The sequence below is a fragment of the Xiphophorus maculatus genome, chromosome 15 (assembly GCF_002775205.1).
Source record: "Xiphophorus maculatus strain JP 163 A chromosome 15, X_maculatus-5.0-male, whole genome shotgun sequence".
Taxonomy (NCBI): Eukaryota; Metazoa; Chordata; class Actinopteri; order Cyprinodontiformes; family Poeciliidae; genus Xiphophorus; species Xiphophorus maculatus.
The window spans coordinates 14,447,082-14,552,018 of NC_036457.1; the positions used below are offsets into that span (position 1 = coordinate 14,447,082).

At 38.5% G+C, this 104,937-nt stretch overlaps 4 protein-coding genes across 10 annotated transcripts; all 4 read left to right on the plus strand.

Annotated features, from left to right (window-relative positions):
* Window positions 1-7,179: 7,179 nt before the first annotated feature.
* On the plus strand, window positions 7,180-21,964 carry trdn (triadin). Of its 5 annotated transcripts, none has more exons than XM_023347184.1 (7): window positions 7,180-7,625; window positions 13,616-13,825; window positions 16,268-16,309; window positions 19,572-19,595; window positions 19,876-19,923; window positions 21,087-21,212; window positions 21,777-21,964. In XM_023347184.1, exons 2-7 carry the CDS (start codon window positions 13,639-13,641, stop codon window positions 21,797-21,799), a joined length of 450 nt encoding a protein of 149 aa, XP_023202952.1. In that variant the 5' UTR covers window positions 7,180-7,625; window positions 13,616-13,638; the 3' UTR covers window positions 21,800-21,964. The 5 variants fall into 5 exon arrangements, with proteins under 5 accessions (XP_023202952.1, XP_023202951.1, XP_005808393.1 ...); XM_023347183.1 differs by having other exon boundaries at window positions 7,181-7,625; window positions 21,087-21,242; XM_005808336.2 differs by lacking the exon at window positions 19,572-19,595 and having other exon boundaries at window positions 7,181-7,625; window positions 21,087-21,242.
* Window positions 21,965-35,131: 13,167 nt separating this feature from the next.
* On the plus strand, window positions 35,132-39,599 carry LOC111611398. The gene is made up of 8 exons (XM_023348048.1): window positions 35,132-35,216; window positions 35,435-35,503; window positions 36,209-36,330; window positions 36,430-36,490; window positions 36,572-36,724; window positions 37,436-37,525; window positions 38,196-38,387; window positions 39,015-39,599. Exons 2-8 carry the CDS (start codon window positions 35,443-35,445, stop codon window positions 39,392-39,394), a joined length of 1,059 nt encoding a protein of 352 aa, XP_023203816.1. The 5' UTR covers window positions 35,132-35,216; window positions 35,435-35,442; the 3' UTR covers window positions 39,395-39,599.
* Window positions 39,600-39,983: 384 nt separating this feature from the next.
* LOC111611343 lies at window positions 39,984-43,283 on the plus strand. 2 transcript variants are annotated; one of them, XM_023347366.1, is made up of 9 exons: window positions 39,984-40,118; window positions 40,315-40,468; window positions 40,602-40,723; window positions 40,815-40,875; window positions 40,969-41,118; window positions 41,681-41,758; window positions 41,956-42,030; window positions 42,134-42,334; window positions 42,660-43,283. In XM_023347366.1, the coding sequence occupies exons 2-9, from the start codon at window positions 40,408-40,410 to the stop codon at window positions 42,935-42,937; spliced, it is 1,026 nt and encodes a 341-aa protein (XP_023203134.1). In that variant the 5' UTR covers window positions 39,984-40,118; window positions 40,315-40,407; the 3' UTR covers window positions 42,938-43,283. The 2 variants fall into 2 exon arrangements, with proteins under 2 accessions (XP_023203134.1, XP_023203135.1); XM_023347367.1 differs by lacking the exon at window positions 39,984-40,118 and having other exon boundaries at window positions 40,128-40,468.
* Window positions 43,284-43,829: 546 nt separating this feature from the next.
* Window positions 43,830-90,907, plus strand: akap7 (A-kinase anchoring protein 7). Of its 2 annotated transcripts, XM_023347720.1 has the most exons (11): window positions 43,830-44,444; window positions 44,528-44,786; window positions 45,048-45,206; window positions 45,340-45,494; window positions 45,896-46,032; window positions 47,528-47,688; window positions 49,931-50,043; window positions 50,607-50,653; window positions 51,402-51,502; window positions 81,595-81,630; window positions 88,501-90,907. In XM_023347720.1, the coding sequence occupies exons 1-11, from the start codon at window positions 44,271-44,273 to the stop codon at window positions 88,713-88,715; spliced, it is 1,557 nt and encodes a 518-aa protein (XP_023203488.1). In that variant the 5' UTR covers window positions 43,830-44,270; the 3' UTR covers window positions 88,716-90,907. The 2 variants fall into 2 exon arrangements, with proteins under 2 accessions (XP_023203488.1, XP_023203489.1); XM_023347721.1 differs by lacking the exon at window positions 81,595-81,630.
* The last annotated feature ends 14,030 nt before the right edge of the window (window positions 90,908-104,937 follow it).

Consider the following 104,937-nt stretch of genomic DNA (forward strand, 5'->3'; position numbering starts at 1 on the left):
TCCCAGGTGTGTCTCGTCTCTGTGATTACCCTCCCGTGTATTTAACTCCACCTGTGTTCTTTGTTCCTCGTCGGGTCCTCGTCTACGTCTAGTCTATTCGTTGTCAGTGTTTCCTTGTGCCTGCTGCTTGTTCCTGGACTTATTCACCATTAAAATCATCATTTTCATCCCACCTGGGTCTACAGCGTCTGCCTCACCACTCTCACCACCCGCACATTATGACAGAAGGACCCGACCAGGACGAACGGTGAGGCACGCTAATTTTTTAGTTTTACATCATGGACCCAGAAGATATAAAGGAGCTGACGGAAACGATCAGCGAGTATAAGGAGGCGATGGCCAAGCCGTACGCTGCCATCCGACGGCTCGGTTTCGCCATCCGCTTGGGGCTCCTGTTGGACTACTGGGTTCCTCGCTTTCCGCACCCGGGGTTGGTGGAGTTGCAGAGGGAGGCAGAGTGGGAGCGTATGGCGGCTCTAGCCGTCATGGCTGGCGAACCTCTGCCTCCCAAGCCGCACAGTCTCTCCGCCAGCCCGGATCCAGCTCCAGCTCCGGGACCAGCACCCCCAACCGGTGCGGCCGGCGCACCCGGGGCCGTTTCAGCCGGCGTTCCAGCCGGCGCACCCGAGGCCGTTTCAGCCGGCGTTCCAGCCGGCGCACCCGAGGCCTCAGCCGGCGTTCCAGCCGGCGCACCGCAGGCCGAATCAGCCGGCGTTCCAGCCGGCGCACCGCAGGCCGAATCAGCCGGTGTTCCAGCCGGCGCACCCCAGGCCGAATCAGCCGGTGTTCCAGCCGGCGCACCCCAGGCCGCCCGGAGACAGCGACGTGAGCCGCCGGTGGACCCGGCCCCTCGTCGCCTTCCGGAGCTGTCACCTCCGCTGCCGGTTCCCAGGCTCCGCTGCGGCTCGCCCCCGCAGCCGGTTCCCAGGCTTCGCTGCGGCTCGCCCCCGCAGCCGGTTCCCAGGCTTCGCTGCGGCTCGCCCCCGCAGCCGGCCCCGAGGCTCCGCTCCGGCTCACCTCCAGCCGGCGCACCCGAGGCCGAATCAGCCGGCGTTCCAGCCGGCGCACCTTCCGAGACTCCCAGTGTTCCTTCCGAGACTCCCAGTGTTCCTTCCGAGACTCCCAGTGTTCCTTCCGAGACTCCCAGTGTTCCTTCCGAGACCCAGACTCCCAGCGTTCCTTCCGAGACTCCCTGCGTTCCGACTCTGACTCCCTGCGTTCCTCCAGAGATCCTGACCTCCAGCGTTCCTCCAGAGACCCTGACCTCCAGCGTTCCTCCAGAGACCCTGACCTCCAGCGTTCCTCCAGAGACCCTGACCTCCAGCGTTCCTCCTGAGACCCTGACCTCCAGCGTTCCTCCTGAGACCCTGACCTCCAGCGTTCCACCCGAGACCGAGACTCCCTGCGTTCCACCCGAGACTCCCTGCGTTCCACCCGAGACTCCCTGCGTTCCACCCGAGACTCCCTGCGTTCCACCCGAGACTCCCTGCGTTCCACCCGAGACTCCCTGCGTTCCACCCGAGACTCCCTGCGTTCCACCCGAGACTCCCTGCGTTCCACCCGAGACTCCCTGCGTTCCACCCGAGACTCCCTGCGTTCCACCCGAGACCGAGACTCCCTGCGTTCCACCCGAGACCGAGACTCCCTGCGTTCCACCCGAGACCGAGACTCCCTGCGTTCCACCCGAGACCGAGACTCCCAGTGTTCCACCCGAGACCCCCAGCGTTCCGACCGAGACCCCCTGTGCTCCACCAGAGACCCTGCCTCGGGGGGCTCGTCGTCGCCGTCTGTGGGCGGTCCCCGGGACTCATCGCCACCTCCAGCGCCGCGGACGGCCGCCGGACCGCCTCCGTGGTTCCCGCCTCCAGCGCCGCGGACGGCCGCCGGACCGCCTCCGTGGTTCCCGCCTCCATGGTTCCCGCCTCCAGCGCCACGGACGGCCGCCGGACCGCCTCCGTGGTTCCCGCCTCCAGCGTCGCGGTCGGCCGCCGGACCGCCTCTGTGGTTCCCGCCTCCAGCGCCGCGGTCGACCGCCGGACCGCCTCCGTGGTTCCCGCCTCCAGCGCCGCGGACGGCCGCCGGACCGCCTCCGTGGTTCCCGCCTCCAGCGCCGCGGACGGCCGCCGGACCGCCTCCGTGGTTCCCGCCTCCAGCGCCGCGGACGGCCGCCGGACCGCCTCCGTGGTTCCCGCCGCCGCGGTCGACCGCCGGACCGCCTCCGTGGTTCCCGCCTCCAGCGCCGCGGACGGCCGCCGGACCGCCTCTGTGGTTCCCGCCTCCTTTGCCTCCGCCCACCCTGTGGGTAGTTTTTTGTTGTTTTTGGACTCTTGGCCCTCCCTGTGTTTCCGCCCACGATGGTGGGTTGTTTTTTGTTTTTCTGGACTCTGGCCCCCCGTCCAGCGCCCCTCCGCCCACCCTTGTTGTGTTTTTGTTTTGTGGGCGTCTGGTAGCCGCCCTTGAGGGGGGGGTACTGTCAGGATCTGTGTTTTTCTGTGTTTATTTAGAGTTTTCTGTGTCCTTTAGTCTCTTCGTTGTCCTGTCCTCCCCTTGATTGTTCCCAGGTGTGTCTCGTCTCTGTGATTACCCTCCCGTGTATTTAACTCCACCTGTGTTCTTTGTTCCTCGTCGGGTCCTCGTCTACGTCTAGTCTATTCGTTGTCAGTGTTTCCTTGTGCCTGCTGCTTGTTCCTGGACTTATTCACCATTAAAATCATCATTTTCATCCCACCTGGGTCTACAGCGTCTGCCTCACCACTCTCACCACCCGCACATTATGACACTCGGTGGTCCAAAGCCTCTTGCCACAACTGCTACAAAAGTTTGGTGATGGCTCAACCAGCTCTTTTCCACAGTTTGGGCAATACATGGCAACATGACCATATTCCCGCTTGCTTTGCTTCTCATTAAAACAAAGCACACCAGAGTAACTTCCGGCTCAAAATAAAACGAGCCGTAGTCCAATCAGCGATTTCTTAGGTCTCCCATTGGGACATACCTCTTCCGTTTTGGTAATGTTGTAGTGCTTTCGGTAATGTTGTAGTGCTTTCGTTAATGTTGTAATTGTGCTTCCAATTTGCTGAAGTGGTTTGCACCTCAGGGCCACCGTAGGTTTCACTGTTAAAAACGATAATGTCTCAGCCAACCTATAAATCTCCTAATCTTGTTCCCTTTGTGAAATTTTGCAAATGGAAATAATTTGGTTGATTCTAACTGATGTAAAACAAGAGAACTTTGGTCTGGTTTAACTTCAGGCTGTGAGAGAAAGCCTTTTGATTCAGTGTATGTAAACTTATGGCTTAATCTTCACATTTAAGAATGACAACTGATGCTATTTTATTGTATTGATGTGATATTTGATATATAAATATAAGTGGTTTTATTGACTTCTCTCTTTGATTCCATTCTAGTCTGACTCTTTGTCGCATGAATAGAGAGACAACACAAGCTGCAGGACTTTTGGGCTTAGCAGATTTTCATGTTAATACACACATCAACTTCACTGGTTGACATAATTATCAAAAGCAGCAAGAAATTATTCCTGGCCAGCTCACTTGCCCTACAAACAGTTTGTGCATGTGTGTCCTACCCCATCAGCGGTATAGCTTTGGGCTGGCTTGCATTTGCATAATGAAGTCAATAACACTAGCCTCCTGGGAGGAAGCATGGTGACATTATTACTAATTTAATAAGAAGTGTTGGGCGTGTGTGTTTTCTTGCTCGGAGAGTGCGAAGAATAGACTGGCAAGGCAAAGTGTAGATAAATAGTGACAAAGACAGATGAGCAAAGTATGCAGAGAGATGAAAGTAATCAGTAAAGGATTACACAAGTAAAAAGAACAAGTTTTTTTTTTTTAAAGAACAAAACAAAACAAATAGAAAGGCGAAGGCGGAAGGGACCAAAAGGTGAAGGGAGAACAGAAAGCTAGCAGCTGAAGAAAGTGTGGAGGGAAACGAAGACTAGAAAGGAAAGAAAGTTGGAGGGTGAAGAAGTCAGGCAGTAATGAGGGTGTAGAGAGAGTTATGGAGAACTAGACACATGATGAATGACTTTAGTGTTCCTCACATCTGCTCCAATAACTCCCTCATGTTCACCATGTGCTTTTTGGGTTAAGACCTCTAACACGCTGCACAGTGAAGATACAAGCATTTTAATTTTCTAAGTACTTTCATGTCAGATACAGAAGATAAAGCAATTTGTGGACTCTGAGACATTGAATTGTGGGCTTTTTTTAATGTAAGCAACAATCATCAAAATTACATTAACTATGTGTATCGGCTGCATATAAGTTTCAATTTCTGATGTGGGCAGCCAAACACTTCGAGCGTTTTCATGATATTCACATTTCTTTAGATGTTTCCACTTTCAAGTCTAACATTTTCACTTTCTAGGCCGCTTTAGAAACATTTTTAATGTAAAGGCAACATTAAGATTTAACATTTTTCTAAGTCCTGTTTTTTATGTTCCGCAGAGTCCTACTTTATTTTGACCTTTAAAGGTAACTTTGAAGCTCAAGACATATAAGCAAAGCAAAACGTCTGATTTCTTTAAACACAAACACGCTCATGTTTGCCCTGAATTTGGCCATTCAACCACCCAAAAAGCCTGAGGCACGAGTTTGTTAAAAATAGTAATAATTGTAGAAAGTTCACTCAAAGGTTACAGCACTCTGATGTTCCCTTCTGATATGGTGTCTGTCAGAGACTGAATAAAGTTTACAATCCCTTCTAGCAGTTTTATGTATCATTGTGAGGAACAGACAATTAACAAAAAAATATATATTTTTTCTTATTCTTTAACAAAAAAGGTCATCGTAATGATCTGTTCTGTTCTTCCTACTTCCTGTATTTGGTTATATTTGTCTCGTTATTTATTTATTTTTGTTGTTGTTGTTGTTGAACCCAGAAATCCAGAGGCTGCATCCATGTCTTAAAAAGTGTTTGTGCTATCCGCCCTGCAGTCTCCACAGTCAAATCCAAAGGCTTATCATCCTCGGGGTGTCATCCTCACATCATTTATGTAGAACAAGCTGGATTATCTGCCTGTCTGGCAAACATCAAAAGGTCTGAATTTCCAAACATGAGTATCGAAAGTTCACCTGGAGGCGCTATAGCAACTTCTTGGTCACATCATATCCAGCTGCATCTTGTAGCTGCCTGAGGTGTGAAATTGTCCTTGCTTACAAGCCGAGGTGCAGAGAAGGCTGAAGTGTGGTTGGATAAAACATCGGTCTTCTCTCCTGTACCAGGCACTGAGAAGCAATAAAACTCGCCCTCCTTAGAAACTGGATTATCCCTCATATTTGAATGTGATTGCCTGGATTGACTGAAAACATATATGCATATATAAATAAACACCAAGGAGTTTCATATCAGATCTCTTCAAAATCCTGATTCATACGGAGAAAAAACAGCAGTCTTAAATCACCTGCATGTACTGTGCTGTACCTGCTCCCTTTATGACTATAGTTGTTCAGAAAGTACAGTTGATTAGAGTAAGTTTAATAAAGTTTAAGGTGAATCCCTGTGCAATTTCTGTAACATGCTCAAATATTATTAGAAATTACAAAGTGCATTTGCCATTTTATTTCATCTTTAATAATCAGCATTGTTATGTTTCTGCAAACAGGCAGAGGCAGTAAATAGATTTTGAAAGGTTACTGAAAAATTAGATAACAGAGAGAGAGAGAGATGGCGCAGGTGAGCAAGGAGAGATAATGCCAACAAGACATGAAATACATGGCAAACACACAAAATAACTAAGAGTGGACTGTTGTAAAGTACAACAGACACGAGGTTGATCTTAACGAAATAAAAATAACTCAGGCAGACAGAGATAACAAATGAACGAAACTACAAACCCAGAAAAAATACAAAAGATCCTGACAGTTATTTACTTCAGACAAGCGAGTAGAGAAACACGATGGATTTGACACTTTGGCTATTAATAAAACAAAATAATTCCCAATCCGTGTCAGATCAAGTTTATCTATAGTTTTATAAGAAGTGATGCCATCTAACTAATTGAAAAAGTAATTATTGTCTCATAAATCTACCTGGCTAAAGCTGCATGCTACACAATGATTGCAGGACGGGAATTTAAGAACCAGGTTTTGATTTAGCTGCCCACTATGGAGAAAACATTTCACATTTATATTATATTGTTGCCCTTGGCAAAATTTATAACTATATAAGAAGAATCTCTGGATTCATCCATGTAGAAAAAAAAAAGTGACTGGATAATTAAGAAAGGATTAATCATAATGAAGATGATACCTTCTGAAGAAAACAAAACTAAAACAAAACTTCCTAATCAAAACACATAATATTAGGATATTTCTTTTTTTCACATCCTGTAATGCAAACAAAACTAATAATAAAATGTCTCTTTTCATGATACACAGTAACTTTTTGCATGTTTTCTAGCTTAAACCTATTCTTGGTTCTCTGTAGTTCAAAGTTCAGCCAATCGTCTGAACAGAATTTTCAGGTGGCGTCCCTCTCCGTCTGTTAAAGGTGTGTGGTTTCACCTCAGAGCAAACACAGGTTGTGTTGGTTTGGGGCCGGCAAGCGTTCCTGTGCCTCCATGCGCCCTACATCTAAAGCAGTCCAGCCCAATGTTAACACCAGCTGCTGTCTGCGTCTCTAATTATAGCCTCGGCAGTGCGGGCTCCCAGGGCAAGGCTGGGGGTCAGGTTACTCCCTCCCACAGCTCGTACACATGGACACACACAGTGTAATTTCAAATGGGCCTCGGAAACAGCTTCTGACAAGGCTTAGAAACTCACGCAGGGCTTGGCAGAATATTTATCCACTTATTTAGTCCTCAGATTGACCTCTGCTTGACCAGCCTGAGTTCTTAAGAAGCGCTCCCTGGATAAAATCTGGGAGAGATTTCATGGTTTAAAGTACTTTCTTGTAGTTAGAGCAGTGTAGAGTAAAGTATTGCCACCCTTTAGATTATAACAATCCAGCGAGCAGCAAGAGACAACTAATGCATTTGTTATTTTGGAGGTAACAGTCAAAAGAGTAATGTTGCTAAATTATGTTGAACATGCAGTTACACAAATAAAGTAAATGATTTCAACATGTGAACTTCAAGTCTTTAATAAGACTTGAAGTTAATAAACCAGAGTGTTTTCCTTCTCAACCCCCGCTGCTCTCCTATCTCATTGACTCTCCACCTCTATTTTGGACCCTCAGAGGGGCGGCGTGACTCTCAGAGGGTTGACCTCCGTCTCTCTGCTCCTTTCTATTCATCCAAAACTTCTGCCTGTCTTCGGGATTCCATTAAATTTCTGAACCCTTGACTTAATTTCTTGGATATAAGCCGCAAGAGTCAAGAGATACACACCACAACGGGGAGTAAAGCAACATTATTTTAAGGGATCTTTCATTTTCTCCTGCTGGGGTGCCTTTTCAGTGTATTATTAGACCTGCTGTGATCCAGCTCAGCACAACTGTTGCGGGCTTATTGCTGCCGGATTTGAACATTGCCTTTCTTTCAATCAAGTGAGACAGAAAGTGATTTTAGGAAGGAGTTACATGCTGGTTTCCCTGGTAACGCAGCCTTTCCCAGGATTTCTGAGGACCAAAAGTTGTCTGCGAACATTCGTCAAACTCAAAAAGTAAGATACTTATAAAACGATTTAGCCCTGCCTGATATTTGCTGTAATCATATTGATTTGTGTGAAAGTTGAGGGCATTCTAAGTTATTCTGTACAATTATTTTTTTGAAGTATGCATGACGGAAAAGCTGCATGTTATTGTTTTCACCAAGTATTATGACTCAAGTTCGACCCTTTGTTAGGGCTTGAAGAATATGATTACAAAAATACTTCCACAATTTTCTCATCTTTCACTTGTCATTCAGATAATTAAGTATTTTATATTAAAATCATAATTAAATAGATGTAGTTTCTTTTATTTTCATTCATAAAAAATTCATTTAAACAAGTACTTGCTTGTTTAAATCAAAGATTTCTTCTGTTTTGATGGTTTATTATGCCGTTAAATATATTTCTGTATTAGATTAGGATAATCTGAATACATACAAATATTTCAGTTAGTAATGAAGAAAAGCTAACAGACCTGGCCATAGTCAACGCTAATTTGTGTATGACTCTTGACCTGATTACCAACCTTATTTGTTTTTCTTTTTGTTGTTTTTTTTGTCTGCTCCATTTGGATTGCTCAGTCCTCTGCCTTCCTCATAACCACCTTCACCTGTTTTATTTACTGCTATGTTGATTTTGATACATAGATGTCTTGAAAAAGCGTTCAAAACCAGAGTTTGCCGTTTTGTGTACTGGCGACGCTGGAAAGGAAGATGGATTAAATTGTATTGACTTCTCTGAGATGAAACTTCAAGTCAGACGGGCGCTGACTCACATTTCAGATCCTTTTATCGGAGGATTTTTCAGTCAGTCTTCTTTTTCATTGAGGTGATGACAGTCTCTGATAAATTTCACCCATTTCTATAATTCAATACCAGACAATATTCAGGCTTTATTCTGTTTTGCTTCTTCTCCGCCAGCGCTTTCCAACTCTTTTAGCTCATGACCCCATAAAAAGGAAGCAACATGTTCTATTTCTACAGCTTGAGGAGTTCAAAGTATTTGGTATTTCTAAAGAACTTCAAACAGTAGATATCTATACAGCACATTTCCTCTTTCCTTTAAACAACTTGAGATCTCTTGGAAGTGTCTTGGTATTCATAGGAGACTGTGAAATCCAGGCTGGAAATTACAGGTTTTTTTTTATAAATATCCTACTTTGATGTTAAATCATTAACTGTTTTTTTTTTCCTCTTCTTTTCCTTTGTAACTTATTTCCCTGCAACATTAAGTGATTTTAAAATGTAGTTTCAAAATAGCATCTTTAATTGTTTGTGAATATGGACTGCATCCTCTAAAATGTACAGTGTTAGGTGTGTGCACACTCTTCCTTTAACGGCTTTATGTGTCACAGGAGAACAGGCCGTGTTAGCAGGCTGGAGTGATCATTGCACACAGGTTCTGTGCACAGATGATAATGAGTCGACTTGGTAATTGCGTGTTCTCTGGTTCTCCTTCAGGAGAACTTGTCCAACAAAATGAAAGAAGAAGAAAAGAACCCAAAATGTAACGTCAGTAAAAACTAAACATATGAGTTATCCCATTCAATAATATTCAGTTAATTAAACATTATTTGGTTAAAATGTTTTTTTCTTTCACTGGATGACCCTGTACATTTATCGGCACCAATGAAAGAGCTGTGTAAAAAGTTGATTAAAATAAATGTATCTGTTTGTTGCAGTAGCACAACCTCAAACTAAAAACTATAGATTAAAAAAAATCTAATCTTTAAATGGAATAGATTTATTGAGCTAACATCACAATTAGGTATTATGAGAAACTCAGGGGTCCTTCTAAAAGGAAAAGAAAAGGTAAAATAGCCTCACTTGCACTTGTTTTGTAAGGATTGTTGGCAAAGGTGGTGTTAGTGATTTTGTAGAGGAACAACAAGATAACTACTGAATGTATGAATAATGAATAAATTCACTCAAATTATAATTTGTTTTGCATTCAGGTGACTAAGCTGCAACAGTGAACAATGAGTTTTTTTATTCCAAGAAGCTTTGTTCTTTAAAAGAGGAACAGTTAGCTGTGGGTTTTGTTCTACACACTCTCACATTGCTCAGTCAGTCACATTGTCAAGAGTTTTTCTTGCCTTTCATTTGCCCTCAAATGCCAGAAACTAGACTGCACCCACATTGTTCTAATTCTGTTCCCTCCCGTGGCGCGAGCAAGGCAACAACAGTTGGTGTTTGTGAGCGTGTGTGAAGATCAGCCCAGCATGTAGCAGAAACAACAGGTGGGCCGGGTCATTTGCGAAGAGGACAGACGCATTTGAAAGAGAAAATAGCCGCAGACTTTGGCATGGATTTTGGTCTGAAAGGGGAAAATGATACATTGCACACGAGGAGACTCGCAAAATGCAGCTTTGTGTTCAGTCTGCTGCAAGACAGGTTGATGACACTCCAGTCTTCAATCATTGTAACAATGCTCAATGGGTCAGCACTTCCTTTGATCGATGGAGATCCTTTGATCACGTGCACAGTTACTTTCAGCAATATCTTATACATTCCAGTGTGGGGGGGTTCTTGCTTTTTTTTTACACACCAGTGTTTGGCCCTCATCACTCAGACGCATGCAGAAATGTACATCAGTGTGTGGGAGTAAAGCTATGCTAAATTGATTTTGCAGTTCGTTAAATGAATGGAGCAATGGAAAGGTCAACCACAAAATCAAAGCACATCAGTTCTCCACATTGTTAACAACAGATATATCTTAAAACTACTGGCCAGACTTTGCTACGAAATCAAATCACTTCACATAGTTTCCCCATCTGAATAAAATAAATACGCTTTCTTTATCGCACAGTACATTAGTTTACATGGCAGCGTGTTGCTAAGAATCGCTAATGAGCCGAAAATACAAGTGTTTGTGCTTTCATCCTTGTTTTGTTTTGGTTTTTTTGTTGCTGACATTTGATCTTTAGTGGTATTTACTTGTGTTCTGTATGACTGCGGGAAAACCAGTGAGCCATCAGTGAGATACTTTGGCAAAAAGGGCATGGAAGTAGGTTGTAAAGATAAACATATCCATAAAATGAATAAGTCTGATTTTAAAGCATCAACTATGCAGCGTCCCCCACCAAGCAGACAAACTTGCAATGGGTCCACAGAAACAGTTACCCAAGTATAAGCAGTGAACGTGATCCAAGTGTGACATAACTAATTAAGGTAGTAAATGTAGAATAAAAAGTTTATGAGACGAAGACAGGCGAGGAAATCAATCAAATAAAAACCTCAACACTATCAGCCTTTGCATTCACATTGGTATGGATCATGCTTTGCTGAACTTTAGAGTCATTCTGGCATCGATGTATAAAGTTGAATCCCTTTCAGTTGCTTTATCCTCTTTGCCTGATCTGTGGTGATTCCTATACAGCAGAATTTAATTCCTGAGGAATAATGTCAGACTGGACCAAAATGCTTCAGAAAGCATGTCACAATCTGTTAACAGCTGCTTATCCTGCACAGTTTTCACTAAAGATAATAAAACAAACCCAAAATTCAATCTTGTTAAACATTGCCTTGTTCAATAAAATATCTCAAATGAGCCCCGACTTAATTTACAACCTATAGATAGAGTCTAGGGTAACACAAATGAATCCAGTAACTTAAAAAACAAAAACTCAACTTAGCATCTCAATTATTTATTTTAGTATTGGCTCAAGGCTTTACAAACAGAAGGGAAGTACAAATAAAGAAGAAAACTTCAAGATTTCCAAGGCCAAAACAACAGAGGATTGCACTCCTTCTGGCTTGAGAATGAAATGTCCTATCTAAGTCCTATCTGAATAAAAAACATAATTTCTATATTAGAGTCAACCACATCACAGAAATGCCCAGGGGGAAGGAATGTCCCCCTGGATCACTGAAGCTTTTATGCAGCCCTCCGATAGGGAGGACGAGTTTCCAGGTGACAGCAGGTCTGCAAACAAAGGAGCAAAGGCTGACCTCTAATAAGAGGATTCCTAGAGACCAGTGGACAAAGCCAGCTGCATTCAGGTTTTCTAAACACCTCCAAAATTTTTTAAACATGTTTTCTTCTCAACATTGACAATTTTTAGATGGTTATATTAATCTGTCCTTCTGTCTATCTGCGCATGTGTTCGTTGGCTCTGCCTGCTAATGCTGCTTTATTCTAAGAACGCTAATTCCCCACTCAGCTCTTCATTTTTTTTGTTTTATTTTTTTGCATTTCTAAGTTTTAGAACATTCAAATAAATTTCAGAAATTGAAATATTTTTTTCTTTTCTGCTGACCAAAGTTAATGCATACTGTATACATTTTCATTCATTTTTCTTGTGTGAAGTGTTCCAAAAATGTACCGAACCGTGACGTTAAAACCAGAACGCGTGGCAAACATGTTGTGCTTGTTATTTTTGAAAAAGAATAGAGTAGAGAAAGCCCTTATTGTCCCACAGAGGGGTAATTAAGGAAATGCATCACTGGCTATTATCTCAAAAATAATTATGTAATACATTGAGAATAGTTTGATAGATGTCACCAGAACAGTGTTTTTATCATCTTTCTCCAACAGTGGTCTTCTTTCTTGTGCATGGACCTGCTGTAGTAAGTGCAGTTAAACGAATCTTTTCTTTGCAATCAAAGGTGGAAGCTATAGAATATGGCATAATGTAGCTAATTTACCCAGTCAGACACAGATTGCAGGCATAAGTTGGCTTGAACTTATGCCTTCCTTAATGCATGTCTATCAGCAGGAACATTTTCTCCACTTACACAGAATCGTCTCCTGATTCTCTAAACGAGACAGGTGTAATGAACACTTCGGCTATACCTTCAGAGAGAAGCCCTTGTGCATGTGACAAAAAGTAATTATCTCTTTGTAATGATGGATGTGGACTATGAGAGTCAAACAAGGAAACAGAAAAATAAATTAAGTGAAACAGCTCAACACTTGCACATAATCGTGTTATCAGAGCTCATCCTCTCTGCCACAGGATGATGAAAAGTTTCTTTGGAGAAGTAATTCATCTCGCGCTCTTGATGTAATCTGTCTCCCCTCTCATTATTTTCTCTCCCTCTGATTCATCGTGCCTCCTCATATCGCGCACACTTGCGTGGATAAACCGAACATATTCTAATGAGTCACCATCATCTGCGTGAATAAACACCTCCTGCATGTTGGCTTGTTAATCATACAGTTTATATTTCAGTTCGCACAGACTGAAGCTGCACAGTTTTGGCTTCGCTGACATGAATTTATGGTGGGACGAGCCCAGCACTACATGATACAGTTTGCTTATGATTCAACAATACCAAAAGATGTTTTTAAAAAAATGATTTGTCTTAAGCAATGCGTCTTGGACGATCGTCAAGAAAAACATTTTCATTTTAATGTTGACTATACTAAAATAGCTTGAGCAGCAATATGCAATCGTTATTAAATCAAGGGGTAACATAAGGTGATTTTATCTGTATAGCACATTTTCAGCAACAAGGCATTTCAAAGTGCTTTACATGGATTAGAGGAAATACAGACAAAACAAAGAAAACAGAAGAAAAGCAAAAATAAAACAAAGCAACAACAAAAGTACTTCACATTTTCACAGTTTCTCTAAGGAATAAGAATAAGCAATTCATAATTTATAAACTTGTAGAAGTTTCTCTAGATAAACTCTAGATAAACTAACAGGAGTAAGACATCCATTTTGATCAAGGTTGCATCGAAGAAGCTATTACTTTGGCATCAGAATCATTTCAGGTTTGGCTCTAAGATGGCAAAATGTGTGTGTGATGCTTTTTACCAGATTTCCAATCACAGTAAAAAAGTAACACAACATTATAGCTGATTGTCTGATATTATTGAAGACAAAACCTTGTTGCTGTAGCACAGTAAAGCAGTGCGTTTGACCTTAAAGGACTTTTGATTCCTAATTTAACGCCAGTGTTGCTGACATCATCACCTTAACATCTGGTTTCAGCTTTATATAAACTGGTAATAAACATTATGACTTTGTGTAAAATGACTGTTTTTTTTCTCAGTTTGTCTTCAGCTCCTTTCAACAATGAGCGGTCAGACCAGAGGTGGAGAGGCTGGCCCGCCGTCCCGGTCCAATCAGAGGGCGTTTTTGGATGACATCATTTTAACCTTCAGTTCGCCCATGGCCTGGCTGCTGGTTGTGGCCCTGGTCCTCACATGGTCAGGTGTGGCCATCGTACTGTTTGATCTGCTTGATTATAAGACCCTAACAGGTAACAATTATGTATTTTCAAACACCCAGTAATCTCATACAATATCCTTTATGCTCAATTCTTTGTAATAATTGTTATAATGCCATCTAAGTGGGATTATAATGTGGCTTTAAGATTTTTCTTTTTCTCTTCTTTTTTCTTTGCACCTAATGACAACTTTCACCTTCTCACCCTTGATGTATTTTTTACATTGCAGTCATACATTCATTCTCCACCGATAAACCCGTGAGACATTTTTGAAGACGACTTCAAAAGTGGACGTGCTGTCGTGATGGTCGTCATTTTCACCCCCCCTATTTTATTAAACTCATCAACTTTAATATCTGCACTGCTTCAACTGTAGCTGGTTAACCCCTTAACTGGCGGCGAAAAAGGCAGAGTGTTCACACAAACTAGATTTGTCCCATGAATGGGATACTGCAAGTTAAGGCATTAAAGCAGCAGAATGAAAGGCGTTTCCCCTTCATTTCAAGGAGATACTTTGAAAATGACTCTTTTTCCTGTTTTTTTCTCCCACTCACACCTTCGGCTCCAAGTTAACTTTAATTAGCTTCCTCTTTTGTGCAATTAATACAGCAGCACAGTAGCTCGTTGTACGCTGAGCTACATCCACATTTAAAAAGCTGACTCACACACTTGTCGAAGTGATTCAAAGGGTACCACCCGCTGCTAAGACGTGTTTTAAAACCATAACCACACTTTATGATTAGGGCAAAGAGCTTAAAGTAGCGCGATTTGTTTAATAACACAGTCGACACAGTTTTCTGGTGCAGAAATTAGGAGCTTTTTTCTTCCCCCTCACATATCTTGTCTTCATTTTACAACTTAATTGTACTGAGTGATCACATTTGGTTTTCTGTGATCACGCTTTAATTACTTCATTGCCACGAGATAACGGGTAAGTGAATTTCATCGAGCTTGCAGCTACGTTGGTGAAAGATTGAAGCGAATGTAACAATTAGGATCTCTTCTTTTTATGTCCTCTTCTCTTATGAGATCGTCTGTCCATTGGCTCCGTGATGAGGCTCCACTGACGAGTAAAAACCTAATAAATAAATTGCCCTTTTCCATAATTACACATTTTGTTGGAGTTTTATGTGATTGACCAAGACAAAGCAGTTCGTAGTTGTGATGGGGAAGGGAAATTATAATTTATTATTTTTACAGTGGAAAAAAATGGCGGGTCGGAGTTTTAGGAAAGATGTTTTAGATTTCTGCAGCAAGACTTGAAAATGGATTTTTACAGACACTCTCTAATGAAACTGAATAGGTTTGAACTTTTTAACAAATTAAAAATGGACAAAAACTCCTCAGTCTCTAGATATGCAAAGCTCGTAGAGAGATAACCTCAAAATGTTTTGGCTGTAGGTGCAGCATGAATCCAATCTAGAAATTATTCATTACAGTTCCCTGAATTTGCCTTCCATTTCATAATTGTGTGCAACCTTTTTGGCTGTCACATAAAATCCATATCGGTGTCTGTGATTGTGAGCTGTCATAATGTGAACAAATTGAAGAGGTTAATAAGTTTATAAAGCACTTTAAATTGTTAAAAAGACACTTTAAGCACCGGATATATGATCATGCTCAAAGGCACCTATACGTATATAAATAAGTGATTTTGTTTTTGTTTTTTTGCTTTATCTAACTTAACTGTGGTTTGCGATTCATAATGAGATCAAGTTTGAGAAATCCCTTATTCAGTCCAGACAATTTTTCACCAAAAAATTGTGCATATGAATTTATGTGAAAACCCACAGTGTGGCTATTTTTACACAGTCAGTGGATCCTTCTGGCTATATTTATAACGCCTCAGAGGTGCTAAACATCAGAAGATGATACACGATGAGGTCGTTTTAATTAGAAACAAGATAACATTAGCGTTTTGAGAAATACACAGCCACACTCCTTTATTGCTCTTTACTACCACATGGCCATGCTATATTTTATCAGTGACCAGAGCGCACTTTAGTTTTCCCTTCTCATTTGTTAAGAAAAAAAACACATTAATGATACGAAGGGTTCTGTGTGTGTTTTTATTTCTATAATGTACCTCGTAATCTATCTCCAAGTATTTACAAAATATTAATAAGCTTTGCGAAGTTATCTAGCTGATCAATGTTGCTATGGCAGCAACAATCTATGGTTTTTCTTCCCCCCAAAATTTGCTGCATATAGTATTTAAAGAGCATCCTTATTAGAATCCCCTTCATGTTCACATACCAACATGAGAAAAATGATGCGGCAAGTCTTCTGCTGCATAGATTTCTCCATCCCACCACTTCACCTGTTCATGTACCTGGATAATCCTTCAGTGGAAGGATGCTCCTGTCCTGCACATTCAACAAACCCATCTTTAACTCTTTGTCTTCACTTTCCTTTTTCTTTGACCCTCCACCCAATCACTCCCTCCTCATCCTCATGCCATCCCATCCCACCAAGACTACACATCATACTGTGACGACCCCGTGTGTTTATCACCTGGTAAACCAACAACTAAACCACTGTTTGACTGCACTAACTGCCCGCGGAGTGCCGCATGCATGGATGGATGCGAAAGTTTAAAAGTCGGATGCAGTGATCTCAAAAACAACAACGTGGCAGTAAAAACATCAGTGGGTGCACATGACAACATAGAGAGACGTCTTTATACGAAAGCTAAGATGAATCGTTGAAAATCCTGCAGAAAAATTGTTGGAGCCTCATACAAAATGAGGCATGAACATAAATCTGCTTATACCGAACCCTAATCCTTATCTGAAACCTTCAGGCGTGGGTGAAGGTGTCAATAGCTGGTCCCAATTAATGCAAATATATATATATATATATATATATATATATATATATATATATATATATATATATATATATATATATATATATATATATATATATATATATATATATATATATATATAAGATAAATAAATAATAAAGAGATAAATAAAATGTATCTGAGTGTAAAAGCAGCAGAGATAGAAGATAAAAACACAAACTGACAAACTACGTAAAAAAGAAAGTAATTTAGAGGAGACATTGACTGAGGTCAATGAAATGGAAAGGAGGAGAAATGAAGCCTTAATGCATTGAGCAAGATCACTGGAAATAGTGAAAAATAAACTTTTTCACTGGTTCTTAGCAAAATATAGTTGTTTAAAGCTATTGTCAGTTCAATATCTGTTACCTGTAAATGAATTATGTCATGTAATAAATATATTACTTTTTTAACCAATTGCTTTCATTTATTCCCATTGTCTTCTGGTTTGTTAAAAGTTTTTAGCTGCCGGAGCAAAATGTATCGTTTTTCTTCTCTTTTGTTTGTAGCTTTTTGATCTCAAGATTCTTGGCAAACTTAAAAAAAATCTGAAAGCGGTTTTGCAGAGCAGGAAGAATAAAAGAGAAAAAACACAGAGGAAATCGACATCAAAGCGAGATCAAATACATTTCAAAAGATAATAGAGGAAAGAGCCGACGCTTTAAGGAAGCAACGGAGACCAAATGATATCATAGAAAAGGTAATTATCAAAAGGAAGGTCCATCCATTTTAGGATTTTCTGCCTGTGGGTTGAGTGCCAATCAAAGAAATGTTACAACATTAATCAGTTGTTTATGAGGCTCCATTAGCCTTTGCAACTCCCCCACACTGAGAGAGAAACAGGCAGAAAGCAACTTCCATCTGCCAGAGGGAAAATTAAAGAGATCCACAGAGATAATTAAAACAATGCATTTAGCACTTTGGAGGCGACACTTATCACAACACGCAGACACAAGTGATGAATCTGCCAATTCACTAGTCCCTGAGAGAAAATGGAGAAGAACTGCACTGCAGAAATGCTACATGATTACTGCCTGATGATTAAATGGTTATTTTTACATATAAGCACCAAGTGAAAGATATTTGTGCGTTTAACTTCCGGATTAAAGCATTTTAGGACCTAGCCATGGTTATTAATGACAACTGTAATTTTCTGCAGTAAAAATTTCCTCCTTAAATAATACAATAATTTATTTTCACACATAAAAATAATGCTTTTGACTGTAATTATTGCAGGATTTACCTTCCACATACCACTAATTGGATTTTTTTTTTTTATGATCATTACCAGGGAGCAAGCCTAGAAAATACATTAGGCGTAACATTTCAACTGGTTACACGCAGAAAAACATTAAATTGATCCAATCAAATTCTGGTGTTATGAGGAGTAGAGACTGGAATACTCTGCATGGGAAGATTTAAACCAGAAACCCTGTTGCTCTGGAGGAATTGTGCTAACAGCCACACGCTATGCAGCCTCTTAAATTAACGCAGATAACAATTCACATTGCATTTGGAAATATTACAAAATGCACCGAGTAGAGTAGGCCAGTTTCTGAACTCTCTCTCTCTCTCTCTCTCTCTCTCTCTCTCTCTCTCTCTCTCTCTCTCTCTCTCTCTCTCTCTCTCTCTATCTATCTATCTATCTATCTATCTATCTATCTATCTATCTATCTATCTATATATATATATATATATATATATATATATATATATCTCCTTGTCTGATGTCCACTTGACCAGAAATTTGTCATACCTGCCCCCGGGGGCTTTCTAGGGTTCTCTAGAGATGCTTTTAGCAGCAGCTAAGATTTTTGTGACAGTCCCACCTATCCACAGTGGCAAAGACAACCTGTCAGATGATAAGCATAAGAACAATAACAGCAGCGCAAAGCTTGTTTGAAAAAAGAAATTAAGAAGAGATTTTCTGTTTGATTTATCTCTGAGGGAGAACATTACAGTCTGTTTTTTTTAAAAATGCATCAATATTCTGCTGACAAATCCCTTCATCCTTTTCTTTTGCTGTAGTAAGAACTGTGTATCTCTTAGGTCAAGGTGGCTCTCAGATTTGGACATGTAAGCTGCTTGTACGCTGTTTTGCCTTCAGGTTTTTTCCCCGATAGAAGTCTTGCTTTCTCTTGCTCTCTCACAGTCTTAATGAACATGTTTCTGTTCAGCTGGTCTCTTAGATTGTTTTGTGTCCACTTGCTGGTGCTTACATATCGTAAGTTTGCTGATTAGAAAAAAATTCTATATTTTTTTTATAAATTCCAACTTTATTGGAAATTGTATGATTTCCAATAAAGTTGGAGGTATTCAACTTGATGATTTGATTTCAGCTTGACTATATGATTTCCAACCAGAGTTGGAAATCATATAATTACTGTCAACTGGATACATCTAAAAGATAAAAAAACCCCTCTAAAATCATTTGTAGTGACACATTTAAAACCTTTAGTCAACACTATAAATGTAACCTGAATTATGTTTTTTGAAGCATTTTCCCATGACATTTGCTTATCTCTTGCTGTGCATGTTCAATTCGCCTATAAATACTAATTTTTGATTGAAATTGGTGAAATACTACTAATTATTGAACATATTTTCTAATCTTGTATTCTGATTCTGACAGTGGTGGAAAACATAGACAGAGAATCTTGCATGCTCAGAATAAAAGACAGATTACACCAATCTGTAATAGGTTTTCTTTATCCTTTATACAGACAGGGTTTTTTTTCTGACTGACAGTTTTTTCAATAAAATATTTGTTCGAAAAAGCATATGTCTGAAGACTAAAATAAAACAAGACTGTGTCATCATTCATCATGTGTACCAATCGTTTTGTGGTGGAATTTATTTATTTATTTTTTTGGGTTGCTTGTTGTACTGTAATGGAAAATGTCAGTGAGAGATTGCCTTATATCTGTACAGACAATGTCAGAGACAGAAGACCAGGTAAAATGCTTAACATTATTTTTGGCATGTGTGTTGCTTTTTCCTGCAATTGTATTATTCTGCATGCAATCAGCAACATATAGGAGCACGTTTGAAAAGTTATGCGTGATGTTTTCTTGTTTTCCAACTCTCAACAAAACTGTTCATTTCGATGAAACATGTTGTGGGCATATTGTATGTTTCTGTACATTTTCTCTCTTTTTTTGGCCTACTTGTTTCTTGCTTTCTCTCCACACCATGCTGTTGTTTTGATTGTCTTTAACCTGCGTCTCCTGCCCAGGGCTCCCTCCTCCTTCTGCCATCGCAAAGAGAGGCTTGAAGGCTCGAGGTAAGATGAAACACGCTCCCTTCATTTGTTAGTGTCACACTCGACTTATGTAACACGATAGAGTACAAGTCCTTCTCACACATCTGACTGTGAAAAAAACCAAACTTTTATCATGATCCCAGGCACATTGTGGCTTAAAAATTCTCGAGTCTACAGAATATAACAGCATTGTGATCCTAAATTATTATATTTTTAAAACTCTAAATAAATTATTTCAATTTAATATGAACTAAGTTGTGAGGTTGCTTAAGGCTTCCTTCACTGTGACATTAAACATGGATGTTCTCTGCTGGAATACATCAAGGATGTAGTAAGGAGAGAAGGATTTTAAGGAGGAGAAGTAGACTGTTCTCATGACAAGAAGATTACAACTTCACAACACGCACAGTGCTTCGTAGCGCTTCAAGGGATTTATATTCCGTCCTGTTCTACCACTGCACTGGATGAAACCAAAGTACCTCACAAAGCAGCTGAAACGCACAATCAGTACGCAGCACAAAGTGCACACAACTCCAAATTGGGTGGTTGCTTAGAGATTGAAGGAAGTTGTGAAATTTTCTAACTGCAGCTCAAATGCAAAAAGTGTGTTTTGCTGTCAAAGAGGAGGCCCATTATATTTATGCCTCACTATAGGGAAGAATTCCCTGTTAAATATGCTTCCTTCTCCACCGCAAAGCTGAAAGTGATGGTACAGATGCCAAATCCTCCCATACTTAACTGGAAATTTTTCCCAAGAGTGATAAAATATCCAAATGCAGGACGGGATATTGGTACTGGTAGCACTGTGATAGGAAATTGAACATAAAGTCGGCTGCAAACTAGTGATGTCTGAAAAGTCTTAAAGGTCCCTGAATGTAGGACAGTATAATGAGGAGTGGAGGTGATGGAAAAATGAGCAGATGTAAAAAATAGTTAACATACTTTGTTCACACATGAGTTTTGTTTAAAAAAAAAGGTGCAAAAGCTGCTTGTTAGAAAACTCACTTTTTGTTGCTGATGATCACCAGTCGATGTGAGTCACACACAAAGTTCACACAAAGGCTAAAAAAAAAATCCACTTCAGATAAAAGTACCCTCAATGAACGATTAGCTGAAGATCAAAGTTCACCTCCAGCCATTCAGAGTTATGCAACCTCTTTCTCTTAAATTGTATTTTATTTCAGCTGCTCTTCGTTCACTAAAGCCGGCTGGAGTTCACAGTGACATCACGCCTCAGGAGAGCGAGGACTGGCTGGAGATGATTTGGTCCTTCGCAGCAAGTTTGGTAGCTCCTGATGAGGAAGAGGAAGGTATTCATCAGCTTACTGAAACCTTCACATGTAAGAAAACATCCCTCACACTAATTCATCACCACAAAAATATAAGGTTTACTAAAAATGAATAGTCTTTTTTTATTACCCCATTTGATCATTTATTAAGCTCATACATTTTTACCCTCATAATTACATGTCAGGAGTTTTAATTAACATAAATTTATAGGTTATAACTCATTATAACAAGGTGAAAATACTCTGTAAACATTCTTATTCAAGATTAACATTAAACTATCAGGTTTAATTCTTCAAAAAAAAATTATAGTAATTAACTGCTTACATATAGCAGAATTACTGGTTAATTATAACAGGCAGAAGAAAAACTTTACTTAAAGGTGGATATGTTCAAGGCCAATGAACAAAGCAGAAAAAAAGAACATGCATAATAATAAATTTATGCATTCAGCTTTTGAGTTATTCTTAGTGGGGTTTTTTGGGGAGGGGTTTTTGCATTTAAAGAACTACATTTGCGAGAATTTAAATCGTTGGACGTATTTCATTACATACATTATTTATGTTTTTTCTCTCACTGTTTTGCAGCTTTCGGTTCAGAAGAACTCTGAGGGAGAGGAGGTGGGAAAGCACTGGGCAACGATAAGCATCCAAAAAGGGAGATGTGAGGAACTGGAAGGAGGTGGAGGAGAATCATACACATCATAGCATCAGAAATTGTATTCTCTGACTATCCTTAGCTGTCATCTGATCATTAAAAGAATATTACTTTAAAATATTGTCTTTGATTTCTTTTCTGGAAGAGACTCACATGATGTTAGTACTAAGTTTGGGTCAGTATCCATGCTAAAAAATGAAGATACAGAAGAGTTTGTTCTTTTTGCATTAAGGTTCATGACAAACTGCTTTGTAATTTATCAAAAAAACCTGCTGCTAAGTTTTGACAGTTTCATTTTTTCCCTTTTAGTCCACACCATCTCCATTTGCAAATATATAAAGAATAAATACGTGTTTTGAACAGTACAAGAGCTACTTAATAAGTCACATTTATGTAGCTAAAAACCAAATTCGTAAGTCTTAAATTGTCAACAAAAATGTATTCTTTTGAAATTGCAGTTGCATAGTTGGTTGGAAAAACTGAGACGCAGTTTTTGTGTTGCTACTTAAACACTTGGACATAATTTTCGGCCTTTCAGGGCTTTTTGTTGTAGAAATACAGAAGCACGCTGTTAGCCTCCGTGGCATTAGAAAAACAGTAACCTATATTTACCTCTCTCTCCCTTCTCCCCTATCGCTCTCCAGTCTTTCCATTTATCCTCGCAGCAGGTGGTTTGAGGAGAATGTGACCTATGGCTACACTGTTCCCATGTCAACTTTAGCCAAATTATGAGGCAACAAGAAAAAATCAAATAAACAGTAACAGGAGGAAGTCTGCATGAAAAGGAGCCAGTCCTCCACAGAGGATCCCTGCAGACTGAGAAACATAAAAATGCTAGAAACATGGCACTAAGCGCTCTGGAAAATACAAAAATATGAAGTCGGAAGTCAATAAGCTCTGAAGGTTTAAAATGCTACTTTATTCCTGTTTTATATTTTATTGCGTCTTTGTGGTACACTGTGCCTGATGGTTTCACCCTAATTTATTTTTTTGTCACTTGTTATGTGTAGTTTTATTTCTTTTCTAATTAGTCACTTTTGCTCATTCCATTTTTTTTTTTTGTATTTTAGGAGTTTTACATTTTTCCCCCCCCAATTATAAAGTAGCGACGTGTCTTGCCCTTGTTATGAAGGTCGTCTTAAAATGTTTTCAGAAACTGAGTGTGCAAGTTTTAATCCATTGTGACGTTTTAAAAATAAATTTAAAATTAATCATTAACGCTAGCATTGAGGCAACAAGCATAAGGTTTACTAAAAACCTTATGCATAAACTTAACTTGCATAAATTTGCATAAACGTAGCTAAATTTGCTAAGTTTATGCAAATTTAGCAGATTGCAGAGAAACCTTGTTGTTTTTGCAGCCATCAACAAACTTCTGATAGGATATTTTATCAGTCATCTTACCAGAAATGGAAGAGATCATTTAAATTGATCGGTTCCTGGCATGGTTGAGGCCAGGATCCAACTTAATGGAACACAGCATTTAGCTTCCCACAGCCAGTTTTGATGAATGATTGGAGTCATTGCTCTGTTTTACACCCAACTGTGCTCATGTTTCAACCTGTGCTAGCAGAGGATCCGAGGTGAGTCAGAGGATCTTTGAGATATTAATGCAAAGGTACCATCAATATGATGCCACTACCACCATGCTCAACAGTTTGCACTGTAGTCTTACGTTGAAAAGCCTTACTTTGATTTTGTCAAGTATACCTGTTTTCATTGTGATTAGGGGTTTTTTCTATCAAGTGTTTAGCTTAAATATGTAAAACTTTGTGTTTTATTGGAATTCTAATCAATTTTCTTTTATTCGAGGCTGGAAATGTATTCAATAGTGTTTCAGTAGCACAATGACTCAATCACATATTAAAATTGGTTTTAGAATGGATAAAGCAGGCTAACATTAAACTACTGGAATGGCCTCCCCAAAGCTCCAACCACAACTTGGAAATTTATGAACCATGCTTAAGAGCTGGGTCTGTGCCAATAAAACAACCACTTTAAAGGAGCTCCACCAAGAAGACAGGTCATATATCCAGCTAGAATCATGACAGAAGCTTGTTTATGCGGAGGGACAATATTTGTGAGGGGTCATATATACATTCCAGCCCGCAAAGTATAGGCTAGAAGAAAAACCCCACATGAAATTGAAATGTAGGCATCCAGTTCTTGTTTTTTTAAATTGATTAAAAATCAAGAATTGTTTATTGCATCATTTCACCCATGGTTTAATGCATTAGCCCCAAATAATTATTGTGACATTAATGATCTGCAACTGAAGTAAGAGTCAATTTAGTTACGAAAAGCAGAAAAGTCTACAAATCTACAAGTCTTGTAGAAAAAGTGAATTAAATAAAAGTCTACACGTCCATTGAACTCTTAAAGGAATTTGAACAAAATCTCACGTTTTTCATTACTTCAAATCAAATGTGGCGCTTTAAATCACACTAATATATACAGTACAGACCAAAAGTTTGGACACACCTTCTAATTCAATGGGTTTTCTTTATTTTCATGACTATTTATAAGGCAAGAAATCCCACTAATTAACCTGACAGGGCAACACCTATGAAGTGAAAACCATTTCAGGTGACTACCTCTTGAAGCTCATCAAGAAAATGCAGAGTGTGTGCAAAGCGGTAATCACAGCAAAAGGTTGCTACTTTGAAGAAACCAGAATATAAGGGGTATTTTCAGTTGTTTTACACTTTTTTGTTTAGTGCATATTTCCACATGTGTTATTCATAGTTTTGATGTCTTCAGTGTGAATCTACAATGTCAATAGTCATGAAAATAAAGGAAACTCATTGAATTAAAAGGTGTGTCCAAACTTTCGGTCTGTACTGTATATTCTGATTCTGTTTACCTGAAACTGATGCATATGGAAACACCACACCAACATAACAAGTGTCAAGATGGAAAAAGAGGTTCAACAGCCCCTGTTGTAGTTTCATCGCTGCCATCAAAATATAGATGACAGTTAATTTCATCAGTGAGATAATGTGATGAGGTAAAGGCGGTTAATCTCTAAATAATTGACAAAAAAGTACTGACACACACCGACACACACCCCTGCACACACACCTGGTTTGGATTCCCGGCAGTAAAAGCTATGAATAATGGATCTTAGTTTTCCCTGGCCTGAGGGAGAAGCTTTTAAACGTAATTTGTTGCTTTAATTTATTTACACAACCTGGCAACATCAGCCCTCAGGCTGGGTGCATTATACAAAACTGAGCCACACCAGGAGGAAACCACACACACACACACACACATGCACGCACACACACACACACACACACACACACTTATGACATTGCTGATGTGACACACACCTGTCTGTGCCAGGTATGAGGCATGGTCCTGAACTTCCTGTGCAAACATTGGATTTCAGAGGCAACTTATTTCATACGTTTTGGAAGAAAAAATCTGGATGAGAAATGAAGTGATAATGACTCATTATTCCCGTTGGCAGCATTTATCGCCAGAAGTTCTCAGTTTTCACTTTTAATCACAGCTCTCGCCCGACAGGTCTTGGAGTATCTGTTTTACCAGAGCTTTATTAAAAATGTTGCGCAACATTGAGCTTCACATTCACAACTAAAGACAGCTCGCAAAGTTCAAGTCCAAATTATTACATCGCGAGTGCAGAGAACTGTAAACATCCATTTGCCATGATTGCAATTTAGGAAATTTGCCGTGTGCACTCAAAATGTCAGTTCTAAATTGTCAATATATCTGCAAGTTCTGGAGTACACATATTATTTTTTATCTTTTTAACGACTAATTTTTGTGGGGGTTTTTTGTCATTTCTTTTTACCTGGTTCAATGTTTTTGCTTGAGGTTGTTCTTGTGATTCTTGTCATACTCTACTCGTCCTCTACCGCCCTTGCTCCAGCTGCCCCTGTTACTGCCTGCTCTGTATTTCTGTTCAACTTATCCTGTTTCCACCTGGGATAATGTCCCTGCATCAGTCTACCTCTGTCAGACACCAATTTGTGCTCTCTTCTCCCATACTGGATTTATTTTCCTTTTCTCTACTCATCTGTTAGTATTTGAATGTTATAAATAACAAAAACCAAAGGAAAGAATAAAATTATTTTAAAGACACACATTTTGGTGAGAAATAAACAAGGGAACCCCTCCATATTAAAAACAAAAAAAACACAGAGTATCACGTCAAGGAGGTTTGTGAGGCATTTTAGAAAATCTCGAAAGAATTTGAAATCAGCTTTTTTTTCTGTATGGAAAATAATAAAGGAGTGCAGGACTTTCAAAACAATCCTTACCAGCCCGAGGTCTGTCCATCTGCGCAAGTTCACTCTGAAAGCAGACCGCCACAAGCTGAAAGAAATTTCCAAAAGCTTTAAAATGCCGTTAGAAAATGGAAACGGAAAGAGCCGTGCCCAGATTTGATCTACTTTACATTTTGTGGGGGTGATTTGAAACAGACCTCCTAAAACGTCTCACAGCTCAAAGAAAGGATTGGGACAAACTTTCCTCAGAATGATGTCAGAAAATTAGTAGAGTTACAAGAAGTCATTTCAGCTAAATGGGGTCAGAAGGGCTGATGTATTTTTACTTAATAAGTAGAGCTGTGCTGAGCTGTGTTGGTGTTAACCTGTAGCTAACTTCAATTAAATTACTGGGTTTTTTCCAGACAATGCAAACATCAATAAAGGAATCAATATTTGAACACTTCTTTTGGCAGATTTTATTTATTTTTCTGCTCTCATTGCCCCGACCTTCCACTGCCAAATTCAGTCTGAAGAGCTCAATTTGTCCTCTTCCCTTTTCAAAAGCCCACTCCTGTAAGGTTTAGGCTGCTGTGATTGGTAATTTGACAGATCAAATAAACACAATGTGAGGCTGCCTCTCCGACCTTATTTGGAGGAAGGGAAACTATCCACCACTTTGTTCTGCAAATCTGTTTGATCCTGGCGATGTTGAGGAAAGGGGAAAAAAAAGAAAAAAGAAGAAGACAGGACTGAGAATGGTGGGCGTTCAGGAGGAGAGTATAGTTTCTTTTGATGTGGGTCTTGAACTGTGGAACCTTTGTTTGGAAAAGCTACATCACATCAGAGACAGAATAAAGGCTTTACGCTTAAACTGAATATAAAGGAGAAAAGTCATCATTTGATCTGATCTTCAACCTGCACACATCAGCTCTGTTTCAGTGGAAAACCTGTGCAAATTCCCGATTAGGTGACTGAATCCCTCATTGTTGGAATTGGTTATGGCCTCATTCAGGTTGAGAAACAACCATTAAGTTTAGTTTTTAAGTAAGTGGATCTATTATTCTTTGTGCAGCTCCTTTTAGAGATGCTTTAGTTTAAAAACCAAATGCATTCAATGAGCAGCAGGCATTACTATTTATATCAACTGGATTTGTTTAAGCAAACAAACACAGCTGTGCTAAAAACCTTTGAGTTAGATGATATCTGACTTTTTGAGGAACTTATTTAACTTGTTTTCTTTCATTTAGGTTTCAATAGATATGTAAGCTCCAGGCAGAAAGACCCCAGGCTAGGATTCAAACACATCACCTTCTGGCTGGGTCAACAGTGCCACCAACTGGGCCACTGTGTGTCTAAATTCAAATATGTCATTACAATTAATGCATACTCTTGAAAATCCAACAGGTAAAACATTCGTGGCTTCATAATTTGAACATCTTTTCTTTAAACTTAAAGCTGACGAGACCCAAACAGCTACAAACTTCTATAATAGCTTATGTTTTGCTCCTACAATACCTGTTTTCAATGTAAGGTGCTTAGCTATGTTAGGCTAATGCTAGTATGTGTACTCATACTTTTTTCTTTTTTTTCCATTTGGATTATTTGTCTAAAAATGTATTTTGGGGTGTGAACAAAATGGTGTTATTGCCAAATTAAATGTTTTTAGAACATCGTAAAGTTTAATAACTAGCAGTTCAGATGCTTTATTTGCTGCTCTGTGCCCATATGAGCAGGCAGAACACTGAAAAAGTAGCGGTACTGGCCCATGTAAGTTGCTAACCTAAAGTCAAAGACGGTACAACAGCAACAGGTATGAGTTTAGTCAGTGACTCATTTAAAAAATGGAGTTGGCTCGTGATATTACGCAAAAAATGCTCATTTTAAGAGAGTGCATCAAATCTCAGTCCCCCCTCCCGGTTTTCTTTCATCGAAGGACACCTATTGTCAGATTATTTATTTCATCTGACTCCTCATCCAGCTCCCTGTATGACAGTGTTTGTCAGTGGAAACGAGCAGGATATTAAATTTGCTGGTGAGGTTTGTCAAACAGAGTGTGGCTTTCTGTCACTGCAGCAGTGAAAGGTAATCTGTTTCTCCATGCAGCCGTCACGATCAAAGGGATCCCACTCCCATGTCTACCACGCACCAAGGCCCACATGGCAAACACGGCACAATGATGCCCCTAAATACACCCCGGCACGTTTAGCACACAGACACACACGCAAGCACACACACAAACGCACACTCAAACCCTGACTCGCGCAAGCCCTGCGACTTACATTTACACACAAATCTTGCTGCCGCTTGATGTTGTGTGCTTCCCTTAAGAAGCTTGGCTCCTGCTGTGAGCACAGCAGTGAAGGAATGGACACAAACACACACTGATGAACACAGAAAAGCTGCAAAGCCCAATCCCACATGAGAGTGAAGCACCAGCTGGAGCTCAAACAGCATTTAAAAGAGACAAAAAGAGAGAAAACAATATTATTTTTGGAATAATCTTAGTATTTTCTTTCTTACGGTTTTGCATAAGAACTTGTGTGGTTCAGATCACTTTTAACTTTGTGACGAGCGAAATAAAATTGAGGTTGAGATATCTTGACTCGAATGTATTTTGTTCATCTATCAGTGCTGGATTTCCACTTAAAGACAGCTCATTTGTCCAGTGGAGCGACATCTCACGGTTGCATTGTAGAAAACAAAATGTATCAGTGATCGTCTTGTTGTTCTCTGCCTGTTTCTTGCATCTGATGAACTCAGCCATCAATTCGTGGATGTGCTGCAGCAAATGTTGCTGCTACACCTTCACTATGCCAGCCCCCTCCATGCCAGCCCCCTCTTCCCGTCTCTCTCCAGGGAATCTGCCCAACCCTCCTTTCATGCTTTAGTCATCCTGCCTGGGCTGCGGCAGTGTCCCTACTGGCTCAGTTTCCGAAACACTCACATTTAGAACTGTCCTCCTCCTCTTACTCCACCCAGTGTGTCTCACGGTACCGCTTCTGGATCCACAAGAATTATGTTTTTTTTTAAAATCCAATCCTACTGCTGCTAGAAACCCACAGCATCGGTCTGTCTGAATTGTCACCAACCCGAACCTGCCACCTAGGTTGTCCACTCCAGTGAGGAGTGGACATTTATCTTACCAAGCAACAGTAGACTCACTTGCGTGATCCATTTCCGTGTTGTTTTGTATAATTTAAGAAAACTGAACATCTCAAAGTCATGTCATCTAGCTCACGCTAAGCCAAACATCTGCACAACGTTGCTTTCCTGCCAGAAAGCGCTGTTGCTTATCAGGAGCTCCTCGAACAATTGTTAGTATTGCTGTATTTGAATTGCTGGAATGCAGTTCAGTTAAAGCAATTAATTGATTGACAAAATTGCTGCGTACTTATTTCCAGTCAATCCTTCAGCAGACTGATCGATACTCTGGTCGATGCTGCGTCCAGAAAGGTGGATGCTCTGTAGTGACCCTGCAGGCAGATTTAGTGTTATTGCCCATGATATGAATCAAATGTAGCTGTTTGTTCAGATGATAGTCAGAGCCCACCTGCTCCATAAACAAAAGAAAACCTAATTAAAAGCCATCGCAGCGTTGTGCATTAGGTTGTCGGTCAAAAGCAATATAAGCAAATTATTTTGAGATTGAAATGTCCATATTTTTCTGCGTTCTTTGCTTTGCCCCTTCAGTCCCAATCCACAGTAAGTGAAGAGAAAAAAGCGGCATTTAATCAAAGAAAGTGTCACATTAATTCAGACAAATCTAAGCAATCTAGTTTTCTAATAAAGCTGTCATATTTGCATCCGGTGACTTACACTCACCCGCGTCTTGAGATTAATTCCAGTCGCAACCTTTAGATTTATGAATGAATAATTCTAAAGGGGTATCTGTCGCTGTGAGCAGGCGTGAGTGTGTGTGTGTGTGTGGGGGGGTGGGGGGTTGTAAATTGGCATCTGCAAAGCCTCACTTTTTAATCTCTGAAAATCACAAGATTTGATCACTGATAGCACTGAGAGGAACTATCCAACGCAGAAGTTGAATCATTGGTTTCTTGTTTCAGACCAACTGCTAATCTCATGCTTATCTCATTTCCATTCCTGCCGATGGGCCGTGCATGAGAATTTGTTCCCACTTGACATTGTCTTTCCATATTCATCCTTTCAGTGGTAAAACCCAAAGGTCATCGTCTGCTCTTTCCAGTGTGCACACAAAAGAGAGGGGGAGAGAGAGAGCTTTTTTTCTGCAGCTGTTGTTTTTCTCTTGCTTTTTTTTTTTTTCTTCAGTAAGAGCAACACAGGAAAAAAAAATCAAGGTTAGTCATTTTGCTGTCTTCTGTTTTTCCTGCTGTTACACCAGAATTACAATGTTTTTCTTCCAGTCGTTTTCCAAAATCCAAGGGCGAGCAAGATGAGGAAATGTTCCAGCATCTAATCTGGTGTAGGAGCCATGGTGTATTAACCACATAATCCTTCATGACTTTTACAAGTATATGATTTCCAAAGGGCAGTTCTAACCTTCTGTAAGATTTTTTGTTTGTTTGTTTTTTGGGAAAGCTATTATTTAAGGGATGCTAGGCAAATATATGAAAAGGCATTACAAATAAAATTGCAACAAAAAAATACAAAATGACTAAAACACAGATGAATTTGAAGTCTGAAATAAAAAACAAGATGTACTCCTCCTCTGACCTCAACCCTATTGAGAACCTTTGGAGTTTCCTCAAGCAGAAGATCTGAGGGTGGAATGCAGTTCATATCAAAACAGCAGCTCTGGGAAGGTTTTCTGACATCCTGCAAAGAAATTCAAGCAGAAACTTTCCACAAACTCAGAAGTTCAATGGATGCAAGAATTGTGCAGGTGATATCAAAGAAGGGCTCCTATGTTAACATGTAACTCGGTCTGTTAAGATGTTTTTGATAGAAATAGCTTTTGATTTTAGTACATGTGACCACTTAATGCTGCACATTCAAAGAACGACCGTTTGCAATTCTTTATTATCTATAAAATGTTTAGAAAATCTGCTGTGCATAATAATTTGGAGCAATGCATTTTGAGTTTTTTATTTTTGAAAAAAATACTGTTCTCATGGGGAGCTTTGTTCAGTAAAATTAGATTTATACTGTAATAGTTCATGACTTGAAAATTATACTGACCATTGACAATTTAAGAAAATCTGAGAAAATATCACTTGCATACTAATATGGAACACGGTGTAATTACCAAAGGCCAGAGGTCAAATTAAGATGCTTACATTACTGCAAAGGCTCAATCTGTCCATCCATCTCCTGCTCCATTTGAATGAATTGACTTTAAGTTGCAATTTCCTTCATTGTTTCACTTTGAGTGAAACCCAGATCATGATTCCAACTGTGAAATAAATCTTCCCTTACTCATTTGAAAGGAGTATCTTTGATATCACCTTGCTAGTTGTGAATAAGAGCAGCGAGTAAGACTGAGATGTCAGCTTGGATCAGCTTTTGGCTCCTTCTAAGATTTTCTGAAAGGACTGTGGACTTGACATCACCTGAAAGCGGCCAGGAGCCAAATAGGCTCGTATTACTTTCTGTGAAGTTCCCTGATTTTTATTTTATTTATTTTATTATCAAAAGAGGCCAACTGCTGGTGCCAGATTACCATCTTCTTGGCAAAATTGGCCACTACTTCCATAAAAGACTGGACTGCAGTTTAATCCCTCCTTCTGATGTTTGTTTTTTTGTGTGTTTCCTTCAAAAAGGTGCATGAAACTGAAGACACTGGAGGAAGATCTAAATCAAAGCAACAACAGCTGGTGTTAAGCTGGTGTAGTGGGAGCCTTTGAATGTCACTGCAGTGTTGAGCTACAGTCAGATACACACAAAACTTTGCTTTATTCTCCCTTCAAAGGCTCCTTGAGGGAATCCGAGCGGAGCTGGAAGGAGCCGACTCAGCCCCACCTCCTGCAGAAAGTCTGACACAGGAGAGAAGTTTCACTGTCGGCTGTCAGGCCTGCAAGAGGATCTCGTTTGTGCTGAATGACTTGGAAGTCAATCGGGAAGGAGAGGGAAAAAAAAAATCTACTGATGCTTTTCGCTCTTGGACACCTCTTTGTTGCTCTTTATTTTTCCTGCTCTGTGCAAGAATACAAAGGAGGAATGAAGCCTGTTTGGGTTGCAGAGTTGTGACAGGCTAGAATCAAAGATAAACTACACAGCCTGAACACATTAGCAACGATCCATGTACATGTCTTCATTAAATTGGTCTCTGTTATTTTGACTTTAAACTGTCTATAGTCTTATTTATTGGAGTTTTTAGAAACTTGGAGAGAGAAAACTATATGCAGATGACTTTGTGAGACTGACGCTGGAGAAACAGCAGGTAGCGCTGTACAGTACTGCACCCTGCTGGCTTTGCTATGTGAGCACGCTGTACCCTGTCACCAGCTACTACATTTAGTTTATGAAGGAGGTTTCTAGGATGAAGGTCAGAGGCAACAACACAAATCTCTGTCAGCGTAATGGAAGCTGAGCTTTCAGTGCTTGTTCGCAAAGTTCCTGTAAGGTTGAACACATCTCGTGAATTTTCCTGAAGGACCAGCTTATGCTCTTATGCTGAAGTCGAGCGTGGCGCTTTTTACTGACATTGTAACAATGAAACATCGTGCGGCGAAATTTGGGTGCAGTTCTCCAGATAAAAACAAAGCCTCACTTTTAAAAAATCCTATAAATAACACCCACAGTCATGCAAGTTTTCCACATTCCTCCTAAATGAGTCCTCCTTTAAATAGATTTCATCATAACGATCATCGCAGCGCTCAGCTCTTTTAGTTCCCCAGATCAAACTACAGCACACTGAAAAGGTCCTGCTCAAAAGGCCAGTGTTTCTTTTGAACTGACCCTGATGGAGAGTTTCTTCAAGTTTCTGAAAGTTTTCAACTTTCAACTTTACTTTCAACTTTGCACTATTTTCAGATGATTAAGTTGTTTTGTTTGTTTATTTTGTAAAGTGTATTAATCAAGTCTGACCTATAAATTATTGAGGCAAACAAGGTAAAAAAAGCAAACAAACAAAAAAAAACAGTCATTTCCAGCCCTTTCCAAAATGCCAAAGATGGCAGGTTGAAAAAGGAATACAATATTTTTGCTCAAAAGAGCTGTTACCTATAAACATAACATTCAGAAAGCTATAAACTAAAGGATTCTGTGTCAGCCTTTTTTCCTTACCTCTTTAAAATGTGACTTTCAAATGCTGTTCATCTGCTAGACATGAAAATTAAAAACTGAAATAAAACTTTGAATCAGTTTTATAAAGCTACGGATCAGGGCTGCTTTCAGGGAACATTAAACAACATTTTGAGGGAAAGTCTAGTAAAATTAGCTCTGGGAACCTTAGCATTTTGTAATTAATTTTTACTTAATAAATTGCTCATTATTTTAGCAATTTATTTATTTTTATTTACTTACCTTATTTGTTACTTAAAGTGGGGTGTCTTCAATAAAATTTACCAGGATGAATTTCTCCAAATGTATGTCTGTTCTCTGCTTTTTTAAATCTACTTATTGCATCTCCCAATGATTGTTGTCATTATTGCTCTCCTTTCAGTTGCTGCCAGTATCAGAGAGAGAAACTATAGCACAGTAGTTGCTTCATATATTTTAATTGGGTGGAAGTTGTGTGAACCTTTAAGTGAAGAGATGCGCATTTTTATTTGTCTTGAATGTATGGCTCCATTAAAATAAATTATTTAAAAAATGTATTAAAATTTTGAGAAGTGTTCTCACCTGCTTTAACCTCCTGGGATTCTTCTCATTTAACCCAATGATACAAATCTTGTGTTGTTGTTTTTTCTTTTCTGCTCCATTTCTTCACACTTTCATCTCTTCTTTTTAGACAAAAATCAAAAGAGAAATATGGGAAGCTTCTTTTATTGCAGGAAGCATATCTTCTCTATGGACCTTACCACAGGGGCCGCTTTTCATTGGCTGATGCCCATTCTACGTGGTCACGTGCGTGGCCGTCTCACAAACACACTTAGCTTCCCGTTAGCTAAGTACAGCATAATGGCAGAACTGATACAACTTCTACACCTTGAAGCCTGTCTGCTACACAGTCTTACGTTAGCTAAACAGATCAATATGCAATGTGTCTGTATCTGACATACACTAAAGATTTTATTTTAGCAGAAAAGGCTTTGGACTAAACTGTTACTCGTGTTAGCCACGTTAGCACCAAGTACAGCTAGTCAATCAACCATCGCTGTGTTCAGGGAAGCGCTGATTAATAATCGAGAAATAAATATCAAGCCTGGAAACTTGATATCGTAACAGACTGAATGTTATGCTTTTAACGTAATCTTTGCTCGGCCTGCGGGGCGCAGGCGGTTGCCACGGTAACAGGTGTGCTTAAACTACAAAGAGAGAGAGAGAGTAAAAAGATAGGAGTGGTTTTGAGTTGATCACCTGTTCGGCTTATTTTACCTTTGTTTACCTTCGCTGTGGCGCATTACAGCCGCTGTAGTTTCTAAACGTTGGAGTTCATTCGTTTGTGAGTTTACGTCATTCACAACAAACATCAAATAGAACAAATATATTTCATAAAATTTTAACAAACAAATGGCTTCTACCGCGGTAATTATGTGAAATTAAATTAATTATATCCCAGCTTCAGAAGATTTGCCTTTACCTTTACAGAGCTCTTTGGTTCCTCCTATCAGTCTGTAGCTTCTCTTATTGACGTCATCAAACCAAATTTCAGATCTACAATAACTGACTGACACCTGCTGGCCTCAGGTTTGCAACCAGCTTGTGACTGAGAAACCAGTAACCTCCTCCCAGATGATGACATGAACTTGTTAGTTCCTCTGTCCATTTAGTAGCTGATATTTTGTGAAAATCCGGTAGAAATGATGCACTAATCGAGTCATGTTTACATAGAAACAACGCGCCGCGATGCTTTGTTTGTGAGACTTGCGGTCACGTGGGTCGGTTGTGGGCGGAGCTTGGTAAGGTCCATTCTTTTTTTCTAGCTTGTACTGATGGGCGGATTTACAGCAGCGTCATCACCTCTGACGGCAGCCGTTCCGTTTGAAGCCTTTACGTAATGACGTGAGTAGAAATAGCAGCGGTGAAGTCACTTTGACTAGTTTATAACGGTAAACGGTAAGTAATAAAACAGGATCTAATCCGATTTTTACTCAATGAAATACTTACGGATGATTTAATTGTTTAAAAAACGTTTATTTATTGTACTACATGCCCTATTTTTATACCAAACTCGTGTTTTTTACAGTCGTTCTGCATTCAAAGTTTGTAGTAAATTAAAGACAAGACGCATGCCTTGCCATACTAATATGAACAAAAGTCTGTTTGCTCTTCAGAATAAGTTATGGCTGTTTTGCTGAGGAAAGTGAGGCGCACCAACGCAGCAGCTGCCTCTGTACTGGAACGTAAGTGACTGTCTTCAGCTAGGAGGCGGCTGGGGTGACCCATGAGACCAGACTGGACAAACGGCAGATCCAGTTACACACACTTGGTCCCACATTCGCAAGCACGGACAAATCTGTCCTCGATCTCAAACACTTCTTCCTTATGAAGTAAAAAGAAATAAATGAGTATAGCCAACCAGCAGAGTGATTGGTGTGCTATTCTCTCTCTCTCTGGTAGCTACAGTGCATTGCTAAACTATTATTTTTGCAATTTTTTCGCTTTGCAAACTCTACTTTCAGTGGCGTGCATTTATGTTCAATTCTGCTGAATTAATACTTTATGCAAGCAACTGTTGATGCAATTACAACAAGTTGTTTAGGGTAAGTTTCTAAACGTTTACTCTTATTTCTTTACAAGATTGCACAAGCTTAGTATTACTGGATGGAGAACCTCTTTTGCCAAAAGTCCTCAAATTGATTTAGGTCAGGACTTTGACTAGACCCTTCTAAAACATGCATCTACTTTCATCTAATGTTCCATTGTGTTTAAGTTGTTTACATATGAGGCGACTCAGTCAAATAGTAGCACTAGAATTTTTTTTAAGGGTAAAGCAGAATGAAAACAAATCAAGCCACCCTATTTGGATTTTTTTTTTTAATGATTTGTACCACTGTGTCGCATAAAATCACATAAACTCCCAATAAAATTTCAATATTCATTTTCAGAAGCAGATTTCCGCACAGATTCAGAGATCCGGTCTCTGACACGAGCAGATCTACACGAGCTGTTTCCCGGACCGGAGAAGCTGAAGCTAAGACGGATCATCTTCAGAATCATAAAGAAGCACGTGAGTTTTTTTCTGCACTTTGTGTTCTGCCTCTTTGCTGCTCATAGAACTGCACAGTGTGCATAAATTCTTACCAGTTGGTTTGTTTTATTCATGCAGAAACCAATAAATGTACTCCTGAAAGAACTCGAAGGTTTCATCTTACCGTATTCCCTCAGGGGTAAGATAGTTTTCCAGTAACACTACTAAAATCCCACTATAGTATTTTTCCTTCTAACACACATTACACTTTCTTTTTCAGATTCTCTATCTTGCAGTGGGGTCTTGGTTGACTACCTTCATACCCTGAAGGACATGAAAGATCAGCTGAACAATGTGCAGAGTGTCATTGAAGCGCACATTAATTTACTGGAGGACATCAGTAAAGCTCAGCCACACCAGAAACAAGACTCAGGTTGTTATCAGTCATTATTGTAATGTATGGTTTTGGTAAATGTTTCCGATGGTTTTTTTAAAAGTCTGTAACATGACAGGCTCACATTTTAATCAGTGTTTCTTTTCTATTATAGTAATTCGTTAACTTTAACTTTAACACCGGTTGTGATTCAGTGGTTTTCATCTAACCTGTGTTTGGATAGAAAAAGCTTTTAGAGCCTTAATATTTTCAGCCTCTGCTTCTGGTGGTCAAACCATTGAACTTAGTTGGAAATTGTCGTTTCACAGCCGTGTGAAATCTTACAAAGAGCTCCGACTCAAATTGGAATACGGTCTTTGAATTATATTTACATTTCCTTCAATCTGAAGTCCTTTTGCTCAAGTTATTTTCTTGTTAAAATTCAAAGATCCTCTAAAAGAAGCTGCAACAGGATTCCCTCACGCTGCTTTTTATTATGTTGTCTGTCCATACAAAAGCAGCGCTCTGACAAACCACAAAGCCCTGTAAATACAGCTAACATAATACAAGAAGACTTGATGTTTTGTATCTAATAGCTCACTCACTTTATGTTAAAATAGATTAAGTTCTATAATTAAAGTAATAATTTAATTAAACCAATAAAAAGCTATGGTTAAGTGATTACATTTACATAACATGGGAATGTAGAAAAAAATTAATAAAATAGTTTAAAACCATAATCAGATTTTTTTATTTTTTTATACCTGACAGATGTTTTATCCAGTCCTGGCACAAAGGCTCCCAGTCTTTCACCAGAGCCTGACATTACACCAGAGAACGGACATTCATATGCAGCTCAAGGTAAATCTCAGGTTTGACCTGCCCCCTTTTATTTTTACTTTCTTTTCCCATATATAAATATATATATATACATACATACACACATTTTCTGATGACTTACGCCTGTCATATTTTTGTTTGTCTGCCATGTATTTCTATGGGATACAATAATGTTTTAATCTAATAATGATCCAGCATTGCCTTCCTATTCATCCGTAGCGTAGGCATTTTATTATTCTGATAAGCCATGATGCCACAGATTTGTTGGACATGGCAAAGAAAATTCTTTGTTATGGTTGTTGCTACTTAGCAACACTGGGTACACAATTTGCAAAAGTGGCGTATACATGTTGTAACAATTACCTTCTAATAATGTTAAATAATCTCATGGTGATGGTGGTAAGCTACATTGTAGTCTGCCATTCAGTCGGAGCCTTACATAGTATGACATTTGCTTTATGAAATAGAATTATTTGGATTGGCTTTTTCAATAATATATAAAAAAAGATACAAAGTTAGATTTGAATGCAAAATGTCTCTGACCATTTTTACAACTTCTCTCAAGAAAAATTAGATCTGATGGATTTAATCTGTCACCAATATTATAATTTTCATTTTTATTTCTAAAGTAATTTCCATATAAAACTTTATCTAGTCAATCAGTTCACAAATGTTCATTTATTTCCCGCAGTGATGTACCAGATGGTTGTTGGTGGTAAAACCTTTGATGCCCATCTTCAGCTGATGGCCGAGGTCCAGGCTCAAGTGCAGTGCCAGGTTCAGCTCATTTCATGCAGTCAGGATGGCCAAGTCCTCATAGTCTTCTGCCCAATCACTTCCCGAACTGGGGCAGATGTTGATGGGGCCATGCGTAATGTAACAGGTAAACAAAATATCAGATCAGACTATTTAAAATAAGATTCATTTATAATTTTGTTTCAATTTATAGTTATCTTTCTGCGAGCTGAAGATTCAGTAATTGTTTAGCAGAAATTATGTTAGTAGTCATTTATTTAGATATGTATTTGACTTAAAGCTAACCTTGAGGTTTAACAATGAGCACATTCTCCTGGAAGAAAATCTATATAATATATATCTCTATAGATTTTACTCATTTTATATGTGTTATACTATACCCAGTGACCTTTATTGTTATTATTTTTTATGATTTCCGCTTACAATTAATGAAAACATGACATTTGTGATTAGAATATTATATAAGACCAATAAAAAAAATAGAAAAGTGTTGGCTTAATGAAAAGTATGTTTTATACCTGATTATATTTGTTATTTTCTAAAGGTATTCTTAATCTGATAAACAAGCTATACTGGAACACATATTGTAATGTAATGAACATGGCTGTAAGATGTTGCAACTTTTTTCTCCCCCACTTGACCTTTAAGTATCACCCCCACCAACCTAGGTGGGTTTAAGTTTTCCCAACAGCGACAATAAAGGATATTTCTTTTCTATTCTATTCTACCTCAAACTAAATTCTTGTTTTCACAGGAGAGGGGCCTGTTATCCTGGTGTTGATGCACCACACACTTAACATCAGGCATACAGCAACAAGGAGGATGTGGTCGGATTACTCAAATATTGTGCTGCATGTCAATATTTTCTACCACAAGAAAGCGCATGGATTGCTGAAGTGTCAAGAAAATAATGCTGCTGTGATCCAGATACAGAACAAATTACTTGAATACTGTACTCCAAGAAGTAAGTGGGCTGTGACTGGTGGATATAATAGCCCTGACATTGACAGCTGCTCCCATTTGGACGGTGAGGGCAGTGAGTTTGGCTTTAGGTTGTTCGACAGTGACAGTAGCAGCAGCAGCACCAGCAGCAGCAACAGTGATACTAAAAGTATTTGGGGGCCTGTAGAATAGAGGTTTATTTATTTGTCTCTTTTTTCAGTTTACAGTGATGTGAAGTTATGAACGTATTCATTGTAAATTTCAATATATACTATAATTGTCTTGGAATGTTGTGCTATAGTATATAGCATATGATTTTTATATATGTCCTTTTATAGGTTTCCTGGAAGCAATAGTGATGTTGATCAAATAAATACTAAAATCCAGTTTTACCACTTGCAAATGTAATCTAAATATTGAATAAATGAAATTATTCAGTCTCTTTTTTATAATTAATTTCATGCACATGTTTATTTAAAAATTAGACATGAGAACAAATGTAAAGGGGTTTTAATGCAGATGTGTTATGGCCTACACAATTATAGGAACAGTTTTTGACTTGATAGTTGCCCAGTAGTCATCAACACCCAAGTGGAAGAAACCACAGTCATTGGTAAAAAAAAAAAAACAAAAAAACAGAATGTCTATGAAATGTTTTTTTTCCAAGCACATTTATGTGGTGAAATAAGTGCAGTGACACTTCATGCTTCTCTCTGTTGAAAATCTTTATAGAGATGCTGAGGTAATTAGTGGGCTATACTGGCGCAAACAGGCTTCCATAGTTCCTCACCTGCACAGGGAAAGAAAAGTATTTACTTGAAAGAGGCTCCAGGGAGTTTAGAGCGCCCTCTATGCTCTGACGTGAGAAAAACGGCTCTGGTCAACTTCCGTTTCACTTTCTATTGACTGGAAAAGGGTGAGTATCAGGAGACACTAAAATGAGCATAGACGTAGCAACATTATGTGATTTGTGGTTAAATAATTGACGCCTTAACCCGTTGTAGACATGATCTGAGCTTTACAAATAGACGCCATACTACTCAGGATATTTAGGTGTGATTCAGTGATTTCTGACGTCTATTTGTTTCTCCTGGGCACTTTCGTTTTCACAGGCTCATATTATCGTGCTAAAGGATAACCGAGAAGACACACAGAACAAAAATAAATGACTAAGCTGTCCTCTGTTTTCATTCCCCTCCGATAAAATGAGCGGTTTGCTAAATGAAATAAAAACCTACAATGCAAACGCAGCGAGGACACTTGAAAGTAAGTAATTCATTTATCGGATCTACAACTAGACAGGCCTTTGCACTTCGCTTCTACAGGCTCAGTTGTTCAGTTGTTGTATTATCACTATTGTGCTACGTTTTAACTTATAACCCTTGAAACCATTTTTCAGGAGCAGATTTCCGCACAGACTCGGAGATCCAGTCTCTAACAAGGGGAGACCTGCATGAGCTTTTTCCCGGATCTGAGAAGCTAAAGTTGAGGAGGGAGATTTTTGATATAATAAACAAACAGGTATATGCTCCCTATGCATTCACACAAGCCTAGACTGATGCAGTGCATACTTACCTTTAGATAAATTTGCTTTTTGTTGTATTTTAATCAGAAGCCAATTGAGAAGATCCTGAAAGAGCTTAGAAATTTCCTCCCAGATGATTCTATAAAGGGTATGTTTTTCTTTAATTTATTTTTGAAAATGTATTTTAAAATGGGGATATCTTCAGAAAAACATGATTGTGTCAACCTTGTACTCTGTTCAGATGCTCTAACCAGCAATGGGGTGTTGGTTGACTACCTCCACCTCATGAAGGACATGAAAGCTCAACTGAACAACGTGCAGAGTTTCCTTGAAGCACACATTCATTTATTGGAGGGCATCAAAGCTCAGCCAGAGCAGAAACATGATACAGGTTGAGTTTTCACATCATCTTAGTAAATCTTATAAGCATGCTTCATTGTATTGTAACTTCATTTATCACAGTTTGTTTATGTTGTTTCTAATAGCTTGACTTATTTTTACTAGAAGGGTTTTTAAACACATGGTTAAGAGAGAAAAATGCATCTATTTTACTCCGTTTAGATTTCTTTTTGGTAAATACCAAAATTAGTACCTTTATCATAACACATTTTCCCACATATTATTCACAGCTAATTCTGGTTTCTGGTCCATAAAAAGCTCAAAAATATTTGGGGCTTTATCTTCATGTATCAACTTTAATCTATTGCCTTATACTTTATATAGACAAAAGTAGTCAAATACTTGTTTTTGCACACAGGGCTGAAAACTGGAAGACAAAAGCTGATGTTTCATTTTAATAAATTCCCTAATGATTGATTGTTTTGTTTTTTAGCTACTGAGTCATAGTTATGTTTAAGTTACACTTTATCCTTTGATAGTGAATACTTTTTAATGTTGAGCAATATATAAAATACAGCATATGAACTGAGGTTTACAATGACACTGTTTCATAGGTTCTGCTGCTAAGGCGCTGGTTGGTCCAACAAGTTCCTGTTTTGTACCTAATGACACCACTTCAAAAAAATCTCAAGGCAAGTTTCACTTTCTCTCTGATTTTTGCATTACTGACATTAAGCCTCTTTTGTAATATATTAGTTGTATTAATAATTTTGAAAAGCTGAGCTCACTTTGAAGTAATTTTGAATGCTCTCTTAAAATGAAATTAAGCAATATCTTTAGAACCCTTAGGTAACTATTTATGCTAATCCATTAAATATTCTTTTCTCAGTGCAAGTAAACCAAAGTGTTGGGGTTTCCAGGTCAACAAGCTTTCACTCTTACGGTCGTTCCCAGGTTGCACAAGGTAACAATTCTCATTTTTTTTAATATCTCTTGAGAAATGTTTTTATATAACGGTGAAGTTATCCATAAGTAGTTTAACTCTGTGGCTGTAACTTCCTCCTTAGTAACTGTGAACTACAACATGGTGATTAGTGGTCGAACATTTGATGCCCATCATCAGATTCTGAGCCAAGTTAAGAGCTCAGCACAGCAGCTGAACTTGGTGGAGAGCCAGAGCAGTGAAGATTGCCAGATCGTGTTGGTCTTCTGTCCAATTGTTTCACGTACAGGAACAGATGTGGAAGCAGCCATGAAAATGGTTACAGGTGAGACAATGAGTTTTTCCAGACTTCTGTATTGACGATAAACTTCCATCCATTTGTTTCCAATCAGACATTTCTTATTTTGAAATGAGACATTTTTGGGTTTTTAATTTATCAGTATAAATTAACAAATTATCATGTTAAGGTTACTTAAAGTAACCTTGCAACAGTTTTTCAAACCCTACAATTTTGCATTTTTCCTAATAACCTTCTGCCCTTCATGGTGAGATAAAAATTGGCATCTTTTTGTGTCCCAAGGAGAAGTACTTCATTTTCCTCTTATTATGTTTTTTGTTCTTTTGTTTGTTTTCTCTTTTGCTCTTCTCAGGTGCCAAACCTGCCATTCTGGTCTTGATGCATCATGCTTATGAACCAAAACATGTTGCCACAATGGGAACCTGGGACTACAACCCTAAGATTGTGCAGCATTTCAGTGTTTTCTATCATGAGAGAGTAAATGGATTAATACGCTGCAAAGAAAATAATGATGCCATCTCTGGAATACAGCAGGAATTATTAAAACACGGAGTACATACAGAGACAAGGGAATATCCAGCTAGTGAGAAAAAAGGCTCTGGTTTTTTTGACTATTTTTATCCAAGATAACAATTCATAGCTTGCAACGGCTGTGCTGATTGTGACAATTATAACAACTAACAGTGTAAAATAGTTATCAAGAAAAAGTGAAATGATTCATATCTGCCTATCCCATGTTAACTTCCGTATACATTTACATGTGGTTAATCAGTTTAAAGTCAAATCATTGTTAACATTTATAGTTAATTCTTACATACTTTTTGTCTAAAATAATAGAAGAAATTGTTAGACTGCATTGGTGAGAGGTAAGAAAACCTAATGTTTGTCTTTACTGTTTTGTCCAAATGCTTTCTGACATAGTTGTGGCTTTAAACGGTGATTGTAATTCAACAAATAAACCACATGTTTCAAAATGGTTGTTTCATGATTATTTTTTCTATAATCATAATCAGGACTTATCATTTGATATCAAAGTACTTTTATATGTTGTCGTGAGTTTTGTGTTGAACAATCTGGACCATTGTGTAGACACAATTATTGCAAATGTATGTTGGTGTTATATAACAAGTTCAAAACAACAGTTGACCAACAATGTAGTCAAGCAAACATAAAGATAAATGTGGAGGGAAAGTAACAGTCTGAATGTTAGTATAATGTTATGTGCTTTTTAAAACTGAATGACTATAAAGTAGTGCAGCCAAAACAGCCCACTTAATTAAAATATGCTGTTGGTTACTTTTTGTTTTTTAGTTTACATGGAAAGTGTATAAGCTTTTTCCAATGGTTTTGTTTATGCTAGAGTTTCACACACTAACCTTGATTTAGTGATTAATTACCCAATAAAAAGTCCAAGAGCTTATACTGCACCTGACAGCGTTCGGTTGAAATTAGTCAAAATGGATCTTATTTCGAAGGAACATACTCTTACTTTGAAGAGATCAATCGGAAGTTGCCTGTGTTTACAAAATGTTTCATCCGGTTTGTGCTATCAGCTAGCACACCTGCTAAAGTTCTGTTATTTTCTCACTAGTCCGGACCGTTTTCTACCGAGGCGCAACATCAACATGGCTTCTGTGACACCAGCATGATGTTGAGTTAATTAAAATGTGACTTTATGTGCCGTAGTTAGAAGCAGAGCTCTTTACATTGTTAGCTCGTAGCTGTGTGGTAACAACAGATGTTCTGCAGCATTGATTTATTTCAACAGGTGTTAGCTTTAAGAAAGCAACATTAGTGGGGTGAATTTTCTTTTTGTACGTATCCTGAATATTTTCCGCCTAGAAACGTTTATGTTAGTCTAAATATCATTGGTTTCACGTATCTGGTTACGATGCGTAAACTTAGCAAGAGTTAAATGCCACTCTCTTACTTGTTATAATATTTACAAAATTGCTAGCCTGTCATGATATTCGGCCGTGTGCTGTTGAGCCTCAGTTTGCACAGGTCGAAAAGTGTTTGCTCACAAAGACTGAATATTGTAAAGGAGCTCCGAGTTTGGAAGCTGCATTCAACGTTTACCAACAGCTGCAGTAAATTAGAAGCTCTTAAACCACCGGTAGACGGATTCAGACCTCAGGTGAGAAAACAAGCTCCATCTGCCATCAGATGCGTAAATAAAAATGAATGTATGAATAATTATACCATTTGTCTCTGTTTCAGATAACAGTCCAGTCCTGTGTCTGTTTACCAGCAGTGAATGTTATGCAGCCAGCCAGCATATCCTATGAAGGTCAGGGCAATGCTGTGGCCTCTGGGGGTGAAGATGACGAGGAGGAGGGTTGTACAGGTGGGGCTGAAACCTTGGTTGAAGAGGAGAGCAGAATGCAACAAGATAAAATTAGTTTAACCAGTCAGGTTGATGCGATCAGCTTGGAGGTCCATGGAAGCACCGCAGGCGCAGAAACCTCTACAGGGTTAAGTAAGTGAAAGCGTACAGATTCAAATAATAATAATAATGTGGTTTGTGTTGTGGCTGAGCTCTCTGGTTGGGTGGTTTAACTCATTCAAATTTGCGGATGATATAGGATCATTGTATGAAACTATGTATTTTTCCTTTTTGTTTTCAATTTAGAACCAGTGTTCTTTTTTGTACTTCCTCTGTGTGGTCAAGCAAAATGCAACAATACTTTTTAAAGGCTACGTGTTTTTATAATGCATTTTATATGTTTATTATCTGCAGCTCCAGCAGTGTCAAGTGAAAAAAAATCAAAGAGGAAGATGAGGAGAGAGAGGCTAAAGCTGATGAGGAGGAAGCTAAAATCAGCTGAAGCTTCTGCCAACTTAATGTCAGAGCTTCCGTTTGCTCTGACCAGTCCCACCACATGGAAAGAGCTTGGCTGTATGTATACCTTAGCTTTTCTTCAACTATGTCAGTTTGACTACACTAACGTTTACCTGGCTGAATTAAAACCTGCTGGACCGCAGACTGCTTTCAGTTTAATGTAATCTCCTCATATGTGTCCCCACATAAGTTCCCACGCCAGAGACATCTGAGAAAAAGAGGAAGAGAAAAAGAGGAGACATAGGGGGCAGAATGGACAGCGAGGAGGATGGTGACCAGAAGAGAAAAAAGAAAGAGAGCCAAAGACCAAACTACTTTGTCTCCATTCCCATTACCAACACTCAGGTAGGAAAACCTGAAATTGGCGCTAATCTCCATATATTTTTGTGTTTGTCTATAATGCTTAGGTGTACACTTAAAACACCCTGCTTAAGTAGAAAAATAAATACTGTCTTTTTATGTCTATAAAGATTATTTTCGTTTTCTGACTAGTTTGTATCTAGTATTTGAACTGAAACATACCTATATTGTGACCACAAATGAGAGCTCAATTTAAATAATTGTGTATTTTGTTTGAATTAAAATGTTAAATTTCATAGCTCTCTCATTTGCTTTCTACAGCATCCTCTCTCATATTGTACATAGTAAAGTAGATATTTAATTTCCAGGAGTAAATTTTGTGTTTGTCAGAGTAAATAAACGTCTTTCTGTTGCCAGTAACTGAAAGCAAATGTTCCCAATGGCAGATAAAGTCACTTGTGAAAGAGGTGCAAGAGGCCATACTTCAGCAGGAGCCCCGACTCGCCAAAGCCATGATCCCAGTCCCGACCCTTCACATCACACTACTGGTCTCTCATCTGACCAGTGAGGAGCAAGTAGAGCTGTGAGTTATCTCTCATTAATGTGCATCAACATTTAAAAATTGAGCATAAAAACTTTCCAGAAAAACACAACTATTAGTTCCAACATTATGGATTTGAAGACACACCAAGGTTTATGTTTCATCATACACTATGTGAGTCTAAATGCTTTCCAGGAAAATAAAGTAAAAAATCTAAAGCAATTTACAGTAAAAATAAGAAATGATTAGAAATCTGAATGCAAAACATTGAGGAAATTGTTATTTTTACCATACTGGAGTGAATTAATTGATAATGTTGATGAAGAAAACAAGTTTTTGTGACATCACTCTGTTGATTTTTCTGTCTCAGTTTCCTCCAGTGCAGCAGGGCTGCTTACCTAATTAACAGATGATGTTTAGAGAGGATTTAATACCCAGGGATTATGTGAAGTAATGGTAGAGACCAGGGGAAACATTAACCAAATTCAGGGATTGTGACTTCAACTGTCCTTTTTTATCTAAAAGCGCACACGCATGTCTAATAACATATTCTACTCTGAAATGTAATCAAACAGAGACCCATCAGATGAATTTAAGCCAACATGTATATCTGTGTAATACGTGCAGTATTGTGCTGAGGTTCTATTTAACTGAGTGGTTTTGCCCTTTTTCCATTCTGAATGCAAGTCTGCCATTTAAGCATTCCAGTAATTATTGGCAAAATGTTGTGATATCAGAAAAAGTATGGAATTTTCTTTTATGATTATCTAGGTATAGATAAGGAAAAAAAAGAGAGAAGAGAGTAGAGGATGGATAAATATTTGACTTTTTTACATTTTTCCATCCTTCATTTCTAAAATAGTTTTTAAAACTGGGTTTTGACATTGATTTATGGTAATCGGACTCATTTTGTCTTTGATTTGCCAATCACACCTTGATTTTGACATTTTGTCCTTCAGTATTTTGATTTTGCACTAACTGATTGAATACTCACATAATTAAAATTGGGTCATTACTTTAAATTCAGGTTCAGCTGGATCAAGTGGTTCTTAAACGAGGTGTAAACTACCAGTAAAACCCCCAAACCTTTAGTTTTAGGAACGTTTGGAGACAATATAAAGACAGCTAAGTTCATATTTACGAAAATTTGGGTTTAATGAAAATTACGTTTAATACCTAGTTAATTGCACATTTTTTGGCATATTTATTATCAAAATATTTTAATTAGAAATATTCAATAAACTGCATAAACTAAATGCAGCTAAAATGCTACCAGTTTTGTACTGATGTGGGGAGTAAAAGCTGCCCTGTGTGAGTGTTATTATAAAAATGAGCAGCTCAGATTGAAGCTGATCCATCTCAGTATGTTTCCACAGCATGTCATGCAGAGATACATATTCAAAATCTGCATGAGGAAGACTTTGTCTTTAATAACTTATGTTATTACGTAACCTGGCAGGGAGAGAGGGGGAGGATTAGGTGGCGACCTGCTCTGTGTGTACTGACGTGGGTATTATTATTATTACTTATTTCTCAGTGCGGCTGCCGTGCTGGCTCAGGCTGAGTCGTCAGTGGCTGAGCTGCTGGGGGGGCGGGACCTGGTGCTGCCCTTCTCGGGAATCCGTCATTTCAGGAAGGAGGTGGTGTTTGTTGGGCTGGACGGCGGAGAACACAGACACACACTGGACAGCCTTGCAGGTCAGAGTCTGTTATCAACACTTCTGCATAGCAGTCACAGAAGTGTGAAGGTTGCTAATTAGGAATTATGTCTCTATTATTATGGAATGTGCTTCATTAAGCCTTAATGTGATAGGTTTTGTTTGTTGTGCTCTCTGGAGGGATGCTTGAAGTCAGGCTTGTTTCTGCAGCTGTTTGTCATCTATGCTAATAATTTTAATGATAAGTTAAGTCTAATAAGTTAACTGTGTGACAGACATATTTAGACTAATTTAGGTGGCTTGAGGTAAATTTAGCATTTTGGGACTTAAAGGGTAAAATCTGAACTTGATCACCTGGGAACAAAGTCAGAGCTTTAACACACCTCACTAATTACATCTAATCATAGAATGAGTAATTCAGTGTGTTTCTCAGTGTGTTTAAAGCTTTGGTTTTCGATCTTTGCATATATATATATATATATATATATATATATATATATATATATTATGTCAAAAATTTGTTTGAATGTATGATTTGGATATGTACCTGTAATTGAAATGCTAAGCCAACATTTCTAAGAGAATTCTGACTGTAAGGCCGGCATGCTCACAAGCTAAAACAAGAATAATCTCTAAATTCAAAACTGCACTCTTCAGTTTATTTAGAAATATGGATTGTTTTCATGAAGTAGAAACTTGGACATGTATGACACACAATAAGGAAGCTTTACAAGCTTTCCATCCTTGAGATGTTAGATTATTATTATTATACCTTTTTCTTTTTTGTTTAATTTTAAAGGTCTTATTTGGAGTGGTCCAGGTATTTTTTATATCTTGTGTAAGACTTCTCAGCTTCACATCCAGGATATTTACTTCTCCTGGAAGCAATATGCATTGCTCCATATTTGGGCAAATGCTACTAATATTCTAGCTTTTAAGTGTGCAGAATATTTTCCCCTTTTTTCCATCCTCATTATAGATAAAGATGAGTATAATAAGCTATTATTAGCTAGCCTGCACTCTGCTACTTAAGAGAAATGCTGTGTTGAGCTTCCGTGCTGTAGTTTTAAAACCTGGTTTATTCACAGCAATAATGGATGTTTCTTTACTTCCAACTCTATGCACATCTGTGTTTTTGACAAGCAGAAAGGGTTCCGAATCGTCGGATTTGTCTTTTGTTGGGAGCAACTGAAAATTTGTAGCTTTTTTTTTTTTTTATCCTGGTGAGCAGCAACAGGTTTGTTAAGGTGGTGCTGTGTTTCTTTATCCTCGATACAGTCAGAGAAAATTACTCACTCTTTTGTCTGCCCTTTTAATGAAAAAATGTGTTAAACAGTAGGAGATGTCAAATTGTTGTGGTTTTGAAACCATAATTTAAAAAATTTTATTATATATTGATAGCAGTAATGAGAGTCTGCCTGCCTTCCATACATATCTACTCTACATCGCATTTTCCTCTCTGGCGTGTTACCTTTCAAAATCAGGTACTAATTATTTTAGACTATCTGACCAAATCCATTTGGTTAATTATAAAACGTAACTTCTTCCTGCATTTTTTGAAAATTTTGCAAAGAAATAATTTCACTAATGACTTGTCAAATGTTTTGACAAGTCATTAGTCTTGTCAAATGTTTTGAGTGCAGCATAAACATTCCTTGTGTGATACAATTCATTATGCTAACTACCACCAAAAGTTGAGGTTTTGAAGTATTTGTATCCTTGTGAGGTTCTGCATGCAGGAGCATTTCAAACAAGTTAGATCTTAGCATCGTGCATACAAGGTAAAACATGGTTGGTAGAAGAAGAGAGGCTGGTATTTTTGTTTTTAATCTTAAACTGAATTTCCATGTAGCAGCTGGAACAAATGAAGGATAAGACAGCAAGTTAGGGCCTCTTGTCATCCTGTCTGCTCTCTCCACTGCTGTTATTGATTATATACTAACCTTTCTCTCCCTGCAGAGTTTCTCTTCTAAAAATACCTCTCTAGCTTTCCACTAAACCTCATCAGTTGGTGGGTGTTTGTTTTCTGCATGTGTTTATCTGTCTTTGCAGCCTATTTGTTTACTAGTTTTTTTTTGTCTTATCTTTTGTGTGATTTGCCTACAGTATAGTGTTTTCCATTACCTGTGAACTAACATTGCTCCTTTTGATATTGGCAGTAAAGCTATTGTCTTAATTGTTTTTACTTTACTTTCCAGTTGTTATTATTATTATTATAATAATTTTGCAGCAAAGTCTGAATTAGGGGAAAATAAAACGCATATCTTTCACGTGTGTTGCAGAGTTGGTGCACAGACGTTTCGAGGAGCAAGGTCTCCTACAGGGAGACTGCCGTGACTTTGAGCCCCACCTCACCATCATGAAGCTGTCAAGAGCATCAAAACTCCGATTTCAGGCATGAACCTGCAACAAACATTATATAGAAAAAGCAAAAAAAATTTATTTGTTTTCATTTCAGTTTTCTCCCATCAAGACCAGTTTTTCTTATTTTTTATTGTTAAAAAAACAACAACTCACTAATAAACTTTTAAATAAGTCTTTTATGACCAAACCTTCCTTTCAGTTGTTTTTGAAACGTTTATCTTGCATAACGTTTGCTCTTGTTACACCTACATTTTACGTTTAAGTGAATATAGATTTGTTCCATCATCTTCATCTCAGATCACTGCAGGGAATAAGGAAGAAGAACATCACAATATGTGTCGTTATGTAAATACCATGTTCAGTAGTGGGAATTTGATAGAAAAAGAAGAAGCAAAAAGAAATGTCTCTGTTAGAATAGAAGTGACACAGGAAGGACTGCATCTATGTTTTTCATCCTGTTGACATTTTGATGGAAGCTCTTCCTGTCTGGCGCCTACCAGACAATGTCACTGTTGTGTTACCAAGAGGATGCAAGTGTCATAAAACGGATGATTTATTCACCAAGAACTATTTTTACTTTCTTATCTCCACCAGGGAATAAAACGAGTGGAACCAGGCCTTTACTCTGACTACACAAGCAAGTGAGTACTCCATTCGTCTGTAAACAGCCAATACCAAAGCAGTGGGGTGCATTGATTTTGTTTGATTGGATTTTGTGGGTATTAACACTGGCTCATTAGATTGCAGTAATTTATGCTGTTTCCATCTTCATGCTGGATTTAAAGGGTCGCGAGGTGTCCTGGACTCTGTCCGTGCAATCTCTGTTGGATTTTGGCAAATTTGGAAAAACAAATTCCAGTAGGAAGTTAATCCAGTACGCAGTCTGAAGCTGTCTTTACAATTATGTAAATGTATTATTTATTCAATGAGCAGATAATCACACATGTTCCTTCTCTTTCATCAGCCCTTTAAAGAGGATGCCAAAATGTATTTAGACAGTTACATTATCCCTTTGAACTGCAGACAGGAAACCTGATTTCTGTCAACCAGTGAGCAGTCTATATGCGCAATTTGGAGTAGTTTGTGCTGCTAGGGGTCACAACCACAGGGAGATCAGCTCACACCGATCTCTATGTACAAAACGCCTGACTATGGAACTATAGCTGGATGTGTTCTGGAGGACTTCTCCAAATTCCTGCAGAGGATCCACTTTTTGGATTTTTTGTGTTATGGTGAAATCTTAATCTGGTGTGAGGGGGGGCCCTTAAACAGTGTCAAATGTTTTAACGCCGCAAACCAAATCTAATCACGTCTGTGTCACTTGTTTTTGTTGCTGATTGCTTTAAGATGGTTGTAAAAACTGATGTACAATCTTTCTTTAACCCGCAGATTTTTTGGAAACCAGACAGTGGAGCGTTTGGATTTGTGTTCCATGTTAAAAAAGAAGCAGCAAGACGGATATTACCACACCGAGACTTCACTACAACTAGGTAAGCACTCACAGTGTGAATCTGGGGTTCTTTACAGATCCACCAGAGGGCGCTGTCACTTTGCATATAGGATTGTGAATTTCCTTGTCCATGTAGGTTTTAATATGAAAGGGTAAAATTGTCTCACAGCACCCTGTTTTTGGATTTAATTGCCTCCATTTGTATCTCTATCACTGAAGCTGAGCCGTCGTCTGTATTTGTTATTCATTATAACGTGTGAAGCTTGGACTGATTTATGTTGCAGAGGGTTGGTAAACCTGGAGGTTGTTTTGTTCCTCACGGTAGCCAGGTGACCGTTTGATTGGGAGAGTTTTCATGGAGTCATGTTTTTTAAACACCATTTAAGCTCACATGGGCATCAAAGGTTAGACGTAAGACAAACTGGCATAATGGAGCACGGTGGGGTTACTCTGGAGCTCATTTCCATTTCAGACTCTGCTTCCCAGTTGCTCATTACCGCCCTGCCAGTGCTGTATGGTAAACCCCGGTCATATTGTAAAATACAAGCGCCAGGCTAATGAAACTAGTACAGAAGGTGTGTGAGTTACAGCTGTGGTGCTTTAGGAAATAAAGTCGTTTTTTGTAGGTTCAACATGTGTTTATGTAGATTTTGAAGCAGTGTGTTGTTGATGTAGTAGATGTAGCCTGAAGGCTCGGTGACTCACTGAGCAGCTTGTTAATGAATTTCAGTTTTTTCAACTCATTACATAATGGGTACAAAACATTTGTCCGTCCATATGTGTTCCTGTAAGCAGGTCCTAAAGTTTGATTTGTTGCTAAAGCATGTAGCCATAATTCACAGTTGGACCATATGCTTTTTTTTCCAATAAATGTGGGTCTTATTAAAAGTGAATATTGCAAGACTCAGAAAGTGATTGCGGGATATGGTAAAGATTAAATGCAACAGATTGATGTATTTGAACAATTTATGTCTGTCAACTTGTTGCTGCTTGATGCAAATAAGTCTCTGGGAAAATTTGAATACCTCACGTATTTGTGTAATTTTAAGATTTACACTCTGAAATATGTTCATGTAAGATACAGTAATGATCACTGAGCAACCGTTCTGCTCTCATTATTCTCTTTACCCTAAGAGAATAATAAGCTTCTCACTTTGTATTTGGTTCTGGAGTTGCTTAATACAAGCAATGCAACAGTTGTAGCCCTTATCATGGATGCGTCCATGTGGGGTGGCCGCTATCCATTCCTTGTGATTCTTCTCAAAATTCTTTAATGGGTTTATTCATGGATGCAGTTTTCCCTCTTGGTACAATGCTTTTTCCTTCCACCGAACTTTCTAGTAACATTTTTGGATGCAACTTCTTTAGCAATTTCATCTCCTTCCATCCAGTCTCAGATTTTGGCTGGCACCATATGTAGGGCCTTCATGCTGCACCTGCATTTGCCTTAAATGAATAATGAATGCTGATATTTTGTCATTCTAAATGACTGAAAGTATGAAAAGGTTTTACATTTTTCCCTGAAAAATGTGGAGGTATCATGAAGCCAGCAGTCCTCTGAATTTTGAAAGGGATTTTCAATAAAATTTCAATAACATCATTTTCAAAATTTTATTGAAGTTTTATTTTCTTTAAAAAAAAAGTTTTTAAATTTGTATTATTCTAATTTCTAAATTAAGCATTACTTATAATCTGAATTACAGAAATAAAGGAACAGCTTCATGATATGCTAATTACAGGTCACAGGTCACTTACCAGCATCATTACTGCAGTCATTTTTCCCTGCTGTTGGAACATCTTGTTGGGACACAGAGTAACACAGTGCGGTCCCTCCCCCACCTGTTTCTGCACACTTCCAGTAGTTTCTCCAGTTTTTTGGCACAAAAAAGACAAATTTGACTGTTAAAATATTTCTGACCGCAAATCCTAAAGACCACTGCAATGTGGGAACTAAATGAGCGCCATCCATCACTCTTATTAAAGTAAAACTGGTTTGAAACTACAGTGAACAAGAAGGTCAATTTCATTATGCAGCTGACTGCAGCCCCCACCCCAGCAGTTAGCATGACTAATTAAGCAACTAATATCAGCTTCATAACTCACTGGTGTTGTCATCATCTTCATATCTTTGTTCCAGACACAAAAACGGTCCAAAGTAAAAGGATAAAACAAACAAATAAAAAATGATATTCTCCACAATAAACAAGTGCAAATTACTATTAGGTTTAACAAGAGGTTTACCTACTGCTATTTATGCTTAACAGTAGGTAAAGATAATCAACATGTTATTTATTTGCATGAATAACTATTGCTTTTCTGCTTAAAATATAATAAAATAGATCATAATTTAGTTAAACCAAATTATTTATTTGGTTTTGGCCTTACTTAAGGCATGCAATTTAAGCCTTAAGTAAGAAAAACAGCATCTGACTTTTAAATAATAAAATAAAGTGTAGAAAATGTAAATTGTCACTTTCATTCGAGTTAACAGGATCAACGTGTTATTCACACCGACTATCACAGGTTGATAAAGAGTAGCAAAATGGTGCTTCCTTTTTTCCACTGTCAAGTTTACTAATAGCTGTGGGTGTGGGGGTGTGTGAGTGACAGAGAGCTGTCAGTTTCAGTAGAAGTGGGCTGTCACGGTGTTTCGTGGATCACTGGATTTTACAGGAGAGTGGCAGTGTGTATGTGTGTGGGAGTGAGAAACAGAGCAGAGGGATGTTTACCTCACACATCCCTTCATCAAAAGGAAGCTCGTGTTTTTGCGAAGAGCTTCCCCAAAACAAGACATGCATATTTAAAGCTGAAAATCGTCTGCACTTCTGCTGTTTTGCAGCAGAGGATGATAAACTGGAGAGTTTGCAAACAGTGCTAATTCTTACTGTGTGTAAGTGTGGTAGAAGTGAAGTGAATTGTTCAGATAAACATACTTTTGTACAATTTTCATCCCATCGTTTCTCCAGAAGTTGTCAAATTAACTTAAAATGAACTGTAAGTGATTTAGAAAGAAGAAGAAAAAGCACTGGATATGTTGTTTTGGCAAGATTAAGCAAACAGAAGTTCTGAGTGTCATTAGTTGACGACAGGTTCCAGGAATGTCTCTTTATGTAGAATCCAGAATGATTCTTTTCGAAACAGTCTAGATTAACTCTCTTGTTGTCAAACTCAATTCAAAATTTCAAACAAGTACAATAAACTTCAGTTTAATTCTAATAGTTAAAGCAATTTAAGGATGCCCAGTCGAATAAAAACCTCATTTTTATCAAGCATGTGGCGAGAGTAAAAACTCTATTTGTAGATAGAAAGTAGGTAGAAAATAAGCTAATAAAAGAAAGAACAACAAGCACAGTGAGTTGAAAAAAGTAACCATTGTGTAGCAAAAATACACAAAGAGTAATTTGAAAGGATCTAATAATTTGACAGAAGTGAGTATTACTCGTTTGTTCTTAATGCTAAAAAGGATTAGTAAGATGTAAAACATCAGAATTCATACTTGGCATGCTCCCGCATTCTTTTGCGCTCTTAGGATCTTTTTTGAGAACAACAAAAACCCTCCTGAAATGAGAATCAGTGGAAATAATATTAAATAAGTTTGTACAATCCTAACAATTAAAAAAGAAGCAACTGATGACATATCTGAATATTTTTGCTACTTTTTAAATGTGATCTCTGCTGTACAACCCTTGGGTAATATAATAGTGGAAGTCACATAGAGATAACTATCAATAACTAATTTAAATGTTTTGTTTACTTGTTTTTCATAGCAAAAATCTACAACTTTTTTGTTTTGTTTATATATCGCTCTTCACAAATGATTTTCCTCCTTTAGGCCTCCATGTGTTTTCAGAGGTCTTTTTTCTTGCCAGTTATTCAAGCTGTTCTGTCACAGTAATGCTATACATGTACCTGATGATAATCATAATTTGCTTCAGTGTTACTCCTGACCAGAACTTTGCAGAGCTTCTATAAAGGAGCTTGAGACTTGCAGGTTGCAGACCCCTGCTCTGGGTGGAAGCTGAAACCTTTCTTAAGGCGAGTTAATGGAAATAATTTTCTCAGCAGGTGCTGAGACTTATTCTTGTTGGGATATACCCAGAATCTCCCCTGTAATGAGCCTCAACTTGTTCCTATTAAGGGTAAGGAGCAGTTATCCTTGCTTTCTGCCACCTTTACTTGAGATTGCACTATTTGTGTCTGAGTCAGGATAAAGGCGATAAATGATGGTGAAAGAATCCATGTTTTTATTCACTCGGACACGCGGAAGACAACTGAAATCAGACAGAAATGATCGGTACAGCTTCTACAGAAGCAGCAGCTTCTACAGGAACGGTTCTTCCATATCTTGATTGAGTTCCTGGGCTGCACCCAACATTTAAAAAAACTTGGACTATTCGTTTCACTTTTAATTAAAAGCGGCATAAGTACTGCAGTGAAAAAGAAAGCATTCAGCATTCTAAAAGTCCCTTGGCTTAAAAGAGGCCAGCATTCACAGTTGGGCTTTAAATGTCCATAGACTGAGGCCAAAACACATGATGAGCAGTATGTGGCATCACTCTCTCCTTGGGAGGGCCTTTGTTCAGACAACACTCTGTAGTTTCACGGCTGACACAAAATAAATCACGAGGCAACCATAAAAAAAGTGATTCTTTTATACATAGTTCAACTAGTTTACCCAAGAAACTGATCATACTGTAAATAGTTTAAAGCAGTGTCTCTCCTACAGGGCAGCTTCAAGTCAATCTGGCACAAGACCTGGAAATGAAGAAATGCTTTTCTAAATTACTATGTTTTTATTTTACTTTTGATTGATGTGTTTCTTCTTTGCTAAATAGAGTAGTTTAAATCAGAAAAACTTAATTTTGTTTTATATCGAGAGAAAAATCCCAGTTGATCAATGTTAATGACCGATCTTCAGTCTGCTGTGTGTTAGATATTGTTGAAGAGCTTACAAAATGTACGTTCAGTGTTTGTATAATTCAAACTGTACATATGCTACTCTAGAAATCCAAGCACAGGCTTAGATAAGCTCTCATTTTACGCTCTTTGTGACAATCCAATCTTGTGGAGTAAGTTTGCTAAAGTTTTTGGCTAATGTTAGCTGCTTTACTCTATACTTGATATGACTCATTTAAATTCAAGCCTTCACATTGTTCAGGGCAGTTCCAGTTCTTTGTGTGTGAGCAAACCTTCTCGAAAAAATTATTTTTCTTCTTTGTAAACTTAGCAGTTTCTCTTTGAACAATTTAAATTTCAACATCAAGTGTTACAGCTGCTCTTTGTGGGGCACATGGCCTGTAACACAATTTTGCAAGATAGCAGTATAAAAGCAGCTTTTTATAAAACCAGTAGAGCAAATTGCAACCACACATTTTGCTGGGATTGAGGCAGACATAAAATTTAGAATGTCAATTAAGAGACCATCAGATAGTAGACATCCCTTGTGTAGAGTAGTTTCAAAGATTAAATTAATGATGTAATACGTGGTTATAGAAACATCAATGCAAGTGGTGGAAACATGAAAGATGGTTTAGAAAGCAGTGTGCATGCACTGATTCTTGACAGCATCAGACTCCAACACATCCCTTATATCTAACAGGAAGCCAGTGAGGTTTACTAAGGCTTTTAGTGGTGAATCCCAGTGGACAGTGTCTGATTGTGCTTATAGACATGTTAATCCTGTAATCCTGTAAAACATAATCCACAACAGAGTCTGTTATTTACTGTCCAATAGTTCAGGGTTGTATGATGAAGGGGATGCCAGAATATAAGGAGAATATTACAACAACAACTCAAGATGTATTGTTTATACTAATAAACTTTAAGTTTTCCATGTTTGACATGCAGGGATTTGGCATAATTACCTCCAGACTTTCTTTGTCAGCGTCAAACGGGACATAAAAGGTTTTAAAGCCAGAGCACTCTGAGGAGGAATATTTAAGTTTCTTTCTGTTCTCTTTCTCCACTCTGCTCTGTAGGAATGTGATAGCGATGTGTAAGCTAAGAAACTGTAGATGATTCATTGTGTAGGCATGTGTGTGACAAGGAAACCATCACTATTGTGTCAGCAACAACACCGCTTGTTACGTAAAATGTAAGGAATGTTTAAACAGTTTGATTTTCCGATTTTGCCGGACAAATCGTTGTTCTCTGGGAAGGAGAGCTTTTTAAGTGAGAGGAACTTCAGAATTTCCAAACATCGTAGTCTTGACGGTACAGGTTTTTTTCTTCCAGATGGCCCATCCGACACCCTCAGCTGATCTGCGTGGGTGAGACCGTTTCAGGAAAATGATACGTGTGGCTGCTGTCACGGCCTGCTGGCATTTACAGTATGAAATGGTCACACTCACAGCTGCTTATCCAGAAACAACAGAAACTGTATCTAAGCATTAATGCTTCCAAACTGCATCACAGCTGCAAATGTTTGTTAATGAAGCTGCTTCTTTGCTCTGTGGCATTTTAGTATTTAACTAAGACGAGGTTACGCTTGCAAAGACTGTACTGCTTGATGTATTTTTTTTTTCTCTGTTAAAATCTTTTGCCAGCAGTCATTTTCTGCTCACTGGCCAAAAATCCAGATGAATCACTATAATCATTTGCATATCAGAGAGCAAATATCCCTCTGGAGACATACAGAATATGAAAGAAATCTCACAGGAAAGTGATGACAAAAGACAGTTAAATATTGCCCACGGTGTGAAATAATTTAACTGCTTTTGCAAACGAAGGGCTAGAACTAAACCGTGTACATTTCTTAGTCATTTTGACACTACTCTGGCTACAAACATAGATTTTTGCATAGTTTTTTTTTTTTTGACTGATTCTAATCAGCTGGAAGGAAAATGAGGTTCAGACTATGAAACAAATCAATTACCACTGAACCTTTACCCTATTGAAAGTTTTAAGTGTTAATGTGTTAAAGCAAAGGTCACCAACTGAATTTGCTCAGGAGTCAGAATGTGTAAGCAGGCAGTCAAGGGGGTTTCTTTTAATTATCCATGTTTTTGAAAATAATGAGCAGTTTCAGATTATGAGGCCTAACGCTTCTAATGGGGGATCCTGAATGTGTTTGCAGACTAGTAGAAAGGCAAAGGTGGATTACTTCCTAACCTTTCACGGGAACCTTTGGAAACAAAGGGCTATAATTTGCACACACTATTTTAAAAATGTGTAAATTTGCACAATAAGCACTTTAACATCTACCATATTGCATAGAAGTAGTAGTTCCAGTACTCTTCATGTACAGTATTGCTTTTGACATGAATGTTCATTATTAACATATAGTTAATAAAAAAACAGCAAAAAATGCACTTCCAAACTCAGAATATTTTACCATCACAAATATTGATGTTGCAGTTGATGCGTACCAAATGTATTTACTATATAGTTTTCAGTTAATAACAATTAAAAAGAAAAAATATATATTATGTAATGAAAAATATTTAGGTGTATTCTGTCGTTTGAAATATATTTCTACAAAAACAAATCAAGTTGATAAAAAAGGTTTTTATTTTATTTAGAACAACTGATAAAAATCGTACCCTGCTCTTAATTATTTAATCTGCCCAGCTGGACACAACATGATTTGTTGTGTTGTATTCTATAACATTTAAGCAATTGTTTCAAATCGGATTTGTCACTAAGGGACAAAAAATTATATGATTTTTTGGGAAAATGTTTTATTGTTTTATATCAAATGATGGCTTAAGCATGTTTCTTGGAAAAGCTGAATGTCGTATCTCCATGGCACGCACCTGTATCGGTAAAGGTTGTGAAAAAAATAATTAGAAATGGTCTTGTTAAAATTAATTTGGTATGAATGAAAAATGAGCAAAAATAATCTTTCTAACAGTTCAATGTATACCTGATATATCTTCACTACTACCCTACACTGCTGTTTTTCATGTAAACTCTGCTTTATGTTTGACATTTCCACTGTGGCTGATGGAAAGTCTTGAGATACATTGTGTGTAAGGTGGGGTGTCTCGATTTATTCTCTGCAGCCATAGTCAGAATTGATTATTTCAGCCATATTGTAGGATCATTTATTATTTGTCTTTTTTGATCCCATGTCATCAACACTAAGGTTTGTTTATACTGGAATGCAAGGCTTAGTTTATTGTCTGATTAATTATGGAGGCCTTGAAATAAACAGGCTTCTGTAATTGGTAAATAGACAGACCATGTTTACACTACTTTTTTTTCCTCACACACACAAGTTTGTTGGTAATTGGGGAGCAGAAGATGTCACATGGTCTCTGGGTTGAACGACTAGTCTACTTAAGGTGTTTTCTCCTGTGTATTGCAGCTAGCAAATCTGCTTGGGGAATGAGGTTAATTTGTAATTAATGTGTGGTAAATATAGAAGGTAACTGTCCAGGGAATTCTGGCAGCGTTAGTGTGTGAGAGCTGATGACATTTGGGATGCTCCTGAGAATCGCATGAGAATAATTGAGAAATAACAAAAGAAGCCAAATCATTTAACCAAAGCCAACATATTGTTTGTAATTTTAGATATAGTGCTGAGTAGTCTTTGTCAGGAATTTCTCACAGCAATTTTTTTACTTTAAAAAGCGGATAAATGAGGTAAACAATATGCGGCTGACACCTTACCAGGGGTTTATGTTGCGCAGAGGAGGCGCCGTGGGGTGAGATTAGGGAGGAAGAACGAAGGGAGAGAGACGTGGGTTAAAGAAAGATGTCACCAACTGAGCAGAAGGAGGTATGGAAAGACAAGTTAGAAAGATTGAAAAGGGCGGAATAAGAAATGCGATAAACAGCACAGATAAATGAGACTGGAAGGGGATAGAAAAGACAGAGCAGAGGAGACAGACCTTGCAGAAGAAGCAAAATTGAAAAGACTCTGCGGAGTAAAGGGGCAAACAGGCTGGCGAGATTTACGGAGAGGGAAAATTGAGTCTGAGTGAAGGTGACGTTAAACAGATGACCAAATTGAAGGTTGATATTTAAAGGACACAAATAAAAAGGAATCAGCGCAACAAGCAGCAAACTAAGCAAGACTGAATCTGGGTTTGATTAAAGGTTTATTTTATCTTCATCATGATATAACACCTGCATCAGAAAGTGTAAATAAAACAGATCAAAGTTTAAAAAAAAAATCCAAACACCATGGAAAAGACGGCAGTTACCAGGAGCTAGCAGGAAAATTCCTGAGGCGTAAAAACTGCACGATCAGAGAAGCATGAAATACTCCAGAGAGCAAAGCAGCTCAGAGCTCAGTGTGGGTTTGTTCAACAGAATCTGAATGAACACTGTAAAGCCTGAAGGTTTGTGTTGAAGAATGATGCATTTCATTAGGTTCCCCTGATTTAAGGCGAGTGAGCAGCATGACAAGGTGCACATTGGGAAAATAACTCCCAGTTCAGCTGGTAATGCTTCATTGTTTGAGCTCCCTAAACTACAGACAGTCATCCTCTCAGAAAGAAACATTTGCAGTTTTATACTATTTTACCAATTCCTGAACAGAATTAGTTTTGAACAGTTTCTACAAGTTTTCTTTGTTTTTCTTTTTTTTTTTAAGAAAACCCATGATTACAAGAAATTCAGTTAGGAATCCAGGAGATGCACCAATCAGGAAATTACATTGAAAGCTGCCGTGTCTCAGAATATTTACCTTTTTCAACAAGATCTGATCAAAATTACTACCGGCTGTTTCCTTTCTTTGTTTGATAAAAGAAAGATTTGTTAATGTTATATTGTTAAATTGAATACAACAGAAGACACTTAAGCGCTTTGTATCATGAAAAAAAATCATTGTTTATTTATATCAAAGGGCATCATAAACCTTGAGTGTGAAAGCACTTGGTGTTGCACAGCAAGAAAGAATTTCTGCTAACACTTAAAAGGACAAGATTGCAGATGTATTTTAATTTTGAGATTTCCAAATGATTCCCAATATTTATAAAATTCAATTTTCTGTGCATGTATGAAAGTGAAGCAATTTGTGCCAATTTATGCATCTCTGTGGTAATCGTAATTAGACGTAGTTTTTAACTGTCTACAAAAATTTTGTTTATTAATGTCTGCGTCACTGAAATTTAGCATGCGCAGAGGAAAAATAGTGAATAAACTACTGTAAGATTTTTCTTCTGCTGTCTCTCCCGGTCTGCAGAATTGTTTGTCTCACCAGTGGCTACCACTGCAACTATAGCAAATTTAGCAATTTAACACAGAGTTTTGAGGACCTAGTCAGTCCAGTGTAGTTTTTTTTCTGCAATAAGCATATTATTATCAACTATTTACTGAAGAAATACTTTAGTGTATGAGATGCAGGCTAGATACCTAGAGGAAGAATTCTGTTGTTTTATCATATCACATCAAATTGAATCAGTTCTGTTAGATCATTGCTAAGGATTGCTTGAGCAATTTAAATATGTTGAGCTGGTGATTTATTGGTTCTCAATTTTTGATGTATCAGACTGTTGGCAGCGTATCAAGATGCAATCTGTATTATTGACCACAAAGCACCGTCTCTGAACATTATGAGAAAGTGTTGAGATGTTGATTGCACACTCTTGTTCCCAATATTTGAATTTTGTTTAACACCTTATTCTGGACTACACTGAAAAATATATTAGGCAGCAAAATGCAGTGTCATAAAAAAGTATGAACGCGTAAAGGCAAGTGACTGAAAACCTTTGGCAATATGGCATATGAATAGTTGGATGTGTTTTCCAATTTAAGCAGCTCTGCTTTTCATTGTTATTCCAGACATTCAGTGTTATGGGGGAGGGACTCCTTTGGGAATGCTAAGTGCCTGGCATGTCACATTTAGCCTCGACATTTCTGTGGCCATAGCATACACACAGGAGGCTCCAGGTTTTTCATGAAAACCCATTATGGTTGATGCATGTTATGTTTCTTGGTGTATATGAACATTTAATTTTCTTTTCTTAATTATTCCGGTATTGACCATTACACCGGATACTGGAGCCACTGTTATCTGACTGATGCAGTTGTTATGTCCACAGCCTGACTTGTGACTAAATACTGAGGCACTGATCGTGTTCGTGTTTGCTAAACAAAGACAATACTGTTGCAATGTCTCCTCTGGCCATCTTCATTTCTAAATATAAAATAGCACACTAAAAGGTGCCCTCTACTTCTCACCTAATTGGAAATCAAAACATTTAGCACCTTTTTTCAGGTTGGGAAGAAATATTTACGGGTAAAATGTTTTTTTAGAATGCAGATAAACTGATTTGGTGAGATTATAGGGACTGCCTGTGTGTATGACGGTGAAATGTGTCTGTTGACGAATACATATGAGTTCACTGTGAATCAATCGGGCCTCGTCAGGATCAGATCTCAAGACTACAAGATGTTACAAATAGCAATCATCGCAGCTGTGTGCATGTAAATCTGGGGAAAAGAAAGCGATTATCTTTAAGGTAGCAGCTGTGAGTTCAACGCCTCAGTCAGAGCCAGCACCCCTTGGTCATCTGACACAGCTGAGCTCAGTGGAAAACGCTCCACCATGCATGTTGTGTGTTGGTGTCTCTATTTGCTTACCTCCTCTCACCTCTTGTTTGTGACGCTCCATTAATGCTGCTACTTGGGGAAAGGTTTTTTAATGAAGCAGTTCTTGATTGTTCACATGCAGCTACTAAAAGCATCCCTGCAACTGGTGGAATGTAAATCTACTGGTAATTATCACATCTGTTGAGGGGACCCACCAGGGGAGCTTGAATAAAAGCCTGAAAAGCCATATCTTTAGTGTTTGTAACACCTTTAAGTCGATTGTCACACACAGTGCAGCTATGTACACCAGCTGGTGACCAGACTGGCCTCTCTGAAACTAGAAAATCTTTTTTATCCTAACAATAAGCCTTAAGCTTAATCCTAAACCCTACGATTTTGCGCTGCATTCTTTGGTGCAGAAGTTGTTACTGAGAGAAAACTTAAAATCTATTTACTTTGAGTATCAGTGATGTGGTGAAACATGAAATTTAAAAACAAACTATATTCTCAACAACATATCAAGACACGGCTGTGGTTCATTCAGGGTTTGAGAAGAGCGAGAGAGAACAAGACATTCAGAGGCAAACAGGAAGGCTAAATGATTACATTTTACACTTGTGACCTATCAATATCTGACAGTAAGCATACATGATTTGGAACTGTTCCAGACTTTTGGAAATCTTCAAGTTAGCAGAAGATGCTATATTTTCTGTTGAGTATACACAGCAACTGCTGATTCTGTGATGTTAGCCAGATGAGGTGCTAAAGACAGTCTAAATGAGAACTCTAATTTTACTAACATTCAAAACTAGAAATGAAATTCTGTTTCGGGGAGGTCTCTAATCCAAATGTTTGAGTAAATATTTAGTGAATTTTTATCATTTTAAAGTCTTTTCTGGAAGCATGGCCTCCCATTGCATCAAACCTTTTCTGAACAAACATCTTTAAAGACAAACATTCTGCTCCCTGATAGGATCCTGATTTTTATTCCTTTCCTCTGTCTAAAACTTCTGGATTCCCCCTTAAAAACAAAGAACGGCTCCAGCCAGCTGGGCAGATAAAGACTGGCATGGCTCTGGTCAGATTGTTTTCCCGTTATTACGTTCCTGCTCTGTCCAGCAGAGGATAGTCCCATTTATTTTCCCAGTCCACTGAGAGTTTCGCCTTACAGTATATAGCCCACTGGAAACATTTCAACCACTTTCATCAGTTACTGATATTCATTCATTGATCCCAGTTTGGTTGGGTGAAAGTTTGCGGGAAAAGTTGCTGCTGAGACAGATGAATCTGTTTCTCAGTATCTTAAGACTTGCCAGTTGAACTTTGAACCTTTTTCACTCAACAATCAATTTGGATTTTACTCCCAAAGAACCAGATTGCAGTCTGAAGTTTCTGACGCTGTAAAGGTGCTCACACACAAAACAATTTACCTGATGTGCTATGGGTGGATTATTTGTACCAACCAGACTAACTGAAACTTAATGACCACTATGTTAGGCAGTTGTAGCATTATGCCGGTTCCATTTAAGAGAGAAAGAAGTAAACTAAGGCTTGAACACTGCGAGGCCAAATCTGATTGATCTTAGTTGATTGTCTTGACCTTTTCAGGTTTTAATACCACCAGTTGACATTTGTGAATGCTGTCCAGTCCTGTGCATTCATGTACAGTGCTGTCAATTGTGTTACTAGGATATGTCTTTCAATCTTTAATCAGATGGCTGTTATGAACCCTGAGCATCTTTAAATCCCATTTTCACTAGTGTTTAAAAAACTGCACAAGTCATAGAAGCTCAACTGCACAGTCCACTGAACTGGTGCTAAAAAAATATATCACACAATCCGTTTAGAAGACAATATTAATTTTGAGTCTTAATGAGCATTCACAGCAGTCCTGTTGAATGAAACTCCGGTTTGTTTGTGGATGTGTAGTCGAACTCTGGGCTGCCTAAAAACAACCCACTTCAAGTAAACCAAAGGGAGGAAGCGGGGATTGTGGGTAAACACACCAAAAAAAGCTTTAAAAACATGCATCTATCAAGAAATCTCTCAGTCACATGTGGACAGGCAGATGAATTAAAACCCTTGATATAAGTATGATCAGATGAAAGTATAGCACAACTGCTGGTAAGTCCTCGCAAGAACAATACATTTCCTTAGCTAGTTGGCAGGAAAATGGAGGCTTTCAGTTTCACCCATACATCAAACCAGTGCTGCAAAAAGGCGACAAAAACTTCACTAACACCATATAAACAAACATAACATGCTTAGAATTGGCTATTTCCAAATAACTGGAGGCCCTTTTTGTTCATCTCAGCTTCACCAGAGGTAAGGAGGGGAGTTCAAAAGGTCAGATTCGAGCTGAATCCCTAGCCATGAGCACTGGACTATTATTTGTAAGAGCAATGGTTTTGCATAACACCGAGGTGGTTAATACCACCAGTGCTTCTGCATGGCTCTGTAAAAACTGTGAAGTTATAGAAAAGCAAACCAATCCCCAAGAGCTGTAATGAGCATCTTGCTGGCTGTTTGTGGAACTAACATCTTTGCAGAAATCACACATTCTGGTCACAGAGAGTTTAGACTTTCACCTTTGAGTCGACGCCACAGGGCGCTTTTTACTAAAACTAGCCACCGCAGACACTTTCCCTGGCTGTCAGTCTGATAAACACTTAACAGAGTGCTCGGATCAATGCAATTAATATTTACACTAATTCAACTTTGTCTTATTTTTTTGTAATAATACCATACACATGAATGTAATTGCTTTTCGTTTGTCACCAAATTGTCTATATTTGAACTTAAATGTCTCTGCATTGAGGGTGCAGCGGAATCGAAGTCAAATTCCTTGTTGGTGTGTACAAACCAGGGTGATAAAGTTGATTCTGAGATGGTTATTCGCTGTACGGCTAGTGCCTTGGATTATTTGATTGTGCGCATGTTCTCCAGCCACCCACAGGACACCCTCTTCGACTTGGCTCTTCAATCTGCCAACCACAGCCTTGACTATAAGTATGTGCATTGCCCTCTAAGCTCCGGCTGTCTGGCTGTTCAATCCACACTTCACCAAATGAATTCTCTTTTTCATCATATTCTTCATGAAATAAAGCAAACCTCGTTTTTTTTCTTCTCCTTCTGCATATTCTAATGCATAGTGGAATGACTTCTGAGACATTCCACTGTGCTGCCCTTTTAAATGTAATTAAAAGGGCCTCTAAGTAAACATTAGCAATAAACATAATTTTTTGTCACATTTTCATCTGACAGTGCTTGGTTTCATTCTAAGTATTTTACTTTTTAAAATAATGTTTTATAAAAATTATTATTATGGACCTAATGAACACATTAGATTCACGATCTGCTTCGTATTTATGCCAATACTAGAGCATGATCCCAAACAGAAAGATCATGAGAACAACAAAAACACAGTGTAACCATTGCATTGATTTTTGCTCTCTCAGAAAGGGAGTAGCAGCACCCAAACGATCCCATTCAGCGAGATAAACAAATACATCTTTCTATGTGCTTTAGTTGTTTCTTAAGCTCTATTCATCCTCTTAAAAGGTCCCAGTGCAGACATTTCACACGCCAACAAATTATGAACAGCAATTCATGTCGTTACCCTCGCTTGGTCAGTCATCATTTATTAGGCTGCTCTACAAATCCCTTAAGGTTGTGTTTCTGTGTTTGATATGATGTAAAGCACTTTAATATGCCTTGCTGCTAAAATGTGCTATACATATAAAATTTGATTGATTAAGCTAAACTCTAGTTTTCTCTCTTTAGCTAAAACACATGTGCAATTCCAAAAATCAACATCAATAATGTTGGATTATTTTTTTTCTAATAACTGTGGATTAAAAATTACACTCATCATAAGAAACCCATTAAACCTAAAGCATCTGTTTATTTTCACCTCTAAACTGTTTGCACAGTTATATTGCCGTCTGGGCTACACAGACTTTACATTTGAATCAACACAAAAATGTTAAAATAAAAACTAAACGTCAGCTCTTATCATGGAAGAGGAATTCATTTTTATACTCTTCTGTCTCACGAATAAAAGTAAAGAAGTACTTGCACAGACGGGGTGTTCATCCCAGTGTTTATCACAGATTCAAACATTAGTTTTTAAATTAGCGGACTAACGTGAACTGGTTAAAATCAGCATTTATGACAACACACCTTCTCTAAATGGCAAGTAAAACCTACTCAGCTTGTTTACTCCACTTATTTCCCCATGCATACAATGAGCCTATTTTCTATTTTATTTATATATATTTTTTTGTCGAGCATATCTAAAATATTCAGAAGAAAATACAACTTGGGAAGCTGAAATACACAGGAGCAATACTTCAAGAGTACAATTCATTTTCCTTGGCTGAACACCCAAGAGTGGAAATAAGAAAGACTGTAGATGTTAGGTTCTGTGGTAGCACTGAAACAGTTTCCACTGCACGTATTAAAGTGTATTAAGGTGGATTTTGTGTTTGAACAATTAAAACAATTGTACGCACTTTTAGAGGCCATCACAATAATAGCAGATTTTAGCTTTTTACAGACAACTGTGGGCACAACACAGAACACACAAGGGATCCAATGTATGAATAATTAACATGGGGTGGATGTAAATGTAGGTATTTAGTGTGAATATTCACAAAAGTGGACACAACTCTGATAAATCAGATGTAATAAATATGATTTTAGACAATAAAATACATTGGAAGTAAATTACTTTTGTTCTGATTGTTCAGGACTGAATTTAATGTCGGCCAGAAGTGGTCGTGTTTTATTTAGTCCATTTCCATCTGGATCAGCCAGGATGTCTGTTGATGTCCAGTCTTAAAGGACCCTCATGTTGTCGACACAGTGGTGGATTTTTAGCTGGATTTGTGTCGGTGAGTACAGCTCAAAGATTTGTAGCAGCCACAGCAATGCGCTACATCCTTACTCTAGGGGGAATTATAGAGAAAGTAATGCAGTCAGATTCACCCGTACAATTTTGATAGACTTTGGACAAGCAGTCCAAAGTTAAGTTGATACATTTAACTTCAGAATCAGGTGTTTAGGTCCTCTATAGCATTTGTTTAATATTTTTTAAATAATTTTAGCGTTTAAGTTGATATTGAATGTTGCTAAACATTATTAGCCTTGTCTTCTGACCATTTCTAGATATAACTGATTTAAGAATTTAATGTAAAAAGTATTTAAATCAAATTTCTATCTATTTAAGATGCTTTCGAATGCAGCAAGATATAGATGTAGGTCTCAGAAATAAGACAGTCGAAAGCAGTGGAGAGCTGCAGCTGCCGGCTGTGATGAGGAGGCGGAGCTTGTAAGTCCCCCTCCCCCTCCACTCTCACACACACACACTCTTCCACAGTAGTGTCTGCTGTCTCCCCATATATGCTGTCGCTCCCTTTCCCTCGCTCACATGCCAGCCACACTGAGAAGCGTGTTGTAGATACAAACACTCCCATGCTACATCCCACCTCCTCTGTCCTAGTCCACTTAAACACACATGTAATTTTTATCTTACTCATACATGCTCCTCCTCCGCGTTCGCCACTTCAAATGCAAAAAAAAATATTCTTTTAGTCTCCTACACACTCCAGCTCTTCCATTCTCTCTTTCTCTCTTCCTCCCTCTTTCTGATGCACACACCCCTCCTCCCCGTGTCAGCGCAAAGTAGAGCAAGAGGAAGGAGCCACTCGTTAATTTTTTTTTTTTCCTCCCAGCATCTGCTGTCTTGCTCTGGCGTTTTTTTTTTGGCTGCACAAGAGAAAGAGAGGCTTTTTGTTTTTTGGGGGGGGGGGGTTTTGGGTTGTTGTTATTGCCTCCATCTTCACCGGGTCTGTCTGCCGTTTTGAGGGTGTAAAATCAGTGCTACAGAACAAGAGGGAAAAAAATAATAAAAAATCGGGAAGAAGCAGGACGCCGTCGCTCTCTGTCTGTCATAGAACGAGGAGCTGAGGGAAAACAGGGGCTACAGCTGGGAGAGCGGAACGGGAGAAGAGGAAAGGAGGCGCCATGGGTCAACTGTGTTGCTTCCCTTTCTCCCAAGCGGAGGAGAAAATCAGTAAGTGTCTCCGGCTCCCGTCTTCTGGCGTGGGCGTGTGTTGTTGGAGAAGACAGTTGGATTGGTGTTCTCAATGGTGCTGTCTGTGGGGACAGACTGCGTGCATACACCGTGGAGAGATGTGTGTTTTGTCATGTCAGCGCTCCACATGTGTGTGCACAGCAACATGCATGTTTGTGCGGTGACCTAAGGAGAAGGAGTGCCTGTGAAAGAGTGACTAGGGGCCATTTAATTGAATTTGTTAGCAGTCTCGGCTATTGTAGTAAATAAAAGGTCATTATCATTTTTCCATTAATACCTTTATTTAACCACGTTTCCGCTTTAAGTAAATACTTGTCTTTTTGTAGGATTTTTTATTCTTGTAGTAGCATTCATTAGACTGTACTGATGTTTCGCTGATTATATAGTTTATCCTGGATGTTAAATGTAAAATTCCCAAAATGTTAAAAGAAAACCTCCCCAAAGACAGAAAAACATTGCATTTTTCTCCCACCTTCTTTGTGGATGTGTTTCATGTTGTTCTTTATCAATTTCTACCAACTGTTGAACAGCAGGGCAGTGAAAGAAGCAGCAGGTCGATAATTGCATGTGTGTCCTTGCTCACATGAGCCGAACAGAACAGGGACATACTTATAAAATCAACACTTGTTTGCTCAATAGATTCATTCATGATCAAAAGGCCTTTGTGATGGTTCAGCATCTTTCTTTTGAAAGAAAACTAATTGTGGAGAGCTGACAGGGGACGCTGCATATTAACTCTGTGATCTGAGCTCTGTGTGTGTGTGTGTGTGTGTGTGTGTTGATGCCATTCAAGTCTGATCAGCTCAAGGTGATATCCTGGTGTTTAATCAATCCATTTCTCACCGACAGACTGAAGAGATTTACTCATCAAACAAAGAAGACTTCTTTTTTAAAAAAAAGCTTTTCAAATCTGTTTTACCTGAATACAAAATAGAATGAAATGACTGATAATAAAACTAACACCAGGACACGTATTTGCCAAAATTATACCAATAAACACAAAGTGTTCCATTCTTACATAAAATTGTGTCATACGATACATGCATATATATAGTGACAAAGATAATAAAAATAAACAATTACAAAATGTATTACTTATTTTGAAAAAGGATAGAGCCTAGTAAAATAAATATTTCTCTAAAAATTCAACTAATCTTTTCTCAGATTTACTGCTCTACACCAGTTACTATAAGAATCGCAGCCATTGTGATAAACAGTACATTGTTTTCAGTCACATGTTGAAACTTATTAGCGTGTTTATTTATGCCTTCACACAATCAGCTCAACCAAGCAAGGTTTGAGTGAGAAACCTGTGATTTTTGTTTTATCAAAAGGCACATTGTTCATTTATTTTTTACAATAATAGCACATTGCACTTCTTATCATAAGAGTGAAATTTAATGACTATTTAAATGAGTCAGAGAAACAGCAGCAACACTGTGTTTCGCAGAGACATTTAAATCCTGAGTTTGGCATCATTGTTAAGATTACTAAACTTTACGCTTCATTTTTACTCCATAACAGTGAATGGTTTTATGGTTTATTTTTTATTTGTCCAGTAGGTTAATTTTTCTCTTCAGTAAAATAAAACTGTTACAAAGTGACCAACAAATTAAATTTACAAATTGGTTGATGAGTGAAAATGGTTGAGGTCTTTTTTGTCTTATCTTTTTTTATGTCTATCTATTTTTGTGTAACAGTAACGTTAAAATTCTTAAAAAGTAGACTAAATATACCTCAATTTTTGACAATCTCAGGATTTAAAATTCAATGTGTATGTGTCTCAAAGATTAGAGATACTGCGTGTACCACATTGAACATTACTGGCTCTGAATTAGTTTTGGAAAATCATATTTGTTTCATTTAACTCTAAAGCTCAGACTGAAGAAGACTGAGAAAATGGACGTTATCTGCAATAGGGAACAGTTTCCAAGTCTCATTCTCTTAAATATTTTCTACATCGCTCTGGGGTGTGCAGTCATGGGGCACAGTTTGATCTGATTTCTCCACCTCTAGACCATCGCGACCTTCTAAGAAAGAAAAGAAAAAGTAGTATGTAACTCGTTTTACACAAAATCAGTGTGGTTAAATAAAAGTTTAGATGTAAAGTGAAAGTAAAATTTCTCACTAGACAGCAGTGATGAAGGGGAATGTCTATTAGGCGTAATTTAAATGAGCTCCAGGGGGTAATTAGTGGAGCATCTTGTGGTTTGATTAAACAATTTTTGTATGAGACAAATGAAGTGTGGATTTTTGTCATTGACTTGTGAATGTGGTGCCAGTATATATTAGAGGAGATGAGTTTAACTGGTACACATTGGGAGCATTCAATTAGTTTCTACTTATTTGTTATTTGTCCACAGAAACGGACTAAGAAACTCGACCTGCTTCTTGTACAAAATTATGTGAATAAAATTGTCTTCACATAGGTATTCAGCTTCATTGTCTGAATAATTGTAAGTAACTTGATATTGAACCGTGAGTCTTGCCACAACTCTAGCAAACCTGCATGTCAAACTTGTTTTTTTAGTTCACAGATTGTAAAAATAGTTGAAAAGACAACTGATAACTCAGAAGATATTTAATGGTGCCTGTGATTACACCATATGTCCCAGATCCACGATCCGTACCTTAGCTCATTTGCACATGCGCTAAAAGAACTGCTTCACGATCATTAACATTTAGATCTTCAAAGTGTAACATATTTATTTATGAAATAATGAAAATATCACTTTCTATAAAATGAAGCTTTTCCTAGACAGTGTTACAATTTACTTGGTGAATAATAATTGTCATAATTTTGTTAGAAGATTATAATCAGTAGAAAATTGTGTATTCTCTCGACTGTAACGTAGCGACATTGTCAATGCGCCCTCTAGTGGACACTCCAAAAACAAGGCGTTATTGTACTGTACAAGACTTGTTTCCCATGTGCTCATGGGAAGCACAAATTTATTACTCCATCTTTCCTCACGTTTGATTTTTGTACACATTCACCTGATTATATATTTTTGAGAAAATAGCCATCAAAACAGCAAAATGCAATTAAACCATTTTTGTTTGTACTTTTAGATATTCTTTTTAAATGTATGTCTGTACAAGTACTTTTACAATTGCAATGAAATTCAAAAAGAAATATCAAAAATAAATCCACAAGTGAGCTAATGGTACAGATTGTGCTTCATGCGTACCACCACAAAAATGAAGGGCCTTTAGGAGACGGCCTTTGTAATAACTAGATATTGAATCAAAAGACTTAAACTGGACAAGATAACAGGAAAAAAAAGTACCGGTATATAAAAAAAAAAACAGGAAAAAAAGTCGCTAGATTTGTTGCTAATCGCTTTTTGAAGAGATGCTGCTAGACGAGTCTAAAAGTTGCTAAATATAGTGATAAAGTGTCACTAATGTGTTGTCACAGTTGTCTCTACGCTGTCTCTAGTATTGGGCAGCTCTAAATCTAGGTTTTGTTTCTGCATAATTTACTTTTGAACATCTCATCAAAAAGATGTCCTATACATTTTTTTTCTAAGGCCTTATGTACACATTGCTTTGAGCAGCATTTTTTTTATTTTATTTTGTTTACAAAGCTAAAATTCAATTCAATTAAAGCATTAGTCTTATTTTAGACTGTTAAAAAAACAACTTGCTTTTGGTTTTTATAGATTTTTTTTATTGAATCACCCGGACTGCACATGTAGTGCTTATGCTTGACATTTTTATTTCTACTTGAAGCAACAACAAAAAAAAAAGCACTATGTCTCTGTAGTTAAAGAAAATCGATGAACTACTGGCTGAAGTAATGATTAAACAAGAAGTATTGAAAAGAGTAAATGATCTGTGGTTGTAAAACTGCATGTTTGTGTGTCCACCTTGTACGAGAGATCCTGTCGATCATCAAGTCATAAATGCAGACTTTGACTCTGAGCTGAAAAGCCAATTCTGAAAATAGGTTTGGAGTGTGTAGGTGCCTGTTTGCTCTTTTGCAGGATTCTTTTTTTCTGCTTCCCTGTCTCTCTCTTTCTCTCTCTCGCTGTTTTCTCTCCTCCACGTCCCTTTTTCATTCTGTGCTTGCAGCTGCATTGCTATAAACAGTGGAGCCACTGTGCCCTAGTTCTGAGCAGAGAGAGATGGGGAAAGGGTGAGGCAGGGACTGAAGACTAATGAGGGGCAACGAAGAGAGCGGCCTTAAAGAGAAATGGTGTTTTTGAAACAAAGACACCGGGGCGTTCGGGGAGGCAGACAAACGTGTGTGTTTTGGTGTTTCTGTGTGTGTTCTGCGGGTCAGATGCTCCCCCTGTGATTCGGCGACACCCTCCCTCGTGAGCACTGCGAGGCACAAGCATGCTTGTGGGTGTGCGTTTGCGTCCACCGTGTTTGCGTGTGAATTCAGCCATGACCAATGTGACAAGCTGTCACAGTGTTGTGTTAGCAGTCACTGCAGGTGATAAACACATAAACATATTTTCACATTGTGGCGAATCCAACATTCCCACATCTTCAATATGGTTCTTTTGGAAAATGTTCTAATATTTTATAGCCCTTTGGTCCAGCTATTGAAAATCTCTGCGTAATTTAATTTTAATTGCAAAACATTGCAACAGTTCTCCTGACAAACGTCTGAGTGGGCTCCTAACCGTTTAGGACGTTGCTATAATGGTGGGAATAGAGCTCTGAAAAGGAATACATAAATATCCAAATGATATGTGAACAGTTAAAACTGCTACATTAACCACACATGAATAAATATTTTTGAGACGAGAGTTCTGTTTAAATGGGATTAATTAGGGCTTTACCTGTACGTATGTTCACACAGTCAGACAACAAATACATCTGCTGCAGGCGATAACTATGCTCTTCCTGGAGAGCAGCACACGTGCTTTTAGTGCAGTGTGTTGTGAGTCACAACAGATAATCAGTACAGGAGGAAACTTTCTTAATCTGGCCACAATAACAGCAACTGGGTAGCAGTGACGGCACTTATGGTGCTAAAAGACTCACCTGTTCCTTTTAATCGAAGTTCAAAGTATGGCAAGCCTGTACTACATACATTCTTAAGCTTTGCTACACTTGATACCTAAGGGTACGTCAAGGTCACAAAAGAAAGTTAAGGACAAAATAATTGAAACAGAGCTTTGATAAGATGAGTCATAGTTAGTCATTCTTTTTGTATCATGTTGGATAAAAAACAAATTAAAATATTTTTAATAAAGGGAGTCGGTGCATACATTCTACAGTGTCTTTCTTTTTAAAATCAAAATATTTACTAGAATCATCGTATTTATAGGTCAAATTAAAGCAACTCCTCAGAATAACGTGTTTTGGTTAACAGTTTACCCAAAGCGTTCTGCTTTGAAATAACGAACGACCTCAAACACAAAGAAACAGGAGAATGATTTTAGTTTATTGCCTCCTGAGAATATATTCTAACATGGCACATTTACTAGTGCAATTGATTAGATTTTGTGGGCTTCCTGTATCAACATTCCCTGGAGGGAATTTTATTGCATCCTGTGCGGAGCCTGCTTGGACTTGGAGATTGAACTGGTTGACATTTAACGGTGAAGGTCACTGTACGAGTTAAAGCCACGTCTCAAGAATCTCTGTCGACGCTCCGTTTAAATCTCTGAAAGACGAAACTGCCCGTATTGAATATTAAAAACTTGTTTCTGCCCTTCGGCTTAATTAAAACCTAACAGATTTTCATCTTTTCTAAAATGTACTCTTATTAGAAGGAGTACAATGCTCCTTAATGCTCCCTGCCAAGTCTTAAGCTACAAACAAACTGGCTGAAAATATGATAATTAATCCCTTTGATTATAAAACTTCATAAAAAGTCTAGTTGTGTGAGTTGTGCTTCTTTCACACAACAACCTCATAGGTTATGATTGTTTTTTTCTCTGCTTTCATGTTGGCCCCAGCAGGTTCCACGCCGCCGCCGCGGCGAACATGATTTAAAGATCTTTCAATTGAGTTCGAAGCCCCTCCTCCCGCCCCTCAGCTTGCAAACATCCAAGCAGCGTCATTCCTTTCATAACATCGGTTCACTTTTTAAAAATTATTATCCGTTTTAATAACGCCCTCTACGCAGGCAGCTTTCCCCCTCGCAGAGGACCACCGCCGGTCTGAAACATGCAAATGGAGGAGAATCTTCATCTGGTTCTTCACGGCGTGAGCTGTTCACCTGCATTACCTCCGTAACGGCACTTCAAATCCGACCTTGGACGGACGCCGTCTCTTTTTCATTTTAATAGTAAAGCTTTGTACCTCGACGTTATGAAAATGTTGAGTCGAATCCGGCCTACTTGTGTTCGAGGTGTGCAGGTGAAGACAGAAGAGCCTGCATGTGAGCAGGAAGGAGAGAAAGTTGAGAACACAGAAGCAGGGGGAAGCGCGGCAGGGGGACGAGCTGCATGCAGCGCTGTTTAATTCATCCTGTTTTATCCTCCATGCCCAGTCATCTCTTCTCTTTCTCTTGCCGGAGCATGAAGTGTTAACTCCTTCATGCTCCGTCGTCACAGCAGAGAGACTTAAAATATTCACATTATTTATTCATGTTCTCAAAAGAATAAGTTGGTGAAAGCCTCGAGTCTGGCCACTCAGCAGAAAACACCTGGCTGCTTTTATTCGTCACAACCTGACAAATAGGAGGGAGTCATAAAACGTTACAGCTTATATAACCTGAAATTTGCATTGTGGGAATCGCGTGTGCGGTTTTTAGATAAAGATGAATGGCAACGCAGGCGGACGTGTGTTTTTTAAGGTGCAGTCGGTGCCCACTTCTTTTGTGCTCTGAGTCGCTGATGTTTGATTGTGTTTGACTGGATCACAGCCAGTGTTTCTACTCACCGAGACACTGTTTAGATGAAGCCAACTTTACAGCCTGGTTCATACTGTTGCTGCTTCTTAGAGAGAATTTCACCATATATTACAGCTGTGGCTGACAGTTTTCAATTTCAATGGCAAAATTTTGTGCTGAAACTCAACACAGTCCTGGAAACTCTAGAGTTGAGTTGTGATATTCCCTTATAGACTGTTGAGTTGCAGCAGTCTATGGCTCTTGTAAATCAAACTAGAAGTGTTTCATTGGGTATGTCCATGTTCACAAAAACAAATGCACAACAGCTTCAAATGTCTGCTTCAATTTTCAAGCTAACAGAGATTCAGATATTTGACTTGTAGGAAAAGAAATCCTTACAGAAAGTTACCTATTTTCTACTTTTTAAAGGCTGATCTGTGTTTTCCAATCTTTTTTTTAACGTTTTCCCTTTTGGTGAGAATGTTGATCTCTCCCATCTTCTATTAAGGCTTAAATATCTATTAAAAGGAATTGTACTGAATTTGTGGACAACAGCTGATTGACTTATGTTGTGTTCTTGCTAATGAAATTGTGTTTTGGGGATTAATTCTCATTGAGTTAGTAACTTGTTTTCTTCAATACTAAGCCTTTATGTTACATACATTAATGGTGGACTATCTTCTTTTAGATTCTACCATACACAACAGATTCATCAAGGCTTTATGCACAAGGTTGGAGCAAGCAATTTTCACAATCACTCTAGATCGCCCTCCCTTATGCCCTCTTCTCCTTGGTTTATCTGATTTAGGTCTGGGGATTGACTTACTTATGAAAGAATATTGATTGTGTGTCTAGTCGAGTTTTTCTGTATTGATTTGGCCTTGTAGATGATTAATCTGCCGAAAGACCAATGACGACCCAGCTGTGGTTTCCTGGCAGAGCCTACCAGACATATTTATGTCTTCATTTCAGAAGTAGAGTTTATAATTCCCTGACATCTACCAAGTTTCCCACGGTTTTGAAAGGACAACAAGCCCACAGGAGCACAGATCCTTCACCATGCTTATCATTGGACTGGAACCCAGCCAAAGTGCACAGTTCCAGTTACTTTAATTAACTTTAACTGTGGTTATAAGATGAGAGAGGCTGGTTTTTTGGTATACCTCTCAAACAACTTGTTGGTATGCATAACCCACTATTTGGTGATGCAAAACAACAATCATTATAGTTGGCGACGTCTGAAAACAAAATATTGCTTAGGAGAAATGGCCACCAGTGTCATCTATTTTTCTTTTTTTTTTTTTATTCCCAAAAATATGTGCACTTCCATTTAAGCTCCCTAGGCAATCCAATAAACATCAAAAGTTAAAGCATAAATTTAAAAAAAAATGCTTCGTTTTATCCTGTTTTCTACAGGTGTGAGCAGAACAATGGAGCTTTTATTGTGTGTCAGTAGAAGGATTTATTTTTCATAAAACTGTCTTCGCATGTTGGATTAGAAGAATATGTCTGTGTCCCAGTGCACTCCGTTCCATTGTTCTGCCTGAAGGGAGACATTGCCAGAAACATCTTTTTTTATTATTACTTTTACTTCAATACTTGAAACACAATGAAATCAGGCCGCTTCAAACCCCGTGGACGTGTACCGTAGATCTAGTTCTCCTTTTGCCTTTGCCGAGTAATTTTCTACACAGCATTATAAAAGTTTACCAAGCTTTCATCGCCTTGTCAAATGACATTTGAGGCTGGAGACCACAGGCCTATAAACTATTCTGCTAACCACCTCTTAGGTTTATTGATCAGGCTTTAGAGCTGTAGCCAAATGTTTCATTAAGTGGATTATTCCTGAGTGAGAAGGGCGCTGCCATTTTATTTTTCAATTCCTCTGTTGTTTTTCAGTCAGAAAATAGATTTTAGTTTTTGTTTTGTCACGTGTTCATTGAAACGCTTGACAAATACGCTCAGTGATTAAAAAAAAATAAGTGTTTGAATTCTCTGCTGCAGGCAGTGTCATGGGTTTGGAGGAGTCTTTGGTATTTCCTCAGGAAACTGCTCCACCATCAGTGAATCTAACTCCCTCCTCTGGAGCCTCAGCTTTGCTCCTGCTGTCCTCTTCTCTTTCCTCATCTTCAGGATCCAGTTTCTCCCCTCTCCCCTCCTTCTTCCTTCTTCCTCAAATTAAACCCCCTCCAGTTTAGTTTTCTCCTGCTTTGCCTTCTCATATCTCAGTTTCGAACCTCCATTTTGGCTGTTCCTCCTCTGTGGCTTTCTCCTCTCCCTCCCTTTCCCTCCCCTCCTCTCCATCTGCCCCTTGCTCTTTCTACTTTTCCATCTCGTCGTGCCACATATGCTTTATTAGCGTTCCGCATAAACCTCCGCTCAAGCTTTCAGGAAATCTGCTGAAATGGGAAGAATTAGTCATCACAGCAGATTATGAGGCTGGATATAAACATTATAGATAGTCTCATGAATCCAGTGAATATGATTAAGTATTTAATTGGATTATTATGGGTCCTTTTGCTGCTGCATGCACTGTGCATGTCGAGCCTTAGTGTGTGGTTAGCATCTCCAATAGCAAATAGGCTGGAACGATAAACTTTAGGAATAACCAGCTGCTATAAACAAAACCTCCTTCCACCATGGTAAGTATTTAAAAAGCTGCTTTAACATTCAGCAGACTGACCTGACCAAAAATGGACTCCTCTGGATGTCTGGAGCCGATAAAGGACAAGATGAATGAAAATGCATGAGTTTGAGCTCATGCAGTATAAAGGTTGCAGCACACAGAACAACGTAAATCAGCTCGCGCTGCCACTTCCCGTTACTCACACTGTAAATGTGCAGCCAAATTTCCAAATACCATCCACTTTATACCTACGACATCTCAGCCTTTGCTCTTTGTGCTCTCCATTTTATGCCCCTGGTTCCTATAGGAAATTATTACTGTGTCACAGCAGTACTTATTTTTAGGAAGGTAAAATTATAATTATGTTCTTCACCTTTTCATGTTTGCCTAAATGACTATGTTTATGCAGGAAGATTAATACATCTATATGTATATCATTTTGCTACTCAACTGTTTTTATCACTCATTTATTTACTGTCAGTAAACGAGATGGCAGTAAAACGTGACATTTATTACACAGAAATGATTGACTAATTACCAGCATTTATTTCACTTCTAGTTTAGTTTGTTTAGAACAGTTATATATGAATGTCAAAGTACATCTCAATAAGCTATAAAAAAAATATATTTTTAATTAAGTATTACATTTAAAACTACTATATTAGATGCTTTTGCATGCTGAGAAAGAAATGAAGTATCTAGATGTTCAACATGTATCTCTACTGTGACTTAAATTGCTTCATTGCCTGAATACCTAAGTTAGACCAATCCATATTTGAACCTCACAGGCAGAAATACAGCATTAAAACACTCACCTCTCTGAATTCTTAAATATGTAAAACCCCTTTGGTTGTATAGTTCTTTCTCAAAAAGGAATAACCTTTGATTGTTGGATGATAATATGTTGCTTCTAGCTTTGCAGAGTTAATGAATCGTATAAAATATCAATTTTTATATCCTAAAAATGAAATGAAATGAAAAGTTGATGTAATGTTTTGTAGTTATGGCGCTAGACTTGGAATATGTTCAGTATGATAAAACTGAACCTTTATATGCGGTGAATCACAGTTTATGACCTCTTTGGGTTTTATTTGTATGTAGTGAACGGAGACTTCTGGTTAAGGTTCTTGTATATTTTAACCCTTTAGAGTTTTTCACTTTCAGAATTTTAATCTTAAAACGTTGCTTGCTCATACTTGCTCAATATAAATTTTTGTTCCAAGATAACCAGTAGCTTAAGGACAGGTAAGTACTCTTATATTGTCTCCATGATGCACACTTGGGCCAAACATCCATCCCTGGGGAACGCCACAAAAATATTCATTAATTCAGAGGAGAACCTCCCAACTTTAAAAGATGTTTCACACAGAAATAACTTCTTAATAAATTCACTGCCTCCCCTCCTACTCCAGACAACCCAAGTTTATCGATTATTATTTTTTGGGTATTGATTGTGCAAAAAGTTCTTTTAAAGTCAACAAATAATCCAAACGAGTGTTTGTTCTGTCTGTAGAGGTTATATCTTGTAATATTTCACTGTAATATATATGTGAGATGGCAACTAGAGAACAGAAGACTGTAGACTTGACTAAATTTTTCTTTGCCATCTTGCTTAAAGTACTTTAAATCATACAAACAGTTTAACAAAAAAACTTTGTTGGTTTTAAAAGTGTAGCCATAAAACCGTGATGTAGAATGAGAACATGCCCTATGTCTGTCTACAGATAAAACCTTTTCAGATAGTTAAAGTAACATGTATGGATGTTTGGATGCCACAAGAAGTTTCAGAATTCAACAAGCAAGTCAGGAAGAGTTCAGCATTTCACCGTAGAAAATATTTAGAACCCCTGTGTAATAACACTATATTTTAAACATTAGAGGGTTTTTTTTTATACTTTTCATTTGAAATTGTTTGTGCAAGATCACATCAGATGAGCAATCTATGTCAACCAACTCCACCAGCATGTCAGTCACATTGAACTGAGTGTCAGCATCCTCACCAGCAGCTTTATAGACTTCTTGAATAACCCAAGCAGCTGACAGTTTAAGGAAGGTCCTTCATAATAAATGATAAAAGGGACCTGAAAGAGTCTGGGAGGGGAAAAAAATACCAGTAGTTCCCGGGGAGGAAAACGAAGTTAAAGTGGTGTGAAAGGAGAAAAGGCTTTGAGACTGAAGCGAGTGAAACCTGCCAAACATGAATGGAAGTCAGTGCAACCTCTTTCTGTTGTTCAGTGTTGAAGTGCCTGTCTGGTTCTCATCTCTGTAGCCATGACAACACTGCCAGCCACAAAAAAAATAAAAAAAGGTAGAGTGACAGAGTGAAAAAAGGTTGATCATAAAGGCACGAAGGCTGGAGAAGGAGGCTGAGAGGAAAAGGTGAAGGAAGTAAAGAAAAGGATATAACACTGCAGGTGAAAGAGGCAGTGTTGTATCTTGTGTTCAGGATGCTGCTTGGACACGTGTGGTATGTGGTGTTCGAGATAAGTCGCGTAAATGATTTTCCACGGACCTGTCATCCTGGTTGCTTGTCAAATAGCGTAAAGTCCTATGTATTTGCAAAACAGGTACGAAGGGCAGCTTTACTGCCATCATAAAGGCTAGCATTGTATCAGAGTTGAGATCGAACATTCAGATAAAAGGATTTTTACTCAAACATATGTGCCCTTATCAGAGAAACGCACAGAAAAGACCTTTGACAAGCAGCGATAAGCTGACTTACATCAGGACTAAAGTTTGAGTTTTGTGGATGATTCATGTAAACAGAAGATGATCTGCAGACAAAAAAATAAATAAATCTGCCACCTTTTACTTTCTGGAATTCACGTGCCGTTTTATTTTCGCCTTTCTGCCGGTCTTAATATAAAACAAAGATTTATTGTATGTACTCTCATATTTTAAACAGCATGCAGCCTTTTATGATAGATGCTCTACCTACTTCTGGTTTCCAGCATTGCGCCACAACCCAGAAATTGCACACATGCAACTTATTTTTACCCCACAGGGACCTGTAAGGCTCAACAACACCACTCAGCTCTTTAGATTAATATTGTATTTACTGTACTTGTGCATGCTTTTATTCTTCAGTTTGTCCTTATTTAACAGTCGATGTTTGTTCTTGTGTTGCAGAGTTGACTCAGAGTCCGATCCATGTCAAGCGCTCAAGTATGTGTACTCATAACACATGTCTGCAATTAAGGCACTGGGGTTAATTTATAACCTAAATTATCTCTGATTACAAGTTAAGATCCTAATTTGATTTAATCCCAACACAATCAAAATGAATAATAGTCTGATTAATGATTCTTGATCACAAAACATCAATCACTGAAAATGTTTTGCACTGAAAATCAAATGGATGCATAACTTGTGGTTCGCTGAATTAAATGTGATGCTGACTTGCCATTTTCAAAGTGAGCCTAAATGAGCCGAGCAGTGCTGGCCTCTGTCTTGGTCAGAGCAGCTGGGCAGGAAGTGATTAGGGACACTGTCCATTAACTGTGCTGCCTGGGTTTATGCCCTTGTTACATCAAGAATCACCACCTGTTTTTTTGAGGAAAGGACTTTTGTAGACTACTCTTTAGTTTTCTAAAATGTAGCTGATTTTTTTTTTTTATCAAACAACATCTATTAATTGTTATTGGCAGATCTAGATACTTTACGCTTTCTTTGAAATTACACCCACAGTTTATTTTATTGTGATTCCATGTGATAGACCAACACAAAGTAGCAGATAGCTGTGAAGAAGTGCAAAAACAATACATGGTTCCAACCACTTTGAAACCATGACTTAACAATATATCTAATAACATTCATTTTTAAAACTTTAATGTGTGCTATTATGCAAATGGAATATTTGGACGGAAGGTCATTCAAGTGTCATTCGTTCAGATTTTGCATTCTAGCTGTATTTGACCCGTTAGCTGGATTTCCTCATTGTCCTCGGCGGAGGTAGAGTTTTAGTAAGTCAAATGCTAAACCTCACAAACACAGGTGGGAACTTTGTGCTGGAAAAAAAAAAAAAGAAGAGTCAGAAAAATGTGAGTTCATCGTAACTGATATTGTCATTACAGTGTTCAAAAATGGCATCGCAAATTCATGTTTCTTTAGTTATTTTGTAGCCCTAATTTTTTGCAAATGCTTAACTCATCCTTAAGAAATACTAGGAAATGCAGTATTTATGTTTTATTTGCAATACAGTTTCTAAAACTGTGCTTTTTTTTTCTTTTTGTTTGCATTTGCTTGTCGGAGTAGTCCGATATGCATTTCTTGCTCCTCTTTTGTGTTGAAAACTATTTTAGAAAAAATCCTGAGCAGCCTGTTTTCTTCAGAAATTGGTTAGTCAGTCAACAGGGTAAATTTATTGAGAAATGTAATGCATAGTCATTTGTTTAAATAGTTTAGTCAATTCAAACCTAATCTAGCTATCTGTAGAAAGACTTTAAAATTCCTGTTCACATTCCTTTCTAAGTGAAATTGAGCAAGATTGCAAATTGTCTAAAAATTAGCAGAGCTGGTAAAGCCTTACCCCAAAGGTCATATAAAGTAAGTGGAATGAAAACGTGTAACCATAGGCAACTTGGGGTTAAGCACTTGCCCAAGGTCACAACAACATGTGGCTGGAGGAAGCTGTAATTGAACACATTTATAATTTCAGAAATCATGGATCTAATTGGTTGTTCTATTCATTGTTTATTCATGGCGGCTGGGTGTACAAGTACGCCACACATTTCAGGTTTTATTTGTAAAATTTGGAAAAACTACGTACCCTTTTTCTCCCACTTGGCAATCATGTACTACTTTGTGTTGGTCAAACTCATTAAATGCAAATCAGAATAAAATTATTTGGCTGTTCTAATGTGACAAAAAGTGAAAAAGTTCAGCGGGTATGAATACTTCAGCAAGGCTCCATAAATGAATGGAAAAAATATTTCTGAGTGGTTGCTGGTTGTTGGCCTCCCAGACTAAATCATCGGTAATGAGCAGAGGTTTACCTCCATGATTGCAAGAGCCGTGGAAAAGGCAAGCAAGGTCTGCATCGTGTGATTTAAATGACCCTGAGCAGGAGTTGATCATTAGAGCTAAGTGCACCTGTTTGATTTATGCAGAAATGTGCGCGCCCCAAAAAGTGTCTCTGGTTTCGGAGAAATTCAGACAGCGAAGTTCGGAGGGAGAAGAAATGCACAGAGATCAGTCGGAGGTGTGAGTCAGTCTATCCGAGAGGAAGGTCACGGGTAATCTAATCGCGTCTCAGTACAACAGCATCCTTAGATTCGAAACTCGATAGAGCACGAGTAACCAGGAGGGAGCAGAACATCTCGTTAGGTAGAAAACAAGTGAGGAGGAAAAACAACAAATAGTGAAGCTAACATGAGTTTATTCTGAAATGTAGATAAGTGAGGTGTTTGCCGGTGCCTCCTGGTTTCTGTTTGGGCTTTTGTGACCAAGAACAACCTAAACCCACACCACGCACAGTGCTCACGTCAACAGAATATACTTTTAGTGGTGACAAGCCGGTGTGACTAATAATTTTTTAAGGTCATAAAACTCAGATGCATAAGTTGCCGGCTTTGATTTCTGATTTCTGTGAGGCGCCGACGAGCAGATTGCCTCTGATTACAGTCACTAGCGAAGCAATCAGTCATTCCTTAATCAGAGTATTAGAGCATAAGACAGCTGTTGTACAGTCAATCTATCGAGCTAATGCAGCTTTATTTTAAACCTCTGCACATTTCTGTGTGACGTTAAAGTGCAGATCTCTAACCAGAATGAACTCTATTTTCTGGCCTAACTTTAAAAACAGACTCCACACGATTACACAGCTATCTGGGAACATTGTTTTGTTTTTTTATAACTGCCGTAATTAGGGAGGTATAAATGATAACCAGAAACCTTTTCTAAAGATGTAGAGTACATTTTGCAAAATGCACCTTTATTTTGACTCAGAGTGTATTTTCAGAAATGCCAGTTTGTGTAGCAAAGTAGAAAACAGCTTCACTCTAACTTACTTAAGTTTTTTTTGCCGTTTCTCTGCCTATTCACAATGTAAACATCTATACTGCAATGGGTTTTACACTATTATTAAATAGCTTTTTCCCTACAAGACATGCAGAATGTATCAAAATGCAAGTACAGATTAGACTTTCAGGAAATTTGATTGAATCATGTAAAAGTGTCCATGATTTATACTGACCGCTCTGACTCTGTTACACATCTTCTCCCACAGTCACTGGCAGACGAGGTTGGAAGTGTAACAAGTTGGGCACGAATGCCACTAGAAATTCACTTCTCCTTCGCAGTGCTGTTTCAGCTCTTTATTCAGCTCGTTTTCATGTATAGGCTGAACCAAGCTGCTAAAAACTGGATTTTATAAACACCTCCCTGAGTCTTCTTCAAAACCCTGAGGAGTTGCTGTTGGTGGAGCCCAGCAGCAGTTTCAGTGTGGTGGCTTTGAAAAATGTAAAATTGTCTATTTCTAGTCCTCCAGCTGACATCTTTGTCTCTCTTGAACAAACTATCTGCTGGGTAAGAATATCGCACCCAAATCAGAATTGAATCAAAGCTTCTTTGTTACATAATGCAGAAACCAGTCCAGCATGTTGCTGTTATCAAAAATAAACCCTCTTCTCTCTTTCCTTATTCTACTCTCTACTGCTTAGGATTCTGATCCTCCTTTTATTGTAGCTAGCTGCGCCTTTAAGATTTGTTTTCATGTAAATAATAAATCACTGATCTGTGAATGAACAAAGAAAACAACAAAAATGTGAGGTCGAAACGCTAAGGAGAAACGAACAGGCTTTTTAATCTACTCCGTGGGATTTGATTCTGACCGTTGCAGACCTCGTCGTCCTCTCAGGCTATCTCGCTCTTCTTCCTGCATTCACTCTTTTTCTACAAAGCATAAAAAGGCCCCACTCTGACCGATGATAAAACAAACCTACAGGCCCAGTGGGATTTTAGGCCAGGGAAGATTAGCTGAAGGATCTCCTTCCAGTCTTTAGTAATCAGATGATGTCTTGATTATAACAGAGATGTGTGTGTGTGTGTATATCTCAGACCAACCGAATTGCTGCCTGGTTTTTCTATTACTCGCCACCCCGGCTTGCAGCCTGCCCTCCAACTGTAATTTTATTTCTACATGAATTATTGACTCTATGTCCGTCTTACAGTTTCTCCTCAGTGCTGGTTGGGCGGTCCGTCTTCCCTGATTTGCCCCCTCTGTTCGCCTTTCCTTTTCCCTGCAGCCTTTGCGGAGTGATCCAGAAATTAAGTGGGCTAAAGAAATATTTATTTCTCATTACTGGAGAAAAATGGCAAAATTCACAGGAGCTGTGAGATAACGGTTGTCATAACATCCTTTCTTCTGTGGAGACATCCAGTCTTTAACTGCTTGGTTCAGACTATGATTAGCGAAGATGCTCATATATTATCTTCAGAATAATAATAATTATTTTCCGCATTTATCTAAATGTATTTGAGGGGGAAAAAAATGGAAATAAACCCTGAGGAACCTCCTACAGATGAGGAGTACTCAAAATGTTTGCAAAGCGGATCATTACAAATTTTTTCAACTCTTCCAAATGATGGAGCGAAAAACTGGCTACTCGATTATAGTTTTGAAAGTTTATACTTATACATGATGTTTAGCAAACAAACTAGTGTTTGAATCTCACTGAGTTTGCTCTTAGAGTAAGAAGCAGTCGTATTTGACATGCGGTCGACTCAGTTGACAGTGACTTGAATCTTAAGTTTAAGCGAACAACATTGACGTTATTGTTCACAACAGCTGCTTCTGTTCTCTGACTGAAATCCTATAAAAGTTGCCCCAGTTATTGCCTCAACTATTGTTGTGATTGTTACATGGAGGAGGAGGGGAAAACTCAAGAGTGCCTGTGCAGTTATTTTGAATCATTCCAGATTCTGTTCCAGTTGACTCAGTTTGATTAATTTCTCTGACGTTGTGCATTTGGAGAGCGATTTAAACCTCTTCAGATTCTTAACCTGCGAATGACTTTCTGCTTCAGACAGTGAAATGTGTTAATATAGTTAAACATTTATATCTTTTATAAACTCCGTTCACATCACACTCAGTGAAAACAAATGTTGTTTTTCTTGTCCTACAGACAGATCTTTAACAGAAAAAAATAACATTCTTTTCTTTATCGGCAGTGTTTTGTGAACTCTCCTACGGTTTTATGTTCTTTTCAACAATAATTGGAGAATAGAAATGTTTACAGTAGCAGCCCTGCAGTGGTGTTCAGCTGCAGGGCGCTCTTGACAAACTCTTTTGTTTAAAACAGACTTAACAAGATCTCGCTTTAGCTCTGCTGTCGCAGCTCTGTGATTTCTCATCGCAACACTGTTTTAATAGTCCGGATCGTCTGGTGTCGAGTTACGTCTTTCATCTGGGGTTACACTTCCCAGAGTTGGATCTTTCTCTGTTTAGGTTTGCTAACGTGACCCGCGCTGCTCTTCCTCTCAAAGCCTTCAGCAGCTCTGCAGATTCTCGTTCCGGAGACTGCGTCGAACAATTAGCCTTTTTTTTGGAAGCTGAACAGATTACACACATTTGGACTGTCAGTTACACAGGTACAAGATGCTAGCATTTATATACCGTATAATGTATTCCAGATTTGTCTTTGTAAAACCTAATATTTTTCCAACTTACTCACAGTTAGGCACTACTTTGTGCTGACCTACCACAGAAAATATCTGTAAAATACATTGATATTTGTGGTTTTTATATGATAGTGTGATCAAGTTGAAAGACTCTATAAACACATTAGGAGGAAGGGTAGAGGTAAAACTGGCACTTCTATTTTTGTCATAAAAGATGGCTTCATATCTTCTCCTACTCCCTGCTGTTCATTCTGTAATATTAGGTTGTCACTAATTTAAACCAGAAAAGTAAATGTTGTTAATTGGATATAATCAGAGAACTCTTCTACAGTTTTGCGCTACAGTGGCCTAGAAGGGTCAACAAAATGCAAAAACCACAATAAAACAGCAAAAGCCACAGTACTGTGTTTTAGCTTCACTTCCATTTTGGCTTTCACATTTTGTTGATCCTTCCAGGCCACTGTAATAAGCTGTATGCTTATTTTTAAAGGCTGCTTTTGGTTGCACTGTGACTGTTTTAATCATATTTAACAAATGTGAAAGCACAATTATGAGGGTGTATGGACAGTTCACAACTTACTATTGTAGTTTTCTAGAGCTGAATTTGTTCCTGCAGCACAGATTTTTTTTTTTAAACTGGTGACAGGAGGAGGCATGACAAAGGTCAGCTGTCTGCTGACACTGTATCTGGCATGTCTGATGAGACGAGTCTCTCCAGTCGCCCCAATACGCAGAACAAAGCAAGAGGACTTTATTTTCTCGATAGCTTTGGAAGGAAAAGTCTTTCCTGACATTAAAACCTGCCGTAAATCAGATCGAGGATCTGTCTGAGTAAAGAGGAAGGTGGGTTAGTGTTTGATGTCATGTAAGATTGTGAATCCATTGAGAGATGGAGACAAAGAGGAAGTCGAAGTCGACACACAATGATGGATACCTTGTTGAACTGCAGAAGTTGTTACTTTATTGTTTTTAATAAAGCTCTAAAGGATTGAGGTTTTAATTTAAATGCAAGAGTCTGAAGCGGTTTGTTTACAGGTATGAAGTGACGAAATGGCAGTACATGCTGAAAACCTGTTCCTACATTTGGGAGTGTTTGCATCAGCATCAAAAACCCCATGGTTCGATCAATAAATCAATCATCAATCAAACCTTATTTGTACAGCACAATTCAGCAACAAGGCATTTCAAAGTGCTTTACATCATAAAAACACAAAGTCATGCAACATAGAGTCAACAATCGAAGCATTACAATTAGTTAAGTGCTGATTGTTAAATTCTTAATCAATTATGCTTCAAAGGCGACTCTCAACAGTGTTTCAGCAGTTTTGCAGTTTTCTGGAAGTTTGTTCCAGATTTGTGGTGCACAGAAGCTGAATGCTGCTGTTATATCAACATTTTTTTTTCTCTTCCCCTCAGGTGGACGCCGCCGCTCGGAGCCCGACGAGGCCGAGCTGCTGAGGGTCAGCAGGAGGTTGGTGGAGGACGCCGTCAGCCGCGCCTTGCAACAGTACAAGCAGGAAACGCTTCAAAACGGGGGCGGGCCCAACGCCGCAGCGCTCCAGACGCCTGGAAGCACAGAGGAGACGAAGACGGACACTACAGCTAACTCCTCCACGGACAACAGGAAGTGACATCTTTGTGCGTAGGCGCACAGACTCTGAACATCCAGCGGCCCAGAAAAGATCAGCTGGGCCTGGCTAAAGAGGGGGAGCGGTGCGGTAAGACCCGCCCTGAAAGCCAGAACCAATCACAGCATGCCTCACACCTGAGCTAGCTGGGCAAAGTGCTCAATAATTAGATAATATAGCTTCACGTCCTAGCAGTGGTGACTGTCCTACCTTGCTAATTAATTTGCCGCTGTCCAGACATGGACGTATGTGAAGCACTCCTCTAAACACAGGCTTCGCTGTGAGCTGCCACAACAAACTGCCCATTCAGAGTAGAGAGGGTTCAATTTTCTAGGAAACGTTGGTTCGACTCCGAATGAGCTCGGAGACGTCCTTACGGTCAGTTTCACCGCTCATCACTGTGTGGCCCGAGCCGGTCTGACTCACCGAGGCCGGATTCTTCCAACTTGAATCGTGGTTCAGAGTGTCCGACTTTGGTCCTCGCACGCCTTCGTTTGTCCGGCTGCCGTCTTCAGGACATGGGTTTTCTTTAGCCTTCCAGCATTTTAACTATTCAGACGTCTGCCTCCACCAGCTTTACGTGTTGTGTGAGAGTCATGCATTACCCAAGTGACAATCCTTTAGCTCGGTGGCTGCTGACGGCGGGTTTTGAAGCCGATCTGGACTCCAGCGTCCAGATTCTTCCACGCAGTGCATTAAAATAACAGATTAATAACACTAACGTCACACAGTCCTGGAGGCCTGGTCGCAGCGAACGCCAGAAAACAACACAATGACTTGCTGCCAAGAACACATCTGTACTCGATCAATGCCAAAACTGACACCATTGTATTGCTTTCCTATCTACTGTCTGTCTATTCTGTTTGAAAGAGTGGAGATAAGAGTATTTATTTTATGTCTGCCGTTTTAAAATCTTGAGGCAAACTCTTTGCTCTGAATTGTCGAAAACATGCTGGAGTCTGGCTGTTTGAGGCTCTGCGGTTTTTCTTTCTGGACGTTTTTAATCGTAATCCGAGAAGCTTTTGTTTGGTGGAAAGCGTGCGGGCAGCGATTCCAATGAAAGCTCACAAGCTCTTCAGTTTACCATCTTATATTTGTTTCTCGTTTTTGATTTGATTGTCTTTGCGTCGCGTGCGGCTTCGCAGATTATTTAATGAATTTACGGCGAAAGCCCCCGGAGATATTCGACAGTGAAGAATAAAACAAAGATAAACAGAGTCATTTCATTACTTTTAAAGTTTAATTTGCTTTCATGCGAAAGCAGAATCTGTTCTCGGGAAGTTAAATATAATTTAATGTCTTTAAAAAAAAAAAAAAATGTTCTGCTATCTACAAGTAAAATTACATTTTTGAAAATCTTAAAAGCACAGAATTTTACATTTTTCTTTTTAACTGTTTTTATTATTATTATTTCAGCTTTGATGGTGGCATTACCAATTTTTGTGGTTATAAGTTACTTGGCGTAATGATAAGTAGGTAACATTTCTAAATGAAAATATCTCCTAAATGTCAACCTTTGGTTTAAAATTTTGTAGTAAAATAAAAAAAAACAACTACCAAACATGGAAACAGCCTTTGTGTTGAATTCAAGCTATTTGCAGTTTTCTTTCTTAGAATCCAAACAGCTTGGAGCTTGAAATTACAGTTCAGTCCCTGTGAAATCCACTGAACCACCGTCACTGTGGGCAGCAGCTCGTTCTGTCTCAAGGTGGACTTTGGAGGCTTTTTGTTTGTTTGCTTTGATGTTTTGCTGTCACCAGATCCTTAAATCTCCATGAAAAAATCCCCTTTAAATGCAAAAGTTCTCCTGTTGGCCTCTGTGACTGTTCATCTGTCTCTGAAAGCCTGCGTGTGTGTGGGCGTGTGTGCGTGTGTGGGCGTGGGCGTGTGTGTGTGTGTGTGTGTGTGTGTGTGTGGGCGTGTGTGTGTGTGTGGGCGTGTGTGTGTGTGTGTTCTCATTCACATCGTGTACAAGTTGTTTGATCAGTGGATCCCCTTAGAAACTCCTGTCTGTATCAATCAAGACACCATTTTGTCCTGTGTCAATGACAAATGGGCCTTTTTTGTTTGTCTTTCCATGTATCCACATGTATGTTGGGAGATGTGTGTATGAGTGTGTGTTCTTTGTACCGTGTATTGTACATCTTGTTCTGCCATGTCTGAACAATAAAACAGGATATGAGATTTAAAACCAACATCTATCTCTCTGTCTCCTTGGTGTAGATGTACATAAAACGTCACTGTAATTGTCTGTGTACCTCCTGTATGCTGAAGGTAAAACCGTTTTAGAGGAGTGACACTCATGCATAGTCTGTTTGTAGTTCTTAAAGGCGTACACGCACCTTTTAAAGTTCCACATTTTCTAAGACTGAATACCAAACCCTTTGTAACATTTCGTTAAAGTACGGCTTTAGCTCCTGGATGCTAATGTCATGGATATCCAACCAGGGTAGTCGAATGTTATTTGAGATCTGGATTTGGATCGATGTCCTTTTTTGTGTTTTTTTAATCTCAAAAATAATAATTTTATCCTGGATCTGTTTTCTCTTTGAGAACTGCAAACATATTCAGCGTTTTCAAGCTGTCACAAAATGTTTTGGATGGGACCTCAAGTACTCCCCAACCATCACTGGGAACAAAGCAATTTAGAGGTGAAAATTTGCAATTTACACATCCACCGTTTATTAATCGGGGCTTTTACAAACTGTAAAAATTCAACACTCCAGGTACATTTAATGGGTTCATTTGCAGTTTTTAAGCATTACAAACCTCTTTTTTTTTTTTTTTTTGCTATAACTATGCTAATTATAAGCCAGCATTTTCACTTTGAGTGCACCCACACAAGTGCTGATTGAGTTGCCTCAGTTTTCCAAAAAGGAGACGGTACTACGATGAAAACAGAAAATACAGCCATTTATGAACAAATTCTGTTAAAAGAGGCTCTTTGTTTGAAAGACACTTGTACTCCTTGCTCCTCAGTAACTGATTTTTTTTTTCTGTTTGATGCTATCAACATGTTTAGGTTTTCTCACTCTATAAGAGAACGTTGGCATCATAATTGGGAAATTTTGAAAAAATTATTTTCAGTCCTCAAGAATCACACCTGCCACATTTTGCATTTTCAAGTATTCTAATTTCAAGCTAGCGTTTACACTTTGAATACACCCACACTGAGTGCTGCTTGGCCTGCAAAGGGGAGGGAGGACAGCAGTGACAACAGAAAATACTTTCACACGGATTCAGCCATCTTTATTTCAAAGCCCAGTGAAATCTGGGTTTGAAATAATAAGTTGCATTACTATAAATTTGAAAAACAAAATTTATAACTAATATATATAAGATCAGCTTTTTTCCTGGAAAAGACTGGCAGCTAAATGCTAATTTTTTTTTTAACATTGTAGGAGAGTGAGAACATAAAATGTTAACAATTTAAGATTCAACACATTTAACAACAAAGACAACAGTGGTAATAATGTAGCTTCTGAGTCTTGCAACATTAGACCAGATAAAGTAATAATCCTGACATTTTGCAGACTTCTCTTCCCTGACATTTGAACTAAATTTTCAAAAAAAGAAGCAATGAAAACAGCTAAGGCTGGTAAACAAACACACAAGCGACGGAAGCACTGCTGTGTCTGTTCCGTGGCTTTCCTCGGCATTATCTGGGACACCTTTTAATAAATGAAAAATAAGTGCCAAGTCTGTGAAATGGGTCACGGCGGCTGCCGCCAACCGACAAAGAAGAAAAAAACAACTAAGAAGTTCCTACATTTCACAGCTTCCCTCGTAATGTGCGTATCTGTTGAATCACACGGAGTAATGCGGCCTTGGTGAGGGTGTGATTTATTAGCTGGCTGACCTATCTGTCCGTGATTTCAGAGTGGCTTCACACTCAGTGCGATTCGGAGAGAAAACCAGCAGCTTGCCAAATGGGACTGTCAGCGGCGTCATGATCCATCGGCTGAGGGCGGTTAGCGAGTTTTTCTGAGGACAGATGATGTCTTAAGAACGATCTTAAAAATGAAACCCTTCGAGCCCTAATTGGGTGTAAATGTATCAGCCTCGTGTTTCATGTAAGGTTTCAGAAATAGGAGTGTGTCATGAAATGGAGCCCAAGCAGCTGGGTTCATTTAAACGCATTATTGGCACTCAAAAACACATTTGAATGTCCGAAATGTGGTTGTTGTAAAATACGTACTCAAAATGACCCAAGTATCACGCTGCTTACTGTCCTTTGTCCTAAATTATTGTAGGTGAATATTCATGAAGCCTGTTTAAGGACCACCTGGGCTACTTCCCCAGACACAACTGTGACTTTGAATACTTAAGTGCACATTAAGCTGAAGATATGAGCTGTTCTTGTTCACCTTTATCATTTCATCACTCTTTTTTTTTCCTCTTATCACTGTGGATCAGCTATTCATCAATCAAAATACTGTTAATCTGTTTATTTTCCAAAATATATGCTTTCAGATTTCTTTTACTTTTGCTTATTTGTCACACGCACAGTACAGACCAAAAGTTTGGACACACCTTTCTAATTCAATGGGTTTTCTTTATTTTCATGACTATTTATAAGGCAAGAAATCCCACTTATTAACCTGACAGGGCAACACCTATGAAGTGAAAACCATTTCAGGTGAATACAATTGCAGAGTGTGTGCAAAGCAGTAATCACAGCAAAAGGTTGCTATTTTGAAGAAACCAGAATATAAGGGGTATTTTCAGTTGTTTTACACTTTTTTTGTTTAGTGCATATTTCCACATGTGTTATTCATAGTTTTGATGCCTTCAGTGTGAATCTACAATGTCAATAGTCATGAAAATAAAGGAAACTCATTGAATTAAAAGGTGTGTCCAAACTTTTGGTCTGTACTGTACATGTTTCATATTGTTAAACTTTTTTTTTTACATCAAAGATAACTGGAGCAAGTACAAAACTATCAAGCTTTTTTTTTTCATTTAATTGGAGGAAAAAAGGCTGAAAACCAGCCGTCTTTCTGTAAAACTGCACCTCATTCTAAGTTGTGAAGCTACTGTGGTTTATGACTTTTTTTTTATTGTTAATTACACTTTATGAGCGACAATCAGGCCTAATCACTGCCACTGTACAAGTGTGTTCCAATTATTATTTTGTGAAGTTTTAGTTCTTACAGAGGAGTATATCTAAAAAAAATTAAAATAAAAAGTTGCAAAACCTGGCCCCTGTCCATGGAGTGTAAAAGCAGCTCTTTTGCTTGTTCGGTACGGTGTGTGTATACATGATGTTGTGCAGGTTGTGTGTGCACTCTCTGATGCCCACAGGGTTTGTTCTCTGCTTTCCTTTACTCTGGTTGACAAAATATCTCCTTTTATTCATTTCTATTTTAGTGCGCCATCTCTGCCTCAGAGAACAAATGTTGTCTCTGGGAGAGAGTGGGTAAAAAAATAAAAAATAAAAACCAAAAAAACTAAGTGCTCGTGCATCTGGCCATCGCTCATATGTATGCAGCTCAGTTGTTAGTTGCATACATATGATTGCATACATTGCAAATTTGCCCTACTGTTGAAGATAAAATAGAAAAATAGAAAATAGAGGCGGTGTCGCCGAGGCTGAGAGCTGAAAACGAGCAATTATCGCGATATTAATTTTAAGAAAATGAGGGGGCACGCGGAGGGAGCGTGGGGAAAAAGAAGAGCAATTATTTGCAGCGGAGAGCTCAGCTGTGAGGCGACACCAACACGATCAGAATATGAACAAGCTCCCGTCACCCAGGGAGAGAGAAAGAGAGAGAAAGCCTGCTTTAAATAATGACGCCATCTCTGTAGCACACACACCCAGGGAAGCACAATTTACTTTCAGCAGTCAGGGCAAATCACCTAAAGACATGTCTATTCCAAGATCAGATCGTCAACGACAATAGCTTCAGTCTGAAGTCCTGGTCCTTAGCTGTTCCTGCTCCCTGGAAAACAAACTAGACACTTTAGGAGCTCTTCATGAAGCCCAGGTAAACCCTGATGATGATTCATGGACTAGGACCTTTGGTCTTTAAGCAGAGAAACATTTAAAAACATGTTATCCTGTTCTCTTCAAAACAATTTGCCAATTTTTCAGTGATTTTGAGAATGCTGCTCAACATCAACGTGTTAAGATGTTACTCATTCTTTTGTTTCCTCTACTTAATGCCTTTAAGTACTAAAATGGGTTTCTTTCCCTTTTTATTAGTGTCATTAACAAATGGAACATAAATGAGCAAATCAAAGAGTTTTTAAGCCCTTTTAATTTTATTTTAGCTTCTTACAAAAATATTTCATTCATAATATGTATCTTTAACAACTGAAACGTTAGAAGAGATGTCAGAGGAGTAGTTAATGTGCTTTGTGATGTGTTGTCTTTAAGTTGAGATTTACATTTTTTAAAGTATCAAAAATAATCTATGTTTGATTACATTAGTCAAAAATAATATTTCTGTAAACATTATTAGAGAAACAAGCTTTAGTACTTTCTTTAAAGAATTTTTATAGCAAAACAAAGATATACACTGCCTGGCCCAAAAAAAAGTCGCCACCTGGATTTAACTAAGCAAATAGGTACAAGCCTCCTATTGGATAAGTACTGCATAGGCGATTATCTTTCAGCTGGCAACAAGTTATTTAACCCCAGCTGATGCAATGAGTAACTCCTCATTTCTTAAACAACCATGGCAAAAGACACATCCTGTGGTCATGGAAAAGACGTTAGTATGTTTAAGAAGGGTCAAATCATTGGCATGCATCAAGCAGAGAAAACATCTAAGGAGATTGCAGAAACTACTAGAATTGGGTTAAGAACTGTCCAACGCATCATTAAAAACTGGAAGGATGGTGGGGAACCATCGTCTTCCAGGAAGAAATGTGGTCGGAAAAAAATCCTGAATGATCGTGATTGGCGATTACTTAAACGTTTGGTCAAATCAGATCGAAGAAAAACAACAGCAGAACTCAGGAGTGTGTTTAATTGTGAACACAAAAGCATTTCCACACGCACAATGCGAAGGGAACTCAAGGGGTTGGGATTGAACAGCTGTGTAGCCGTAAGAAACCCTCTAATCAGTAAGGCTAACCAGAAAAAAAGGCTTCAGTTTGCTAGGGAGCATAAAGATTGGACTCTGGAGGAATGGAAGAGGGTCATGTGGTCTGATGAGTCCAGATTTACCCTGTTCCAGAGTGATGGGCACATCAGGGTAAGAAGAGAGGCAGGTGAAGTGATGCACCCATCATGCCTAGTGCCTACTGTACAAGCCTGTGGGGGCAGTGCTATGATCTGGGGTTGCTGCAGTTGGTCAGGTCTAGGTTCAGCAACATTGTGTGCCCAAAGAATGAGGTCAGCTGACTACCTGAATATACTGAATGACCAGGTTATTCCATCAATGGATTTTGTCTTCCCAAATGGAACGGGCATATTCCAAGATGACAATGCCAGGATTCATCGGGCTCACATTGTGAAAGAGTGGTTCAGGGAGCATGAGACATCTTTTTCACACATGGATTGGCCACCACAGAGTCCAGACCTTAACCCCATTGAGAATCTTTGGGATGTGCTGGAGAAGGCTTTGCGCAGTGGTCAGACTCTCCCATCATCAATACAAGATCTTGGTGAAACACTGGATGGAAATAAATCTTGTGACACTGCAGCTTATTGAAACAATGCCACAGCGAATGCGGGCTGTAATCAAAGCTAAAGGCGGTCCAACAAAATATTAGAGAGTGTGACCATTTTTTGGTGGTGACTTTGTTTTTGGCCAGGCAGTGTATATAATAATAATAATAATAATAATAATAATAATAATAATAATAATAATAATAATAATAATAATAATAATAATAATACATTTTATTTGTAACGCACCTTACATTTCAAAGAAATCTCAAAGTGCTAATGATATATATATATATATATATATATTGTTGAATTATCTCAAAATGAGATTTAGACTGTTATCCACCTGACATTGGTTTTTAAATGTTAAGAAGAGTTTATTCCTTCAGAAAACCACGTCATCGTGCCCCACAGAGTTTGTTGGTTAGTTCACAAGCGATTCAAAACTGAAAATAAAATGTCTAAAGTGGGTCAGAATGCATATCTGTGGGCACTAAAAGCCAGAAATGGTTTCAGTTAATTAAATTTACATTCTGCTGTGGATATAGACACATTTTATGTTTTTTTTTCTGCTTACAGCAAGCGGAGTAAAGGTAATGAGAACGTTTTAGTTTTGGTAAATATCACAGCTACAATCAGCTCTTCTCTTTTCTCTATCTTTTTTTTTTTTTTTCACCATCCCGTATTAATTACGAATAAACCGCTCAGGAACAAAAAAAGAGCTTAGAGTGGAGTATGTAATGCGCTTTTCGCGGTCTATTTTTGGACCAGTTTTATCACGGCCGAGCCAAATCTCAGCCTGGTGTGAGCACAGGCAGAGGCTCCTCTGGGCAACTCGGATGATTATTCTGGAGGCCAAATAAACTCTTCATCACACGTTTCTGTGACCTCATCTTGGCTTCCCTTCATGGTCATGGAAACACTTCCAGAATCAGACCGTCTCTTTCCTTTGGATGATAATAACGTGAAAACAGCTTGTTTTCGGGAACATTTTTTAGAGGATTTTGAACCTAATGAGGGTGATTATTACTGAAGAAACGTGAAATGAGCACAGCTTTCTCAGGCAAAATTCAAGTTTTCTATTTGGGAGTGAATAGAGAAGGAGACTTTAAAATAACCTAACTATAATCATCATCTGACCTGAAACCTTATCCTAACTTGGACTTCCAGCTCTCACCGTCGACGCGGCTTTGAACTGTTTCTACGTCAAGCTACTACAAATTTTACAGAGATTTCATGTGAAAGACAAACAGAAAGGGAAATGTTCTTTCACACTGTGATTTTTTAAATCCCCGTAGCACTTGCATTCAAAAGTCTGGTGTTATCACCTACATTCAGAACTCACCGACATTTTTTTCATTTTTTTTAAGCTAAATGGGTGTGAAAATTTTTTCAAGGAAGAATGTTGTAGGGATTATCTCGAGCATAAACATTTTTCTCTCAGTCTGACAGAAGCACAGAGATTGTCTTTGAGTTTATGGAAGTGATTTATTATTATTTTTGCAGTAGATGTTGCGCTCGAACATATTTAGGATTTTAATAAAACATCGCCAGCCTCCCGGTGCTCTCAGCATGACCTCGATTAGAAACTCCCCTTTAATTGGCTGCGGTTTCTTCCTATTTGGGGCATTTGTCTTTCTCACCAAAACTAATTTTAAAAATCTACGAATGAATCAAAGCAGCTTTTGCACCACGCATTTTCGCTGCATTAAGAGGATCATTTGTAAATCAGCGAAACATGAGGTTGCAAATGTGAAAATGCACAAAGAGAGCAGAATGGAGTGCGGTAACAATCAGTTAATCTATTATGCCGACAACTTTTATTGACATAATTTCATAAAGATTTGTGTATTAAATGGTTAGAAATGCATCAAAAACGTAAACATGTGTGAACTAGTAAGCCAAAGCTTTCCCTATGTTAGCTTAACATACGTTTGGTCAGACTTTATGTTGTTCTACAACATAAACATGCAATAATAAACATACGGCTTCAGCCCATCAGCAACAGACATTAAAATTCATTTACCATCCAGACTCCTCCAGAACAAAAATGAAGATAAAACAGAAAAAAAATGTAAAGTAATATTTCTTCTTCAGTATCCCCATAAATACATGCCATAATGTTGACAAAATAAGAATAAGGCAGCATGTTCAGTTGTACTAAGTGCTTGCAAAGTCTTCTTGATGATGCTGTCTGAAAGGCAGATCATCTATCTAAAAGCTGCCCTGGGTGCTGAAAGACGGTAATAAAATGTAATGAATGTTTCATTAGTTTGGTTGTGGTTGTCCATAGCCAGTTAAAGATGAGTGTTTACTCTCTACGAAAGATTTCTCTAAGACATGTGCAGTATTTGTGGCTAATTCGGCCACAAATACTTTCTTCTTTTCTGTTTGAGATGATAAACAGAAAAGAAGAAACTGTGGACTTGTTGATGTTTCACTTCCAGCCACGTCTTTGGTTCAACTCTACGGCAAAAGCAGCTCTGATTCATGTCCAGGCGAGACGTCACTAAGTGAATTACCTGTGGTCGCCTCAGACTGTTTGTTTGATCTGAGTCTCCACATCCATTTTGACTACTTTAATACAGTTTTTAATATTTTCAACCCACCGCCACCCCACATTCACCTTTTCAAGCTGCGTCTGACCTAATCAGTATCATGTCCACTGCTGTTGACGGCTGCTTGGCAACCGAGACCCCAGGGGCTTTGTTGTTGCCATCCTCTAGCCCTCCTACAATGCATGAGATAACACAGAGCAAAACAGCTGTGCTAAAAACTACTCAATGCATAAGTATTCACACTCTTTAGCTTTTTTTTTTTCAAGCAACCATGAACGTTAAACAGTCCACTGCAGTTCTGGCTGTATGTTTAGGCTCGTTGTCTCAACATCTCATGCTCAATCTTTGAGGCCTTCACAGAACAGTTGGATTTATGGTGAAATTAAATTACACAGAAGTGGACTCCAGCTACTGGAACGGGAAAACACTGTGAAAAGTTTAAACGGATGCAAAGCCTTTTCCAAGGCACCATATACAAGCCTCCAGACATAAACGGTCTCTCTCAAACGTCCAAACAAATTATCCAGGCAAACTACCGTCTAACTGGTGAGAAGGTCAAAGAAAAGAAAGAAAAACGGGCGGTGTGTTCTCATGATGAAGTGTTTACGAGAATCCAGTCTGTTCAGGCACGTGCACCCCCACACACACACATGCACACACACACACACACCAGCTGCACTCATAGTCTCCAACACACTCCAACCTCTTTTGAACAAACAAACAGCTTCGTCTCCTGAATATGTTCAAGCATTGTTTTGGTCTGACAGATGCTCAGCAGCAAAGACGAGACAAACTTAAACTTTTTAATCGATTCCTCAGGGTTCCAACTGCCTTATGTTATCCTCACTGGCTTGCAAACAGATGATGGAGAGCGATTATTAATATTTATTTTTACTGGATAAGGATAATATTACTGTGTTGTTGTTGTTTTTATCATTAGACGGATTATCTTGGTCACACATGTACACTGAGAAGCAGTAATGAAAAACTCATTTAAAGTTTTCTACCATCACTGATTTAATTACAGACATCTTATTTTTAAATTTGGGATTTCAATTTAAAACGGGTTATTTTTGCACTGATAGCTGCAATAATTCCTTGCAATGCATGACTAAGATCAACTATCCTGCTCATTAATATCTCTCATAGTTTGTAACAGCCACTCTGATCACCAGTGACTGAGAGTAATCAGCAAAACAAAACAAAAAATCCAAGCAGGTTGAAAGTAGATTTTCATAAAAATAATCAATTTCAGTCACTGGATAGCAGATCGACTGTTCTGACGTTTAAAAACTGCAAAATGTATCCTCGATTAGATTTCTAAATGCTAGATTCCAAAATGCAAAACACATATTTCTCAGTCTTGCGAGGATTCTGAATTGCACTTCAGCCCAGGTTTTGACCGGGCCATTCTGAAACATGAATGTTTTGATTTAAACCATCCCACTGTAGCTCTGGCTGTATGTTTAAGCTCATCCTCCACTCCAGTCTCAAATCTTTTGCAAATTCTAATATGTTTTCTTCCAGGATTGCCCTGCATTTTGTTTCCCATCAATTCTGCTGCTTCTCTGTCTCTAATGGGAAAAATGGGGGGGAAAAAAAACCCATAGCATGATACTGCCACCACGCAAATTGTGTATACAGGGTGATAAGTTTCCCATCAGACATATATTTGTATAAAAACTTTTCCAAGAGATTATATTTTAACATTTTGGTGTTAGTACTCATCAGTTGTCGTTGATGTCTCTGAAGTTAATACTGCAAAGATCAGTTTGAGAAGAATGAGAAATTAAGAATTTTTTCTAAAACATTTTTTTTTTCTTTTTAAGCAGTCACTTAAAAAAAAAAAAACTTTACTTCATCTTTATTTTGTCTTAAGTTTTCACCCTTTCTACGCAGATCCGATAGGAACACAGGTGTGATTTCCAATTAAGTGCCAGGAAAAGATAAAAAAAAATAATCAATCGACAAACATCTCCGAGGACAACAGTTCCTGCGGTCACTTTGGTCCATCCATTAATCTCCTCTCTTCTCTCCTCTGTTCCTCCCCAATCAGTCTCCTGCTTCTTTATCCTTGACTATGTGCTGCAGGTTGAAGACATACGATCGCTGGAGAAGGAACCGAATGGAAAGGTGAAGAGTTAATTACAAGCACAGCAAAAATACTTCAAGGTAGTGAGCCAGAAAAATACAACACACATACACACACACGCACATCGACCCCAATAAATTCAGTTACTGAGGCAACCTCAGTTGAGGAGAATTGGGACAGTGCAGGTGTGTTTAGCTCAGAGCTTCTCATTTGAGACTAAATTAATGAACAGGTTGGATTACTCATGACTGCTGTGTGGGGAAAGCAGCAAGTAAACAAAAAGCCAGTGATGCAACCGCTTTGCAGATGGAAATCTTTAATGTGAGACAAATGGAGAGCTCAGGGGGAGCTTTCAAACACTTAAGTCATGTTGCATCATCTGATTCCCATTTACAAAAATAAAAAAAGTCAGAAGTTTAAAATAATCAGAAAGTGTGGGCCAGCAAAAATACTTAAACATTTCTTATTATATTCTGCTTTTTGTAATTGACTAAGTGTGCTCTGCCTGTTCACAGCATGTAAAGCATTTTGGTGCTTCCTAATTCTCATGTTCTACAAGTTTACATCCATGTACGTGCATGACTATGATGAGAAGGTGAATGCTAACATTTTCACTGAAAAGGCTAAGTGGATTTATTTGAAGTGGGGTTCACTGGAGAGACTATGAGCGTTCGCTATCCTACCTGCAACAGGAATCAATGCAAACGACCTCAGTTTAATTTAGGAAAAAACATTAGCTCTCCCCAGAACGCCAAGCATGCAGCTAGTCAGAGCAATAGCATATGGCTGCACATCTCTCAACCCCCGACAGTAAGACCCAACACCATGCTTGGGTTAGTCTGGCTGTCTCCGAAGCAAATTCCATCCATCTTCAAACAACTCAAATCACAATTGTATAAAAACTTTCCATTTCTGGCTCGAGTAAACTGTAAAAGACAGATCAGTTCCAGAAAACACACTCGGGTCCTAGTTTAATTTATTACTGATTCTCACAGCCTCATGCATTTCCTTCAGATTTTTTTACTCTACTCAGTTTTTGCTTCACATATTCAGTTTTGCAAAGTGTGTTTCACCTTGAAGCATTATTGCTAAACGACTGTAAGCCTTTAACTCTATATAGACTTCTTCAATATGAACTTTAATGTAAGAAAACATTAATATTTGTGTCATTTCTAAGACAATCCATTGAATATATGTCAAGATAGTTTAGACATAATGGAAATGTCAAAGGGTAAAAGGAAGGTAGGTGGACTGACAAAGCTATTTGGTTCCATCCTTTAGTGACTCCATTATGATCCACAAAGCATTAAGTTATTTCCACAGGGACAGCAGTGCTGAAGCAACTGATGCACAAACATTAAAATCCTTGCTCAATCAGCGGGACCTGGAAGATTCTGGTGGAACTGTCCTCATACAACAAGAGAAAAACATGCTACTCTAATACATTTTGATGCATTTTTTTAGCTGATATTTCTAAGCTCCATGTTGGAAAAATAAACAAATGCCTTCACCTAAAGCTCAACTTCATAATCCAAAATGGCTGCTGCCTTTTTTTTTTTTTATCGTACTGATAGTAGAACAAACAAAATACACTGTTATCATCTTGTAATGTTTAGTGGTTAGCTTGTTGCTACGTAGAAGAATTAGCACAGTTTAATGTTCAGCTCTCCTTGATTGAAATCATTTCTTCTGCCGGTCCCAGTTTCTGATGCGGACCATAAAGGAAGTTTCCCAGGGCAGCACAAGAAGATGGGGCACACAAGCCCCATGCTATCTCTGGCACAAAAGCAGAAAATTTCAATAAATTATATTTTTCACAAAAGCAGAAATATATTTGAACAGCTGAAACTGGATGAGAGAAACTCATGGCCTTGAAACCCCATGAACTGACTCCACATAGGGGATGGTGCAAACGTAAGCGATTTCACAGCCAGCAAGCTTTAGAACCTCAGTGTACTGTGCTATAACCTAACCATTCCTACTTTTGTATTTTCCTCGTAAATAGTGAGACCAGGCCACTCAAGTACCTCCAGTGCTTCTTATATCGTGGTTTGAGAATATCACAGGTATGGGACCTGAAAATATATATTGTTAAAAAGGTTAAAGTGTTTCCAACGAGTAAAGAGGAAGTAAGTTAGTACCAGAATGGGTGGAAAACTGCGGTAAAAGTAATTTATAGATCCAGAATCAATATGGAAGGACACATAAATCCTGTCTGCCGGTTCGTTTTCAGCTCATAATCCCTATGGATCGCCAGGCTAAATTTAAACCCAGCCTTCCCACACGATGGTCGCAGCGCTAAAACAAAGACACACAAATCCAACAACAGCTTCACCCAACACTGCGATACTTGGCTGCTTGTGCCGGCACGTCCCACCGGCCGTTGCGTTGCCACGTTACTTTTGGGGCGGGGGGGGTTGAGTTAAATGGATGAGCCACAGGCCATAAGGGTGCTGTACTCTGACCTACATCTCTGCCTTATGGGGAGAGCATGTGATGACTCAAGCATGCATGCACAGCGCAAAGAATGGGATTAAGCGCAACAGCAGCTGTGGAGATCTGACTAGGACCGGGCAAGCGACACCTGCGTGAAACTTTGCGATGCTGAAGCTGCCTGGATGCAGGCCTACGACACTCAACATGAAGCTGCAAGTGAGGGCGGACAAGAATTGCATTAGCACTGTCCTCACGATGAAACTCACAAGAGACCCTCGAGTCTCTGATGTAATTTGAAGAGACCTTGCGTAACGTTCATGTAATTCACTTACCGCTGACCTGGTGACTATCTAATGTGATCTGGAGTGGATATGGGAGAATAATTGATATTTTCCTGACCTTATTGTAGGTCTGCTACATAAACACCAGCGTTTTTATGAGGTTTTTATAAGCCGTGCAACAGGAATCGACAGGATGGAAAGACTGAAGTGACGCTACAGTCCAAGCAAAGGCAGAAGAGAAGCCAGGAAAGTCTGAGTGAGCAACAGAGACGCTGGCTCTTCACTGCAGGCTACATCTTCACAAGCAATAGTAAAAAGTAACTAGACACCAGAAGGAATCTTCAGATTATTTTTTTAAACTCCAGGATTAACACCTGAGGCCTTGTAGATCTAACATGAACTTTTCAAACTTGACTCTGAATTTTGTTTTGTCTTCATTGTCCTCTTATATATAGAAAATAAATAGATATTCAGAAAACTACTTACTTTAGATAGGGTAATCAGAAAAGATAACATGCTGCTTTGATCACTGTTTTGGTGACCAATATTGACGCTGAAAAACTACTATCAACAACTCTGGGATTGGGAAGGATGAACAGCAGGGTGCAATTTTAATTCCCAAAGAGGACACGCCTGTGTTTATGAACAAATTAGGGCAATCTAGTTTAAAATCATGGGAGATTACAGTGACAGAATTAATAAATGTTACACAGAGCACCAGATACATAAGGACCAGTTGAACATTATCAATGTAATGAAACTCTTACACGATGAGCCCATAAATCCTGCATGGTAAAGCATTAGACAATTAACAGTTCAAATAAACATAATTTTCACTTAGAAAAGCAAGTCTAAACCTATTTAAATAGTAATATTGTCCTCCACTGAAGTGAATGCAAAAACACAGCCTGTTCAGGTAGCCAGTTTCCCGATGACTGGTGGAAATCCTTTTCTTGAATCTGCTCAAACATGTCTGCTTTTTTTTCTCCTAGGTGAATAGTGCTGAGGTAGCAATGGCAGAGATCAACGATGAGCTTGCACAGTCTAAAGTAGTTCTAGATGTCTGGCAGATCAGTCGTGATGATATATTGTACCCTGTAGAGATTTGCGGTCCAGAATGTTATGTCCTGCCAAAATAGTTTCTCTGTTGTTTTTTTAAATCACTATTATGTGATATGAAATACCAACTTGGATGGGACAACTAATACTTTCCACTTCCACTCACTTTTGACAAACTTTC

Bases quoted from the DNA above. Each gene is read 5' to 3' on its own strand.
- trdn (XM_023347183.1), top strand. From the start codon at position 13,639: ATGAGCGGTCAGACCAGAGGTGGAGAGGCTGGCCCGCCGTCCCGGTCC. The intron at 16,310-19,571 runs GTAAACCAACAA...ATATCTGTACAG, and splicing joins CCCCGTGTGTTTATCACCTG to ACAATGTCAGAGACAGAAGA. The intron at 19,924-21,086 runs GTAAGATGAAAC...ATTTTATTTCAG, and splicing joins GAGAGGCTTGAAGGCTCGAG to CTGCTCTTCGTTCACTAAAG.
- LOC111611398 (XM_023348048.1), top strand. From the start codon at position 35,443: ATGGCTGTTTTGCTGAGGAAAGTGAGGCGCACCAACGCAGCAGCTGCC. The intron at 35,504-36,208 runs GTAAGTGACTGT...ATTCATTTTCAG, and splicing joins AGCTGCCTCTGTACTGGAAC to AAGCAGATTTCCGCACAGAT. The intron at 36,725-37,435 runs GTTGTTATCAGT...TATACCTGACAG, and splicing joins ACACCAGAAACAAGACTCAG to ATGTTTTATCCAGTCCTGGC.
- LOC111611343 (XM_023347366.1), top strand. From the start codon at position 40,408: ATGAGCGGTTTGCTAAATGAAATAAAAACCTACAATGCAAACGCAGCG. The intron at 40,469-40,601 runs GTAAGTAATTCA...ACCATTTTTCAG, and splicing joins CGCAGCGAGGACACTTGAAA to GAGCAGATTTCCGCACAGAC. The intron at 41,759-41,955 runs GCAAGTTTCACT...TTCTTTTCTCAG, and splicing joins CACTTCAAAAAAATCTCAAG to TGCAAGTAAACCAAAGTGTT.
- akap7 (XM_023347720.1), top strand. From the start codon at position 44,271: ATGATATTCGGCCGTGTGCTGTTGAGCCTCAGTTTGCACAGGTCGAAA. The intron at 45,495-45,895 runs GTAGGAAAACCT...TCCCAATGGCAG, and splicing joins TTCCCATTACCAACACTCAG to ATAAAGTCACTTGTGAAAGA. The intron at 50,654-51,401 runs GTGAGTACTCCA...TTTAACCCGCAG, and splicing joins TACTCTGACTACACAAGCAA to ATTTTTTGGAAACCAGACAG.